The following is a 144,179-nucleotide window of genomic DNA, read 5'->3' as shown; positions in this document are numbered from 1 at the left end:
TTTTGTCAAGCTGAAATTGGTGGTTAGGGTTGTTGAGAGTGTACATGGCTTGGTGTTATAACCAGGGTCAGCTTTGACCGATCCTCAGGGGAGAAAGATAGAGACATGGGACCTTGTCCTACCCCCCCATTTGTGTGTACCCCGAGTCCAACGGTACCACCCTTGAGTCTCTAGGACTTAGGGTTCCGGAGTTATGAGCATTTGAAGTTCCCCCATATAAGTGAGTTGGGAGAGTGAAAATTTGGGGTTTTAACCAGGGTCAGCTTTGACCGATCCTCAGGGGAGAAAGATAGAGACATGGGACCTTGTCCTACCCCCCTATTTGTGTGTACCCAGAGTCCAACGGTACCATCCTTGAGTCTCTAGGACTTAGGGTTCCGGAGTTATAAGCATTTGAAGATCCCCCATATAAGTGAGTTGGGAGAGTGAAAATTTGCCTAAGGGTGAGAGGCCAAAAGTGTTCCTCCAGAAAGTGTTTAGGAGCACGTTTCAGAGCCTTAGGAGTGGTTATGATCCCTCTTTTTGTGGTACTTTTTGTCAAGCTGAAGTTGGTGTTAAGGGTTGTTGAGAGTGTACATGGCTTGGTGTTTTAACCAGGGTCAGCTTTGACCGATCTTCAGGGGAGAAAGATAGAGACATGGGACCTTGTCCTACCCCCCCATTTGTGTGTACCCCGAGTCCAACGGTACCACCCTTTAGTCTCTAGGACTTACGGTTCCGGAGTTATGAGCATTTGAAGTTCCCCCATATAAGTGAGTTGGGAGAGTGAAAATTTGGGGTTTTAACCAGGGTCAGCTTTGACCGATCCTCAGGGGAGAAAGATAGAGACATGGGACCTTTTCCTACCCCCCTATTTGTGTGTACCCCGAGTCCAACGGTACCACCCTTGAGTCTCTAGGACTTACGGTTCCGGAGTTATGAGCATTTGAAGTTCCCCCATATAAGTGAGTTGGGAGAGTGAAAATTTGGGGTTTTAACCAGGGTCAGCTTTGACCGATCCTCAGGGGAGAAAGATAGAGACATGAGACCTTGTCCTACCCCCCCATTTGTGTGTACCCCAAGTCCAACGGTACCACCCTTGAGTCTCTAGGACTTAGGGTTCCGGAGTTATGAGCATTTGAAGTTCCCCCATATAAGTGAGTTGGGAGAGTGAAAATTTGCCTAAGGGTGAGAGGCCAAAAGTGTTCCTCCAGAAAGTGTTTAGGAGCCCGTTTCAGAGCCTTAGGAGTGGTTTGGACCCCTCTTTTTGTGGTACTTTTTGTCAAGCTGAAGTTGGTGTTGAGGGTTGTTGAGAGTGTACATGGCTTGGTGTTTTAACCAGGGTCAGCTTTGACCGATCCTCAGGGGAGAAAGATAGAGACATGGGACCTTGTCCCACCCCCCCATTTGTGTGTACCCCGAGTCCAACAGTACCACCCTTGAGTCTCTAGGACTTACGGTTCCGGAGTTATGAGCATTTGAAGTTCCCCCATATAAGTGACTTGGGAGAGTTAAAATTTGTCTAAGTGTGAGAGGTAGGGGCGGAGCCAGGGTGTGGCCACGGCCACGGCCACCATAGATTGATCTTCGGCCACCCTCCCACCACCGATTTACCGGCTTTTTTGGCGAAACCATTTCTGTACATCGGTGTTCCCACAGGGACGCAATTCAACAGTGCACCTCTAACGATTAGATCTCCACCAGAACAGATGGTGGCAGTAATGCACTTAACCTGAATGTCAACTACCAACAGAATTGCAGGAGAAGAAGTAATTATTGAAGTTCACCTGGGGTTCCCCTCTCATTATCTATGCACTGTTTACTTGCATTACCAGTGAAGAAGAGTGGACTTTTCCCCGTTTCCAGAAGTCGGAGGTAAGTTTGATTTACTATGTGTGAAATGTTTATTGTCTTAATGTAGGCTATGAATAACTTGGCTATACTGGGGTTGAAACAGATATGGCAAAGTTTGCTAATTGAGGCTGTTAACAGTATGAAAGTTGAAACAGTTTCACCGTGTCACTGCTATTGAAAAAAAAAACAGTTACTACATGGCAGTCACTGCCTGTATAAGTGAGTGAGTGACTAAGAAACACCATTAAATCAGCCACCCCTGTGTAGGCAATGGTCTCAGTCTGGCCACCCCTATGAAAAGTGTCTGGCTTCGCCGCTGGTGAGAGGCCAAAAGTTTTCCTCCAGAAAGTGTTTAGGAGCACGTTTCAGAGCCTTAGGAGTGGTTATGACCCCTCTTTTTGTGGTACTTTTTGTCAAGCTGAAGTTGGTGTTAAGGGTTGTTGAGAGTGTACATGGCTTGGTGTTTTAACCAGGGTCAGCTTTGACCAATCCTCAGGGGAGAAAGATAGAGACATGGGACCTTGTCCTACCCCCCATTTGTGTGTACCCCGAGTCCAACGGTACCACCCTTGAGTCTCTAGGACTTAGGGTTCCGGAGTTATGAGCATTTGAAGTTCCCCCATATAAGTGAGTTGGGAGAGTGAAAATTTGCCTAAGGGTGAGAGGCCAAAAGTGTTCCTCCAGAAAGTGTTTAGGAGCCCGTTTCAGAGCCTTAGGAGTGGTTTGGACCCCTCTTTTTGTGGTACTTTTTGTCAAGCTGAAGTTGGTGTTAAGGGTTGTTGAGAGTGTACATGGCTTGGTGTTTTAACCAGGGTCAGCTTTGACTGATCCTCAGGGGAGAAAGATAGAGACATGGGACCTTGTCCTACCCCCCCATTTGTGTGTACCCCGAGTCCAACAGTACCACCCTTGAGTCTCTAGGACTTACGGTTCCGGAGTTATGAGCATTTGAAGTTCCCCCATATAAGTGAGTTGGGAGAGTGAAAATTTGGGGTTTTAACCAGGGTCAGCTTTGACCGATCCTCAGGGGAGAAAGATAGAGACATGGGACTTTGTCCTACCCCCCCATTTGTGTGTACCCCGAGTCCAACGGTACCACCCTTGAGTCTCTAGGACTTAGGGTTCCGGAGTTATAAGCATTTGAAGATCCCCCATATAAGTGAGTTGGGAGAGTGAAAATTTGCCTAAGGGTGAGAGGCCAAAAGTGTTCCTCCAGAAAGTGTTTAGGAGCACGTTTCAGGGCCTTAGGAGTGGTTTGGACTCCTCTTTTTTTGGTAGTTTTTGTCAAGCTGAAGTTGGTGTTTAGGGTTGTTGAGAGTGTACATGGCTTGGTCTTACAACCAGGGTCAGCTTTGACCGATCCTCAGGGGAGAAAGATAGAGACATGGGACCTTGTCCTACCCCCCCATTTGTGTGTACCCCGAGTCCAACGGTACCACCCTTGAGTCTCTAGGACTTAGGGTTCCGGAGTTATGAGCATTTGAAGTTCCCCCATATAAGTGAGTTGGGAGAGTGAAAATTTGGGGTTTTAACCAGGGTCAGCTTTGACCGATCCTCAGGGGAGAAAGATAGAGACATGGGACCTTGTCCTACCCCCCCATTTGTGTGTACCCCGAGTCCAACGGTACCACCCTTGAGTCTCTAGGACTTACGGTTCCGGAGTTATGAGCATTTGAAGTTCCCCCATGTAAGTGAGTTGGGAGAGTGAAAATTTGGGGTTTTAACCAGGGTCAGCTTTGACCGATCCTCAGGGGAGAAAGATAGAGACATGGGACTTTGTCCTACCCCCCCATTTGTGTGTACCCCGAGTCCAACGGTACCACCCTTGAGTCTCTAGGACTTAGGGTTCCGGAGTTATAAGCATTTGAAGATCCCCCATATAAGTGAGTTGGGAGAGTGAAAATTTGCCTAAGGGTGAGAGGCCAAAAGTGTTCCTCCAGAAAGTGTTTAGGAGCACGTTTCAGGGCCTTAGGAGTGGTTTGGACTCCTCTTTTTGTGGTAGTTTTTGTCAAGCTGAAGTTGGTGTTTAGGGTTGTTGAGAGTGTACATGGCTTGGTCTTACAACCAGGGTCAGCTTTGACCGATCCTCAGGGGAGAAAGATAGAGACATGGGACCTTGTCCTACCCCCCCATTTGTGTGTACCCCGAGTCCAACGGTACCACCCTTGAGTCTCTAGGACTTAGGGTTCCGGAGTTATGAGCATTTGAAGTTCCCCCATATAAGTGAGTTGGGAGAGTGAAAATTTGCCTAAGGGTGAGAGGCCAAAAGTGTTCCTCCAGAAAGTGTTTAGGAGCCTGTTTCAGAGCCTTAGGAGTGGTTTGGACCCCTCTTTTTGTGGTACTTTTTGTCAAGCTGAAGTTGGTGTTTAGGGTTGTTGAGAGTGTACATGGCTTGGTGTTATAACCAGGGTCAGCTTTGACCGATCCTCAAGGAAGAAAGATAGAGACATGGGACCTTGTCCCACACCCCCATTTGTGTGTACCCTGAGTCCAACGGTACCACCCTTGAGTCTCTAGGACTTACGGTTCCGGAGTTATGAGCATTTGAAGTTCCCCCATGTAAGTGAGTTGGGAGAGTGAAAATTTGGGGTTTTAACCAGGGTCAGCTTTGACCGATCCTCAGGGGAGAAAGATAGAGACATGGGACCTTGTCCTACCCCCCCATTTGTATGTACCCCGAGTCCAACGGTACCACCCTTGAGTCTGTAGGACTTAGGGTTCCGGAGTTATGAGCATTTGAAGTTTCCCCCATATAAGTGAGTTGGGAGAGTGAAATTTTGCCTAAGGGTGAGAGGCCAAAAGTGTTCCTCCAGAAAGTTTTGAGGAGTCCGTTTCAGAGCCTTAGGAGTGGTTTGGACCCCTCTTTTTGTGGTACTTTTTGTCAAGCTGAAATTGGTGTTTAGGGTTGTTGAGAGTGTACATGGCTTGGTGTTTTAACCAGGGTCAGCTTTGACCGATCCTCAGGGGAGAAAGATAGAGACATGGGACCTTGTCCTACCCCCCCCCCCATTTGTGTGTACCCCGAGTCCAACGGTACCACCCTTGAGTCTCTAGGACTTACGGTTCCGGAGTTATGAGCATTTGAAGTTCCCCCATATAAGTGAGTTGGGAGAGTGAAAATTTGGGGTTTTAACCAGGGTCAGCTTTGACCGATCCTCAGGGGAGAAAGATAGAGACATGGGACCTTGTCCTACCCCCACATTTGTGTGTACCCCGAGTCCAACGGTACCACCCTTGAGTCTCTAGGACTTAGGGTTCCGGAGTTATGAGCATTTGAAGTTCCCCCATATAAGTGAGTTGGGAGAGTGAAAATTTGCCTAAGGGTGAGAGGCCAAAAGTGTTCCTCCAGAAAGTGTTTAGGAGCCCGTTTCAGAGCCGTAGGAGTGGTTTGGACCCCTCTTTTTGTGGTACTTTTTGTCAAGCTGAAGTTGGTGTTAAGGGTTGTTGAGAGTGTACATGGCTTGGTGTTTTAACCAGGGTCAGCTTTGACCGATCCTCAGGGGAGAAAGATAGAGACATGGGACCTTGTCCTACCCTCCCATTTGTGTGTACCCCGAGTCCAACGGTACCACCCTTGAGTCTCTAGGACTTAGGGTTCCGGAGTTATGAGCATTTGAAGTTCCCCCATATAAGTGAGTTGGGAGAGTGAAAATTTGGGGTTTTAACCAGGGTCAGCTTTGACCGATCCTCAGGGGAGAAAGATAGAGACATGGGACCTTGTCCTACCCCCCCATTTGTGTGTACCCCGAGTCCAACGGTACCACCCTTGAGTCTCTAGGACTTACGGTTCCGGAGTTATGAGCATTTGAAGTTCCCCCATGTAAGTGAGTTGGGAGAGTGAAAATTTGGGGTTTTAACCAGGGTCAGCTTTGACCGATCCTCAGGGGAGAAAGATAGAGACATGGGACCTTGTCCTACCCCCACATTTGTGTGTACCCCGAGTCCAACGGTACCACCCTTGAGTCTCTAGGACTTAGGGTTCCGGAGTTATGAGCATTTGAAGTTCCCCCATATAAGTGAGTTGGGAGAGTGAAAATTTGGGGTTTTAACCAGGGTCAGCTTTGACCGATCCTCAGGGGAGAAAGATAGAGACATGGGACCTTGTCCTACCCCCCCATTTGTGTGTACCCCGAGTCCAACGGTACCACCCTTGAGTCTCTAGGACTTACGGTTCCGGAGTTATGAGCATTTGAAGTTCCCCCATGTAAGTGAGTTGGGAGAGTGAAAATTTGGGGTTTTAACCAGGGTCAGCTTTGACCGATCCTCAGGGGAGAAAGATAGAGACATGGGACCTTGTCCTACCCCCCCATTTGTATGTACCCCGAGTCCAACGGTACCACCCTTGAGTCTGTAGGACTTAGGGTTCCGGAGTTATGAGCATTTGAAGTTTCCCCCATATAAGTGAGTTGGGAGAGTGAAATTTTGCCTAAGGGTGAGAGGCCAAAAGTGTTCCTCCAGAAAGTTTTGAGGAGTCCGTTTCAGAGCCTTAGGAGTGGTTTGGACCCCTCTTTTTGTGGTACTTTTTGTCAAGCTGAAATTGGTGTTTAGGGTTGTTGAGAGTGTACATGGCTTGGTGTTTTAACCAGGGTCAGCTTTGACCGATCCTCAGGGGAGAAAGATAGAGACATGGGACCTTGTCCTACCCCCCCCCCCATTTGTGTGTACCCCGAGTCCAACGGTACCACCCTTGAGTCTCTAGGACTTACGGTTCCGGAGTTATGAGCATTTGAAGTTCCCCCATATAAGTGAGTTGGGAGAGTGAAAATTTGGGGTTTTAACCAGGGTCAGCTTTGACCGATCCTCAGGGGAGAAAGATAGAGACATGGGACCTTGTCCTACCCCCACATTTGTGTGTACCCCGAGTCCAACGGTACCACCCTTGAGTCTCTAGGACTTAGGGTTCCGGAGTTATGAGCATTTGAAGTTCCCCCATATAAGTGAGTTGGGAGAGTGAAAATTTGCCTAAGGGTGAGAGGCCAAAAGTGTTCCTCCAGAAAGTGTTTAGGAGCCCGTTTCAGAGCCGTAGGAGTGGTTTGGACCCCTCTTTTTGTGGTACTTTTTGTCAAGCTGAAGTTGGTGTTAAGGGTTGTTGAGAGTGTACATGGCTTGGTGTTTTAACCAGGGTCAGCTTTGACCGATCCTCAGGGGAGAAAGATAGAGACATGGGACCTTGTCCTACCCTCCCATTTGTGTGTACCCCGAGTCCAACGGTACCACCCTTGAGTCTCTAGGACTTAGGGTTCCGGAGTTATGAGCATTTGAAGTTCCCCCATATAAGTGAGTTGGGAGAGTGAAAATTTGGGGTTTTAACCAGGGTCAGCTTTGACCGATCCTCAGGGGAGAAAGATAGAGACATGGGACCTTGTCCTACCCCCCCATTTGTGTGTACCCCGAGTCCAACGGTACCACCCTTGAGTCTCTAGGACTTACGGTTCCGGAGTTATGAGCATTTGAAGTTCCCCCATGTAAGTGAGTTGGGAGAGTGAAAATTTGGGGTTTTAACCAGGGTCAGCTTTGACCGATCCTCAGGGGAGAAAGATAGAGACATGGGACCTTGTCCTACCCCCACATTTGTGTGTACCCCGAGTCCAACGGTACCACCCTTGAGTCTCTAGGACTTAGGGTTCCGGAGTTATGAGCATTTGAAGTTCCCCCATATAAGTGAGTTGGGAGAGTGAAAATTTGGGGTTTTAACCAGGGTCAGCTTTGACCGATCCTCAGGGGAGAAAGATAGAGACATGGGACCTTGTCCTACCCCCCCATTTGTGTGTACCCCGAGTCCAACGGTACCACCCTTGAGTCTCTAGGACTTACGGTTCCGGAGTTATGAGCATTTGAAGTTCCCCCATATAAGTGAGTTGGGAGAGTGAAAATTTGCCTAAGGGTGAGAGGCCAGAAGTGTTCCTCCAGAAAGTTTTGAGGAGCACCTTTCAGAGCCTAAGGAGTGGTTTGGACCCCTCTTTTTGTGGTACTTTTTGTCAAGCTGAAATTGGTGTTTAGGGTTGTTGAGAGTGTACATGGCTTGGTGTTACAACCAGGGTCAGCTTTGACCGATCCTCAGGGGAGAAAGATAGAGACATGGGACCTTGTCCTACCCCCCAATTTGTGTGTACCCCGAGTCCAACGGTACCACCCTTGAGTCTCTAGGACTTACGGTTCCGGAGTTATGAGCATTTGAAGTTCCCCCATATAAGTGAGTTGGGAGAGTGAAAATTTGGGGTTTTAACCAGGGTCAGCTTTGACCGATCCTCAGGGGAGAAAGATAGAGACATGGGACCTTGTCCTACCCTCCCATTTGTGTGTACCCCGAGTCCAACGGTACCACCCTTGAGTCTCTGGGACTTAGGGTTCCGGAGTTATGAGCATTTGAAGATCCCCCATATAAGTGAGTTGGGAGAGTGAAAATTTGCCTAAGGGTGAGAGGCCAAAAGTGTTCCTCCAGAAAGTGTTTAGGAGCCCATTTCAGAGCCTTAGGAGTGGTTTGGACCCTTCTTTTTGTGGTACTTTTTGTCAAGCTGAAGTTGGTGTTAAGGGTTGTTGAGAGTGTACATGGCTTGGTGTTTTAACCAGGGTCAGCTTTGACCGATCCTCAGGGGAGAAAGATAGAGACATGGGACCTTGTCCTACCCCCCCATTTGTGTGTACCCCGAGTCCAACGGTACCACCCTTGAGTCTCTAGAACTTAGGGTTCCGGAGTTATGAGCATTTGAAGTTCCCCCATATAAGTGAGTTGGGAGAGTGAAAATTTGGGGTTTTAACCAGGGTCAGCTTTGACCGATCCTCAGGGGAGAAAGATAGAGACATGGGACCTTGTCCTACCCCCCCCCCCCCCCCCCCCCCATTTGTGTGTACCCCGAGTCCAACAGTACCACCCTTGAGTCTCTAGGACTTATGGTTCCGGAGTTATGAGCATTTGAAGTTCCCCCATATAAGTGAGTTGGGAGAGTGAAAATTTGCCTAAGGGTGAGAGGCCAAAAGTGTTCCTCCAGAAAGTTTTGAGGAGCACCTTTCAGAACCTTAGGAGTGGTTTGGACCCCTATTTTTGTGGTACTTTTTGTCAAGCTGAAATTGGTGTTTAGGGTTGTTGAGAGTGTACATGGCTTGGTGTTATAACCAGGGTCAGCTTTGACCGATCCTGAGGGGAGAAAGATAGAGACATGGGACCTTGTCCTACCCTCCCATTTGTGTGTACCCCGAGTCCAACGGTACCACCCTTGAGTCTCTAGGACTTACGGTTCCGGAGTTATGAGCATTTGAAGTTCCCCCATGTAAGTGAGTTGGGAGAGTGAAAATTTGCCTAAGGGTGAGAGGCCAAAAGTGTTCCTCTAGAAAGTGTTTAGGAGCCCGTTTCAGAGCCTTAGGAGTGGTTTGGACTCCTCTTTTTGTGGTACTTTTTGTCAAGCTGAAATTGGTGTTTAGGGTTGTTGAGAGTGTACATGGCTTGGTGTTATAACCAGGGTCAGCTTTGACCGATCCTCAGGGGAGAAAGATAGAGACATGGGACCTTGTCCTACCCCCCCATTTGTGTGTACCCCGAGTCCAACGGTACCACCCTTGAGTCTCTAGGACTTAGGGTTCCGGAGTTATGAGCATTTGAAGTTCCCCCATATAAGTGAGTTGGGAGAGTGAAAATTTGCCTAAGGGTGAGAGGCCAAAAGTGTTCCTCCAGAAAGTGTTTAGGAGCCTGTTTCAGAGCCTTAGGAGTGGTTTGGACCCCTCTTTTTGTGGTACTTTTTGTCAAGCTGAAGTTGGTGTTTAGGGTTGTTGAGAGTGTACATGGCTTGGTGTTATAACCAGGGTCAGCTTTGACCGATCCTCAAGGAAGAAAGATAGAGACATGGGACCTTGTCCCACACCCCCATTTGTGTGTACCCTGAGTCCAACGGTACCACCCTTGAGTCTCTAGGACTTACGGTTCCGGAGTTATGAGCATTTGAAGTTCCCCCATGTAAGTGAGTTGGGAGAGTGAAAATTTGGGGTTTTAACCAGGGTCAGCTTTGACCGATCCTCAGGGGAGAAAGATAGAGACATGGGACCTTGTCCTACCCCCCCATTTGTATGTACCCCGAGTCCAACGGTACCACCCTTGAGTCTGTAGGACTTAGGGTTCCGGAGTTATGAGCATTTGAAGTTTCCCCCATATAAGTGAGTTGGGAGAGTGAAATTTTGCCTAAGGGTGAGAGGCCAAAAGTGTTCCTCCAGAAAGTTTTGAGGAGTCCGTTTCAGAGCCTTAGGAGTGGTTTGGACCCCTCTTTTTGTGGTACTTTTTGTCAAGCTGAAATTGGTGTTTAGGGTTGTTGAGAGTGTACATGGCTTGGTGTTTTAACCAGGGTCAGCTTTGACCGATCCTCAGGGGAGAAAGATAGAGACATGGGACCTTGTCCTACCCCCCCCCCCCCCCCATTTGTGTGTACCCCGAGTCCAACGGTACCACCCTTGAGTCTCTAGGACTTACGGTTCCGGAGTTATGAGCATTTGAAGTTCCCCCATATAAGTGAGTTGGGAGAGTGAAAATTTGGGGTTTTAACCAGGGTCAGCTTTGACCGATCCTCAGGGGAGAAAGATAGAGACATGGGACCTTGTCCTACCCCCACATTTGTGTGTACCCCGAGTCCAACGGTACCACCCTTGAGTCTCTAGGACTTAGGGTTCCGGAGTTATGAGCATTTGAAGTTCCCCCATATAAGTGAGTTGGGAGAGTGAAAATTTGCCTAAGGGTGAGAGGCCAAAAGTGTTCCTCCAGAAAGTGTTTAGGAGCCCGTTTCAGAGCCGTAGGAGTGGTTTGGACCCCTCTTTTTGTGGTACTTTTTGTCAAGCTGAAGTTGGTGTTAAGGGTTGTTGAGAGTGTACATGGCTTGGTGTTTTAACCAGGGTCAGCTTTGACCGATCCTCAGGGGAGAAAGATAGAGACATGGGACCTTGTCCTACCCTCCCATTTGTGTGTACCCCGAGTCCAACGGTACCACCCTTGAGTCTCTAGGACTTAGGGTTCCGGAGTTATGAGCATTTGAAGTTCCCCCATATAAGTGAGTTGGGAGAGTGAAAATTTGGGGTTTTAACCAGGGTCAGCTTTGACCGATCCTCAGGGGAGAAAGATAGAGACATGGGACCTTGTCCTACCCCCCCATTTGTGTGTACCCCGAGTCCAACGGTACCACCCTTGAGTCTCTAGGACTTAGGGTTCCGGAGTTATGAGCATTTGAAGTTCCCCCATATAAGTGAGTTGGGAGAGTGAAAATTTGCCTAAGGGTGAGAGGCCAAAAGTGTTCCTCCAGAAAGTGTTTAGGAGCCCGTTTCAGAGCCGTAGGAGTGGTTTGGACCCCTCTTTTTGTGGTACTTTTTGTCAAGCTGAAGTTGGTGTTAAGGGTTGTTGAGAGTGTACATGGCTTGGTGTTTTAACCAGGGTCAGCTTTGACCGATCCTCAGGGGAGAAAGATAGAGACATGGGACCTTGTCCTACCCTCCCATTTGTGTGTACCCCGAGTCCAACGGTACCACCCTTGAGTCTCTAGGACTTAGGGTTCCGGAGTTATGAGCATTTGAAGTTCCCCCATATAAGTGAGTTGGGAGAGTGAAAATTTGCCTAAGGGTGAGAGGCCAAAAGTGTTCCTCCAGAAAGTGTTTAGGAGCCTGTTTCAGAGCCTTAGGAGTGGTTTGGACCCCTCTTTTTGTGGTACTTTTTGTCAAGCTGAAGTTGGTGTTTAGGGTTGTTGAGAGTGTACATGGCTTGGTGTTATAACCAGGGTCAGCTTTGACCGATCCTCAAGGAAGAAAGATAGAGACATGGGACCTTGTCCCACACCCCCATTTGTGTGTACCCTGAGTCCAACGGTACCACCCTTGAGTCTCTAGGACTTACGGTTCCGGAGTTATGAGCATTTGAAGTTCCCCCATGTAAGTGAGTTGGGAGAGTGAAAATTTGGGGTTTTAACCAGGGTCAGCTTTGACCGATCCTCAGGGGAGAAAGATAGAGACATGGGACCTTGTCCTACCCCCCCATTTGTATGTACCCCGAGTCCAACGGTACCACCCTTGAGTCTGTAGGACTTAGGGTTCCGGAGTTATGAGCATTTGAAGTTTCCCCCATATAAGTGAGTTGGGAGAGTGAAATTTTGCCTAAGGGTGAGAGGCCAAAAGTGTTCCTCCAGAAAGTTTTGAGGAGTCCGTTTCAGAGCCTTAGGAGTTGTTTGGACCCCTCTTTTTGTGGTACTTTTTGTCAAGCTGAAATTGGTGTTTAGGGTTGTTGAGAGTGTACATGGCTTGGTGTTTTAACCAGGGTCAGCTTTGACCGATCCTCAGGGGAGAAAGATAGAGACATGGGACCTTGTCCTACCCCCCCCCCCCCCCATTTGTGTGTACCCCGAGTCCAACGGTACCACCCTTGAGTCTCTAGGACTTACGGTTCCGGAGTTATGAGCATTTGAAGTTCCCCCATATAAGTGAGTTGGGAGAGTGAAAATTTGGGGTTTTAACCAGGGTCAGCTTTGACCGATCCTCAGGGGAGAAAGATAGAGACATGGGACCTTGTCCTACCCCCACATTTGTGTGTACCCCGAGTCCAACGGTACCACCCTTGAGTCTCTAGGACTTAGGGTTCCGGAGTTATGAGCATTTGAAGTTCCCCCATATAAGTGAGTTGGGAGAGTGAAAATTTGCCTAAGGGTGAGAGGCCAAAAGTGTTCCTCCAGAAAGTGTTTAGGAGCCCGTTTCAGAGCCGTAGGAGTGGTTTGGACCCCTCTTTTTGTGGTACTTTTTGTCAAGCTGAAGTTGGTGTTAAGGGTTGTTGAGAGTGTACATGGCTTGGTGTTTTAACCAGGGTCAGCTTTGACCGATCCTCAGGGGAGAAAGATAGAGACATGGGACCTTGTCCTACCCTCCCATTTGTGTGTACCCCGAGTCCAACGGTACCACCCTTGAGTCTCTAGGACTTAGGGTTCCGGAGTTATGAGCATTTGAAGTTCCCCCATATAAGTGAGTTGGGAGAGTGAAAATTTGGGGTTTTAACCAGGGTCAGCTTTGACCGATCCTCAGGGGAGAAAGATAGAGACATGGGACCTTGTCCTACCCCCCCATTTGTGTGTACCCCGAGTCCAACGGTACCACCCTTGAGTCTCTAGGACTTACGGTTCCGGAGTTATGAGCATTTGAAGTTCCCCCATGTAAGTGAGTTGGGAGAGTGAAAATTTGGGGTTTTAACCAGGGTCAGCTTTGACCGATCCTCAGGGGAGAAAGATAGAGACATGGGACCTTGTCCTACCCCCACATTTGTGTGTACCCCGAGTCCAACGGTACCACCCTTGAGTCTCTAGGACTTAGGGTTCCGGAGTTATGAGCATTTGAAGTTCCCCCATATAAGTGAGTTGGGAGAGTGAAAATTTGCCTAAGGGTGAGAGGCCAAAAGTGTTCCTCCAGAAAGTGTTTAGGAGCCCGTTTCAGAGCCGTAGGAGTGGTTTGGACCCCTCTTTTTGTGGTACTTTTTGTCAAGCTGAAGTTGGTGTTAAGGGTTGTTGAGAGTGTACATGGCTTGGTGTTTTAACCAGGGTCAGCTTTGACCGATCCTCAGGGGAGAAAGATAGAGACATGGGACCTTGTCCTACCCTCCCATTTGTGTGTACCCCGAGTCCAACGGTACCACCCTTGAGTCTCTAGGACTTAGGGTTCCGGAGTTATGAGCATTTGAAGTTCCCCCATGTAAGTGAGTTGGGAGAGTGAAAATTTGGGGTTTTAACCAGGGTCAGCTTTGACCGATCCTCAGGGGAGAAAGATAGAGACATGGGACCTTGTCCTACCCCCCCATTTGTATGTACCCCGAGTCCAACGGTACCACCCTTGAGTCTGTAGGACTTAGGGTTCCGGAGTTATGAGCATTTGAAGTTTCCCCCATATAAGTGAGTTGGGAGAGTGAAATTTTGCCTAAGGGTGTGAGGCCAAAAGTGTTCCTCCAGAAAGTGTTTAGGAGCACGTTTAAGAGCCTTAGGAGTTGTTTGGACCCCTCTTTTTGTGGTACCTTTTGTCAAGCTGAAGTTGGTGTTTAGGGTTGTTGAGAGTGTACATGGCTTGGTGCTTTAACCAGGGTCAGCTTTGACCGATCCTCAGGGGAGAAAGATAGAGACATGGGACCTTGTCTTACCCCCCCATTTGTGTGTACCCCGAGTCCAACGGTACCACCCTTGAGTCTCTAGGACTTAGGGTTCCGGAGTTATGAGCATTTGAAGATCCCCCATATAAGTGACTTGGGAGAGTTAAAATTTGTCTAAGTGTGAGAGGTAGGGGCGGAGCCAGGGGGTGGCCACGGCCACGGCCACCATAGATTGATCTTCGGCCACCCTCCCACCACCGATTTACCGGCTTTTTTGGCGAAACCATTTCTGTACATCTGTGTTCCCACAGGGACGCAATTCAACAGTGCACCTCTAACGATTAGATCTCTACCAGAACAGATGGTGGCAGTAATGCACTTAACCTGAATGTCAACTACCAACAGAATTGCAGGAGAAGAAGTAATTATTGAAGTTCACCTGGGGTTCCCCTCTCATTATTTATGCACTGTTTACTTGCATTACCAGTGAAGAAGAGTGGACTTTTCCCCGTTTCCAGAAGTCGGAGGTAAGTTTGATTTACTATGTGTGAAATGTTTATTGTCTTAATGTAGGCTATGAATAACTTGGCTATGCTGGGGTTGAAACAGATATGGCAAAGTTTGCTAATTGAGGCTGTTAACAGTATGAAAGTCGAAACAGTTTCACCGTGTCACTGCTATTGAAAAAAAAAACAGTTACTACATGGCAGTCACTGCCTGTATAAGTGAGTGAGTGACTAAGAAACACCATTAAATCAGCCACCCCTGTGTAAGCAATGGTCTCAGTCTGGCCACCCCTATGAAAATTGTCTGGCTTCGCCGCTGGTGAGAGGCCAAAAGTTTTCCTCCAGAAAGTGTTTAGGAGCACGTTTCAGAGCCTTAGGAGTGGTTATGACCCCTCTTTTTGTGGTACTTTTTGTCAAGCTGAAGTTGGTGTTAAGGGTTGTTGAGAGTGTACATGGCTTGGTGTTTTAACCAGGGTCAGCTTTGACCGATCCTCAGGGGAGAAAGATAGAGACATGGGACCTTGTCCTACCCCCCATTTGTGTGTACCCAGAGTCCAACGGTACCACCCTTGAGTCTCTAGGACTTAGGGTTCCGGAGTTATAAGCATTTGAAGATCCCCCATATAAGTGAGTTGGGAGAGTGAAAATTTGCCTAAGGGTGAGAGGCCAAAAGTGTTCCTCCAGAAAGTGTTTAGGAGCACGTTTCAGAGCCTTAGGAGTGGTTTGGACCCCTCTTTTTGTGGTACTTTTTGTCAAGCTGAAGTTGGTGTTTAGGGTTGTTGAGAGTGTACATGGCTTGGTGTTTTAACCAGGGTCAGCTTTGACCGATCCTCAGGGGAGAAAGATAGAGACATGGGACCTTGTCCTACCCCCCCATTTGTATGTACCCCGAGTCCAACGGTACCAACCTTGAGTCTCTAGGACTTACGGTTCCGGAGTTATGAGCATTTGAATTTCCCCCATATAAGTGAGTTGGGAGAGTGAAAATTTGGGGTTTTAACCAGGGTCAGCTTTGACCGATCCTCAGGGGAGAAAGATAGAGACATGGGACCTTGTCCTTCCCCCTTTTTGTGTGTACCCAGAGTCCAACGGTACCATCCTTGAGTCTCTAGGACTTAGGGTTCCGGAGTTATAAGCATTTGAAGATCCCCCATATAAGTGAGTTGGGAGAGTGAAAATTTGCCTAAGGGTGAGAGGCCAAAAGTGTTCCTCCAGAAAGTGTTTAGGAGCACGTTTCAGAGCCTTAGGAGTGGTTATGATCCCTCTTTTTGTGGTACTTTTTGTCAAGCTGAAGTTGGTGTTAAGGGTTGTTGAGAGTGTACATGGCTTGGTGTTTTAACCAGGGTCAGCTTTGACCGATCTTCAGGGGAGAAAGATAGAGACATGGGACCTTGTCCTACCCCCCCCCCCCCCCCCATTTGTGTGTACCCCGAGTCCAACGGTACCACCCTTTAGTCTCTAGGACTTACGGTTCCGGAGTTATGAGCATTTGAAGTTCCCCCATATAAGTGAGTTGGGAGAGTGAAAATTTGGGGTTTTAACCAGGGTCAGCTTTGACCGATCCTCAGGGGAGAAAGATAGAGACATGGGACCTTGTCCTACCCCCCCATTTGTGTGTACCCCGAGTCCAACGGTACCACCCTTGAGTCTCTAGGACTTACGGTTCCGGAGTTATGAGCATTTGAAGTTCCCCCATGTAAGTGAGTTGGGAGAGTGAAAATTTGGGGTTTTAACCAGGGTCAGCTTTGACCGATCCTCAGGGGAGAAAGATAGAGACATGGGACCTTGTCCTACCCCCCCATTTGTGTGTACCCCGAGTCCAACGGTACCACCCTTGAGTCTCTAGGACTTACGGTTCCGGAGTTATGAGCATTTGAAGTTCCCCCATGTAAGTGAGTTGGGAGAGTGAAAATTTGGGGTTTTAACCAGGGTCAGCTTTGACCGATCCTCAGGGGAGAAAGATAGAGACATGGGACCTTGTCCTACCCCCCCATTTGTGTGTACCCCGAGTCCAACGGTACCACCCTTGAGTCTCTAGGACTTAGGGTTCCGGAGTTATAAGCATTTGAAGATCCCCCATATAAGTGAGTTGGGAGAGTGAAAATTTGCCTAAGGGTGAGAGGCCAAAAGTGTTCCTCCAGAAAGTGTTTAGGAGCACGTTTCAGGGCCTTAGGAGTGGTTTGGACTCCTCTTTTTGTGGTACTTTTTGTCAAGCTGAAATTGGTGTTTAGGGTTGTTGAGAGTGTACATGGCTTGGTGTTATAACCAGGGTCAGCTTTGACCGATCCTCAGGGGAGAAAGATAGAGACATGGGACCTTGTCCTACCCCCCCATTTGTGTGTACCCTGAGTCCAACGGTACCACCCTTGAGTCTCTAGGACTTAGGGTTCCGGAGTATGAGCATTTGAAGATCCCCCATATAAGTGAGTTGGGAGAGTGAAAATTTGCCTAAGGGTGAGAGGCCAAAAGTGTTCCTCCAGAAAGTGTTTAGGAGCCCGTTTCAGAGCCTTAGGAGTGGTTTGGACCCCTCTTTTTGTGGTACTTTTTGTCAAGCTGAAGTTGGTGTTAAGGGTTGTTGAGAGTGTACATGGCTTGGTGTTTTAACCAGGGTCAGCTTTGACTGATCCTCAGGGGAGAAAGATAGAGACATGGGACCTTGTCCTACCCCCCCATTTGTGTGTACCCCGAGTCCAACAGTACCACCCTTGAGTCTCTAGGACTTACGGTTCCGGAGTTATGAGCATTTGAAGTTCCCCCATATAAGTGAGTTGGGAGAGTGAAAATTTGGGGTTTTAACCAGGGTCAGCTTTGACCGATCCTCAGGGGAGAAAGATAGAGACATGGGACCTTGTCCTACCCCCCCATTTGTGTGTACCCCGAGTCCAACGGTACCACCCTTGAGTCTCTAGGACTTACGGTTCCGGAGTTATGAGCATTTGAAGTTCCCCCATGTAAGTGAGTTGGGAGAGTGAAAATTTGGGGTTTTAACCAGGGTCAGCTTTGACCGATCCTCAGGGGAGAAAGATAGAGACATGGGACTTTGTCCTACCCCCCCATTTGTGTGTACCCCGAGTCCAACGGTACCACCCTTGAGTCTCTAGGACTTAGGGTTCCGGAGTTATAAGCATTTGAAGATCCCCCATATAAGTGAGTTGGGAGAGTGAAAATTTGCCTAAGGGTGAGAGGCCAAAAGTGTTCCTCCAGAAAGTGTTTAGGAGCACGTTTCAGGGCCTTAGGAGTGGTTTGGACTCCTCTTTTTTTGGTAGTTTTTGTCAAGCTGAAGTTGGTGTTTAGGGTTGTTGAGAGTGTACATGGCTTGGTCTTACAACCAGGGTCAGCTTTGACCGATCCTCAGGGGAGAAAGATAGAGACATGGGACCTTGTCCTACCCCCCCATTTGTGTGTACCCCGAGTCCAACGGTACCACCCTTGAGTCTCTAGGACTTAGGGTTCCGGAGTTATGAGCATTTGAAGTTCCCCCATATAAGTGAGTTGGGAGAGTGAAAATTTGGGGTTTTAACCAGGGTCAGCTTTGACCGATCCTCAGGGGAGAAAGATAGAGACATGGGACCTTGTCCTACCCCCCCCATTTGTGTGTACCCCGAGTCCAACGGTACCACCCTTGAGTCTCTAGGACTTACGGTTCCGGAGTTATGAGCATTTGAAGTTCCCCCATGTAAGTGAGTTGGGAGAGTGAAAATTTGGGGTTTTAACCAGGGTCAGCTTTGACCGATCCTCAGGGGAGAAAGATAGAGACATGGGACTTTGTCCTACCCCCCCATTTGTGTGTACCCCGAGTCCAACGGTACCACCCTTGAGTCTCTAGGACTTAGGGTTCCGGAGTTATAAGCATTTGAAGATCCCCCATATAAGTGAGTTGGGAGAGTGAAAATTTGCCTAAGGGTGAGAGGCCAAAAGTGTTCCTCCAGAAAGTGTTTAGGAGCACGTTTCAGGGCCTTAGGAGTGGTTTGGACTCCTCTTTTTGTGGTAGTTTTTGTCAAGCTGAAGTTGGTGTTTAGGGTTGTTGAGAGTGTACATGGCTTGGTCTTACAACCAGGGTCAGCTTTGACCGATCCTCAGGGGAGAAAGATAGAGACATGGGACCTTGTCCTACCCCCCCATTTGTGTGTACCCCGAGTCCAACGGTACCACCCTTGAGTCTCTAGGACTTAGGGTTCCGGAGTTATGAGCATTTGAAGTTCCCCCATATAAGTGAGTTGGGAGAGTGAAAATTTGGGGTTTTAACCAGGGTCAGCTTTGACCGATCCTCAGGGGAGAAAGATAGAGACATGGGACCTTGTCCTACCCCCCCATTTGTGTGTACCCCGAGTCCAACGGTACCACCCTTGAGTCTCTAGGACTTAGGGTTCCGGAGTTATGAGCATTTGAAGTTCCCCCATGTAAGTGAGTTGGGAGAGTGAAAATTTGGGGTTTTAACCAGGGTCAGCTTTGACCGATCCTCAGGGGAGAAAGATAGAGACATGGGACCTTGTCCTACCCCCACATTTGTGTGTACCCCGAGTCCAACGGTACCACCCTTGAGTCTCTAGGACTTAGGGTTCCGGAGTTATGAGCATTTGAAGTTCCCCCATATAAGTGAGTTGGGAGAGTGAAAATTTGCCTAAGGGTGAGAGGCCAAAAGTGTTCCTCCAGAAAGTGTTTAGGAGCCCGTTTCAGAGCCGTAGGAGTGGTTTGGACCCCTCTTTTTGTGGTACTTTTTGTCAAGCTGAACTTGGTGTTAAGGGTTGTTGAGAGTGTACATGGCTTGGTGTTTTAACCAGGGTCAGCTTTGACCGATCCTCAGGGGAGAAAGATAGAGACATGGGACCTTGTCCTACCCCCCCATTTGTGTGTACCCCGAGTCCAACGGTACCACCCTTGAGTCTCTAGGACTTAGGGTTCCGGAGTTATGAGCATTTGAAGTTCCCCCATATAAGTGAGTTGGGAGAGTGAAAATTTGGGGTTTTAACCAGGGTCAGCTTTGACCGATCCTCAGGGGAGAAAGATAGAGACATGGGACCTTGTCCTACCCCCCCATTTGTGTGTACCCCGAGTCCAACGGTACCACCCTTGAGTCTCTAGGACTTACGGTTCCGGAGTTATGAGCATTTGAAGTTCCCCCATATAAGTGAGTTGGGAGAGTGAAAATTTGCCTAAGGGTGAGAGGCCAGAAGTGTTCCTCCAGAAAGTTTTGAGGAGCACCTTTCAGAGCCTAAGGAGTGGTTTGGACCCCTCTTTTTGTGGTACTTTTTGTCAAGCTGAAATTGGTGTTTAGGGTTGTTGAGAGTGTACATGGCTTGGTGTTACAACCAGGGTCAGCTTTGACCGATCCTCAGGGGAGAAAGATAGAGACATGGGACCTTGTCCTACCCCCCAATTTGTGTGTACCCCGAGTCCAACGGTACCACCCTTGAGTCTCTAGGACTTACGGTTCCGGAGTTATGAGCATTTGAAGTTCCCCCATATAAGTGAGTTGGGAGAGTGAAAATTTGGGGTTTTAACCAGGGTCAGCTTTGACCGATCCTCAGGGGAGAAAGATAGAGACATGGGACCTTGTCCTACCCTCCCATTTGTGTGTACCCCGAGTCCAACGGTACCACCCTTGAGTCTCTAGGACTTAGGGTTCCGGAGTTATGAGCATTTGAAGATCCCCCATATAAGTGAGTTGGGAGAGTGAAAATTTGCCTAAGGGTGAGAGGCCAAAAGTGTTCCTCCAGAAAGTGTTTAGGAGCCCATTTCAGAGCCTTAGGAGTGGTTTGGACCCTTCTTTTTGTGGTACTTTTTGTCAAGCTGAAGTTGGTGTTAAGGGTTGTTGAGAGTGTACATGGCTTGGTGTTTTAACCACGGTCAGCTTTGACCGATCCTCAGGGGAGAAAGATAGAGACATGGGACCTTGTCCTACCCCCCCATTTGTGTGTACCCCGAGTCCAACGGTACCACCCTTGAGTCTCTAGAACTTAGGGTTCCGGAGTTATGAGCATTTGAAGTTCCCCCATATAAGTGAGTTGGGAGAGTGAAAATTTGGGGTTTTAACCAGGGTCAGCTTTGACCGATCCTCAGGGGAGAAAGATAGAGACATGGGACCTTGTCCTACCCCCCCCCCCCCCCCCATTTGTGTGTACCCCGAGTCCAACAGTACCACCCTTGAGTCTCTAGGACTTATGGTTCCGGAGTTATGAGCATTTGAAGTTCCCCCATATAAGTGAGTTGGGAGAGTGAAAATTTGCCTAAGGGTGAGAGGCCAAAAGTGTTCCTCCAGAAAGTTTTGAGGAGCACCTTTCAGAACCTTAGGAGTGGTTTGGACCCCTATTTTTGTGGTACTTTTTGTCAAGCTGAAATTGGTGTTTAGGGTTGTTGAGAGTGTACATGGCTTGGTGTTATAACCAGGGTCAGCTTTGACCGATCCTGAGGGGAGAAAGATAGAGACATGGGACCTTGTCCTACCCTCCCATTTGTGTGTACCCCGAGTCCAACGGTACCACCCTTGAGTCTCTAGGACTTACGGTTCCGGAGTTATGAGCATTTGAAGTTCCCCCATGTAAGTGAGTTGGGAGAGTGAAAATTTGCCTAAGGGTGAGAGGCCAAAAGTGTTCCTCTAGAAAGTGTTTAGGAGCCCGTTTCAGAGCCTTAGGAGTGGTTTGGACTCCTCTTTTTGTGGTACTTTTTGTCAAGCTGAAATTGGTGTTTAGGGTTGTTGAGAGTGTACATGGCTTGGTGTTATAACCAGGGTCAGCTTTGACCGATCCTCAGGGGAGAAAGATAGAGACATGGGACCTTGTCCTACCCCCCCATTTGTGTGTACCCCGAGTCCAACGGTACCACCCTTGAGTCTCTAGGACTTAGGGTTCCGGAGTTATGAGCATTTGAAGTTCCCCCATATAAGTGAGTTGGGAGAGTGAAAATTTGCCTAAGGGTGAGAGGCCAAAAGTGTTCCTCCAGAAAGTGTTTAGGAGCCTGTTTCAGAGCCTTAGGAGTGGTTTGGACCCCTCTTTTTGTGGTACTTTTTGTCAAGCTGAAGTTGGTGTTTAGGGTTGTTGAGAGTGTACATGGCTTGGTGTTATAACCAGGGTCAGCTTTGACCGATCCTCAAGGAAGAAAGATAGAGACATGGGACCTTGTCCCACACCCCCATTTGTGTGTACCCTGAGTCCAACGGTACCACCCTTGAGTCTCTAGGACTTACGGTTCCGGAGTTATGAGCATTTGAAGTTCCCCCATGTAAGTGAGTTGGGAGAGTGAAAATTTGGGGTTTTAACCAGGGTCAGCTTTGACCGATCCTCAGGGGAGAAAGATAGAGACATGGGACCTTGTCCTACCCCCCCATTTGTATGTACCCCGAGTCCAACGGTACCACCCTTGAGTCTGTAGGACTTAGGGTTCCGGAGTTATGAGCATTTGAAGTTTCCCCCATATAAGTGAGTTGGGAGAGTGAAATTTTGCCTAAGGGTGAGAGGCCAAAAGTGTTCCTCCAGAAAGTTTTGAGGAGTCCGTTTCAGAGCCTTAGGAGTGGTTTGGACCCCTCTTTTTGTGGTACTTTTTGTCAAGCTGAAATTGGTGTTTAGGGTTGTTGAGAGTGTACATGGCTTGGTGTTTTAACCAGGGTCAGCTTTGACCGATCCTCAGGGGAGAAAGATAGAGACATGGGACCTTGTCCTACCCCCCCCCCCCATTTGTGTGTACCCCGAGTCCAACGGTACCACCCTTGAGTCTCTAGGACTTACGGTTCCGGAGTTATGAGCATTTGAAGTTCCCCCATATAAGTGAGTTGGGAGAGTGAAAATTTGGGGTTTTAACCAGGGTCAGCTTTGACCGATCCTCAGGGGAGAAAGATAGAGACATGGGACCTTGTCCTACCCCCACATTTGTGTGTACCCCGAGTCCAACGGTACCACCCTTGAGTCTCTAGGACTTAGGGTTCCGGAGTTATGAGCATTTGAAGTTCCCCCATATAAGTGAGTTGGGAGAGTGAAAATTTGCCTAAGGGTGAGAGGCCAAAAGTGTTCCTCCAGAAAGTGTTTAGGAGCCCATTTCAGAGCCTTAGGAGTGGTTTGGACCCTTCTTTTTGTGGTACTTTTTGTCAAGCTGAAGTTGGTGTTAAGGGTTGTTGAGAGTGTACATGGCTTGGTGTTTTAACCAGGGTCAGCTTTGACCGATCCTCAGGGGAGAAAGATAGAGACATGGGACCTTGTCCTACCCCCCCATTTGTGTGTACCCCGAGTCCAACGGTACCACCCTTGAGTCTCTAGAACTTAGGGTTCCGGAGTTATGAGCATTTGAAGTTCCCCCATATAAGTGAGTTGGGAGAGTGAAAATTTGGGGTTTTAACCAGGGTCAGCTTTGACCGATCCTCAGGGGAGAAAGATAGAGACATGGGACCTTGTCCTACCCCCCCCCCCCCCCCCCCCCCCCCATTTGTGTGTACCCCGAGTCCAACGGTACCACCCTTGAGTCTCTAGGACTTATGGTTCCGGAGTTATGAGCATTTGAAGTTCCCCCATATAAGTGAGTTGGGAGAGTGAAAATTTGCCTAAGGGTGAGAGGCCAAAAGTGTTCCTCCAGAAAGTTTTGAGGAGCACCTTTCAGAACCTTAGGAGTGGTTTGGACCCCTATTTTTGTGGTACTTTTTGTCAAGCTGAAATTGGTGTTTAGGGTTGTTGAGAGTGTACATGGCTTGGTGTTATAACCAGGGTCAGCTTTGACCGATCCTGAGGGGAGAAAGATAGAGACATGGGACCTTGTCCTACCCTCCCATTTGTGTGTACCCCGAGTCCAACGGTACCACCCTTGAGTCTCTAGGACTTACGGTTCCGGAGTTATGAGCATTTGAAGTTCCCCCATATAAGTGAGTTGGGAGAGTGAAAATTTGGGGTTTTAACCAGGGTCAGCTTTGACCGATCCTCAGGGGAGAAAGATAGAGACATGGGACCTTGTCCTACCCCCACATTTGTGTGTACCCCGAGTCCAACGGTACCACCCTTGAGTCTCTAGGACTTAGGGTTCCGGAGTTATGAGCATTTGAAGTTCCCCCATATAAGTGAGTTGGGAGAGTGAAAATTTGCCTAAGGGTGAGAGGCCAAAAGTGTTCCTCCAGAAAGTGTTTAGGAGCCCGTTTCAGAGCCGTAGGAGTGGTTTGGACCCCTCTTTTTGTGGTACTTTTTGTCAAGCTGAAGTTGGTGTTAAGGGTTGTTGAGAGTGTACATGGCTTGGTGTTTTAACCAGGGTCAGCTTTGACCGATCCTCAGGGGAGAAAGATAGAGACATGGGACCTTTTCCTACCCTCCCATTTGTGTGTACCCCGAGTCCAACGGTACCACCCTTGAGTCTCTAGGACTTAGGGTTCCGGAGTTATGAGCATTTGAAGTTCCCCCATATAAGTGAGTTGGGAGAGTGAAAATTTGGGGTTTTAACCAGGGTCAGCTTTGACCGATCCTCAGGGGAGAAAGATAGAGACATGGGACCTTGTCCTACCCCCCCATTTGTGTGTACCCCGAGTCCAACGGTACCACCCTTGAGTCTCTAGGACTTAGGGTTCCGGAGTTATGAGCATTTGAAGTTCCCCCATATAAGTGAGTTGGGAGAGTGAAAATTTGCCTAAGGGTGAGAGGCCAAAAGTGTTCCTCCAGAAAGTGTTTAGGAGCCCGTTTCAGAGCCGTAGGAGTGGTTTGGACCCCTCTTTTTGTGGTACTTTTTGTCAAGCTGAAGTTGGTGTTAAGGGTTGTTGAGAGTGTACATGGCTTGGTGTTTTAACCAGGGTCAGCTTTGACCGATCCTCAGGGGAGAAAGATAGAGACATGGGACCTTGTCCTACCCTCCCATTTGTGTGTACCCCGAGTCCAACGGTACCACCCTTGAGTCTCTAGGACTTAGGGTTCCGGAGTTATGAGCATTTGAAGTTCCCCCATATAAGTGAGTTGGGAGAGTGAAAATTTGGGGTTTTAACCAGGGTCAGCTTTGACCGATCCTCAGGGGAGAAAGATAGAGACATGGGACCTTGTCCTACCCCCCCATTTGTGTGTACCCCGAGTCCAACGGTACCACCCTTGAGTCTCTAGGACTTACGGTTCCGGAGTTATGAGCATTTGAAGTTCCCCCATGTAAGTGAGTTGGGAGAGTGAAAATTTGGGGTTTTAACCAGGGTCAGCTTTGACCGATCCTCAGGGGAGAAAGATAGAGACATGGGACCTTGTCCTACCCCCACATTTGTGTGTACCCCGAGTCCAACGGTACCACCCTTGAGTCTCTAGGACTTAGGGTTCCGGAGTTATGAGCATTTGAAGTTCCCCCATATAAGTGAGTTGGGAGAGTGAAAATTTGGGGTTTTAACCAGGGTCAGCTTTGACCGATCCTCAGGGGAGAAAGATAGAGACATGGGACCTTGTCCTACCCCCCCATTTGTGTGTACCCCGAGTCCAACGGTACCACCCTTGAGTCTCTAGGACTTACGGTTCCGGAGTTATGAGCATTTGAAGTTCCCCCATATAAGTGAGTTGGGAGAGTGAAAATTTGCCTAAGGGTGAGAGGCCAGAAGTGTTCCTCCAGAAAGTTTTGAGGAGCACCTTTCAGAGCCTAAGGAGTGGTTTGGACCCCTCTTTTTGTGGTACTTTTTGTCAAGCTGAAATTGGTGTTTAGGGTTGTTGAGAGTGTACATGGCTTGGTGTTACAACCAGGGTCAGCTTTGACCGATCCTCAGGGGAGAAAGATAGAGACATGGGACCTTGTCCTACCCCCCAATTTGTGTGTACCCCGAGTCCAACGGTACCACCCTTGAGTCTCTAGGACTTACGGTTCCGGAGTTATGAGCATTTGAAGTTCCCCCATATAAGTGAGTTGGGAGAGTGAAAATTTGGGGTTTTAACCAGGGTCAGCTTTGACCGATCCTCAGGGGAGAAAGATAGAGACATGGGACCTTGTCCTACCCTCCCATTTGTGTGTACCCCGAGTCCAACGGTACCACCCTTGAGTCTCTAGGACTTAGGGTTCCGGAGTTATGAGCATTTGAAGATCCCCCATATAAGTGAGTTGGGAGAGTGAAAATTTGCCTAAGGGTGAGAGGCCAAAAGTGTTCCTCCAGAAAGTGTTTAGGAGCCCATTTCAGAGCCTTAGGAGTGGTTTGGACCCTTCTTTTTGTGGTACTTTTTGTCAAGCTGAAGTTGGTGTTAAGGGTTGTTGAGAGTGTACATGGCTTGGTGTTTTAACCAGGGTCAGCTTTGACCGATCCTCAGGGGAGAAAGATAGAGACATGGGACCTTGTCCTACCCCCCCATTTGTGTGTACCCCGAGTCCAACGGTACCACCCTTGAGTCTCTAGAACTTAGGGTTCCGGAGTTATGAGCATTTGAAGTTCCCCCATATAAGTGAGTTGGGAGAGTGAAAATTTGGGGTTTTAACCAGGGTCAGCTTTGACCGATCCTCAGGGGAGAAAGATAGAGACATGGGACCTTGTCCTACCCCCCCCCCCCCCCCCCCCCCATTTGTGTGTACCCCGAGTCCAACAGTACCACCCTTGAGTCTCTAGGACTTATGGTTCCGGAGTTATGAGCATTTGAAGTTCCCCCATATAAGTGAGTTGGGAGAGTGAAAATTTGCCTAAGGGTGAGAGGCCAAAAGTGTTCCTCCAGAAAGTTTTGAGGAGCACCTTTCAGAACCTTAGGAGTGGTTTGGACCCCTATTTTTGTGGTACTTTTTGTCAAGCTGAAATTGGTGTTTAGGGTTGTTGAGAGTGTACATGGCTTGGTGTTATAACCAGGGTCAGCTTTGACCGATCCTGAGGGGAGAAAGATAGAGACATGGGACCTTGTCCTACCCTCCCATTTGTGTGTACCCCGAGTCCAACGGTACCACCCTTGAGTCTCTAGGACTTACGGTTCCGGAGTTATGAGCATTTGAAGTTCCCCCATGTAAGTGAGTTGGGAGAGTGAAAATTTGCCTAAGGGTGAGAGGCCAAAAGTGTTCCTCTAGAAAGTGTTTAGGAGCCCGTTTCAGAGCCTTAGGAGTGGTTTGGACTCCTCTTTTTGTGGTACTTTTTGTCAAGCTGAAATTGGTGTTTAGGGTTGTTGAGAGTGTACATGGCTTGGTGTTATAACCAGGGTCAGCTTTGACCGATCCTCAGGGGAGAAAGATAGAGACATGGGACCTTGTCCTACCCCCCCCATTTGTGTGTACCCCGAGTCCAACGGTACCACCCTTGAGTCTCTAGGACTTAGGGTTCCGGAGTTATGAGCATTTGAAGTTCCCCCATATAAGTGAGTTGGGAGAGTGAAAATTTGCCTAAGGGTGAGAGGCCAAAAGTGTTCCTCCAGAAAGTGTTTAGGAGCCTGTTTCAGAGCCTTAGGAGTGGTTTGGACCCCTCTTTTTGTGGTACTTTTTGTCAAGCTGAAGTTGGTGTTTAGGGTTGTTGAGAGTGTACATGGCTTGGTGTTATAACCAGGGTCAGCTTTGACCGATCCTCAAGGAAGAAAGATAGAGACATGGGACCTTGTCCCACACCCCCATTTGTGTGTACCCTGAGTCCAACGGTACCACCCTTGAGTCTCTAGGACTTACGGTTCCGGAGTTATGAGCATTTGAAGTTCCCCCATGTAAGTGAGTTGGGAGAGTGAAAATTTGGGGTTTTAACCAGGGTCAGCTTTGACCGATCCTCAGGGGAGAAAGATAGAGACATGGGACCTTGTCCTACCCCCCCATTTGTATGTACCCCGAGTCCAACGGTACCACCCTTGAGTCTGTAGGACTTAGGGTTCCGGAGTTATGAGCATTTGAAGTTTCCCCCATATAAGTGAGTTGGGAGAGTGAAATTTTGCCTAAGGGTGAGAGGCCAAAAGTGTTCCTCCAGAAAGTTTTGAGGAGTCCGTTTCAGAGCCTTAGGAGTTGTTTGGACCCCTCTTTTTGTGGTACTTTTTGTCAAGCTGAAATTGGTGTTTAGGGTTGTTGAGAGTGTACATGGCTTGGTGTTTTAACCAGGGTCAGCTTTGACCGATCCTCAGGGGAGAAAGATAGAGACATGGGACCTTGTCCTACCCCCCCCCCCCCCCATTTGTGTGTACCCCGAGTCCAACGGTACCACCCTTGAGTCTCTAGGACTTACGGTTCCGGAGTTATGAGCATTTGAAGTTCCCCCATATAAGTGAGTTGGGAGAGTGAAAATTTGGGGTTTTAACCAGGGTCAGCTTTGACCGATCCTCAGGGGAGAAAGATAGAGACATGGGACCTTGTCCTACCCCCACATTTGTGTGTACCCCGAGTCCAACGGTACCACCCTTGAGTCTCTAGGACTTAGGGTTCCGGAGTTATGAGCATTTGAAGTTCCCCCATATAAGTGAGTTGGGAGAGTGAAAATTTGCCTAAGGGTGAGAGGCCAAAAGTGTTCCTCCAGAAAGTGTTTAGGAGCCCGTTTCAGAGCCGTAGGAGTGGTTTGGACCCCTCTTTTTGTGGTACTTTTTGTCAAGCTGAAGTTGGTGTTAAGGGTTGTTGAGAGTGTACATGGCTTGGTGTTTTAACCAGGGTCAGCTTTGACCGATCCTCAGGGGAGAAAGATAGAGACATGGGACCTTGTCCTACCCTCCCATTTGTGTGTACCCCGAGTCCAACGGTACCACCCTTGAGTCTCTAGGACTTAGGGTTCCGGAGTTATGAGCATTTGAAGTTCCCCCATATAAGTGAGTTGGGAGAGTGAAAATTTGGGGTTTTAACCAGGGTCAGCTTTGACCGATCCTCAGGGGAGAAAGATAGAGACATGGGACCTTGTCCTACCCCCCCATTTGTGTGTACCCCGAGTCCAACGGTACCACCCTTGAGTCTCTAGGACTTACGGTTCCGGAGTTATGAGCATTTGAAGTTCCCCCATGTAAGTGAGTTGGGAGAGTGAAAATTTGGGGTTTTAACCAGGGTCAGCTTTGACCGATCCTCAGGGGAGAAAGATAGAGACATGGGACCTTGTCCTACCCCCACATTTGTGTGTACCCCGAGTCCAACGGTACCACCCTTGAGTCTCTAGGACTTAGGGTTCCGGAGTTATGAGCATTTGAAGTTCCCCCATATAAGTGAGTTGGGAGAGTGAAAATTTGCCTAAGGGTGAGAGGCCAAAAGTGTTCCTCCAGAAAGTGTTTAGGAGCCCGTTTCAGAGCCGTAGGAGTGGTTTGGACCCCTCTTTTTGTGGTACTTTTTGTCAAGCTGAAGTTGGTGTTAAGGGTTGTTGAGAGTGTACATGGCTTGGTGTTTTAACCAGGGTCAGCTTTGACCGATCCTCAGGGGAGAAAGATAGAGACATGGGACCTTGTCCTACCCTCCCATTTGTGTGTACCCCGAGTCCAACGGTACCACCCTTGAGTCTCTAGGACTTAGGGTTCCGGAGTTATGAGCATTTGAAGTTCCCCCATGTAAGTGAGTTGGGAGAGTGAAAATTTGGGGTTTTAACCAGGGTCAGCTTTGACCGATCCTCAGGGGAGAAAGATAGAGACATGGGACCTTGTCCTACCCCCCCATTTGTATGTACCCCGAGTCCAACGGTACCACCCTTGAGTCTGTAGGACTTAGGGTTCCGGAGTTATGAGCATTTGAAGTTTCCCCCATATAAGTGAGTTGGGAGAGTGAAATTTTGCCTAAGGGTGTGAGGCCAAAAGTGTTCCTCCAGAAAGTGTTTAGGAGCACGTTTAAGAGCCTTAGGAGTTGTTTGGACCCCTCTTTTTGTGGTACCTTTTGTCAAGCTGAAGTTGGTGTTTAGGGTTGTTGAGAGTGTACATGGCTTGGTGCTTTAACCAGGGTCAGCTTTGACCGATCCTCAGGGGAGAAAGATAGAGACATGGGACCTTGTCTTACCCCCCCATTTGTGTGTACCCCGAGTCCAACGGTACCACCCTTGAGTCTCTAGGACTTAGGGTTCCGGAGTTATGAGCATTTGAAGATCCCCCATATAAGTGACTTGGGAGAGTTAAAATTTGTCTAAGTGTGAGAGGTAGGGGCGGAGCCAGGGGGTGGCCACGGCCACGGCCACCATAGATTGATCTTCGGCCACCCTCCCACCACCGATTTACCGGCTTTTTTGGCGAAACCATTTCTGTACATCTGTGTTCCCACAGGGACGCAATTCAACAGTGCACCTCTAACGATTAGATCTCTACCAGAACAGATGGTGGCAGTAATGCACTTAACCTGAATGTCAACTACCAACAGAATTGCAGGAGAAGAAGTAATTATTGAAGTTCACCTGGGGTTCCCCTCTCATTATTTATGCACTGTTTACTTGCATTACCAGTGAAGAAGAGTGGACTTTTCCCCGTTTCCAGAAGTCGGAGGTAAGTTTGATTTACTATGTGTGAAATGTTTATTGTCTTAATGTAGGCTATGAATAACTTGGCTATGCTGGGGTTGAAACAGATATGGCAAAGTTTGCTAATTGAGGCTGTTAACAGTATGAAAGTCGAAACAGTTTCACCGTGTCACTGCTATTGAAAAAAAAAACAGTTACTACATGGCAGTCACTGCCTGTATAAGTGAGTGAGTGACTAAGAAACACCATTAAATCAGCCACCCCTGTGTAAGCAATGGTCTCAGTCTGGCCACCCCTATGAAAATTGTCTGGCTTCGCCGCTGGTGAGAGGCCAAAAGTTTTCCTCCAGAAAGTGTTTAGGAGCACGTTTCAGAGCCTTAGGAGTGGTTATGACCCCTCTTTTTGTGGTACTTTTTGTCAAGCTGAAGTTGGTGTTAAGGGTTGTTGAGAGTGTACATGGCTTGGTGTTTTAACCAGGGTCAGCTTTGACCGATCCTCAGGGGAGAAAGATAGAGACATGGGACCTTGTCCTACCCCCACATTTGTGTGTACCCCGAGTCCAACGGTACCACCCTTGAGTCTCTAGGACTTACGGTTCCGGAGTTATGAGCATTTGAATTTCCCCCATATAAGTGAGTTGGGAGAGTGAAAATTTGGGGTTTTAACCAGGGTCAGCTTTGACCGATCCTCAGGGGAGAAAGATAGAGACATGGGACCTTGTCCTACCCCCCATTTGTGTGTACCCAGAGTCCAACGGTACCACCCTTGAGTCTCTAGGACTTAGGGTTCCGGAGTTATAAGCATTTGAAGATCCCCCATATAAGTGAGTTGGGAGAGTGAAAATTTGCCTAAGGGTGAGAGGCCAAAAGTGTTCCTCCAGAAAGTGTTTAGGAGCACGTTTCAGAGCCTTAGGAGTGGTTTGGACCCCTCTTTTTGTGGTACTTTTTGTCAAGCTGAAGTTGGTGTTTAGGGTTGTTGAGAGTGTACATGGCTTGGTGTTTTAACCAGGGTCAGCTTTGACCGATCCTCAGGGGAGAAAGATAGAGACATGGGACCTTGTCCTACCCCCCCATTTGTATGTACCCCGAGTCCAACGGTACCAACCTTGAGTCTCTAGGACTTACGGTTCCGGAGTTATGAGCATTTGAATTTCCCCCATATAAGTGAGTTGGGAGAGTGAAAATTTGGGGTTTTAACCAGGGTCAGCTTTGACCGATCCTCAGGGGAGAAAGATAGAGACATGGGACCTTGTCCTTCCCCCTTTTTGTGTGTACCCAGAGTCCAACGGTACCATCCTTGAGTCTCTAGGACTTAGGGTTCCGGAGTTATAAGCATTTGAAGATCCCCCATATAAGTGAGTTGGGAGAGTGAAAATTTGCCTAAGGGTGAGAGGCCAAAAGTGTTCCTCCAGAAAGTGTTTAGGAGCACGTTTCAGAGCCTTAGGAGTGGTTATGATCCCTCTTTTTGTGGTACTTTTTGTCAAGCTGAAGTTGGTGTTAAGGGTTGTTGAGAGTGTACATGGCTTGGTGTTTTAACCAGGGTCAGCTTTGACCGATCTTCAGGGGAGAAAGATAGAGACATGGGACCTTGTCCTACCCCCCCCCCCCCCCCATTTGTGTGTACCCCGAGTCCAACGGTACCACCCTTTAGTCTCTAGGACTTACGGTTCCGGAGTTATGAGCATTTGAAGTTCCCCATATAAGTGAGTTGGGGAGAGTGAAAATTTGGGGTTTTAACCAGGGTCAGCTTTGACCGATCCTCAGGGGAGAAAGATAGAGACATGGGACCTTGTCCTACCCCCCCATTTGTGTGTACCCCGAGTCCAACGGTACCACCCTTGAGTCTCTAGGACTTACGGTTCCGGAGTTATGAGCATTTGAAGTTCCCCCATGTAAGTGAGTTGGGAGAGTGAAAATTTGGGGTTTTAACCAGGGGTCAGCTTTGACCGATCCTCAGGGGAGAAAGATAGAGACATGGGACCTTGTCCTACCCCCCCATTTGTGTGTACCCCGAGTCCAACGGTACCACCCTTGAGTACCACCCTTGAGTCTCTAGGACTTAGGGTTCCGGAGTTATAAGCATTTGAAGATCCCCCATATAAGTGAGTTGGGAGAGTGAAAATTTGCCTAAGGGTGAGAGGCCAAAAGGGTTCCTCCAGAAAGTGTTTAGGAGCCCGTTTCAGAGCCTTAGGAGTGGTTATGACCCCTCTTTTTGTGGTACTTTTTGTCAAGATGAAGTTGGTGTTTAGGGTTGTTGAGAGTGTACATGGCTTGGTGTTTTAACCAGGGTCAGCTTTGACCGATCCTCAGGGGAGAAAGATAGAGACATGGGACCTTGTCCTACCCCCCCATTTGTGTGTACCCCGAGTCCAACGGTACCACCCTTGAGTCTCTAGGACTTAGGGTTCCGGAGTTATGAGCATTTGAAGTTTCCCCCATATAAGTGAGTTGGGAGAGTGAAAATTTGCCTAAGGGTGAGAGGCCAAAAGTGTTCCTCCAGAAAGTGTTTAGGAGCACGTTTCAGAGCCTTAGGAGTGGTTTGGACCCGTCCTTTTGTGGTACTTTTTGTCAAGCTGAAGTTGGTGTTAAGGGTTGTTGAGAGTGTACATGGCTTGGTGTTTTAACCAGGGTCAGCTTTTACCGATCCTCAGGGGAGAAAGATAGAGACATGGGACCTTGTACTACCCCCCCATTTTTGTGTACCCCGAGTCCAACGGTACCACCCTTGAGTCTCTAGGACTTACGGTTCCGGAGTTATGAGCATTTGAAGTTCCCCTATATAAATTAGTTGGACATCATCATAGTTTAGTAAGGCTTCAAAATAGGCCAAAAAAACTCATACTTTCGTATGGCCTCAAAATGTCATACAAATGGTCATAGTATAGTAAGGCTTCAAAATAGGCCAAAAAAAGCCATTGTATAATATGTCCTCAAAATATCATAAAAATGGTCATAGTATAGTAAGGCTTCAAAATAGGCCAAAAAAAGTCATAGTATAGTATGGCCTCAAAATGTCATAAAAATGGTCATAGTATAGTAAGGCTTGAAGATAGGCCAAAAAAAGTCATAGTATAGTATGTCCTCAAAATGTCATAAAAATGGCCATAGTATAGTAAGGCTTCAAAATAGGCCAAAACAAAAGTCATAGTATCGTAAGGCTTCAAAATAGGCAAAAAAAAGTCATAGTATAGTATGGCCTCAAAATGTCATAAAAATGTTCATAGTATAGTAAGGCTTCAAAATAGGCCAAAAAAAGTCATACTATAGTATGGCCTCAAAAAGTCATAGTATATTATGGTCATAGTATAGTAAGGCTTCAAAAAAGGCCAAAAAAAGTCATAGTATAATAAGTCCTCAAAATGTCATAAAAATGGTCATAGTATAGTAAGGCTTCAAGATAGGCCAAAAAAAGTCATAGTATAGCAAGGCTTCAAAATAGGCCAAAAAAAAGTCATAGTATAGTATGGCCTCAAAATGTTATAAAAATGGTCATAGTATGGTAAGGCTTCAAAATAGGCCAAAAAAAGTCATAGTATAGTATGGCATCAAAAAGTCATAGTATAGTATGGTCACAGTATAGTAAGGCTTCAAAAAAGGCCAAAAAAATCATAGTATAGTACGGCCTCAAAAAGTCATAGTATAGTATGGCTTCAAAATAGGCCAAAAAAGGTCATAGTATAGTATGGCCTCAAAAAGTCATAGTATAGTAAAGCTTCAAAATAGGCCAAAAAAAGTCTTAGTATAGTAAGGCTTCAAGATAGGCCAAAAAAAGTCATAGTATAGTATGTCCTCAAAATGTCATAAAAATGGTCATAGTATAGTAAGGCTTCAAAATAGGCCAAAAAAAGTCATAGTATAGTAAGGCTTCAAAATAGGCCAAAAAAAGTCATAGTATAGTATGGCCTCAAAAAGTCATAGTATAGTAAGGCTTCAAAATAGGCCAAAAAAAGTCATAGTATAGTAAGGCTTCAAAATAGGCCAAAAAAAGTCATACTATACTAAAGCCTCAAAATGTCATAAAAATGGTCATAGTATAGTAAGGCTTCAAAATAGGCCAAAAAAAGTCATAGTATAGCAAGGCTTCAAAATAGGCCAAAAAAAAGTCATAGTATAGTATGGCCTCAAAATGTTATAAAAATGGTAATAGTATAGTAAGGCTTCAAAATAGCCCAAAAAAAAAGTCATAGTATAGTAAGGCTTCAAAATAGGCCAAAAAAAGTCATAGTATAGTATGGCATCAAAAAGTCATAGTATAGTATGGTCATAGTATAGTAAGGCTTCAAAAAAGGCCAAAAAAATCATAGTATAGTATGGCCTCAAAATGTCATAAAAATGGTCATAGTATAGTAAGGCTTCAAAATAGGCCAAAAAAAATCATAGTATAGTATGGCCTCAAAATGTCATAAAAATGGTCATAGTATAGTAAGGCTTCAAAATAGGCCAAAAAAAGTCATAGTATAGTATGTCCTCAAAATGTCATAAAAATGGTAATAGTATAGTAAGGCTTCAAAATAGGCCAAAAAAAGTCATAGTATAATATGGCCTCAAAATGTCATAAAAATGGTCATAGTATAGTAAGGCTTCAAAATAGGCCAAAAAAGTCATAGTATAGTATGGCCTCAAAAAGTCATAGTATAGTATGGTCATATTATAGTAAGGCTTCAAAATAGGTCAAAAAAAGTCATAGTATACTAAAGCCTCAAAATGTCATAAAAATGGTCACAGTATAGTAAGGCTTCAAAATAGGCCAAAAAAAGTCATAGTATAGTATGGCCTCAAAATGTCATAAAAATGGTCATAGTATAGTAAGGCTTCAATATAGGCCAAAAAAAAGTCATAGTATAGTAAGGCTTTAAAAAAGGCCAAAAAAAGTCATAGTATAGTATGGCCTCAAAAAGTCATAGTATAGTATGGCTTCAAAATAGGCCAAAAAAGGTCATAGTATAGTGTGGCCTCAAAAAGTCATAGTATAGTAAGGCTTTAAAATAGGCCAAAAAAAGTCATAGTATAATATGGCCTCAAAATGTCATAAAAATGGTCATAGTATAGTATGGCCTCAAAATGTCATAAAAATGGTCATAGTATAGTAAGGCTTCAAAAACGGCCAAAAAAAGTCATAGTATATTATGTCCTCAAAATGTCATAAAAATGGTCATAGTATAGTAAGGCTTCAAGATAGGGCAAAAAAAGTCATAGTATAGTATTTACTCAAAATGTCATAAAAATGGTCATACTATAGTAAGGCTTCAAAATAGGCCAAAAAAAGTCATAGTATAGTATGGCCTCAAAATGTCATAAAAATGGTCATAGTATAGTAAGGCTTCAAAATAGGCCAAAAAAAGTCATAGTATAGTAAGGCTTTAAAATAGGCCAAAAAAAGTCATAGTATAGTATGCCCTCAAAAAGTCATAGTATAGTAAGGCTTTAAAATAGGCCAAAAAAAGTCATAGTATAGTATGGCCTCAAAAAGTCATAGTATAGTATGGTCATAGTATAGTAAGGCTACAAAAAAGGCCAAAAAAAGTCATAGTATAGTATGTCCTCAAAATGTCATAAAAATGGTCATAGTATAGTAAGGCTTCAAAATAGGCCAAAAAAAGTCATAGTATAATATGGCCTCAAAAAGTCATAGTATAGTATGGTCATAGTATAGTAAGGCTTCAAAATAGGCCAAAAAAAGTCATAGTATAATATGGCCTCAAAATGTCATAAAAATGGTCATAGTATAGTATGGCCTCAAAATGTCATAAAAATGGTCATAGTATAGTAAGGCTTCAAAAAAGGCCAAAAAAAGTCATAGTATATTATGTCCTCAAAATGTCATAAAAATGGTCATAGTATAGTAAGGCTTCAAGATAGGGCAAAAAAAGTCATAGTATAGTATGTACTCAAAATGTCATAAAAATGGTCATAGTATAGTAAGGCTTCAAAATAGGCCAAAAAAAGTCATAGTATAGTATGGCCTCACAATGTCATAAAAATGGTCATAGTATAGTAAGGCTTCAAAATAGGCCAAAAAAAGTCATAGTATAGTAAGGCTTTAAAATAGGCCAAAAAGAGTCATAGTATAGTATGCCCTCAAAAAGTCATAGTATAGTAAGGCTTTAAAATAGGCCAAAAAAAGTCATAGTATAGTATGGCCTCAAAAAGTCATAAAAATGGTCATAGTATAGTAAGGCTTCAAAATAGGCCAAAAAAAGTCATAGTATAATATGGCCTCAAAAAGTCATAGTATAGTATGGTCATAGTATAGTAAGGCTTCAAAATAGGCCAAAAAAAGTCATAGAATAGTATGGCATCAAAAAGTCATAGTATAGTATGGTCATAGTATAGTAAGGCTTCAAAAAAGGCCAAAAAAATCATAGTATAGTATGGCCTCACAATGTCATAAAAATGGTCATAGTATAGTAAGGCTTCAAAATAGGCCAAAAAAAGTCATAGTATAGTATGGCCTCAAAAAGTCATAGTATAGTATGGTCATAGTATAGTGAGGCTACAAAAAAGGCCAAAAAAAGTCATAGTATAGTATGTCCTCAAAATGTCATAAAAATGGTCATAGTATAGTAAGGCTTCAAAATAGGCCAAAAAAAGTCATAGTATAGTATGTCCTCAAAATGTCATAAAAATGGTCATAGTATAGTAAGGCTTCAAAATAGGCCAAAAAAAAGTCATACTATAGTAAGTCTTTAAAATAGGCCAAAAAAAGTCATAGTATAGTATGGCCTCAAAAAGTCATAAAAATGGTCATAGTATAGTAAGGCTTCAAAATAGGCCAAAAAAAGTCATAGTATAATATGGCCTCAAAAAGTCATAGTATAGTATGGTCATAGTATAGTAAGGCTTCAAAATAGGCCAAAAAAAGTCATAGTATAGTATGGCATCAAAAAGTCATAGTATAGTATGGTCATAGTATAGTAAGGCTTCAAAAAAGGCCAAAAAAATCATAGTATAGTATGGCCTCACAATGTCATAAAAATGGTCATAGTATAGTAAGGCTTCAAAATAGGCCAAAAAAAGTCATAGTATAGTATGGCCTCAAAAAGTCACAGTATAGTATGGTCATAGTATAGTGAGGCTACAAAAAAGGCCAAAAAAAGTCATAGTATAGTATGTCCTCAAAATGTCATAAAAATGGTCATAGTATAGTAAGGCTTCAAAATAGGCCAAAAAAAGTCATAGTATAGTATGGCCTCAAAATGTCATAAAAATGGTCATAGTATAGTAAGGCTTCAAAATAGGCCAAAAAAAGTCATAGCATAGTAAGGCTTTAAAATAGGCCAAAAAAAGTCATAGTATAGTATGCCCTCAAAAAGTCATAGTATAGTAAGGCTTCAAAATAGGCCAAAAAAAGTCATAGTATAATATGGCCTCAAAAAGTCATAGTATAGTATGGTCATAGTATAGTAAGGCTTCAAAATAGGCCAAAAAAAGTTATAGTATAGTATGGCATCAAAAAGTCATAGTATAGTATGGTCATAGTATAGTAAGGCTTCAAAAAAGTCCAAAAAAATCATAGTATAGTATGGCCTCACAATGTCATAAAAATGGTCATAGTATAGTAAGGCTTCAAAATAGGCCAAAAAAAGTCATAGTATAGTATGGCCTCAAAAAGTCATAGTATAGTATGGTCATAGTATAGTGAGGCTACAAAAAAGGCCAAAAAAAGTCATAGTATAGTATGTCCTCAAAATGTCATAAAAATGGTCATAGTATAGTAAGGCTTCAAAATAGGCCAAAAAAAGTCATAGTATAGTATGTCCTCAAAATGTCATAAAAATGGTCATAGTATAGTAAGGCTTCAAAATAGGCCAAAAAAAGTCATAGTATAGTATGGCCTCAAAAAGTCATAGTATAGTATGGCCATAGTATAGTTAGGCTTCAAAAAAGGCCAAAAAAAGTCATAGTATAGTATGGCCTCAAAATGTCATAAAAATGGTCATAGTATAGTAAGGCTTTAAAATAGGCCAAAAAAAGTCATAGTATAGTATGGCCTCAAAAAGTCATAGTATAGTATGGTCATAGTATAGTAAGGCTACAAAAAAGGCCAAAAAAAGTCATAGTATAGTATGTCCTCAAAATGTCATAAAAATGGTCATAGTATAGTAAGGCTTCAAAATAGGGCAAAAAAAGTCATAGTATAGTATGTCCTCAAAATGTTATAAAAATGGTCATAGTATAGGAAGGCTTAAAAATAGGCCAAAAAAAGTCATACTATAGTATGGCTTCAAAATAGGCCAAAAAAAGTCATAGTATGGCCTCACAAAGTCATAGTATAGTAAGGCTTCAAAATAGGCCAAAAAAAGTCATAGTATACTAAAGCCTCAAAATGTCATAAAAATGGTCACAGTATAGTAAGGCTTCAAAATAGGCCAAAAAAAGTCATAGTATATTATGTCCTCAAAATGTCATAAAAATGGTCATAGTATAATTAGGCTTCAAAATAGGCCAAAAAAAGTCATAGTATAGTATGGCCTCAAAATGTAATAAAAATGGTCATAGTATAGTAAGGCTTCACAATGTCATAAAAATGGTCATAGTATAGTAAGGCTTCAAAATAGGCCAAAAAAAGTCATAGTATAGTATGGCCTCAAAAAGTCATAGTATAATATGGTCATAGTATAGTAAGGCTTCAAAAAAGGCCAAAAAAAAAGTCATAGTATAGTATGGCCTCAAAATGTTAAAAAAATGGTCATAGTATAGTAAGGCTTCAAAATAGGCCAAAAAAAGTCATAGTATAGTAAGGCTTCAAAATAGGCCAAAAAAAGTCATAATATAGTATGGTCATAGTATAGTAAGGCTTCAAAAAAGGCCAAAAAAAGTCATAGTATATTATGTCCTCAAAATGTCATAAAAATGGTCATAGTATAGTAAGGCTTCAAGATAGGGCAAAAAAAGTCATAGTATAGTATGTTCTCAAAATGTCATAAAAATGGTCATAGTGTAGTAAGGCTTCAAAATAGGCCAAAAAAAGTCATAGTATAGTATGGCCTCAAAATGTCATAAAAATGGTCATTGTATAGTAAGGCTTAAAAATAGGCCAAAAAAAGTCATAGTATAGTAAGGCTTTAAAATAGGCCAAAAAAAAGTCATAGTATAGTATGGCCTCAAAATGTCATAAAAATGGTCATAGTATAGTAAGGCTTCAAAATAGGCCAAAAAAAGTCATAGTATAATATGGCCTCAAAATGTCATAAAAATGGTCTTAGTATAGTATGGCCTCAAAATGTCATAAAAATGGTCATAGTATAGTAAGGCTTCAAAAAAGGCCAAAAAAAATCATAGTATATTATGTCCTCAAAATGTCATAAAAATGGTCATAGTATAGTAAGGCTTCAAGATAGGGCAAAAAAAGTCATAGTATAGTATGTACTCAAAATGTCATAAAAATGGTCATAGTATAGTAAGGCTTCAAAGTAGGCCAAAAAAAGTCATAGTATAGTATGGCCTCAAAGTGTCATAAAAATGGTCATAGTATAGTAAGGCTTCAAAATAGTCCAAAAAAAGTCATAGTATAGTAAGTCTTTAAAATAGGCCAAAAAAAGTCATAGTATAGTATGGCCTCAAAAAGTCATAGTATAGTAAGGCTTTAAAATAGGCCAAAAAAAGTCATAGTATAGTATGGCCTCAAAAAGTCATAGCATAGTATGGTCATAGTATAGTAAGGCTTCAAAATAGGCCAAAAAAGTCATAGTATAGTATGGCATCAAAAAGTCATAGTATAGTATGGTCATAGTATAGTAAGGCTTCAAAAAAGGCCAAAAAAAGTCATAGTGTAGGAAGGATTCAAAATAGGCCAAAAAAAGTCATAGTATAGTATGGTCATAGAATAGTAAGGCTTCAAAAAAGGCCAAAAAAAGTCATAGTGTAGTAAGGATTCAAAATAGGCAAAAAAAGTCATAGTATAGTATGGTCATAGAATAGTAAGGCTTCAAAAAAGGCCAAAAAAAGTCATAGTATAGTATGGCCATAGTATAGTAAGGCTTCAAAAAAGGCCAAAAAAAGTCATAGTATAGTATGGCCTCAAAATGTCATAAAAATGGTCATAGTATAGTAAGGCTTAAAAATATGCCAAAAAAAGTCATAGTATAGTATAGTCTCAAAATGTCATAAAAATGGTCAATGTATAGTAAGGCTTCAAAATAGGCCAAAAAAAGTCATAGTATAGTAAGGCTTTAAAATAGGCCAAAAAAAAAGTCATAGTATAGTATGGCCTCAAAAAGTCATAGTATAGTAAGGCTTTAAAATAGGCCAAAAAAAGTCATAGTATTGTATGGCCTCAAAATTTCATAAAAATGATCATAGTAATGTAAGGCTTCAAAAAAGGCCAAAAAAAGTCATAGTATATTATGTCCTCAAAATGTCATAAAAATGGTCATAGTATAGTAAGGCTTCAAAATAGGCCAAAAAAAGTCATAGTATAGTAAGGCTTTAAAATAGGCCAAAAAAAGTCATAGTATAGTATGCCCTCAAAAAGTCATAGTATAGTAAGGCTTTAAAATAGGCCAAAAAAAGTCATAGTATAGTATGGCCTCAAAAAGTCATAGTATAGTATGATCATAGTATAGTAAGGCTTCAAAAAAGGCCAAAAAAAGTCATAGTATAGTATGGCCTCAAAATGTCATAAAAATGGTCATAGTATAGTAAGGCTTAAAAATAGGCCAAAAAAAATCATAGTATAGTAAGGCTTTAAAATAGGCCAAAAAAAGTCATAGTATAGTAAGGATTCAAAATAGGCCAAAAAAAATCATAGTATAGTATGGCCTCAAAATGTCATAAAAATGGTCATAGTATAGTAAGGCTTCAAAATAGGCCAAAAAAAGTCATAGTATAGGAAGGCTTCAAAATAGGCCAAAAAATGTCATAGTATAGTATGGCCTCAAAATGTCATAAAAATGGTCATAGTATAGTAAGGCTTAAAAATATGCCAAAAAAAGTCATAGTATAGTATAGTCTCAAAATGTCATAAAAATGGTCATAGTATAGTAAGGCTTCAAAATAGGCCAAAAAAAGTCATAGTGTAGGAAGGATTCAAAATAGGCCAAAAAAAGTCATAGTATAGTATGGTCATAGAATAGTAAGGCTTCAAAAAAGGCCAAAAAAGTCATAGTGTAGTAAGGATTCAAAATAGGCCAAAAAAGTCATAGTATAGTATGGTCATAGAATAGTAAGGCTTCAAAAAAGGCCAAAAAAAGTCATAGTATAGTATGGCCTCAAAAAGTCATAGTATAGTATGGCCATAGTATAGTAAGGCTTCAAAAAAGGCCAAAAAAAGTCATAGTATAGTATGGCCTCAAAAAGTCATAGTACAGTAAGGCTTTAAAATAGGCCAAAAAAAGTCATAGTATATTATGGCCTCAAAAAGTCATAGTATAGTATGGTCATAGTATACTAAGGCTTCAAAATAGGCCAAAAAAAGTCATAGTATAGTATGGCATCAAAAAGTCATAGTATAGTATGGTCATAGTATAGTAAGGCTTCAAAAAAGGCCAAAAAAATCATAGTATAGTATGGCCTCACAATGTCATAAAAATGGTCATAGCATAGTAAGGCTTCAAAATAGGCCAAAAAAAGTCATAGTATAGTATGGCCTCAAAAAGTCATAGTATAGTATGGTCATAGTATAGTAAGGCTACAAAAAAGGCCAAAAAAAGTCATGTCCTCAAAATGTCATAAAAATGGTCATAGTATAGTAAGGCTTCAAAATAGGCCAAAAAAAGTCATAGTATAGCAAGGCTTCAAAATAGGCCAAAAAAAAGTCATAGTATAGTATGGCCTCAAAATGTTATAAAAATGGTCATAGTATAGTAAGGCTTCAAAATAGGCCAAAAAAAAAGTCATAGTATAGTAAGGTTTCAAAATAGGCCAAAAAAAGTCATAGTATAGTATGAGATCAAAAAGTCATAGTATAGTATGGTCATAGTATAGTAAGGCTTCAAAAAAGGCCAAAAAAATCATAGTATAGTATGGCCTCAAAATGTCATAAAAATGGTCATAGTATAGTAAGGCTTCAAAATAGGCCAAAAAAAATCATAGTATAGTATGGCCTCAAAATGTCATAAAAATGGTCATAGTATAGTAAGGCTTCAAAATAGGCCAAAAAAAGTCATAGTATAGTATGTCCTCAAAATGTCATAAAAATGGTAATAGTATAGTAAGGCTTCAAAATAGGCCAAAAAAAGTCATAGTATAGTAAGGCTTTAAAATAGGCCAAAAAAAGTCATAGTATAGTATGGCCTCAAAAAGTCATAGTATAGTAGGGCTTTAAAATAGGCCAAAAAAAGTCATAGTATATTATGGCCTCAAAAAGTCATAGTATAGTATGGTCATAGTATACTAAGGCTTCAAAATAGGCCAAAAAAAGTCATAGTATAGTATGGCATCAAAAAGTCATAGTATAGTATGGTCATAGTATAGTAAGGCTTCAAAAAAGGCCAAAAAAATCATAGTATAGTATGGCCTCACAATGTCATAAAAATGGTCATAGTATAGTAAGGCTTCAAAATAGGCCAAAAAAAGTCATAGTATAGTATGGCCTCAAAAAGTCATAGTATAGTATGGTCATAGTATAGTAAGGCTACAGAAAAGGCCAAAAAGAGTCATAGTATAGTATGTCCTCAAAATGTCATAAAAATGGTAATAGTATAGTAAGGCTTCAAAATAGGCCAAAAAAAGTCATAGTATAATATGGCCTCAAAATGTCATAAAAATGGTCATAGTATAGTAAGGCTTCAAAATAGGCCAAAAAAAGTCATACTTTAGTATGGCCTCAAAATTTCCTAAAAATGGTCATAGTATAGTAAGGCTTCAAAATAGGCCAAAAAAAAGTCATAGTATAGTATGGCCTCAAAAAGTCATAGTATAGTATGGCTTCAAAATAGGCCAAAAAAAGTCATAGTATAGTAAGGCCTCAAAATGTCATAAAAATGGTCATAGTATAGTAAGGCTTCAAAATAGGCCAAAAAAATCATAGTAAAGTAAGGCTTCAAAATAGGCCAAAAAAAATCATAGTATAGTATGGCCTCAAAATGTCATAAAAATGGTCATAGTATAGTAAGGCTTCAAAATAGGCCAAAAAAAGTCACAGTATAGTATGTCCTCAAAATGTCATAAAAATGGTAATAGTATAGTAAGGCTTCAAAATAGGCCAAAAAAAGTCATAGTATAGTAAGGCTTTAAAATAGGCCAAAAAAAGTCATAGTATAGTATGGCCTCAAAAAGTCATAGTATAGTAAGGCTTTAAAATAGGCCAAAAAAAGTCATAGTATATTATGGCCTCAAAAAGTCATAGTATAGTATGGCCTCAAAAAGTCATAGTATAGTAAGGCTTTAAAATAGGCCAAAAAAAGTCATAGTATATTATGGCCTCAAAAAGTCATAGTATAGTATGGTCATAGTATACTAAGGCTTCAAAATAGGCCAAAAAAAGTCATAGTATAGTATGGCATCAAAAAGTCATAGTATAGTATGGTCATAGTATAGTAAGGCTTCAAAAAAGGCCAAAAAAATCATAGTATAGTATGGCCTCACAATGTCATAAAAATGGTCATAGTATAGTAAGGCTTCAAAATAGGCCAAAAAAAGTCATAGTATAGTATGGCCTCAAAAAGTCATAGTATAGTATGGTCATAGTATAGTAAGGCTACAAAAAAGGCCAAAAAGAGTCATAGTATAGTATGTCCTCAAAATGTCATAAAAATGGTAATAGTATAGTAAGGCTTCAAAATAGGCCAAAAAAAGTCATAGTATAATATGGCCTCAAAATGTCATAAAAATGGTCATAGTATAGTAAGGCTTCAAAATAGGCCAAAAAAAGTCATACTTTAGTATGGCCTCAAAATGTCATAAAAATGATCATAGTAATGTAAGGCTTCAAAAAAGGCCAAAAAAAGTCATAGTATATTATGGCCTCAAAATGTCATAAAAATGGTCATAGTATAGTAAGGCTTCAAAATAGGCCAAAAAAAGTCACAGTATAGTATGTCCTCAAAATGTCATAAAAATGGTAATAGTATAGTAAGGCTTCAAAATAGGCCAAAAAAAGTCATAGTATAGTAAGGCTTTAAAATAGGCCAAAAAAAGTCATAGTATAGTATGGCCTCAAAAAGTCATAGTATAGTAAGGCTTTAAAATAGGCCAAAAAAAGTCATAGTATATTATGGCCTCAAAAAGTCATAGTATAGTATGGCCTCAAAAAGTCATAGTATAGTAAGGCTTTAAAATAGGCCAAAAAAAGTCATAGTATATTATGGCCTCAAAAAGTCATAGTATAGTATGGTCATAGTATACTAAGGCTTCAAAATAGGCCAAAAAAGGTCATAGTATAGTATGGCATCAAAAAGTCATAGTATAGTATGGTCATAGTATAGTAAGGCTACAAAAAAGGCCAAAAAGAGTCATAGTATAGTATGTCCTCAAAATGTCATAAAAATGGTAATAGTATAGTAAGGCTTCAAAATAGGCCAAAAAAAGTCATAGTATAATATGGCCTCAAAATGTCATAAAAATGGTCATAGTATAGTAAGGCTTCAAAATAGGCCAAAAAAAGTCATACTTTAGTATGGCCTCAAAATGTCATAAAAATGATCATAGTAATGTAAGGCTTCAAAAAAGGCCAAAAAAATCATAGTATAGTATGGCCTCACAATGTCATAAAAATGGTCATAGTATAGTAAGGCTTCAAAATAGGCCAAAAAAAGTCATAGTATAGTATAGTATGGCCTCAAAAAGTCATAGTATAGTATGGTCATAGTATAGTAAGGCTACAAAAAAGGCCAAAAAGAGTCATAGTATAGTATGTCCTCAAAATGTCATAAAAATGGTAATAGTATAGTAAGGCTTCAAAATAGGCCAAAAAAAGTCATAGTATAATATGGCCTCAAAATGTCATAAAAATGGTCATAGTATAGTAAGGCTTCAAAATAGGCCAAAAAAAGTCATACTTTAGTATGGCCTCAAAATGTCATAAAAATGATCATAGTAATGTAAGGCTTCAAAAAAGGCCAAAAAAAGTCATAGTATATTATGGCCTCAAAATGTCATAAAAATGGTCATAGTATAGTAAGGCTTCAAAATAGGCCAAAAAAAGTCACAGTATAGTATGTCCTCAAAATGTCATAAAAATGGTAATAGTATAGTAAGGCTTCAAAATAGGCCAAAAAAAGTCATAGTATAGTAAGGCTTTAAAATAGGCCAAAAAAAGTCATAGTATAGTATGGCCTCAAAAAGTCATAGTATAGTAAGGCTTTAAAATAGGCCAAAAAAAGTCATAGTATATTATGGCCTCAAAAAGTCATAGTATAGTATGGCCTCAAAAAGTCATAGTATAGTAAGGCTTTAAAATAGGCCAAAAAAAGTCATAGTATATTATGGCCTCAAAAAGTCATAGTATAGTATGGTCATAGTATACTAAGGCTTCAAAATAGGCCAAAAAAAGTCATAGTATAGTATGGCATCAAAAAGTCATAGTATAGTATGGTCATAGTATAGTAAGGCTACAAAAAAGGCCAAAAAGAGTCATAGTATAGTATGTCCTCAAAATGTCATAAAAATGGTAATAGTATAGTAAGGCTTCAAAATAGGCCAAAAAAAGTCATAGTATAATATGGCCTCAAAATGTCATAAAAATGGTCATAGTATAGTAAGGCTTCAAAATAGGCCAAAAAAAGTCATACTTTAGTATGGCCTCAAAATGTCATAAAAATGATCATAGTAATGTAAGGCTTCAAAAAAGGCCAAAAAAATCATAGTATAGTATGGCCTCACAATGTCATAAAAATGGTTATAGTATAGTAAGGCTTCAAAATAGGCCAAAAAAAGTCATAGTATAGTATGGCCTCAAAAAGTCATAGTATAGTATGGTCATAGTATAGTAAGGCTACAAAAAAGGCCAAAAAGAGTCATAGTATAGTATGTCCTCAAAATGTCATAAAAATGGTAATAGTATAGTAAGGCTTCAAAATAGGCCAAAAAAAGTCATAGTATAATATGGCCTCAAAATGTCATAAAAATGGTCATAGTATAGTAAGGCTTCAAAATAGGCCAAAAAAAGTCATACTTTAGTATGGCCTCAAAATGTCATAAAAATGATCATAGTAATGTAAGGCTTCAAAAAAGGCCAAAAAAAGTCATAGTATATTATGTCCTCAAAATGTCATAAAAATGGTCATAGTATAGTAAGGCTTCAAAATAGGGCAAAAAAAGTCACAGTATAGTATGTCCTCAAAATGTCATAAAAATGGTAATAGTATAGTAAGGCTTCAAAATAGGCCAAAAAAAGTCATAGTATAGTAAGGCTTTAAAATAGGCCAAAAAAAGTCATAGTATAGTATGGCCTCAAAAAGTCATAGTATAGTAAGGCTTTAAAATAGGCCAAAAAAAGTCATAGTATATTATGGCCTCAAAAAGTCATAGTATAGTATGGCCTCAAAAAGTCATAGTATAGTAAGGCTTTAAAATAGGCCAAAAAAAGTCATAGTATATTATGGCCTCAAAAAGTCATAGTATAGTATGGTCATAGTATACTAAGGCTTCAAAATAGGCCAAAAAAAGTCATACTTTAGTATGGCCTCAAAATTTCCTAAAAATGGTCATAGTATAGTAAGGCTTCAAAATAGGCCAAAAAAAAGTCATAGTATAGTATGGCCTCAAAAAGTCACAGTATAGTATGGCTTCAAAATAGGCCAAAAAAAGTCATAGTATAGTAAGGCCTCAAAATGTCATAAAAATGGTCATAGTATAGTAAGGCTTCAAAATAGGCCAAAAAAAGTCATAGTAAAGTAAGGCTTCAAAATAGGCCAAAAAAAGTCATAGTATAGTATGGCCTCAAAAAGTCATAGTATAGTATGGCCATAGTATAGAAAGGCTTCAAAAAAGGCCAAAAAAAGTCATAGTATAGTATGGCCTCAAAATGTCATAAAAATGGTCATAGTATAGTAAGGCTTCAAAATAGGCCAAAAAAAGCCATAGTATAGTAAGGCTTCAAAAGAGGCCAAAAAAAGTCATAGTATAGTATTGGCCTCAAAATGTCATAAAAATGGTCATAGTATAGTAAGGCTTCAAAATAGGCCAAAAAAAGTCATAGTATAGTAAGGCTTCAAAATAGGCCAAAAAAAGTCATAGTATAGTATGGCCTCAAAAAGTCATAGTATAGTATGGTCATAGTATAGTAAGGCTTCAAAATAGGCCAAAAAAAGTCATAGTATAGTAAGGCTTCAAAATAGGCGAAAAAAAGTCATAGTATAGTATGTCCTCAAAATGTCATAAAAATGGTAATAGTATAGTAAGGCTTCAAAATAGGCCAAAAAAAAGTCATAGTATAGTAAGGCTTTAAAATAGGCCAAAAAAAGTCATAGTATAGTATGGCCTCAAAAAGTCATAGTATAGTAAGGCTTTAAAATAGGCCAAAAAAAGTCATTGTATATTATGGCCTCAAAAAGTCATAGTATAGTATGGCTTCAAAATAGGCCAAAAAAAGTCATAGTATAGTAAGGCCTCAAAATGTCATAAAAATGGTCATAGTATAGTAAGGCTTCAAAATAGGCCAAAAAAATCATAGTAAAGTAAGGCTTCAAAATAGGCCAAAAAAAATCATAGTATAGTATGGCCTCAAAATGTCATAAAAATGGTCATAGTATAGTAAGGCTTCAAAATAGGCCAAAAAAAGTCACAGTATAGTATGTCCTCAAAATGTCATAAAAATGGTAATAGTATAGTAAGGCTTCAAAATAGGCCAAAAAAAGTCATAGTATAGTAAGGCTTTAAAATAGGCCAAAAAAAGTCATAGTATAGTATGGCCTCAAAAAGTCATAGTATAGTAAGGCTTTAAAATAGGCCAAAAAAAGTCATAGTATATTATGGCCTCAAAAAGTCATAGTATAGTATGGCCTCAAAAAGTCATAGTATAGTAAGGCTTTAAAATAGGCCAAAAAAAGTCATAGTATATTATGGCCTCAAAAAGTCATAGTATAGTATGGTCATAGTATACTAAGGCTTCAAAATAGGCCAAAAAAAGTCATAGTATAGTATGGCATCAAAAAGTCATAGTATAGTATGGTCATAGTATAGTAAGGCTTCAAAAAAGGCCAAAAAAATCATAGTATAGTATGGCCTCACAATGTCATAAAAATGGTCATAGTATAGTAAGGCTTCAAAATAGGCCAAAAAAAAGTCATAGTATAGTATGGCCTCAAAAAGTCATAGTATAGTATGGTCATAGTATAGTAAGGCTACAAAAAAGGCCAAAAAGAGTCATAGTATAGTATGTCCTCAAAATGTCATAAAAATGGTAATAGTATAGTAAGGCTTCAAAATAGGCCAAAAAAAGTCATAGTATAATATGGCCTCAAAATGTCATAAAAATGGTCATAGTATAGTAAGGCTTCAAAATAGGCCAAAAAAAGTCATACTTTAGTATGGCCTCAAAATTTCCTAAAAATGGTCATAGTATAGTAAGGCTTCAAAATAGGCCAAAAAAAAAGTCATAGTATAGTATGGCCTCAAAAAGTCACAGTATAGTATGGCTTCAAAATAGGCCAAAAAAAGTCATAGTATAGTAAGGCCTCAAAATGTCATAAAAATGGTCATAGTATAGTAAGGCTTCAAAATAGGCCAAAAAAAGTCATAGTAAAGTAAGGCTTCAAAATAGGCCAAAAAAAGTCATAGTATAGTATGGCCTCAAAAAGTCATAGTATAGTATGGCCATAGTATAGAAAGGCTTCAAAAAAGGCCAAAAAAAGTCATAGTATAGTATGGCCTCAAAATGTCATAAAAATGGTCATAGTATAGTAAGGCTTCAAAATAGGCCAAAAAAAGCCATAGTATAGTAAGGTTTCAAAATAGGCCAAAAAAAGTCATAGTATAGTATGGCCTCAAAATGTCATAAAAATGGTCATAGTATAGTAAGGCTTAAAAATATGCCAAAAAAAGTCATAGTATAGTATAGTCTCAAAATGTCATAAAAATGGTCATAGTATAGTAAGGCTTCAAAATAGGCCAAAAAAAGTCATAGTGTAGTAAGGATTCAAAATAGGCCAAAAAAAGTCATAGTATAGTATGGCTTCAAAATAGGCCAAAAAAGTCATAGTGTAGTAAGGATTCAAAATAGGCCAAAAAAAGTCATAGTATAGTATGGCCTCAAAATGTCATAAAAATGGTCATAGTATAGTAAGGCTTCAAAAGAGGCCAAAAAAAGTCATAGTATAGTATGGCCTCAAAAAGTCATAGTATAGTGTGGCCATAGTATAGTAAGGCTTCAAAAAAGGCAAAAAAAAGTCATAGTATGGCCTCAAAAAGTCATAGTATAGTAAGGAATCAAAATAGGCCAAAAAAAGTCATAGTATACTAAAGCCTCAAAATGTCATAAAAATGGTCACAGTATAGTAAGGCTACAAAAAAGGCCAAAAAAAGTCATAGTATAGTATGTCCTCAAAATGTCATAAAAATGGTCATAGTATAGTAAGGCTTCAAAATAGGCCAAAAAAAGTCATAGTATAATATGGCCTCAAAAAGTCATAGTATAGTATGGTCATAGTATAGTAAGGCTTCAAAATAGGCCAAAAAAAGTCATAGTATAGTAAGGCTTCAAAATAGGCCAAAAAAAGTCATAGTATAGTATGGCCTCAAAAAGTCATAGTATAGTATGGTCATAGTATAGTAAGGCTTCAAAATAGGCCAAAAAAAGTCATAGTATAGTAAGGCTTTAAAATAGGCCAAAAAAAGTCATGGTATAGTATGCCCTCAAAAAGTCATAGTATAGTAAGGCTTTAAAATAGGCCAAAAAAAGTCATAGTATAGTATGGCCTCAAAAAGTCATAAAAATGGTCATAGTATAGTAAGGCTTCAAAATAGGCCAAAAAAAGTCATAGTATAGAATGGCCTCAAAAAGTCATAGTATAGTATGGTCATAGTATAGTAAGGCTTCAAAATAGGCCAAAAAAAGTCATAGTATAGTAAGGCTTCAAAAAGTCATAGTATAGTATGGTCATAGTATAGTAAGGCTTCAAAATAGGCCAAAAAAAGTCATAGTATAGTAAGGAGTCAAAATAGGCCAAAAAAAGTCATAGTATAGTATGGTCATAGAATAGTAAGGCTTCAAAAAAGTCCAAAAAAAGTCATAGTATAGTATGTCCTCAAAATGTCATAAAAATGGTCATAGTATAGTAAGGTTTCAAAATAGGCCAAAAAAAAAGTCATAGTATAGTAAGGCTTCAAAATAGGCAAAAAAAAGTCATAGTATAGTATGGCTTCAAAATGTCATAAAAATGTTCATAGTATAGTAAGGCTTCAAAATAGGCCAAAAAAAGTCATAGTATAGTATGGCCTCAAAAAGTCATAGTATAGTATGGTCATAGTATAGTAAGGCTTCAAAAAAGGCCAAAAAAAGTCATAGTATAGTAAGTCCTCAAAATGTCATAAAAATGGTCATAGTATAGTAAGGCTTCAAGATAGGCCAAAAAAAGTCATAGTATAGCAAGGCTTCAAAATAGGCCAAAAAAAAAGTCATAGTATAGTATGGCCTCAAAATGTTATAAAAATGGTCATAGTATAGTAAGGCTTCAAAATAGGCCAAAAAAAGTCATAGTATACAGTCCCTGACAAAAGTCTTGTCACTTGTCCAAGTTGTAGGAACAACAAATAATAACTTGACTTGTAGTTGATCAATTGGAATCAGAAATGGCTCATATGAAAGGCAAAGCCCTCTAGATTATGTTTATTATTCCAAAATAAAGTTTTTTCATCATTCATTGAGTTTTATCATTTAATTAGAACAGAAAGGTCAGATTTTTCTTGGACAAAAGTCTTGTCGCATACAGAAACAATGTACAGTAGAAATAATATTTTATGTTGAATACACAAACATACTACAATAACATCAGAACATAAAGTCATGGTGCCTTGGAAAAAAGAATTAATATTGTGTATGACTCCCATGAGCTTGGAGAACTGCATCCATACGTCTTGGCAATGACTCAAATAACTTATCGATAAAGTCATCTGGAATGGCAAAGAAAGAAGTCTTGCAGGACTCCCAGAGTTCGTCAAGATTCTTCGGTTTCATCTTCCAAGCCTCCTCCTTCATTTTACCCCAGACATGCTCAATAATGTTCATGTCTGGTGACTGGGCTGGCCAGTCCTGGAGCACCTTGACCTTCTTCACTTTCAGGAACTTTGATGTGGAGGCTGAAGTATGAGAAGGAGCACCATCCTGCTGAAGAATGTGCCCTCTCTTGTGGTATGGAATGTAATGGGCAGCAAGAATTTCTTGATACTTCAGGCTGTTGATGTTGCCATCCACTCTGCAGATCTCTCGTACACCACCATATTGGATGTAACCCCAGACCATGATTTTTCCTCCCCCAAACTTGACTGTTTTCTGTGTGAATCTTGGGTCCATGCGGGTTCCAACAGGTCTTCTGCAGTATTTGCGGCGATTGGGATGCAGTTCAATGGATGATTCATCAGAAAAATCAACTTTCTGCCACTTTTCCACTGTCCATCCTTTTTGCAAGCTGTGGGCCTTGGCAAAAGCAACACGATTTTTTTGCTGTCTTTTGTTTAATGCTGGTTTGTGAGCACTAATTCGGCCATGGAGTCCACCGCATGAGAGAATTCGACAAACTGTTCTTGTAGATACAGGGGTTTCTGGTGACCAGTTCTGATGTAGTTCCGCTGCAGTTGAAAAAGGGCTGGCCTTGGACTGTCGAAGCAACAAACGATCCTCTCGAACAGTTGTCTTACAGGGTCTGCCTGATCTAGGCTTGTCATGAACGTCACCAGTTTCTTCAAATCTTTTTCTCATCCTCTCCACTTGACGTTTGGATGCATTAAAGATGTCTGCCACCTCAGCAGCAGACTTGGTCTTCAGGCTCTTGATGATCAGCACTTTGGTCTGTGGTTGAATCTTTGGCATTTTTGTCAGAGGTCAGGTTGCACTTCACATGAAGGTCTGGTGTGCTGAGGATCTTTTTATACACACCTGGGAAGGTGTTAATTACAGTATTTGTCACAGGTGAGGTTCTAATCTGTGATTGGTTCAATCATTTAAAGACACGACAAGACTTTTGTCCTTGCAAAAACAGATGTTATGGGCTTTACCAAGTTATGAACATCAGAAGACTTTTTGATGGTTTCATTTTGCACCCACTTATTGGTGTGAAAGCCCTTGACATTAAAATGAACCATTGATTGTAACAATTGATTGATAAGAAATAAAGTTATATGCCATTTTAAGTTACTATGTCCTTATGCGACAAGACTTCTGTCAGCGATTGTAGTATGGCCTCAAAATGTCATGAAAATGGTCATAATATAGTAAGGCTTCAAAATAGGCCAAAAAAAGTCATAGTATAGTAAGTCCTCAAAATGTCATAAAAATGGTCATAGTATAGTAAGGCTTCAAGATAGGCCAAAAAAAGTCATAGTATAGTATGGTCATAGTATAGTATGGTCATAGTATAGTAAGGCTTAAAAATAGGCCAAAAAAAGTCATAGTATAGTATGGCCTCAAAAAGTCATAGTATAGTATGGTCATAGAATAGTAAGGCTTCAAAATAGGCCAAAAAAAGTCATAGTATTGTATGGCCTCAAAATGTCATAAAAATGATCATAGTAATGTAAGGCTTCAAAAAAGGCCAAAAAAAGTCATAGTATATTATGTCCTCAAAATGTCATAAAAATGGTCATAGTATAGTAAGGCTTCAAAATAGGGCAAAAAAAGTCATAGTATAGTATGTCCTCAAAATGTTATAAAAATGGTCATAGTATAGGAAGGCTTAAAAATAGGCCAAAAAAAGTCATAGTATAGTAAGGCTTCAAAATAGGCCAAAAAAAGTCATAGTATAGTATGGCTTCAAAATAGGCCAAAAAAAGTCATAGTATGGCCTCAAAAAGTCATAGTATAGTAAGGCTTCAAAATAGGCCAAAAAAAGTCATAGTATAGCAAGGCTTCAAAATAGACCAAAAAAAAAGTCATAGTATAGTATGGCCTAAAATTGTCATAAAAATGGTCATAGTATAGTAAGGCTTCAAAATAGGCCAAAAAAAGTCATAGTATACTAAAGCCTCAAAATGTCATAAAAATGGTCACAGTATAGTAAGGCTTCAAAATAGGCCAAAAAAAGTCATAGTATAGTATGGCCTCACAATGTCATAAAAATGGTCATAGTATAGTAAGGCTTCAAAATAGGCCAAAAAAAGTCATAGCATATAGTATGGCCTCAAAAAGTCATAGTATAGTATGGTCATTGAATAGTAAGGCTTCAAAAAAGGCCAAAAAAAGTCATAGTATAAAATGGCCTCAAAAAGTCATAGTATAGTATGGCCATAGTATAGTAAGGCTTCAAAAAAGGCCAAAAAAAAGTCATAGTATAGTATGGCCTCAAAAAGTCACAGTATAGTATGGCTTCAAAATAGGCCAAAAAAAGTCATAGTATAGTAAGGCCTCAAAATGTCATAAAAATGGTCATAGTATAGTAAGGCTTCAAAATAGGCCAAAAAAAGTCATAGTAAAGTAAGGCTTCAAAATAGGCCAAAAAAAGTCATGGTATAGTATGGCCTCAAAAAGTCATAGTATAGTATGGCCATAGTATAGAAAGGCTTCAAAAAAGGCCAAAAAAAGTCATAGTATAGTATGGCCTCAAAATGTCATAAAAATGGTCATAGTATAGTAAGGCTTCAAAATAGGCCAAAAAAAGCCATAGTATAGTAAGGTTTCAAAATAGGCCAAAAAAAGTCATAGTATAGTATGGCCTCAAAATGTCATAAAAATGGTCATAATATAGTAAGGCTTAAAAATATGCCAAAAAAAGTCATAGTATAGTATAGTCTCAAAATGTCATAAAAATGGTCATAGTATAGTAAGGCTTCAAAATAGGCCAAAAAAAGTCATAGTGTAGTAAGGATTCAAAATAGGCCAAAAAAAAGTCATAGTATAGTATGGCCTAAAATTGTCATAAAAATGGTCATAGTATAGTAAGGCTTCAAAATAGGCCAAAAAAAGTCATAGTATAGTATGGTCATAGTATAGTATGGTCATAGTATAGTAAGGCTTAAAAATAGGCCAAAAAAAGTCATAGTATAGTATGGCCTCAAAAAGCCATAGTATAGTATGGTCATAGAATAGTAAGGCTTCAAAATAGGCCAAAAAAAGTCATAGTATTGTATGGCCTCAAAATGTCATAAAAATGATCATAGTAATGTAAGGCTTCAAAAAAGGCCAAAAAAAGTCATAGTATATTATGTCCTCAAAATGTCATAAAAATGGTCATAGTATAGTAAGGCTTCAAAATAGGGCAAAAAAAGTCATAGTATAGTATGTCCTCAAAATGTTATAAAAATGGTCATAGTATAGGATGGCTTAAAAATAGGCCAAAAAAAGTCATAGTATAGTAAGGCTTCAAAATAGGCCAAAAAAAGTCATAGTATAGTATGGCTTCAAAATAGGCCAAAAAAAGTCATAGTATGGCCTCAAAAAGTCATAGTATAGTAAGGCTTCAAAATAGGCCAAAAAAAGTCATAGTATAGCAAGGCTTCAAAATAGACCAAAAAAAAAGTCATAGTATAGTATGGCCTAAAATTGTCATAAAAATGGTCATAGTATAGTAAGGCTTCAAAATAGGCCAAAAAAAGTCATAGTATACTAAAGCCTCAAAATGTCATAAAAATGGTCACAGTATAGTAAGGCTTCAAAATAGGCCAAAAAAAGTCATAGTATAGTATGGCCTCACAATGTCATAAAAATGGTCATAGTATAGTAAGGCTTCAAAATAGGCCAAAAAAAGTCATAGCATATAGTATGGCCTCAAAAAGTCATAGTATAGTATGGTCATAGAATAGTAAAGCTTCAAAAAAGGCCAAAAAAAGTCATAGTATAAAATGGCCTCAAAAAGTCATAGTATAGTATGGCCATAGTATAGTAAGGCTTCAAAAAAGGCCAAAAAAAGTTATAGTATAGTATGGCCTCAAAATGTCATAAAAATGGTCATAGTATAGTAAGGTTTCAAGATAGGCCAAAAAAATCATAGTATAGTATGGCCTCAAAATGTCATAAAAATGGTCATAGTATAGTAAGGCTTCAAAATAGGCCAAAAAAAATCATAGTATAGTATGGCCTCAAAATGTCATAAAAATGGTCATAGTATAGTAAGGCTTCAAAATAGGCCAAAAAAAGTCATAGTATAGTATGTCCTCAAAATGTCATAAAAATGGTAATAGTATAGTAAGGCTTCAAAATAGGCCAAAAAAAGTCATAGTATAGTAAGGCTTTAAAATAGGCCAAAAAAAGTCATAGTATAGTATGGCCTCAAAAAGTCATAGTATAGTAAGGCTTTAAAATAGGCCAAAAAAAGTCATAGTATATTATGGCCTCAAAAAGTCATAGTATAGTATGGCCTCAAAAAGTCATAGTATAGTAAGGCTTTAAAATAGGCCAAAAAAAGTCATAGTATAGTATGGCCTCAAAATGTCATAAAAATGGTCATAGTATAGTAAGGTTTCAAGATAGGCCAAAAAAATCATAGTATAGTATGGCCTCACAATGTCATAAAAATGGTCATAGTATAGTAAGGCTTCAAAATAGGCCAAAAAAAGTCATAGTATAGTATGGCCTCAAAAAGTCATAGTATAGTATGGTCATAGTATAGTAAGGCTACAAAAAAGGCCAAAAAGAGTCATAGTATAGTATGTCCTCAAAATGTCATAAAAATGGTAATAGTATAGTAAGGCTTCAAAATAGGCCAAAAAAAGTCATAGTATAATATGGCCTCAAAATGTCATAAAAATGGTCATAGTATAGTAAGGCTTCAAAATAGGCCAAAAAAAGTCATACTTTAGTATGGCCTCAAAATTTCCTAAAAATGGTCATAGTATAGTAAGGCTTCAAAATAGGCCAAAAAAAAGTCATAGTATAGTATGGCCTCAAAAAGTCATAGTATAGTATGGCTTCAAAATAGGCCAAAAAAAGTCATAGTATAGTAAGGCCTCAAAATGTCATAAAAATGGTCATAGTATAGTAAGGCTTCAAAATAGGCCAAAAAAATCATAGTAAAGTAAGGCTTCAAAATAGGCCAAAAAAAATCATAGTATAGTATGGCCTCAAAATGTCATAAAAATGGTCATAGTATAGTAAGGCTTAAAAATAGGCCAAAAAAAGTCATAGTATAGTAAGGCTTCAAAATAGGCCAAAAAAAGTCATAATATAGTATGGTCATAGTATAGTAAGGCTTCAAAAAAGGCCAAAAAAAGTCATAGTATAGTATGTCCTCAAAATGTCATAAAAATGGTCATAGTATAGTAAGGCTTCAAAATAGGCCAAAAAAAGTCATAGTATAATATGGCCATAAAATGTCATAAAAATGGTCATAGTATAGTAAGGCTTCAAAATAGGCCAAAAAAAGTCATACATTAGTATGGCCTCAAAATTTCATAAAAATGGTCATAGTATAGTAAGGCTTGAAAATAGGCCAAAAAAAGTCATAGTATAGTATGGTCATAGAATAGTAAGGCTTCAAAAAAGTCCAAAAAAAGTCATAGTATAGTATGTCCTCAAAATGTCATAAAAATGGTCATAGTATAGTAAGGCTTCAAAATAGGCCAGAAAAAAGTCATAGTATAGTAAGGCTTCAAAATAGGCAAAAAAAAGTCATAGTATAGTATGGCCTCAAAATGTCATAAAAATGTTCATAGTATAGTAAGGCTTCAAAATAGGCCAAAAAAAGTCATAGTATAGTAAGGCCTCAAAAAGTCATAGTATAGTATGGTCATAGTATAGTAAGGCTTCAAAAAAGGCCAAAAAAAGTCATAGTATAGTAAGTCCTCAAAATGTCATAAAAATGGTCATAGTATAGTAAGGCTTCAAGATAGGCCAAAAAAAGTCATAGTATAGCAAGGCTTCAAAATAGGCCAAAAAAAAAAGTCATAGTATAGTATGGCCTCAAAATGTTATAAAAATGGTCATAGTATAGTAAGGCTTCAAAATAGGCCAAAAAAAGTCATAGTATAGTATGGCATCAAAAAGTCATAGTATAGTATGGTCATAGTATAGTAAGGCTTCAAAAAAGGCCAAAAAAATCATAGTATAGTATGGCCTCAAAAAGTCATAGTATAGTATGGCTTCAAAATAGGCCAAAAAAGGTCATAGTATAGTATGGCCTCAAAAAGTCATAGTATAGTAAAGCTTCAAAATAGGCCAAAAAAAGTCTTAGTATAGTAAGGCTTCAAAATAGGCCAAAAAAAGTCATAGTATAGTATGTCCTCAAAATGTCATAAAAATGGTCATAGTATAGTAAGGCTTCAAGATAGGCCAAAAAAAGTCATAGTATAGTATGTCCTCAAAATGTCATAAAAATGGTCATAGTATAGTAAGGCTTCAAAATAGGCCAAAAAAAGTCATAGTATAGTAAGGCTTCAAAATAGGCCAAAAAAATCATAGTATACTAAAGCCTCAAAATGTCATAAAAATGGTCATAGTATAGTAAGGCTTCAAAATAGGCCAAAAAAAGTCATAGTATAGCAAGGCTTCAAAATAGGCCAAAAAAAAGTCATAGTATAGTATGGCCTCAAAATGTTATAAAAATGGTAATAGTATAGTAAGGCTTCAAAATAGGCCAAAAAAAGTCATAGTATAGTATGGCCTCAAAAAGTCATAGTATAGTAAGGCTTCAAAATAGGCCAAAAAAAGTCATAGTATAGTAAGGCTTCAAAATAGGCCAAAAAAATCATAGTATACTAAAGCCTCAAAATGTCATAAAAATGGTCATAGTATAGTAAGGCTTCAAAATAGGCCAAAAAAAGTCATAGTATAGCAAGGCTTCAAAATAGGCCAAAAAAAAGTCATAGTATAGTATGGCCTCAAAATGTTATAAAAATGGTAATAGTATAGTAAGGCTTCAAAATAGGCCAAAAAAAAAGTCATAGTATAGTATGGCCTTAAAAAGTCATAAAAATGGTCATAGTATAGTAAGGCTTCAAAAGAGGCCAAAAAAAGTCATAGTATAGTAAGGCTTCAAAATAGGCCAAAAAAAGTCATAGTATAGTAAGGCTTCAAAATAGGCCAAAAAAAGTCATAGTATAGTATGGCCTCAAAATGTCATAGTATAGTATGGTCATAGTATAGTAAGGCTTCAAAATAGGCCAAAAAAAGTCATAGTATAGTAAGGCTTCAAAATATGCGAAAAAAAGTCATAGTATAGTATGTCCTCAAAATGTCATAAAAATGGTAATAGTATAGTAAGGCTTCAAAATAGGCCAAAAAAAGTCATACTATAGTAAGTCTTTAAAATAGGCCAAAAAAAGTCATAGTATAGTATGGCCTCAAAAAGTCATAGTATAGTATGGCTTCAAAATAGGCCAAAAAAGGTCATAGTATAGTATGGCCTCAAAATGTCATAAAAATGTTCATAGTATAGTAAGGCTTTAAAATAGGCCAAAAAAAGTCATAGTATACTAAAGCCTCAAAATGTCATAAAAATGGTCATAGTATAGTAAGGCTTCAAAATAGGCCAAAAAAAGTCATAGTATAGCAAGGCTTCAAAATAGGCCAAAAAAAGTCATAGTATAGTATGGTCATAGAATAGTAAGGCTTCAAAAAAGGCCAAAAAAGTCATAGTGTAGTAAGGATTCAAAATAGGCCAAAAAAAGTCATAGTATAGTATGGTCATAGAATAGTAAGGCTTCAAAAAAGGCCAAAAAAAGTCATAGTATAGTATGGCCTCAAAAAGTCATAGTATAGTAAGGCTTTAAAATAGGCCAAAAAAAGTCATAGTATACTAAAGCCTCAAAATGTCATAAAAATGGTCATAGTATAGTAAGGCTTCAAAATAGGCCAAAAAAAGTCATAGTATAGCAAGGCTTCAAAATAGGCCAAAAAAAAGTCATAGTATAGTATGGCCTCAAAATGTTATAAAAATGGTCATAGTATAGTAAGGCTTCAAAATAGGCCAAAAAAAGTCATAGTATAGTATGAGATCAAAAAGTCATAGTATAGTATGGTCATAGTATAGTAAGGCTTCAAAAAAGGCCAAAAAAATCATAGTATAGTATGGCCTCAAAATGTCATAAAAATGGTCATAGTATAGTAAGGCTTCAAAATAGGCCAAAAAAAATCATAGTATAGTATGGCCTCAAAATGTCATAAAAATGGTCATAGTATAGTAAGGCTTCAAAATAGGCCAAAAAAAGTCATAGTATAGTATGTCCTCAAAATGTCATAAAAATGGTAATAGTATAGTAAGGCTTCAAAATAGGCCAAAAAAAGTCATAGTATAGTAAGGCTTTAAAATAGGCCAAAAAAAGTCATAGTATAGTATGGCCTCAAAAAGTCATAGTATAGTAAGGCTTTAAAATAGGCCAAAAAAAGTCATAGTATATTATGGCCTCAAAAAGTCATAGTATAGTATGGCCTCAAAAAGTCATAGTATAGTAAGGCTTTAAAATAGGCCAAAAAAAGTCATAGTATATTATGGCCTCAAAAAGTCATAGTATAGTATGGTCATAGTATACTAAGGCTTCAAAAAAGGCCAAAAAAATCATAGTATAGTATGGCCTCACAATGTCATAAAAATGGTCATAGTATAGTAAGGCTTCAAAATAGGCCAAAAAAAGTCATAGTATAGTATGGCCTCAAAAAGTCATAGTATAGTATGGTCATAGTATAGTAAGGCTACAAAAAAGGCCAAAAAGAGTCATAGTATAGTATGTCCTCAAAATGTCATAAAAATGGTAATAGTATAGTAAGGCTTCAAAATAGGCCAAAAAAAGTCATAGTATAATATGGCCTCAAAATGTCATAAAAATGGTCATAGTATAGTAAGGCTTCAAAATAGGCCAAAAAAAGTCATACTTTAGTATGGCCTCAAAATTTCCTAAAAATGGTCATAGTATAGTAAGGCTTCAAAATAGGCCAAAAAAAAGTCATAGTATAGTATGGCCTCAAAAAGTCATAGTATAGTATGGCTTCAAAATAGGCCAAAAAAAGTCATAGTATAGTAAGGCCTCAAAATGTCATAAAAATGGTCATAGTATAGTAAGGCTTCAAAATAGGCCAAAAAAATCATAGTAAAGTAAGGCTTCAAAATAGGCCAAAAAAAATCATAGTATAGTATGGCCTCAAAATGTCATAAAAATGGTCATAGTATAGTAAGGCTTAAAAATAGGCCAAAAAAAGTCATAGTATAGTAAGGCTTCAAAATAGGCCAAAAAAAGTCATAATATAGTATGGTCATAGTATAGTAAGGCTTCAAAAAAGGCCAAAAAAAGTCATAGTATAGTATGTCCTCAAAATGTCATAAAAATGGTCATAGTATAGTAAGGCTTCAAAATAGGCCAAAAAAAGTCATAGTATAATATGGCCATAAAATGTCATAAAAATGGTCATAGTATAGTAAGGCTTCAAAATAGGCCAAAAAAAGTCATACATTAGTATGGCCTCAAAATTTCATAAAAATGGTCATAGTATAGTAAGGCTTGAAAATAGGCCAAAAAAAGTCATAGTATAGTATGGTCATAGAATAGTAAGGCTTCAAAAAAGTCCAAAAAAAGTCATAGTATAGTATGTCCTCAAAATGTCATAAAAATGGTCATAGTATAGTAAGGCTTCAAAATAGGCCAGAAAAAAGTCATAGTATAGTAAGGCTTCAAAATAGGCAAAAAAAAGTCATAGTATAGTATGGCCTCAAAATGTCATAAAAATGTTCATAGTATAGTAAGGCTTCAAAATAGGCCAAAAAAAGTCATAGTATAGTAAGGCCTCAAAAAGTCATAGTATAGTATGGTCATAGTATAGTAAGGCTTCAAAAAAGGCCAAAAAAAGTCATAGTATAGTAAGTCCTCAAAATGTCATAAAAATGGTCATAGTATAGTAAGGCTTCAAGATAGGCCAAAAAAAGTCATAGTATAGCAAGGCTTCAAAATAGGCCAAAAAAAAAAGTCATAGTATAGTATGGCCTCAAAATGTTATAAAAATGGTCATAGTATAGTAAGGCTTCAAAATAGGCCAAAAAAAGTCATAGTATAGTATGGCATCAAAAAGTCATAGTATAGTATGGTCATAGTATAGTAAGGCTTCAAAAAAGGCCAAAAAAATCATAGTATAGTATGGCCTCAAAAAGTCATAGTATAGTATGGCTTCAAAATAGGCCAAAAAAGGTCATAGTATAGTATGGCCTCAAAAAGTCATAGTATAGTAAAGCTTCAAAATAGGCCAAAAAAAGTCTTAGTATAGTAAGGCTTCAAAATAGGCCAAAAAAAGTCATAGTATAGTATGTCCTCAAAATGTCATAAAAATGGTCATAGTATAGTAAGGCTTCAAGATAGGCCAAAAAAAGTCATAGTATAGTATGTCCTCAAAATGTCATAAAAATGGTCATAGTATAGTAAGGCTTCAAAATAGGCCAAAAAAAGTCATAGTATAGTAAGGCTTCAAAATAGGCCAAAAAAATCATAGTATACTAAAGCCTCAAAATGTCATAAAAATGGTCATAGTATAGTAAGGCTTCAAAATAGGCCAAAAAAAGTCATAGTATAGCAAGGCTTCAAAATAGGCCAAAAAAAAGTCATAGTATAGTATGGCCTCAAAATGTTATAAAAATGGTAATAGTATAGTAAGGCTTCAAAATAGGCCAAAAAAAGTCATAGTATAGTATGGCCTCAAAAAGTCATAGTATAGTAAGGCTTCAAAATAGGCCAAAAAAAGTCATAGTATAGTAAGGCTTCAAAATAGGCCAAAAAAATCATAGTATACTAAAGCCTCAAAATGTCATAAAAATGGTCATAGTATAGTAAGGCTTCAAAATAGGCCAAAAAAAGTCATAGTATAGCAAGGCTTCAAAATAGGCCAAAAAAAAGTCATAGTATAGTATGGCCTCAAAATGTTATAAAAATGGTAATAGTATAGTAAGGCTTCAAAATAGGCCAAAAAAAAAGTCATAGTATAGTAAGGCTTCAAAATAGGCCAAAAAAAGTCATAGTATAGTATGGCATCAAAAAGTCATAGTATAGTATGGTCATAGTATAGTAAGGCTTCAAAAAAGGCCAAAAAAATCATAGTATAGTATGGCCTCAAAATGTCATAAAAATGGTCATAGTATAGTAAGGCTTCAAGATAGGCATAAAAAAGTCATAGTATAGTATGTCCTCAAAATGTCATAAAAATGGTCATAGTATAGTAAGGCTTCAAAATAGGCCAAAAAAAGTCATAGTATAGTAAGGCTTCAAAATAGGCAAAAAAAGTCATAGTATAGTATGGCTTCAAAATGTCATAAAAATGTTCATAGTATAGTAAGGCTTCAAAATAGGCCAAAAAAAGTCATAGTATAGTATGGCCTCAAAAAGTCATAGTATAGTATGGTCATAGTATAGTAAGGCTTCAAAAAAGGCCAAAAAAAGTCATAGTATAGTAAGTCCTCAAAATGTCATAAAAATGGTCATAGTATAGTAAGGCTTCAAAATAGGCCAAAAAAAGTCATAGTATAGTATGGACTCAAAAAGTCATAGTATAATATGGTCATAGTATAGTAAGGCTTCAAAAAAGGCCAAAAAAAGTCATAGTATAGTATGGCCTCAAAATGTTATAAAAATGGTCATAGTATAGTAAGGCTTCAAAATAGGCCAAAAAAGTCATAGTATAGTAAGGCTTCAAAATAGGCCAAAAAAAGTCATAGTATGGTATGGCCTCAAAAAGTCATAGTATAGTATGGCCATAGTATAGTAAGGCTTCAAAAAAGGCCAAAAAAAAGTCATAGTATAGTATGGCCTCAAAATGTCATAAAAATGGTCATAGTATAGTAAGGCTTCAAAATAGGCCAAAAAAAGTCATAATATAGTAAGGCTTCAAAATAGGCCAAAAAAAGTCATAATATAGTATGGTCATAGTATAGTAAGGCTTCAAAAAAGGCCAAAAAAAGTCATAGTATATTATGTCCTCAAAATGTCATAAAAATGGTCATAGTATAGTAAGGCTTCAAGATAGGGCAAAAAAAGTCATAGTATAGTATGTACTCAAAATGTCATAAAAATGGTCATAGTGTAGTAAGGCTTCAAAATAGGCCAAAAAAAGTCATAGTATAGTATGGCCTCAAAATGTCATAAAAATGGTCATTGTATAGTAAGGCTTCAAAATAGGCCAAAAAAAGTCATAGTATAGTAAGGCTTTAAAATAGGCCAAAAAAAAGTCATAGTATAGTATGGCCTCAAAATGTCATAAAAATGGTCATAGTATAGTAAGGCTTCAAAATAGGCCAAAAAAAGTCATAGTATAATATGGCCTCAAAATGTCATAAAAATGGTCATAGTATAGTATGGCCTCAAAATGTCATAAAAATGGTCATAGTATAGTAAGGCTTCAAAAAAGGCCAAAAAAATCATAGTATAGTATGGCCTCAAAATGTCATAAAAATGGTCATAGTATAGTAAGGCTTCAAGATAGGCATAAAAAAGTCATAGTATAGTATGTCCTCAAAATGTCATAAAAATGGTCATAGTATAGTAAGGCTTCAAAATAGGCCAAAAAAAGTCATAGTATAGTAAGGATTCAAAATAGGCCAAAAAAAGTCATAGTATAGTATGGTCATAGAATAGTAAGGCTTCAAAAAAGTCCAAAAAAAGTCATAGTATAGTATGTCCTCAAAATGTCATAAAAATGGTCATAGTATAGTAAGGCTTCAAGATAGGCCAAAAAAAGTCATAGTATAGTATGTCCTCAAAATGTCATAAAAATGGTCATAGTATAGTAAGGCTTCAAAATAGGCCAAAAAAAGTCATAGTATAGTAAGGCTTCAAAATAGGCCAAAAAAAGTCATAGTATAGTATGGCCTCAAAATGTCATAAAAATGGCCATAGTATAGTAAGGCTTCAAAATAGGCCAAAAAAAGTCATAATATAGTAAGGCTTTAAAATAGGCCAAAAAAAGTCATAGTATAGTATGGCCTCAAAATGTCATAAAAATGGTCATTGTATAGTAAGGCTTCAAAATAGGCCAAAAAAAGTCATAGTATAGTAAGGCTTTAAAATAGGCCAAAAAAAAGTCATAGTATAGTATGGCCTCAAAATGTCATAAAAATGGTCATAGTATAGTAAGGCTTCAAAATAGGCCAAAAAAAGTCATAGTATAATATGGCCTCAAAATGTCATAAAAATGGTCTTAGTATAGTATGGCCTCAAAATGTCATAAAAATGGTCATAGTATAGTAAGGCTTCAAAAAAGGCCAAAAAAAGTCATAGTATATTATGTCCTCAAAATGTCATAAAAATGGTCATAGTATAGTAAGGCTTCAAGATAGGGCAAAAAAAGTCATAGTATAGTATGTACTCAAAATGTCATAAAAATGGTCATAGTATAGTAAGGCTTCAAAGTAGGCCAAAAAAAGTCATAGTATAGTATGGCCTCAAAGTGTCATAAAAATGGTCATAGTATAGTAAGGCTTCAAAATAGTCCAAAAAAAGTCATAGTATAGTAAGTCTTTAAAATAGGCCAAAAAAAGTCATAGTATAGTATGGCCTCAAAAAGTCATAGTATAGTAAGGCTTTAAAATAGGCCAAAAAAAGTCATAGTATAGTATGGCCTCAAAAAGTCATAGCATAGTATGGTCATAGTATAGTAAGGCTTCAAAATAGGCCAAAAAAAGTCATAGTATAGTATGGCATCAAAAAGTCATAGTATAGTATGGTCATAGTATAGTAAGGCTTCAAAAAAGGCCAAAAAAATCATAGTATAGTATGGCCTCACAATGTCATAAAAATGGTCATAGTATAGTATGGCTTCAAAATAGGCCAAAAAAAGTCATAATATAGTATGGCCTCAAAAAGTCATAGTATAGTAAGGCTTTAAAATAGGCCAAAAAAAGTCATAGTATAATATGGCCTCAAAATGTCATAAAAATGGTAATAGTATAGTATGGCCTCAAAATGTCATAAAAATGGTCATAGTATAGTAAGGCTTCAAAAAAGGCCAAAAAAAGTCATAGTATATTATGTCCTCAAAATGTCATAAAAATGGTCATAGTATAGTAAGGCTTCAAGATAGGGCAAAAAAAGTCATAGTATAGTATGGCCTCAAAATGTCATAAAAATGGTCATAGTATAGTAAGGCTTCAAAATAGGCCAAAAAAAGTCATAGTATAGTATGTCCTCAAAATGTCATAAAAATGGTCATAGTATAGTAAGGCTTCAAAATAGGCAAAAAAAGTCATAGTATAGTATGGCTTCAAAATGTCATAAAAATGTTCATAGTATAGTAAGGCTTCAAAATAAGCCAAAAAAAGTCATAGTATAGTATGGCCTCAAAAAGTCATAGTATAGTATGGTCATAGTATAGTAAGGCTTCAAAAAAGGCCAAAAAAAGTCATAGTATAGTAAGTCCTCAAAATGTCATAAAAATGGTCATAGTATAGTAAGGCTTCAAAATAGGCCAAAAAAAGTCATAGTATAGTATGGACTCAAAAAGTCATAGTATAATATGGTCATAGTATAGTAAGGCTTCAAAAAAGGCCAAAAAAAGTCATAGTATAGTATGGCCTCAAAATGTTATAAAAATGGTCATAGTATAGTAAGGCTTCAAATTAGGCCAAAAAAAGTCATAGTATAGTAAGGCTTCAAAATAGGCCAAAAAAAGTCATAGTATGGTATGGCCTCAAAAAGTCATAGTATAGTATGGCCATAGTATAGTAAGGCTTCAAAAAAGGCCAAAAAAAAGTCATAGTATAGTATGGCCTCAAAATGTCATAAAAATGGTCATAGTATAGTAAGGCTTCAAAATAGGCCAAAAAAAGTCATAATATAGTAAGGCTTCAAAATAGGCCAAAAAAAGTCATAATATAGTATGGTCATAGTATAGTAAGGCTTCAAAAAAGGCCAAAAAAAGTCATAGTATATTATGTCCTCAAAATGTCATAAAAATGGTCATAGTATAGTAAGGCTTCAAGATAGGGCAAAAAAAGTCATAGTATAGTATGTACTCAAAATGTCATAAAAATGGTCATAGTATAGTAAGGCTTCAAAATAGGCCAAAAAAAGTCATAGTATAGTATGGCCTCAAAATGTCATAAAAATGGTCATTGTATAGTAAGGCTTCAAAATAGGCCAAAAAAAGTCATAGTATAGTAAGGCTTTAAAATAGGCCAAAAAAAGTCATAGTATAGTATGCCCTCAAAAAGTCATAGTATAGTAAGGCTTTAAAATAGGCCAAAAAAAGTCATAGTATAGTATGGCCTCAAAAAGTCATAGTATAGTATGGTCATAGTATAGTAAGGCTACAAAAAAGGCCAAAAAAAGTCATAGTATAGTATGTCCTCAAAATGTCATAAAAATGGTCATAGTATAGTAAGGCTTCAAAATAGGCCAAAAAAAGTCATAGTATAATATGGCCTCAAAAAGTCATAGTATAGTATGGTCATAGTATAGTAAGGCTTCAAAATAGGCCAAAAAAAGTCATAGTATAGTATGTCATCAAAAAGTCATAGTATAGTATGGTCATAGTATAGTAAGGCTTCAAAAAAGGCCAAAAAAATCATAGTATATTATGGCCTCACAATGTCATAAAAATGGTCATAGTATAGTAAGGCTTCAAAATAGGCCAAAAAAGTCATAGTATAGTATGGCCTCAAAAAGTCATAGTATAGTATGGTCATAGTATAGTGAGGCTACAAAAAAGGCCAAAAAAAGTCATAGTATAGTATGTCTTCAAAATGTCATAAAAATGGTCATAGAATAGTAAGGCTTCAAAAAAGGCCAAAAAAAGTCATAGTGTAGTAAGGATTCAAAATAGGCCAAAAAAGTCATAGTATAGTATGGTCATAGAATAGTAAGGCTTCAAAAAAGGCCAAAAAAAGTCATAGTATAGTATGGCCATAGTATAGTAAGGCTTCAAAAAAGGCCAAAAAAAGTCATAGTATAGTATGGCCTCAAAATGTCATAAAAATGGTCATAGTATAGTAAGGCTTAAAAATATGCCAAAAAAAGTCATAGTATAGTATAGTCTCAAAATGTCATAAAAATGGTCATAGTATAGTAAGGCTTCAAAATAGGCCAAAAAAAGTCATAGTATATTCTGTCCTCAAAATGTCATAAAAATGGTCATAGTATAATTAGGCTTCAAAATAGGCCAAAAAAAGTCATAGTATAGTATGGCCTCAAAATGTAATAAAAATGGTCATAGTATAGTATGGCCTCACAATGTCATAAAAATGGTCATAGTATAGTAAGGCTTCAAAAAAGGCCAAAAAAAGTCATAGTATAGTATGGCCTAAAAAGGCATAGTATAATATGGTCATAGTATAGTAAGGCTTCAAAAAAGGCCAAAAAAAGTCATAGTATAGTATGTCCTCAAAATGTCATAAAAACGGTCAAAGTATAGTAAGGCTTCAAGATAGGCCAAAAAAAGTCATAGTATAGTATGTCCTCAAAATGTCATAAAAATGGTCATAGTATAGTAAGGCTTCAAAATAGGCCAAAAAAAGTCATAGTATAATATGGCCTCAAAAAGTCATAGTATAGTATGGTCATAGTATAGTAAGGCTTCAAAATAGGCCAAAAAAAGTCCTAGTATAGTATGGCATCAAAAAGTCATAGTATAGTATGGTCATAGTATAGTAAGGCTTCAAAAAAGGCCAAAAAAGTCATAGTATAGTATGGCCTCACAATGTCATAAAAATGGTCATAGTATAGTAAGTCTTTAAAATAGGCCAAAAAAAGTCATAGTATAGTATGGCCTCAAAAAGTCATAGTATAGTATGGCCATAGTATAGTAAGGCTTCAAAAAAGGCCAAAAAAAGTCATAGTATAGTAAGGCTTTAAAATAGGCCAAAAAAAGTCATAGTATAGTATGTCCTCAAAATGTCATAAAAATGGTCATAGTATAGTAAGGCTTCAAAATAGGCCAAAAAAAGTCATAGTATAGTAAGTCTTTAAAATAGGCCAAAAAAAGTCATAGTATAGTATGGCCTCAAAAAGTCATAGTATAGTAAGGCTTCAAAATAGGCCAAAAAAGGTCATAGTATAGTATGGCCTCAAAATGTCATAAAAATGTTCATAGTATAGTAAGGCTTTAAAATAGGCCAAAAAAAGTCATAGTATAGTATGGCCTCAAAAAGTCATAGTATAGTATGGTCATAGTATAGTAAGGCTTCAAAATAGGCCAAAAAAAGTCATATTATAGTATGGCATCAAAAAGTCATAGTATAGTATGGTCATAGTATAGTAAGGCTTCAAAAAAGGCCAAAAAAATCATAGTATAGTATGGCCTCACAATGTCATAAAAATGGTCATAGTATAGTAAGGCTTCAAAATAGGCCAAAAAAAGTCATAGTATAGTATGGCCTCAAAAAGTCATAGTATATTATGGTCATAGTATAGTAAGGCTACAAAAAAGGCCAAAAAAAGTCATAGTATAGTATGTCCTCAAAATGTCATAAAAATGGTCATAGTATAGTAAGGCTTCAAAATAGGCCAAAAAAAGTCATAGTATACTATGGCCTCAAAAAGTCATAGTATAGTATGGTCATAGTATAGTAAGGCTTCAAAATAGGCCAAAAAAAGTCCTAGTATAGTATGGCATCAAAAAGTCATAGTATAGTATGGTCATAGTATAGTAAGGCTTCAAAAAAGGCCAAAAAAGTCATAGTATAGTATGGCCTCACAATGTCATAAAAATGGTCATAGTATAGTAAGGCTTCAAAATAGGCCAAAAAAAGTCATAGTATAGTATGGCCTCAAAAAGTCATAGTATAGTATGGTCATAGTATAGTAAGGCTACAAAAAAGGCCCAAAAAAGTCATAGTATAGTATGTCCTCAAAATGTCATAAAAATGGTCATAGTATAGTAAGGCTTCAAAATAGGCCAAAAAAAGTCATAGTATAATATGGCCTCAAAATGTCATAAAAATGGTAATAGTATAGTATGGCCTCAAAATGTCATAAAAATGGTCATAGTATAGTAAGGCTTCAAAAAAGGCCAAAAAAAGTCATAGTATAGTATGTCCTCAAAATGTCATAAAAATGGTAATAGTATAGTAAGGCTTCAAAATAGGCCAAAAAAAGTCATAGTATAATATGGCCTCAAAATGTCATAAAAATGGTCATAGTATAGTAAGGCTTCAAAGTAGGCCAAAAAAAGTCATAGTATAGTATGGCCTCAAAGTGTCATAAAAATGGTCATAGTATAGTAAGGCTTCAAAATAGTCCAAAAAAAGTCATAGTATAGTAAGTCTTTAAAATAGGCCAAAAAAAGTCATAGTATAGTATGGCCTCAAAAAGTCATAGTATAGTATGGCCATAGTATAGTAAGGCTTCAAAAAAGGCCAAAAAAAGTCATAGTATAGTAAGGCTTTAAAATAGGCCAAAAAAAGTCATAGTATAGTATGTCCTCAAAATGTCATAAAAATGGTCATAGTATAGTAAGGCTTCAAAATAGGCCAAAAAAAGTCATAGTATAGTAAGTCTTTAAAATAGGCCAAAAAAAGTCATAGTATAGTATGGCCTCAAAAAGTCATAGTATAGTAAGGCTTCAAAATAGGCCAAAAAAGGTCATAGTATAGTATGGCCTCAAAATGTCATAAAAATGTTCATAGTATAGTAAGGCTTTAAAATAGGCCAAAAAAAGTCATAGTATAGTATGGCCTCAAAAAGTCATAGTATAGTATGGTCATAGTATAGTAAGGCTTCAAAATAGGCCAAAAAAAGTCATATTATAGTATGGCATCAAAAAGTCATAGTATAGTATGGTCATAGTATAGTAAGGCTTCAAAAAAGGCCAAAAAAATCATAGTATAGTATGGCCTCACAATGTCATAAAAATGGTCATAGTATAGTAAGGCTTCAAAATAGGCCAAAAAAAGTCATAGTATAGTATGGCCTCAAAAAGTCATAGTATATTATGGTCATAGTATAGAAAGGCTTCAAAATAGTCCAAAAAAAGTCATAGTATAGTAAGTCTTTAAAATAGGCCAAAAAAAGTCATAGTATAGTATGGCCTCAAAAAGTCATAGTATAGTAAGGCTTTAAAATAGGCCAAAAAAAGTCATAGTATAGTATGGCCTCAAAAAGTCATAGCATAGTATGGTCATAGTATAGTAAGGCTTCAAAATAGGCCAAAAAAAGTCATAGTATAGTATGGCATCAAAAAGTCATAGTATAGTATGGTCATAGTATAGTAAGGCTTCAAAAAAGGCCAAAAAAATCATAGTATAGTATGGCCTCACAATGTCATAAAAATGGTCATAGTATAGTATGGCTTCAAAATAGGCCAAAAAAAGTCATAATATAGTATGGCCTCAAAAAGTCATAGTATAGTAAGGCTTTAAAATAGGCCAAAAAAAGTCATAGTATAATATGGCCTCAAAATGTCATAAAAATGGTAATAGTATAGTATGGCCTCAAAATGTCATAAAAATGGTCATAGTATAGTAAGGCTTCAAAAAAGGCCAAAAAAAGTCATAGTATATTATGTCCTCAAAATGTCATAAAAATGGTCATAGTATAGTAAGGCTTCAAGATAGGGCAAAAAAAGTCATAGTATAGTATGGCCTCAAAATGTCATAAAAATGGTCATAGTATAGTAAGGCTTCAAAATAGGCCAAAAAAAGTCATAGTATAGTAAGGCTTTAAAATAGGCCAAAAAAAGTCATAGTATAGTATGGCCTCAAAATGTCATAAAAATGGTCATTGTATAGTAAGGCTTCAAAATAGGCCAAAAAAAGTCATAGTATAGTAAGGCTTTAAAATAGGCCAAAAAAAAGTCACAGTATAGTATGGCCTCAAAATGTCATAAAAATGGTCATAGTATAGTAAGGCTTCAAAATAGGCCAAAAAAAGTCATAGTATATTATGTCCTCAAAATGTTATAAAAATGGTCATAGTATAGTAAGGCTTCAAGATAGGGCAAAAAAAGTCATAGTATAGTATGTACTCAAAATGTCATAAAAATGGTCATAGTATAGTAAGGCTTCAAAGTAGGCCAAAAAAAGTCATAGTATAGTATGGCCTCAAAGTGTCATAAAAATGGTCATAGTATAGTAAGGCTTCAAAATAGTCCAAAAAAAGTCATAGTATAGTAAGTCTTTAAAATAGGCCAAAAAAAGTCATAGTATAGTATGGCCTCAAAAAGTCATAGTATAGTATGGCCATAGTATAGTAAGGCTTCAAAAAAGGCCAAAAAAAGTCATAGTATAGTAAGGCTTTAAAATAGGCCAAAAAAAGTCATAGTATAGTATGTCCTCAAAATGTCATAAAAATGGTCATAGTATAGTAAGGCTTCAAAATAGGCCAAAAAAAGTCATAGTATAGTAAGTCTTTAAAATAGGCCAAAAAAAGTCATAGTATAGTATGGCCTCAAAAAGTCATAGTATAGTAAGGCTTCAAAATAGGCCAAAAAAGGTCATAGTATAGTATGGCCTCAAAATGTCATAAAAATGTTCATAGTATAGTAAGGCTTTAAAATAGGCCAAAAAAAGTCATAGTATAGTATGGCCTCAAAAAGTCATAGTATAGTATGGTCATAGTATAGTAAGGCTTCAAAATAGGCCAAAAAAAGTCATATTATAGTATGGCATCAAAAAGTCATAGTATAGTATGGTCATAGTATAGTAAGGCTTCAAAAAAGGCCAAAAAAATCATAGTATAGTATGGCCTCACAATGTCATAAAAATGGTCATAGTATAGTAAGGCTTCAAAATAGGCCAAAAAAAGTCATAGTATAGTATGGCCTCAAAAAGTCATAGTATATTATGGTCATAGTTTAGTAAGGCTACAAAAAAGGCCAAAAAAAGTCATAGTATAGTATGTCCTCAAAATGTCATAAAAATGGTCATAGTATAGTAAGGCTTCAAAATAGGCCAAAAAAAGTCATAGTATAATATGGCCTCAAAAAGTCATAGTATAGTATGGTCATAGTATAGTAAGGCTTCAAAATAGGCCAAAAAAAGTCCTAGTATAGTATGGCATCAAAAAGTCATAGTATAGTATGGTCATAGTATAGTAAGGCTTCAAAAAAGGCCAAAAAAGTCATAGTATAGTATGGCCTCACAATGTCATAAAAATGGTCATAGTATAGTAAGTCTTTAAAATAGGCCAAAAAAAGTCATAGTATAGTATGGCCTCAAAAAGTCATAGTATAGTATGGCCATAGTATAGTAAGGCTTCAAAAAAGGCCAAAAAAAGTCATAGTATAGTAAGGCTTTAAAATAGGCCAAAAAAAGTCATAGTATAGTATGTCCTCAAAATGTCATAAAAATGGTCATAGTATAGTAAGGCTTCAAAATAGGCCAAAAAAAGTCATAGTATAGTAAGTCTTTAAAATAGGCCAAAAAAAGTCATAGTATAGTATGGCCTCAAAAAGTCATAGTATAGTAAGGCTTCAAAATAGGCCAAAAAAGGTCATAGTATAGTATGGCCTCAAAATGTCATAAAAATGTTCATAGTATAGTAAGGCTTTAAAATAGGCCAAAAAAAGTCATAGTATAGTATGGCCTCAAAAAGTCATAGTATAGTATGGTCATAGTATAGTAAGGCTTCAAAATAGGCCAAAAAAAGTCATATTATAGTATGGCATCAAAAAGTCATAGTATAGTATGGTCATAGTATAGTAAGGCTTCAAAAAAGGCCAAAAAAATCATAGTATAGTATGGCCTCACAATGTCATAAAAATGGTCATAGTATAGTAAGGCTTCAAAATAGGCCAAAAAAAGTCATAGTATAGTATGGCCTCAAAAAGTCATAGTATATTATGGTCATAGTATAGTAAGGCTACAAAAAAGGCCAAAAAAAGTCATAGTATAGTATGTCCTCAAAATGTCATAAAAATGGTCATAGTATAGTAAGGCTTCAAAATAGGCCAAAAAAAGTTATAGTAAAGTAAGGCTTCAAAATAGGCCAAAAAAAGTCATAGTATAGTATGGCCTCAAAAAGTCATAGTATAGTATGGCCATAGTATAGAAAGGCTTCAAAAAAGGCCAAAAAAAGTCATAGTATAGTATGGCCTCAAAATGTCATAAAAATGGTCATAGTATAGTAAGGCTTCAAAATAGGCCAAAAAAAGCCATAGTATAGTAAGGTTTCAAAATAGGCCAAAAAAAGTCATAGTATAGTATGGCCTCAAAATGTCATAAAAATGGTCATAGTATAGTAAGGCTTAAAAATATGCCAAAAAAAGTCATAGTATAGTATAGTCTCAAAATGTCATAAAAATGGTCATAGTATAGTAAGGCTTCAAAATAGGCCAAAAAAAGTCATAGTGTAGTAAGGATTCAAAATAGGCCAAAAAAAGTCATAGTATAGTATGGCTTCAAAATAGGCCAAAAAAGTCATAGTGTAGTAAGGATTCAAAATAGGCCAAAAAAAGTCATAGTATAGTATGGCCTCAAAATGTCATAAAAATGGTCACAGTATAGTAAGGCTTCAAAAGAGGCCAAAAAAAGTCATAGTATAGTATGGCCTCAAAAAGTCATAGTATAGTGTGGCCATAGTATAGTAAGGCTTCAAAAAAGGCAAAAAAAGTCATAGTATGGCCTCAAAAAGTCATAGTATAGTAAGGAATCAAAATAGGCCAAAAAAAGTCATAGTATACTAAAGCCTCAAAATGTCATAAAAATGGTCACAGTATAGTAAGGCTACAAAAAAGGCCAAAAAAAGTCATAGTATAGTATGTCCTCAAAATGTCATAAAAATGGTCATAGTATAGTAAGGCTTCAAAATAGGCCAAAAAAAGTCATAGTATAATATGGCCTCAAAAAGTCATAGTATAGTATGGTCATAGTATAGTAAGGCTTCAAAATAGGCCAAAAAAAGTCATAGTATAGTAAGGCTTCAAAATAGGCCAAAAAAAGTCATAGTATAGTATGGCCTCAAAAAGTCATAGTATAGTATGGTCATAGTATAGTAAGGCTTCAAAATAGGCCAAAAAAAGTCATAGTATAGTATGGCCTAAAATTGTCATAAAAATGGTCATAGTATAGTAAGGCTTCAAAATAGGCCAAAAAAAGTCATAGTATAGTATGGTCAGAGTATAGTATGGTCATAGTATAGTAAGGCTTAAAAATAGGCCAAAAAAAGTCATAGTATAGTATGGCCTCAAAAAGTCATAGTATAGTATGGACATAGAATAGTAAGGCTTCAAAATAGGCCAAAAAAAGTCATAGTATTGTATGGCCTCAAAATGTCATAAAAATGATCATAGTAATGTAAGGCTTCAAAAAAGGCCAAAAAAAGTCATAGTATATTATGTCCTCAAAATGTCATAAAAATGGTCATAGTATAGTAAGGCTTCAAAATAGCGCAAAAAAAGTCATAGTATAGTATGTCCTCAAAATGTTATAAAAATGGTCATAGTATAGGAAGGCTTAAAAATAGGCCAAAAAAAGTCATAGTATAGTAAGGCTTCAAAATAGGCCAAAAAAAGTCATAGTATAGTATGGCTTCAAAATAGGCCAAAAAAAGTCATAGTATGGCCTCAAAAAGTCATAGTATAGTAAGGCTTCAAAATAGGCCAAAAAAAGTCATAGTATAGCAAGGCTTCAAAATAGACCAAAAAAAAAAGTCATAGTATAGTATGGCCTAAAATTGTCATAAAAATGGTCATAGTATAGTAAGGCTTCAAAATAGGCCAAAAAAAGTCATAGTATAGTATGGCCTCAAAAAGTCATAGTATAGTAAGGCTTCAAAATAGGCCAAAAAAAGTCATAGTATACTAAAGCCTCAAAATGTCATAAAAATGGTCACAGTATAGTAAGGCTTCAAAATAGGCCAAAAAAAGTCATAGTATAGTATGGCCTCACAATGTCATAAAAATGGTCATAGTATAGTAAGGCTTCAAAATAGGCCAAAAAAAGTCATAGCATATAGTATGGCCTCAAAAAGTCATAGTATAGTATGGTCATAGAATAGTAAGGCTACAAAAAAGGCCAAAAAAAGTCATAGTATAGTATGTCCTCAAAATGTCATAAAAATGGTCATAGTATAGTAAGGCTTCAAAATAGGCCAAAAAAAGTCATAGTATAATATGGCCTCAAAAAGTCATAGTATAGTATGGTCATAGTATAGTAAGGCTTCAAAATAGGCCAAAAAAAGTCATAGTATAGTATGGCCTAAAAATGTCATAAAAATGGTCATAGTATAGTAAGGCTTCAAAATAGGCCAAAAAAAGTCATAGTATAGTATGGCCTCAAAATGTCATAAAAATGGTCATAGTATAGTAAGGCTTCAAAATAGGCCAAAAAAAGTCATAGTATATTATGTCCTCAAAATGTCATAAAAATGGTCATAGTATAGTAAGGCTTCAAGATAGGGCAAAAAAAGTCATAGTATAGTATGTCCTCACAATGCCATAAAAATGGTCATAGTATAGTATGGCTTCAAAATAGGCCAAAAAAAGTCTTAGTATACTAAAGCCTCAAAATGTCATAAAAATGATCACAGTATAGTAAGGCTTCAAAATAAGCCAAAAAAAGTCATAGTATAGTAAGGCTTCAAAAAAGGCCAAAAAAAGTCATAGTATAGTATGGCCATAATATAGTAAGGCTTCAAAAAAGGCCAAAAAAAAGTCATAGTATAGTATGGCCTCAAAATGTCATAAAAATGGTCATAGTATAGTAAGGCTTCAAGATAGGCCAAAAAAAGTCATAGTATAGTATGTCCTCAAAATGTCATAAAAATGGTCATATTTCAGTAAGGCTTCAAAATAGGCCAAAAAAAGTCATAGTATTGTATGGCCTCAAAATGTCATAAAAATGGTCACAGTATAGTAAGGCTTCAAAATAGGCCAAAAAAAGTCATAGTATAGTATGGCCTCAAAATGTCATAAAAATGGTCATAGTATAGTAAGGCTTCAAAATAGGCCAAAAAAAAGTCATAGTATAGTATGGCCTCAAAATGTCATAAAAATGGTCATAGTATAGTATGGCCTCAAAATGTCATAAAAATGGTCATAGTATAGTATGGCCTCAAAATGTCATAAAAATGGTCACAGTATAGTAAGGCTTCAAAATAGGCCAAAAAAAGTCATAGTATAGCAAGGCTTCAAAATAGGCCAAAAAAAAGTCATAGTATAGTATGGCCATAGTATAGTAAGGCTTCAAAAAAGGCCAAAAAAAGTCATAGTATAGTATGGCCTCAAAATGTCATAAAAATGGTCATAGTATAGTTAGGCTTCAAGATAGGCCAAAAAAAGTCATAGTATAGTATGTCCTCAAAATGTCATAAAAATGGTCATAGTATAGTAAGGCTTCAAAATAGGCCAAAAAAAGTCATAGTATAATATGGCCTCAAAATGTCATAAAAATGGTCATAGTATAGTAAGGCTTCAAAATAGGCCAACAAAAGTCAAAGTATAGTATGGCCTCAAAAATTCATAGTATAGTATGGTCATAGTATAGTAAGGCTTCAAGATAGGTCAAAAAAAGTCATAGTATAGTATTTCCTCAAAATGTCATAAAAATGGTCATGTTTTAGTAAGGCTTCAAAATAGGCCAAAAAAAGTCATAATATAGTAAGGCTTCAAAATGTCATAAAAATGGTCATAGTATAGTAAGGTTTCAAAATAGGCCAAAAAAAGTCATAGTATTGTATGGCCTCAAAATGTCATAAAAATGATCATAGTAATGTAAGGCTTCAAAATAGGCCAAAAAAAGTCATAGTATAGTATGGCCTCAAAATGTCATAAAAATGGTCACAGTATAGTAAGGCTTCAAAATAGGCCAAAAAAAGTCATAGTATAGTAAGGCTTCAAAATAGGCCAAATAAAGTCATAGTATAGTATGGTCATAGTATAGTAAGGCTTCAAGATAGGTCAAAAAAAGTCATAGTATAGTATTTCCTCAAAATGTCATAAAAATGGTCATATTTTAGTAAGGCTTCAAAATAGGCCAAAAAAAGTCATAATATAGTAAGGCTTCAAAATGTCATAAAAATGGTCATAGTATAGTAAGGTTTCAAAATAGGCCAAAAAAAGTCATAGTATAGTATGGCCTCAAAATGTCATAAAAATGGTCATAGTATAGTATGGCCTCAAAATGTCATAAAAATGGTCATAGTATAGTATGGCCTCAAAATGTCATAAAAATGGTCACAGTATAGTAAGGCTTCAAAATAGGCCAAAAAAAGTCATAGTATAGCAAGGCTTCAAAATAGGCCAAAAAAAAGTCATAGTATAGTATGGCCATAGTATAGTAAGGCTTCAAAAAAGGCCAAAAAAAGTCATTGTATAGTATGGCCTCAAAATGTCATAAAAATGGTCATAGTATAGTAAGGCTTCAAAATAGGCCAAAAAAAGTCATAGTATAGTAAGGCTTCAAAATAGGCCAAAAAAAGTCATAGTGTAGTAAGGATTCAAAATAGGCCAAAAAAGGTCATAGTATAGTATGGCCTCAAAATGTCATAAAAATGGTCATAGTATAGTAAGGCTTCAAAATAGGCCAAATAAAGTCATAGTATAGTATGTCCTCAAAATGTCATAAAAATGGTAATAGTATAGTAAGGCTTCAAAATAGGCCAAAAAAAGTCATAGTATAATATGGCCTCAAAATGTCATAAAAATGGTCATAGTATAGTAAGGCTTCAAAATAGGCCAAAAAAAGTCATACTTTAGTATGGCCTCAAAATTTCCTAAAAATGGTCATAGTATAGTAAGGCTTCAAAATAGGCCAAAAAAAAGTCATAGTATAGTATGGCCTCAAAAAGTCATAAAAATGGTCATAGTATAGTAAGGCTTGAAAATATGCCAAAAAAAGTCATAGTATAGTATAGTCTCAAAATGTCATAAAAATGGTCATAGTATAGTAAGGCTTCAAAATAGGCCAAAAAATGTCATAGTATAGTATGGCCTCAAAATGTCATAAAAATGGTCATAGTATAGTAAGGCTTCAAAATAGGCCAAAAAAAGTCATAGTATAGTATGGCCTCAAAAAGTCATAGTATAGTATGGCTTCAAAATAGGCCAAAAAAGGTCATAGTATAGTATGGCCTCAAAATGTCATAAAAATGTTCATAGTATAGTAAGGCTTTAAAATAGGCCAAAAAAAAGTCATACTATAGTAAGTCTTTAAAATAGGCCAAAAAAAGTCATAGTATAGTATGGCCTCAAAAAGTCATAGTGTAGTATGGCTTCAAAATAGGCCAAAAAAGGTCATAGTATAGTATGGCCTCAAAATGTCATAAAAATGTTCATAGTATAGTAAGGCTTTAAAATAGGCCAAAAAAAGTCATAGTATAGTATGGCCTCAAAAAGTCATAGTATAGTATGGTCATAGTATAGTAAGGCTACAAAAAAGGCCAAAAAAAGTCATAGTATAGTATGTCCTCAAAATGTCATAAAAATGGTCATAGTATAGTAAGGCTTCAAAATAGGCCAAAAAAAGTCATAGTATAATATGGCCTCAAAAAGTCATAGTATAGTATGGTCATAGTATAGTAAGGCTTCAAAATAGGCCAAAAAAAGTCATAGTATAGTATGGCATCAAAAAGTCATAGTATAGTATGGTCATAGTATAGTAAGGCTTCAAAAAAGGCCAAAAAAATCATAGTATAGTATGGCCTCACAATGTCATAAAAATGGTCATAGTATAGTAAGGCTTCAAAATAGGCCAAAAAAAGTCATAGTATAGTATGGCCTCAAAAAGTCATAGTATAGTATGGTCATAGTATAGTAAGGCTTCAAAAAAGGCCAAAAAAAGTCATAGTATAGTAAGGCCTCAAAATGTCATAAAAATGGTCATAGTATAGTAAGGCTTCAAAATAGGCCAAAAAAAGTCATAGTATAGTAAGGCCTCAAAATGTCATAAAAATGGTCATAGTATAGTAAGGCTTCAAAATAGGCCAAAAAAAGTCATAGTATAGTATGGCCTCAAAAAGTCATAGTATAGTATGGCCATAGTATAGTAAGGCTTCAAAAAAGGCCAAAAAAAGTCATAGTATAGTATGGCCTCAAAAAGTCATAGTATAGTATGGCCATAGTATAGTAAGGCTTCAAAAAAGGCCAAAAAAAGTCATAGTATAGTATGGCCTCAAAAAGTCATAGTATAGTATGGTCATAGTATAGTAAGGCTTAAAAATATGCCAAAAAAAGTCATAGTATAGTATGGCCTAAAAATGTCATAAAAATGGTCATAGTATAGTAAGGCTTCAAAATAGGCCAAAAAAAGTCATAGTATAGTATGGCCTCAAAATGTCATAAAAATGGTCATAGTATAGTAAGGCTTCAAAATAGGCCAAATAAAGTCATAGTATAGTATGTCCTCAAAATGTCATAAAAATGGTAATAGTATAGTAAGGCTTCAAAATAGGCCAAAAAAAGTCATAGTATAATATGGCCTCAAAATGTCATAAAAATGGTCATAGTATAGTAAGGCTTCAAAATAGGCCAAAAAAAGTCATACTTTAGTATGGCCTCAAAATTTCCTAAAAATGGTCATAGTATAGTAAGGCTTCAAAATAGGCCAAAAAAAAGTCATAGTATAGTATGGCCTCAAAAAGTCATAAAAATGGTCATAGTATAGTAAGGCTTGAAAATATGCCAAAAAAAGTCATAGTATAGTATAGTCTCAAAATGTCATAAAAATGGTCATAGTATAGTAAGGCTTCAAAATAGGCCAAAAAAAGTCATAGTATAATATGGCCTCAAAATGTCATAAAAATGGTCATAGTATAGTAAGGCTTCAAAATAGGCCAAAAAAAGTCATAGTATAGTATGGCCTCAAAAAGTCATAGTATAGTGTGGCCATAGTATAGTAAGGCTTCAAAAAAGGCAAAAAAAAGTCATAGTATGGCCTCAAAAAGTCATAGTATAGTAAGGAATCAAAATGTCATAAAAATGGTCACAGTATAGTAAGGCTTCAAAATAGGCCAAAAAAAGTCATAGTAAAGTAAGGCTTCAAAATAGGCCAAAAAAAGTCATAGTATAATATGGCCTCAAAAAGTCATAGTATAGTATGTTCAAAGTATAGTAAGGCTTCAAAATAGGCCAAAAAAAGTCATAGTATAGTCAGGCTTCAAAATAGGCCAAAAAAAGTCATAGTATAGTATGGCCTCAAAAAGTCATAGTATAGTATGGCCTCAAAATGTCATGAAAATGGTCATAATATAGTAAGGCTTCAAAATAGGCCAAAAAAAGTCATAGTATAGTATGGCCTCAAAATGTCATAAAATGGTGACAGTATAGTAAGGCTTCAAAATAGGCCAAAAAAAGTCATAGTATAGTATGGCCTCAAAAAGTCATAGTATAGTATGGTCATAGTATAGTAAGGCTTCAAAAAAGGCCAAAAAAAGTCATAGTATAGTAAGGCCTCAAAATGTCATAAAAATGGTCATAGTATAGTAAGGCTTCAAAATAGGCCAAAAAAAGTCATAGTATATTAAGGCCTCAAAATGTCATAAAAATGGTCATAGTATAGTAAGGCTTCAAATAGGCCAAAAAAAGTCATAGTATAGTAAGGCTTCAAAATAGGCCAAAAAATGTCATAGTATAGTATGGCCTCAAAATGTCATAAAAATGGTCATAGTATAGTAAGGCTTAAAAATATGCCAAAAAAAGTCATAGTATAGTATAGTCTCAAAATGTCATAAAAATGGTCATAGTATAGTAAGGCTTCAAAATAGGCCAAAAAAAGTCATAGTGTAGTAAGGATTCAAAATAGGCCAAAAAAGTCATAGTATAGTATGGTCATAGAATAGTAAGGCTTCAAAAAATGCCAAAAAAAGTCATAGTATAGTATGGCCTCAAAAAGTCATAGTATAGTATGGCCATAGTATAGTAAGGCTTCAAAAAAGGCCAAAAAAAGTCATAGTATAGTATGGCCTCAAAATGTCATAAAAATGGTCATAGTATAGTAAGGCTTAAAAATATGCCAAAAAAAGTCTTAGTATAGTATAGTCTCAAAATGTCATAAAAATGGTCATAGTATAGTAAGGCTTCAAAATAGGCCAAAAAAAGTCATAGTATATTATGTCCTCAAAATGTCATAAAAATGGTCATAGTATAATTAGGCTTCAAAATAGGCCAAAAAAAGTCATAGTATAGTATGGCCTCAAAATGTAATAAAAATGGTCATAGTATAGTAAGGCTTAAAAATATGCCAAAAAAAGTCATAGTATAGTATAGTCTCAAAATGTCATAAAAATGGTCATAGTATAGTAAGGCTTCAAAATAGGCCAAAAAAAGTCATAGTGTAGTAAGGATTCAAAATAGGCCAAAAAAGTCATAGTATAGTATGGTCATAGAATCGTAAGGCTTCAAAAAAGGCCAAAAAAAGTCATAGTATAGTATGGCCTCAAAAAGTCATAGTATAGTATGGCCATAGTATAGTAAGGCTTCAAAAAAGTCCAAAAAAAGTCATAGTATAGTATGGCCTCAAAATGTCATAAAAATGGTCATAGTATAGTAAGACTTAAAATATGCCAAAAAAAGTTATAGTATAGTATAGTCTCAAAATGTCATAAAAATGGTCATAGTATAGTAAGGCTTCAAAATAGGCCAAAAAAAGTCATAGTGTAGTAAGGATTCAAAATAGGCCAAAAAAAGTCATAGTATAGTATGGTAATAGAATAGTAAGGCTTCAAAAAAGGCCAAAAAAGTCATAGTGTAGTAAGGATTCAAAATAGGCCAAAAAAAGTCATAGTATAGTATGGTCATAGAATAGTAAGTCTTCAAAAAAGGCCAAAAAAAGTCATAGTATAGTATGGCCTCAAAAAGTCATAGTATAGTATGGCCATAGTATAGTAAGGCTTCAAAAAAGGCCAAAAAAAGTCATAGTATAGTATGGCCTCAAAATGTCATAAAAATGGTCATAGTATAGTAAGGCTTAAAAATATGCCAAAAAAAGTCATAGTATAGTATAGTCTCAAAATGTCATAAAAATGGTCATAGTATAGTAAGGCTTCAAAATAGGCCAAAAAAAAAGTCATAGTATAGTATGGCCTCAAAATGTTATAAAAATGGTCATAGTATAGTTAGGCTTCAAAATAGGCCAAAAAAAGTCATAGTATAGTAAGGCTTCAAAATAGGCCAAAAAAAGTCATAGTATAGTATGGCCTCAAAAAGTCATAGTATAGTATGGTCATAGTATAGTAAGGCCTCAAAAAAGGCCAAAAAAAGTCATAGTATAGTATGTCCTCAAAATGTCATAAAAATGGTCATAGTATAATAAGGCTTCAAGATAGGCCAAAAAAAGTCATAGTATAGTATGTCCTCAAAATGTCATAAAAATGGTCATAGTATAGTAAGGCTTCAAAATAGGCCAAAAAAAGTCATAGTATAGTAAGGCTTTAAAATAAGCCAAAAAAAGTCATAGTATAGTATGGCCTCAAAATGTCATAAAAATGGTCATAGTATAGTAAGGCTTCAAAAAAGGCCAAAAAAAGTCATAGTATATTATGTCCTCAAAATGTCATAAAAATGGTCATAGTATAGTAAGGCTTCAAGATAGGGCAAAAAAAGTCATAGTATAGTATGTACTCAAAATGTCATAAAAATGGTCATAGTATAGTAAGGCTTCAAAATAGGCCAAAAAAAGTCATAGTATAGTAAGGCTTTAAAATAGGCCAAAAAAAGTCATAGTATAGTATGGCCTCAAAAAGTCATAGTATAGTAAGGCTTTAAAATAGGCCAAAAAAAGTCATAGTATAATATGGCCTCAAAATGTCATAAAAATGGTAATAGTATAGTATGGCCTCAAAATGTCATAAAAATGGTCATAGTATAGTAAGGCTTCAAAAAAGGCCAAAAAAAGTCATAGTATATTATGTCCTCAAAATGTCATAAAAATGGTCATAGTATAGTAAGGCTTCAAGATAGGGCAAAAAAAGTCATAGTATAGTATGGCCTCAAAATGTCATAAAAATGGTCATAGTATAGTAAGGCTTCAAAATAGGCCAAAAAAAGTCATAGTATAGTAAGGCTTTAAAATAGGCCAAAAAAAGTCATAGTATAGTATGGCCTCAAAAAGTCATAGTATAGTAAGGCTTTAAAATAGGCCAAAAAAAGTCATAGTATAGTATGGCCTCAAAATGTCATAGTATAGTATGGTCATAGTATACTAAGGCTTCAAAATAGGCCAAAAAAAGTCATAGTATAGTATGGCATCAAAAAGTCATAGTATAGTATGGTCATAGTATAGTAAGGCTTCAAAAAAGGCCAAAAAAATCATAGTATAGTATGGCCTCACAATGTCATAAAAATGGTCATAGTATAGTAAGGCTTCAAAATAGGCCAAAAAAAGTCATAGTATAGTATGGCCTCAAAAAGTCATAGTATAGTATGGTCATAGTATAGTAAGGCTACAAAAAAGGCCAAAAAAAGTCATAGTATAGTATGTCCTCAAAATGTCATAAAAATGGTAATAGTATAGTAAGGCTTCAAAATAGGCCAAAAAAAGTCATAGTATAATATGGCCTCAAAATGTCATAAAAATGGTCATAGTATAGTAAGGCTTCAAAATAGGCCAAAAAAAGTCATAGTATAGTATGTTCTTAAAATGTCATAAAAATGGTCATAGTATAGTAAGGCTTCAAAATAGGCCAAAAAAAGTTATAGTATAGTAAGGCTTCAAAATAGGCCAAAAAAAGTCATAGTATACTAAAGCCTCAAAATGTCATAAAAATGGTCATAGTATAGTAAGGCTTCAAAATAGGCCAAAAAAAGTCATAGTATAGCAAGGCTTCAAAATAGGCCAAAAAAAAGTCATAGTATAGTATGGCCTCAAAATGTTATAAAAATGGTCATAGTATAGTAAGGCTTCAAAATAGGCCAAAAAAAAAGTCATAGTATAGTAAGGTTTCAAAATAGGCCAAAAAAAGTCATAGTATAGTATGAGATCAAAAAGTCATAGTATAATTTGGTCATAGTATAGTAAGGCTTCAAAAAAGGCCAAAAAAATCATAGTATAGTATGGCCTCAAAATGTCATAAAAATGGTCATAGTATAGTAAGGCTTCAAAATAGGCCAAAAAAAATCATAGTATAGTATGGCCTCAAAATGTCATAAAAATGGTCATAGTATACTAAGGCTTCAAAATAGGCCAAAAAAAGTCATAGTATAGTATGGCATCAAAAAGTCATAGTAAAGTATGGTCATAGTATAGTAAGGCTTCAAAAAAGGCCAAAAAAATCATAGTATAGTATGGCCTCACAATGTCATAAAAATGGTCATAGTATAGTAAGGCTTCAAAAAAGGACAAAAAAAGTCATAGTATAGTATGTCCTCAAAATGTCATGAAAATGGTAATAGTATAGTAAGGCTTCAAAATAGGCCAAAAAAAGTCATAGTATAATATGGCCTCAAAATCTCATAAAAATGGTCATAGTATAGTAAGGCTTCAAAATAGGCCAAAAAAAGTCATAGTATAGTATGTTCTTAAAATGTCATAAAAATGGTCATAGTATAGTAAGGCTTCAAAATAGGCCAAAAAAAGTCATAGTATAGTAAGGCTTCAAAATAGGCCAAAAAAAGTCATAGTATACTAAAGCCTCAAAATGTCATAAAAATGGTCATAGTATAGTAAGGCTTCAAAATAGGCCAAAAAAAGTCATAGTATAGTATGGCATCAAAAAGTCATAGTATAGTATGGTCATAGTATAGTAAGGCTTCAAAAAAGGCCAAAAAAATCATAGTATAGTATGGCCTCACAATGTCATAAAAATGGTCATAGTATAGTAAGGCTTCAAAATAGGCCAACAAAAGTCATAGTATAGTATGGCCTCAAAAAGTCATAGTATAGTATGGTCATAGTATAGTAAGGCTACAAAAAAGGCCAAAAAGAGTCATAGTATAGTATGTCCTCAAAATGTCATAAAAATGGTAATAGTATAGTAAGGCTTCAAAATAGGCCAAAAAAAGTCATAGTATAATATGGCCTCAAAATGTCATAAAAATGGTCATAGTATAGTAAGGCTTCAAAATAGGCCAAAAAAAGTCATACTTTAGTATGGCCTCAAAATTTCCTAAAAATGGTCATAGTATAGTAAGGCTTCAAAATAGGCCAAAAAAAGTCATACTTTAGTATGGCCTCAAAATTTCCTAAAAATGGTCATAGTATAGTAAGGCTTCAAAATAGGCCAAAAAAAAGTCATAGTATAGTATGGCCTCAAAAAGTCACAGTATAGTATGGCTTCAAAATAGGCCAAAAAAAGTCATAGTAAAGTAAGGCTTCAAAATAGGCCAAAAAAAGTCATAGTATAGCATGGCCTCAAAAAGTCATAGTATAGTATGGCCATAGTATAGAAAGGCTTCAAAAAAGGCCAAAAAAAGTCATAGTATAGTATGGCCTCAAAATGTCATAAAAATGGTCATAGTAAAGTAAGGCTTCAAAATAGGCCAAAAAAAGCCATAGTATAGTAAGGTTTCAAAATAGGCCAAAAAAAGTCATAGTATAGTATGGCCTCAAAATGTCATAAAAATGGTCATAGTATAGTAAGGCTTAAAAATATGCCAAAAAAAGTCATAGTATAGTATAGTCTCAAAATGTCATAAAAATGGTCATAGTATAGTAAGGCTTCAAAATAGGCCAAAAAAAGTCATAGTGTAGTAAGGCTTCAAAAAAGGCCAAAAAAAGTCATAGTATAGTATGGCCTCAAAAAGTCATAGTATAGTATGGCCATAGTATAGTAAGGCTTCAAAAAAGGCCAAAAAAAGTCATAATATAGTAAGGCTTCAAAATGTCATAAAAATGGTCATAGTATAGTAAGGTTTCAAAATAGGCCAAAAAAAGTCATAGTATTGTATGGCCTCAAAATGTCATAAAAATGATCATAGTAATGTAAGGCTTCAAAATAGGCCAAAAAATGTCATAGTATAGTATGGCCTCAAAATGTCATAAAAATGGTCACAGTATAGTAAGGCTTCAAAATAGGCCAAAAAAAGTCATTGTATAGTATGGCCTCAAAATGTCATAAAAATGGTCATAGTATAGTAAGGCTTCAAAATAGGCCAAAAAAAGTCATAGTATAGTAAGGCTTCAAAATAGGCCAAAAAAAGTCATAGTGTAGTAAGGATTCAAAATAGGCCAAAAAAGTCATAGTATAGTATGGTCATAGAATCGTAAGGCTTCAAAAAAGGCCAAAAAAAGTCATAGTATAGTATGGCCTCAAAAAGTCATAGTATAGTATGGCCATAGTATAGTAAGGCTTCAAAATAGGCCAAAAAAAGTCATAGTATAGTATGGCCTCAAAATGTCATAAAAATGGTCATAGTATAGTAAGGCTTAAAAATATGCCAAAAAAAGTCATAGTATAGTATAGTCTCAAAATGTCATAAAAATGGTCATAGTATAGTAAGGCTTCAAAATAGGCCAAAAAAAGTCATAGTATATTATGTCCTCAAAATGTCATAAAAATGGTCATAATATAATTAGGCTTCAAAATAGGCCAAAAAAAGTCATAGTATAGTATGGCCTCAAAATGTAATAAAAATGTCATAGTATAGTATGGCCTCACAATGTCATAAAAATGGTCATAGTATGGTAAGGCTTCAAAAAAGGCCAAAAAAAGTCATAGTATAGTATGGCCTCAAAATGTTAAAAAAATGGTCATAGTATAGTAAGGCTTCAAAATAGGCCAAAAAAAGTCATAGTATAGTAAGGCTTCAAAATAGGCCAAAAAAAGTCATAGTATGGTATGGCCTCAAAAAGTCATAGTATAGTATGGCCATAGTATAGTAAGGCTTCAAAAAAGGCCAAAAAAAAGTCATAGTATAGTATGGCCTCAAAATGTCATAAAAATGGTCATAGTATAGTAAGGCTTCAAAATAGGCCAAAAAAAGTCATAGTATAGTAAGGCTTCAAAATAGGCCAAAAAAAGTCATAATATAGTATGGTCATAGTATAGTAAGGCTTCAAAAAAGGCCAAAAAAAGTCATAGTATAGTAAGGCTTTAAAATAGGCCAAAAAAAGTCATGGTATAGTATGCCCTCAAAAAGTCATAGTATAGTAAGGCTTTAAAATAGGCCAAAAAAAGTCATAGTATAGTATGGCCTCAAAAAGTCATAAAAATGGTCATAGTATAGTAAGGCTTCAAAATAGGCCAAAAAAAGTCATAGTATAATATGGCCTCAAAAAGTCATAGTATAGTATGGTCATAGTATAGTAAGGCTTCAAAATAGGCCAAAAAAAGTCATAGTATAGTATGGCATCAAAAAGTCATAGTATAGTATGGTCATAGTATAGTAAGGCTTCAAAAAAGGCCAAAAAAATCATAGTATAGTATGGCCTCACAATGTCATAACAATGGTCATAGTATAGTAAGGCTTCAAAATAGGCCAAAAAAAGTCATAGTATAGTATGGCCTCAAAAAGTCATAGTATAGTATGGTCATAGTATAGTGAGGCTACAAAAAAGGCCAAAAAAAGTCATAGTATAGTATGTCCTCAAAATGTCATAAAAATGGTCATAGTATAGTAAGGCTTCAAAATAGGCCAAAAAAAGTCATAGTATAGTATGTCCTCAAAATGTCATAAAAATGGTCATAGTATAGTAAGGCTTCAAAATAGGCCAAAAAAAAGTCATACTATAGTAAGTCTTTAAAATAGGCCAAAAAAAGTCATAGTATAGTATGGCCTCAAAAAGTCATAGTATAGTATGGCTTCAAAATAGGCCAAAAAAGGTCATAGTATAGTATGGCCTCAAAATGTCATAAAAATGTTCATAGTATAGTAAGGCTTTAAAATAGGCCAAAAAAAGTCATAGTATAGTATGGCCTCAAAAAGTCATAGTATAGTATGGTCATAGTATAGTAAGGCTTCAAAATAGGCCAAAAAAAGTCATAGTATAGTATGGCATGAAAAAGTCATAGTATAGTATGGTCATAGTATAGTAAGGCTTCAAAAAAGGCCAAAAAAATCATAGTATAGTATGGCCTCACAATGTCATAAAAATGGTCATAGTATAGTAAGGCTTCAAAATAGGCCAAAAAAAGTCATAGTATAGTATGGCCTCAAAAAGTCACAGTATAGTATGGTCATAGTATAGTGAGGCTACAAAAAAGGCCAAAAAAAGTCATAGTATAGTATGTCCTCAAAATGTCATAAAAATGGTCATAGTATAGTAAGGCTTCAAAATAGGCCAAAAAAAGTCATAGTATAGTATGTCCTCAAAATGTCATAAAAATGGTCATAGTATAGTAAGGCTTCAAAATAGGCCAAAAAAAAGTCATACTATAGTAAGTCTTTAAAATAGGCCAAAAAAAGTCATAGTATAGTATGGCCTCAAAAAGTCATAGTGTAGTATGGCTTCAAAATAGGCCAAAAAAGGTCATAGTATAGTATGGCCTCAAAATGCCATAAAAATGTTCATAGTATAGTAAGGCTTTAAAATAGGCCAAAAAAAGTCATAGTATAGTATGGCCTCAAAAAGTCATAGTATAGTATGGTCATAGTATAGTAAGGCTACAAAAAAGGCCAAAAAAAGTCATAGTATAATATGGCCTCAAAAAGTCATAGTATAGTATGTTCAAAGTATAGTAAGGCTTCAAAATAGGCCAAAAAAAGTCATAGTATAGTCAGGCTTCAAAATAGGCCAAAAAAAGTCATAGTATAGTATGGCCTCAAAAAGTCATAGTATATTAAGGCCTCAAAATGTCATAAAAATGGTCATAGTATAGTAAGGCTTCAAAATAGGCCAAAAAAAGTCATAGTATAGTATGGCCTCAAAAAGTCATAGTATAGTATGGCCATAGTATAGTAAGGCTTCAAAATAGGCCAAAAAAAGTCATAGTATAGTATGGCCTCAAAATGTCATAAAAATGGTCATAGTATAGTAAGGCTTAAAAATATGCCAAAAAAAGTCATAGTATAGTATAGTCTCAAAATGTCATAAAAATGGTCATAGTATAGTAAGGCTTCAAAATAGGCCAAAAAAAGTCATAGTATATTATGTCCTCAAAATGTCATAAAAATGGTCATAATATAATTAGGCTTCAAAATAGGCCAAAAAAAGTCATAGTATAGTATGGCCTCAAAATGTAATAAAAATGTCATAGTATAGTATGGCCTCACAATGTCATAAAAATGGTCATAGTATGGTAAGGCTTCAAAAAAGGCCAAAAAAAGTCATAGTATAGTATGGCCTCAAAATGTTAAAAAAATGGTCATAGTATAGTAAGGCTTCAAAATAGGCCAAAAAAAGTCATAGTATAGTAAGGCTTCAAAATAGGCCAAAAAAAGTCATAGTATGGTATGGCCTCAAAAAGTCATAGTATAGTATGGCCATAGTATAGTAAGGCTTCAAAAAAGGCCAAAAAAAAGTCATAGTATAGTATGGCCTCAAAATGTCATAAAAATGGTCATAGTATAGTAAGGCTTCAAAATAGGCCAAAAAAAGTCATAGTATAGTAAGGCTTCAAAATAGGCCAAAAAAAGTCATAATATAGTATGGTCATAGTATAGTAAGGCTTCAAAAAAGGCCAAAAAAAGTCATAGTATAGTAAGGCTTTAAAATAGGCCAAAAAAAGTCATGGTATAGTATGCCCTCAAAAAGTCATAGTATAGTAAGGCTTTAAAATAGGCCAAAAAAAGTCATAGTATAGTATGGCCTCAAAAAGTCATAAAAATGGTCATAGTATAGTAAGGCTTCAAAATAGGCCAAAAAAAGTCATAGTATAATATGGCCTCAAAAAGTCATAGTATAGTATGGTCATAGTATAGTAAGGCTTCAAAATAGGCCAAAAAAAGTCATAGTATAGTATGGCATCAAAAAGTCATAGTATAGTATGGTCATAGTATAGTAAGGCTTCAAAAAAGGCCAAAAAAATCATAGTATAGTATGGCCTCACAATGTCATAACAATGGTCATAGTATAGTAAGGCTTCAAAATAGGCCAAAAAAAGTCATAGTATAGTATGGCCTCAAAAAGTCATAGTATAGTATGGTCATAGTATAGTGAGGCTACAAAAAAGGCCAAAAAAAGTCATAGTATAGTATGTCCTCAAAATGTCATAAAAATGGTCATAGTATAGTAAGGCTTCAAAATAGGCCAAAAAAAGTCATAGTATAGTATGTCCTCAAAATGTCATAAAAATGGTCATAGTATAGTAAGGCTTCAAAATAGGCCAAAAAAAAGTCATACTATAGTAAGTCTTTAAAATAGGCCAAAAAAAGTCATAGTATAGTATGGCCTCAAAAAGTCATAGTATAGTATGGCTTCAAAATAGGCCAAAAAAGGTCATAGTATAGTATGGCCTCAAAATGTCATAAAAATGTTCATAGTATAGTAAGGCTTTAAAATAGGCCAAAAAAAGTCATAGTATAGTATGGCCTCAAAAAGTCATAGTATAGTATGGTCATAGTATAGTAAGGCTTCAAAATAGGCCAAAAAAAGTCATAGTATAGTATGGCATGAAAAAGTCATAGTATAGTATGGTCATAGTATAGTAAGGCTTCAAAAAAGGCCAAAAAAATCATAGTATAGTATGGCCTCACAATGTCATAAAAATGGTCATAGTATAGTAAGGCTTCAAAATAGGCCAAAAAAAGTCATAGTATAGTATGGCCTCAAAAAGTCACAGTATAGTATGGTCATAGTATAGTGAGGCTACAAAAAAGGCCAAAAAAAGTCATAGTATAGTATGTCCTCAAAATGTCATAAAAATGGTCATAGTATAGTAAGGCTTCAAAATAGGCCAAAAAAAGTCATAGTATAGTATGTCCTCAAAATGTCATAAAAATGGTCATAGTATAGTAAGGCTTCAAAATAGGCCAAAAAAAAGTCATACTATAGTAAGTCTTTAAAATAGGCCAAAAAAAGTCATAGTATAGTATGGCCTCAAAAAGTCATAGTGTAGTATGGCTTCAAAATAGGCCAAAAAAGGTCATAGTATAGTATGGCCTCAAAATGCCATAAAAATGTTCATAGTATAGTAAGGCTTTAAAATAGGCCAAAAAAAGTCATAGTATAGTATGGCCTCAAAAAGTCATAGTATAGTATGGTCATAGTATAGTAAGGCTACAAAAAAGGCCAAAAAAAGTCATAGTATAATATGGCCTCAAAAAGTCATAGTATAGTATGTTCAAAGTATAGTAAGGCTTCAAAATAGGCCAAAAAAAGTCATAGTATAGTCAGGCTTCAAAATAGGCCAAAAAAAGTCATAGTATAGTATGGCCTCAAAAAGTCATAGTATATTAAGGCCTCAAAATGTCATAAAAATGGTCATAGTATAGTAAGGCTTCAAAATAGGCCAAAAAAAGTCATAGTATAGTAAGGCTTCAAAATAGGCCAAAAAATGTCATAGTATAGTATGGCCTCAAAATGTCATAAAAATGGTCATAGTATAGTAAGGCTTAAAAATATGCCAAAAAAAGTCATAGTATAGTATAGTCTCAAAATGTCATAAAAATGGTCATAGTATAGTAAGGCTTCAAAATAGGCCAAAAAAAGTCATAGTGTAGTAAGGATTCAAAATAGGCCAAAAAAGTCATAGTATAGTATGGTCATAGAATAGTAAGGCTTCAAAAAATGCCAAAAAAAGTCATAGTATAGTATGGCCTCAAAAAGTCATAGTATAGTATGGCCATAGTATAGTAAGGCTTCAAAAAAGGCCAAAAAAAGTCATAGTATAGTATGGCCTCAAAATGTCATAAAAATGGTCATAGTATAGTAAGGCTTAAAAATATGCCAAAAAAAGTCTTAGTATAGTATAGTCTCAAAATGTCATAAAAATGGTCATAGTATAGTAAGGCTTCAAAATAGGCCAAAAAAAGTCATAGTATATTATGTCCTCAAAATGTCATAAAAATGGTCATAGTATAATTAGGCTTCAAAATAGGCCAAAAAAAGTCATAGTATAGTATGGCCTCAAAATGTAATAAAAATGGTCATAGTATAGTAAGGCTTAAAAATATGCCAAAAAAAGTCATAGTATAGTATAGTCTCAAAATGTCATAAAAATGGTAATAGTATAGTAAGGCTTCAAAATAGGCCAAAAAAAGTCATAGTGTAGTAAGGATTCAAAATAGGCCAAAAAAGTCATAGTATAGTATGGTCATAGAATCGTAAGGCTTCAAAAAAGGCCAAAAAAAGTCATAGTATAGTATGGCCTCAAAAAGTCATAGTATAGTATGGCCATAGTATAGTAAGGCTTCAAAAAAGTCCAAAAAAAGTCATAGTATAGTATGGCCTCAAAATGTCATAAAAATGGTCATAGTATAGTAAGACTTAAAATATGCCAAAAAAAGTTATAGTATAGTATAGTCTCAAAATGTCATAAAAATGGTCATAGTATAGTAAGGCTTCAAAATAGGCCAAAAAAAGTCATAGTGTAGTAAGGATTCAAAATAGGCCAAAAAAAGTCATAGTATAGTATGGTAATAGAATAGTAAGGCTTCAAAAAAGGCCAAAAAAGTCATAGTGTAGTAAGGATTCAAAATAGGCCAAAAAAAGTCATAGTATAGTATGGTCATAGAATAGTAAGTCTTCAAAAAAGGCCAAAAAAAGTCATAGTATAGTATGGCCTCAAAAAGTCATAGTATAGTATGGCCATAGTATAGTAAGGCTTCAAAAAAGGCCAAAAAAAGTCATAGTATAGTATGGCCTCAAAATGTCATAAAAATGGTCATAGTATAGTAAGGCTTCAAAATAGGCCAAAAAAAAGTCATAGTATAGTATGGCCTCAAAATGTCATAAAAATGGTCATAGTATAGTAAGGCTTCAAAATAGGCCAAAAAAAGTCATAGTATAGTATGTTCTTAAAATGTCATAAAAATGGTCATAGTATAGTAAGGCTTCAAAATAGGCCAAAAAAAGTCATAGTATAGTAAGGCTTCAAAATAGGCCAAAAAAAGTCATAGTATACTAAAGCCTCAAAATGTCATAAAAATGGTCATAGTATAGTAAGGCTTCAAAATAGGCCAAAAAAAGTCATAGTATAGCAAGGCTTCAAAATAGGCCAAAAAAAAGTCATAGTATAGTATGGCCTCAAAATGTTATAAAAATGGTCATAGTATAGTAAGGCTTCAAAATAGGCCAAAAAAAAAGTCATAGTATAGTAAGGTTTCAAAATAGGCCAAAAAAAGTCATAGTATAGTATGAGATCAAAAAGTCATAGTATAGTATGGTCATAGTATAGTAAGGCTTCAAAAAAGGCCAAAAAAATCATAGTATAGTATGGCCTCAAAATGTCATAAAAATGGTCATAGTATAGTAAGGCTTCAAAATAGGCCAAAAAAAATCATAGTATAGTATGGCCTCAAAATGTCATAAAAATGGTCATAGTATACTAAGGCTTCAAAATAGGCCAAAAAAAGTCATAGTATAGTATGGCATCAAAAAGTCATAGTATAGTATGGTCATAGTATAGTAAGGCTTCAAAAAAGGCCAAAAAAATCATAGTATAGTATGGCCTCACAATGTCATAAAAATGGTCATAGTATAGTAAGGCTTCAAAAAAGGACAAAAAAAGTCATAGTATAGTATGTCCTCAAAATGTCATAAAAATGGTAATAGTATAGTAAGGCTTCAAAATAGGCCAAAAAAAGTCATAGTATAATATGGCCTCAAAATCTCATAAAAATGGTCATAGTATAGTAAGGCTTCAAAATAGGCCAAAAAAAGTCATAGTATAGTATGTTCTTAAAATGTCATAAAAATGGTCATAGTATAGTAAGGCTTCAAAATAGGCCAAAAAAAGTCATAGTATAGTAAGGCTTCAAAATAGGCCAAAAAAAGTCATAGTATACTAAAGCCTCAAAATGTTATAAAAATGGTCATAGTATAGTAAGGCTTCAAAATAGGCAAAAAAAAAAGTCATAGTATAGTAAGGTTTCAAAATAGGCCAAAAAAAGTCATAGTATAGTATGAGATCAAAAAGTCATAGTATAGTATGGTCATAGTATAGTAAGGCTTCAAAAAAGGCCAAAAAAATCATAGTATAGTATGGCCTCAAAATGTCATAAAAATGGTCATAGTATAGTAAGGCTTCAAAATAGGCCAAAAAAAATCATAGTATACTATGGCCTCAAAATGTCATAAAAATGGTCATAGTATACTAAGGCTTCAAAATAGGCCAAAAAAAGTCATAGTATAGTATGGCATCAAAAAGTCATAGTATAGTATGGTCATAGTATAGTAAGGCTTCAAAAAAGGCCAAAAAAATCATAGTATAGTATGGCCTCACAATGTCATAAAAATGGTCATAGTATAGTAAGGCTTCAAAATAGGCCAAAAAAAGTCATAGTATAGTATGGCCTCAAAAAGTCATAGTATAGTATGGTCATAGTATAGTAAGGCTACAAAAAAGGCCAAAAAGAGTCATAGTATAGTATGTCCTCAAAATGTCATAAAAATGGTAATAGTATAGTAAGGCTTCAAAATAGGCCAAAAAAAGTCATAGTATAATATGGCCTCAAAATGTCATAAAAATGGTCATAGTATAGTAAGGCTTCAAAATAGGCCAAAAAAAGTCATACTTTAGTATGGCCTCAAAATTTCCTAAAAATGGTCATAGTATAGTAAGGCTTCAAAATAGGCCAAAAAAAAGTCATAGTATAGTATGGCCTCAAAAAGTCATAGTATAGTATGGCTTCAAAATAGGCCAAAACAAGTCATAGTATAGTAAGGCCTCAAAATGTCATAAAAATGGTCATAGTATAGTAAGGCTTCAAAATAGGCCAAAAAAATCATAGTAAAGTAAGGCTTCAAAATAGGCCAAAAAAAATCATAGTATAGTATGGCCTCAAAATGTCATAAAAATGGTCATAGTATAGTAAGGCTTCAAAATAGGCCAAAAAAAGTCACAGTATAGTATGTCCTCAAAATGTCATAAAAATGGTAATAGTATAGTAAGGCTTCAAAATATGCCAAAAAAAGTCATAGTATAGTAAGACTTTAAAATAGGCCAAAAAAAGTCATAGTATAGTATGGCCTCAAAAAGTCATAGTATAGTAAGGCTTTAAAATAGGACAAAAAAAGTCATAGTATATTATGGCCTCAAAAAGTCATAGTATAGTATGGTCATAGTATACTAAGGTTTCAAAATAGGCCAAAAAAAGTCATAGTATAGTATGGCATCAAAAAGTCATAGTATAGTATGGTCATAGTATAGTAAGGCTTCAAAAAAGGCCAAAAAAATCATAGTATAGTATGGCCTCACAATGTCATAAAAATGGTCATAGTATAGTAAGGCTTCAAAATAGGCCAACAAAAGTCATAGTATAGTATGGCCTCAAAAAGTCATAGTATAGTATGGTCATAGTATAGTAAGGCTACAAAAAAGGCCAAAAAGAGTCATAGTATAGTATGTCCTCAAAATGTCATAAAAATGGTAATAGTATAGTAAGGCTTCAAAATAGGCCAAAAAAAGTCATAGTATAATATGGCCTCAAAATGTCATAAAAATGGTCATAGTATAGTAAGGCTTCAAAATAGGCCAAAAAAAGTCATACTTTAGTATGGCCTCAAAATTTCCTAAAAATGGTCATAGTATAGTAAGGCTTCAAAATAGGCCAAAAAAGTCATACTTTAGTATGGCCTCAAAATTTCCTAAAAATGGTCATAGTATAGTAAGGCTTCAAAATAGGCCAAAAAAAAGTCATAGTATAGTATGGCCTCAAAAAGTCACAGTATAGTATGGCTTCAAAATAGGCCAAAAAAAGTCATAGTAAAGTAAGGCTTCAAAATAGGCCAAAAAAAGTCATAGTATAGTATGGCCTCAAAAAGTCATAGTATAGTATGGCCATAGTATAGAAAGGCTTCAAAAAAGGCCAAAAAAAGTCATAGTATAGTATGGCCTCAAAATGTCATAAAAATGGTCATAGTAAAGTAAGGCTTCAAAATAGGCCAAAAAAAGCCATAGTATAGTAAGGTTTCAAAATAGGCCAAAAAAAGTCATAGTATAGTATGGCCTCAAAATGTCATAAAAATGGTCATAGTATAGTAAGGCTTAAAAATATGCCAAAAAAAGTCATAGTATAGTATAGTCTCAAAATGTCATAAAAATGGTCATAGTATAGTAAGGCTTCAAAATAGGCCAAAAAAAGTCATAGTGTAGTAAGGATTCAAAATAGGCCAAAAAAAGTCATAGTATAGTATGGCTTCAAAATAGGCCAAAAAAGTCATAGTGTAGTAAGGATTCAAAATAGGCCAAAAAAAGTCATAGTATAGTATGGCCTCAAAATGTCATAAAAATGGTCATAGTATAATAAGGCTTCAAAAGAGGCCAAAAAAAGTCATAGTATAGTATGGCCTCAAAAAGTCATAGTATAGTGTGGCCATAGTATAGTAAGGCTTCAAAAAAGGCAAAAAAAGTCATACTATGGCCTCAAAAAGTCATAGTATAGTAAGGAATCAAAATAGGCCAAAAAAAGTAAGTATACTAAAGCCTCAAAATGTCATAAAAATGGTCACAGTATAGTAAGGCTACAAAAAAGGCCAAAAAAAAGTCATAGTATAGTATGTCCTCAAAATGTCATAAAAATGGTCATAGTATAGTAAGGCTTCAAAATAGGCCAAAAAAAGTCATAGTATAATATGGCCTCAAAAAGTCATAGTATAGTATGGTCATAGTATAGTATGGTCATAGTATAGTAAGGCTTCAAAATAGGCCAAAAAAAGTCATAGTATTGTATGGCCTCAAAATGTCATAAAAATGATCATAGTAATGTAAGGCTTCAAAAAAGGCCAAAAAAAGTCATAGTATATTATGTCCTCAAAATGTCATAAAAATGGTCATAGTATAGTAAGGCTTCAAAATAGGGCAAAAAAAGTCATAGTATAGTATGTCCTCAAAATGTTATAAAAATGGTCATAGTATAGGAAGGCTTAAAAATAGGCCAAAAAAAGTCATAGTATAGTAAGGCTTCAAAATAGGCCAAAAAAAGTCATAGTATAGTATGGCTTCAAAATAGGCCAAAAAAAGTCATAGTATGGCCTCAAAAAGTCATAGTATAGTAAGGCTTCAAAATAGGCCAAAAAAAGTCATAGTATAGTATGGCCTCAAAAAGTCATAGTATAGTAAGGCTTCAAAATAGGCCAAAAAAAGTCATAGTATACTAAAGCCTCAAAATGTCATAAAAATGGTCACAGTATAGTAAGGCTTCAAAATAGGCCAAAAAAAGTCATAGTATAGTATGGCCTCACAATGTCATAAAAATGGTCATAGTATAGTAAGGCTTCAAAATAGGCCAAAAAAAGTCATAGCATATAGTATGGCCTCAAAAAGTCATAGTATAGTATGGTCATAGAATAGTAAGGCTTCAAAAAAGGCCAAAAAAAGTCATAGTATAAAATGGCCTCAAAAAGTCATAGTATAGTATGGCCATAGTATAGTAAGGCTTCAAAAAAGGCCAAAAAAAGTTATAGTATAGTATGGCCTCAAAACATCATAAAAATGGTCATAGTATAGTAAGGTTTCAAGATAGGCCAAAAAAAGTCATAGTATAGGATGTCCTCAAAATGTCATAAAAATGGTCATAGTATAGTAAGGCTTCAAAATAGGCCAAAAAAAGTCATTGTATAGTATGGCCTCAAAAAGTCATAAAAATGGTCATAGTATAGTAAGGCTTCAAAAGAGGCCAAAAAAAGTCATAGTATAGTATTGGCCTCAAAATGTCATAAAAATGGTCATAGTATAGTAAGGCTTCAAAATAGGCCAAAAAAAGTCATAGTATAGTGAGGCTTCAAAATAGGCCAAAAAAAGTCATAGTATAGTATGGCCTCAAAAAGTCATAGTATAGTATGGTCATAGTATAGTAAGGCTTCAAAATAGGCCAAAAAAAGTCATAGTATAGTAAGGCTTCAAAATAGGCGAAAAAAAGTCATAGTATAGTATGGCCTCAAAATGTCATAAAAATGGTCATAGTATAGTAAGGCTTCAAAATAGGCCAAAAAAAGTCATAGTATAGTAAGGCTTCAAAATGTCATAAAAATGGTCATAGTATAGTAAGGCTTCAAAATAGGCCAAAAAAAGTCATAGTATAGTATGGTCATAGTATAGTAAGGCTTCAAAATAGGCAAAAAAAAGTCATAGTATAGTATGGCCTCAAAAAGTCATAGTATAGTATGGTCATAGTAGAGTAAGGCTTCAAGATAGGCCAAAAAAAGTCATAGTATAGTATGTCCTCAAAATGTCATAAAAATGGTCATAGTATAGTAAGGCTTCAAAATAGGCCAAAAAAAGTCATAGTATAGTATGGTCATAGTATAGTAAGGCTTCAAAATAGGCAAAAAAAAGTCATAGTATAGTATGGCCTCAAAAAGTCATAGTATAGTATGGTCATAGAATAGTAAGGCTTCAAAATAGGCCAAAAAAAGTCATAGTATTGTATGGCCTCAAAATGTCATAAAAATGATCATAGTAATGTAAGGCTTCAAAATAGGCCAAAAAAAATCATAGTATAGTATGGCCTCAAAATGTCATAAAAATGGTCATAGTATACTAAGGCTTCAAAATAGGCCAAAAAAAGTCATTGTATAGTATGGCCTCAAAAAGTCATAAAAATGGTCATAGTATAGTATGGCCTCAAAATGTCATAAAAATGGTCACAGTATAGTAAGGCTTCAAAATAGGCCAAAAAAAGTCATACTTTAGTATGGCCTCAAAATGTCATAAAAATGGTCATAGTATAGTAAGGCTTCAAAATAGGCCAAAAAAAGTCATAGTATAGTAAGGCTTCAAAATAGGCCAAAAAAAGTCATAGTATAGTATGGCCTCAAAATGTCATAAAAATGGTCATAGTATAGTAAGGCCTCAAAATAGGCCAAAAAAAGTCATAGTATAGTATGGCCTCAAAATGTCATAAAAATGGTCATAGTATAGTAAGGCTTCAAAATAGGCCAAATAAAGTCATAGTATAGTAAGGCTTCAAAATAGGCCAAAAAAAGTCATAGTATAGTATGGCCTCAAAAAGTCATAGTATAGCATGTCCTCAAAATGTCATAAAAATGGTCATAGTATAGTAAGGCTTCAAAATAGGCCAAAAAAAGTCATACTTTAGTATGGCCTCAAAATTTCATAAAAATGGTCATAGTATAGTAAGGCTTCAAAATAGGCCAAAAAAAGTCATAGTATAGTATGGCCTCAAAAAGTCATAGTATAGTAAGGCTTCAAAATAGGTCAAAAAAAGTCATAGTATAGTATTTCCTCAAAATGTCATAAAAATGGTCATATTATAGTAAGGCTTCAAAATAGGCCAAAAAAAGTCATAGTACGGTATGGCCTCAAAAAGTCATAGTATAGTAAGGCTTCAAAATAGGCCAAAAAAAGTCATAGTATACTAAAGCCTCAAAATGACATAAAAATGGTCACAGTATAGTAAGGCTTCAAAATAGGCCAAAAAAAGTCATAGTATAGTAAGGCTTCAAAATAGGCCAAAAAAAGTCATAGTATAGTATGGCTTCAATATAGGCCAAAAAAAGTCATAGTATAGTATGGCTTCAATATAGGCCAAAAAAAGTCATAGTATAGTATGGCCTCAAAATGACATAAAAATGGTCACAGTATAGTAAGGCTTCAAAATAGGCCAAAAAAAGTCATAGTATGGTAAGGCTTCAAAATAGGCCAAAAAAAGTCATAGTATAATATGGCCTCAAAAAGTCATAGTATAGTATGGTCATAGTATAGTAAGGCTTCAAAAAAGGCCAAAAAAATCATAGTATAGTATGGCCTCAAAATGTCATAAAAATGGTCATAGTATAGTAAGGCTTCAAAATAGGCCAAAAAAAGTCATAGTATAGTATGGCCTCAAAATGTCATAAAAATGGTCATAGTATAGTAAGGCTTCAAAATAGGCCAAAAAAAGTCATAGTATAGTAAGGCTTCAAAATAGGCCAAAAAAAGTCATAGTATAGTATGGCCTCAAAAAGTCATAGTATAGTATGGTCATAGTATAGTAAGGCTTCAAAAAAGGCCAAAAAAATCATAGTATACTATGGCCTCAAAATGTCATAAAAATGGTCATAGTATAGTAAGGCTTCAAAATAGGCCAAAAAAAGTCATAGTATAGTATGGCCTCAAAAAGTCATAGTATAGTAAGGCTTCAAAATAGGCCAAAAAAGTCATAGTATACTAAAGCCTCAAAATGTCATGAAAATGGTCACAGTATCGTAAGGCTTCAAAAAAGGCCAAAAAAAGTCATAGTATAATATGGCCTCAAAATGTCATAAAAATGGTCATAGTATAGTAAGGCTTCAAAATAGGCAAAAAAAACTCATACTTTAGTATGGCCTCAAAATGTCATAAAAATGGTCATAGTATAGTAAAGCTTCAAAACAGGCCAAAAAAAGTCATAGTATAGTAAGGCTTCAAAATAGGCCAAAAAAAGTCATAGTATATAGTATGGCCTCAAAAATTCATAGTATGGTATGGTCATAGAATAGTAAGGCTTCAAAAAAGGCCAAAAAAAGTCATAGTATAGTATGTCCTCAAAATGTCATAAAAATGGTCATAGTATAGTAAGGCTTCAAAATAGGCCAAAAAAAGTCATAGTATACTAAAGCCTCAAAATGTCATAAAAATGGTCACAGTATAGTAAAGCTTCAAAATAGGCCAAAAAAAGTCATACTTTAGTATGGCCTCAAAATGTCATAAAAATGGTCATAGTATAGTAAGGCTTCAAAATAGGCCAAAGAAAGTCATAGTATAGTAAGGCTTCAAAATAGGCCAAAAAAGATTATAGGATACTAAAGCCTCAAAATGTCATAAAAATGGTCACAGTATAGTAAGGCTCCAAAAAAGGCCAAAAAAAGTCATAGTATAGTATGGCCTCAAAATGTCCTCAAAATGGTCATAGTATAGTAAGGCTTCAAAATAGGCCAAAAAAAGTCATAGTATAATATGGCCTCAAAAAGTCATTGTATAGTATGGTCTTAGTATAGTAAGGCTTCAAAATAGGCCCAAAAAAGTCATAGTATAGTATGGCTTCAAAATGTCAAAAAAATGGTCATAGTATAGTAAGGCTTCAAAATAGGCCAAAAAAAGTCATAGTATAGTAAGGCTTCAAAATAGGCCAAAAAAAGTCATAGTATAGTATGGCCTCAAAAAGTCATAGTATAGTATGGTCATAGTATAGTAAGGCTTCAAAAAAGGCCAAAAAAAATCATAGTATAGTATGGCCTCAAAATGTCATAAAAATGGTCATAGTATAGTAAGGCTTCAAAATAGGCCAAAAAAAGTCATAGTATAGTATGGCCTCAAAATGTCATAAAAATGGTCACAGTATAGTAAGGCTTCAAAATAGGCCAAAAAAAGTCATAGTATAGTATGGTCAAAGAATAGTAAGGCTTAAAAAAAGGCCAAAAAAAGTCATAGTATAGTATGGCCATAGTATAGTAAGGCTTCAAAAAAGGCCAAAAAAAGTCATAGTATAGTATGGCCTCAAAATGTCATAAAAATGGTCATAGTATAGTAAGGCTTCAAAATAGGCCAAAAAAAGTCATAGTATAGCAAGGCTTCAAAATAGGCCAAAAAAAGTCATAGTATAGTATGGCCTCAAAATGTCATAAAAATGGTCATAGTATAGTAAGGCTTCAAAATAGGCCAAAAAAACTCATACTTTAGTATGGCCTCAAAATGTCATAAAAATGGTCATAGTATAGTAAGGCTTCAAAATAGGCCAAATTAAGTCATAGTATAGTAAGGCTTCAAAATAGGCCAAAAAAAGTCATAGTATAGTATGGCCTCAAAAAGTCATAGTATAGTATGGTCATAGAATAGTAAGGCTTCAAAAAAGGCCAAAAAAAGTCATAGTATAGTATGGCCTCAAAATTTCATAAAAATGGTCATAGTATAGTAAGGCTTCAAAATAGGCCAAAAAAGTCATAGTATAGTAAGGTTTCAAAATAGGCCAAAAAAAGTCATAGTATAGTATGGCCTCAAAAAGTCATAGTATAGTATGGTCATAGTATAGTAAGGCTTCAAAAAAGGCCAAAAAAAATCATAGTATAGTATGGCCTCAAAATGTCATAAAAATGGTCATAGTATAGTAAGGCTTCAAAATAGGCCAAATAAAGTCATAGTATAGTATGGCCTCAAAAAGTCATAGTATAGTATGTCCTCAAAATGTCATAAAAATGGTCATAGTATAGTAAGGCTTTAAGATAGGCGAAAAAAAGTCATAGTATAGTATGGCCTCATAATGTCATAAAAATGGTCATAGTATAGTAAGGCTTCAAAATAGGCCAAAAAAAGTCATAGTATAGTAAGGCTTCAAAATAGGCCAAAAAAGTCATAGTATAGCAAGGCTTCAAAATAGGCCAAAAAAAATCATAGCATAATATGGCCTCAAAATGTCATAAAAATGGTCATAGTATAGTAAGGCTTCAAAATAGGCCAAAAAAAGTCATAGTATAGTAAGGCTTCAAAATAGACCAAAAAAAGTCATAGTATAGTATGGCCTCAAAATGTCATAAAAATGGTCATAGTATAGTAAGGCTTCAAAATAGGCCAAAAAAGTCATAGTATAGTAAGGCTTCAAAATAGGCCAAAAAAAAGTCATAGTATAGTATGTCCTCAAAATGTCATAAAAATGGTCATAGTATAGTAAGGCTTCAAAATAGGCAAAAAAAAAAGCCATTGTATAATATGTCCTCAAAATGTCATTAAAATGGTCATAGTATAGTAAGGCTTCAAAATAGGCCAAAAAAAAGTCATAGTATAGTAAGGCTTCAAAATAGGGCAAAAAAAGTCATAGTATAGTATGGCCTCAAAAAGTCATAGTATAGTATGGCTTCAAAATAGGCCATAAAAAGTAATAATATAGTATGGCCTCAAAAAGTCATAGTATAGTAAGGCTTCAAAATAGGCCAAAAAAAATCATAGTATAGTATGGCCTCAAAAAGTCATAGTATAGTATGGTCATAGTATAGTAAGGCTTCAAAAAAGGCCAAAAAAAATCATAGTATAGTCTGGCCTCAAAATGTCATAAAAATGGTCATAGTATAGTATGGCCTCAAAATGTCATAAAAATGGTCATAGTATAGTAAGGCTTCAAAATAGGCCAAATAAAGTCATAGTATAGTATGGCCTCAAAAAGTCATAGTATAGTATGTCCTCAAAATGTCATAAAAATGGTCATAGTATAGTAAGGCTTTAAGATAGGCGAAAAAAAGTCATAGTATAGTATGTCCTCAAAATGTCATAAAAGTGGTAATAGTATAGTAAAGCTTCAAAATAGGCCAAAAAATTCATAGTATAATATGGCCTCAAAATGTCATAAAAATGGTCATAGTATAGTAAGGCTTCAAAATAGGCCAAAAAAAGTCATACTTTAGTATGGCCTCAAAATGTCATAAAAATGGTCATAGTATAGTAAGGCTTCAAAAAAGGCCAAAAAAAGTTATAGTATAGTATGGCCTCAAAATGTCATAAAAATGGTCATAGTATAGTAAGGCTTCAAGATAGGCCAAAAAAAGTCATAGTATAGTAAGTCCTCAAAATGTCTTAAAAATGGTCATAGTATAGTAAGGCTTCAAAATACGCCAAAAAAAGTCATAGTATAGTAAGGCTTCAAAATAGGCCAAAAAAAGTCATAGTATAGTATGGCATCAAAAAGTCATAGTATAGTATGATCATAGTATAGTAAGGCTTCAAAAAAGGCCAAAAAAATCATAGTATAGTATGGCCTCAAAATGTCATAAAGATCTCAGAGTATAGTAAGGCTTCAAGATAGGCCAAAAAAAGTCATAGTATAGGATGTCCTCAAAATGTCATAAAAATGGTCATAGTATAGTAAGGCTTCAAGATAGGCCAAAAAAAGTCATAGTATAGTAAGTCCTCAAAATGTCATAAAAATGGTCATAGTATAGTAAGGCTTCAAGATAGGCCAAAAAAAGACATAGTATAGTATGTTCTCAAAATGTCATAAAAATGGTCATAGTATAGTAAGGCTTCAAAATAGGCCAAAAAAAGACATAGTATAGTATGTTCTCAAAATGTCATAAAAATGGTCATAGTATAGTAAGGCTTCAAAATAGGCCAAAAAAAGTCATAGTATAGTAAGGATTCAAAATAGGCCAAAAAAAGTCATAGTATAGTATGGTCATAGAATAGTAAGGCTTCAAAAAAGTCCAAAAAAAGTCATAGTATAGTATGTCCTCAAAATGTCATAAAAATGGTCACAGTATAGTAAGGCTTCAAGATAGGCCAAAAAAAGTCATAGTATAGTATGTCCTCAAAATGTCATAAAAATGGTCATAGTATAGTAAGGCTTCAAAATAGGCCAAAAAAAGTCATAGTATTGTATGGCCTCAAAATGTCATAAAAATGGCCATAGTATAGTAAGGCTTCAAAATAGGCCAAAAAAAAGTCATAGTATAGTAAGGCTTCAAAATAGGCAAAAAAAAAGTCATAGTATAGTATGGCCTCAAAATGTCATAAAAATGTTCATAGTATAGTAAGGCTTCAAAATAGGCCAAAAAAAGTCATAGTATAGTATGGCCTCAAAAAGTCATAGTATAGTATGGTCATAGTAGAGTAAGGCTTCAAAAAAGGCCAAAAAAAGTCATAGTATAGTAAGTCCTCAAAATGTCATAAAAATGGTCATAGTATAGTAAGGCTTCAAGATAGGCCAAAAAAAGTCATAGTATAGTATGTCCTCAAAATGTCATAAAAATGGTCATAGTATAGTAAGGCTTCAAAATAGGCCAAAAAAAGTCATAGTATACTAAAGCCTCAAAATGTCATAAAAATGGTCACAGTATAGTAAAGCTTCAAAATAGGCCAAAAAAAGTCATACTTTAGTATGGCCTCAAAATGTCATAAAAATGGTCATAGTATAGTAAGGCTTCAAAATAGGCCAAAAAAAGTCATAGTATAGTAAGGCTTCAAAATAGGCCAAAAAAGATTATAGGATACTAAAGCCTCAAAATGTCATAAAAATGGTCACAGTATAGTAAGGCTTCAAAATAGGCCAAAAAAAGTCATAGTATAGTATGGCCATAGTATAGTATGGCTTCAAAATAGGCCAAAAAAAGTCATAGTATACTAAAGCCTCAAAATGTCATAACAATGGTCACAGTATAGTAAGGCTTCAAAATAGGCCAAAAAAAGTCATAGTATAGTATGGCCTCAAAATGTCATAAAAATGTTCATAGTATAGTAAGGCTTCAAAATAGGCCAAAAAAAGTCATAGTATAGTATGGCCTCAAAAAGTCATAGTATAGTATGGTCATAGTATAGTAAGGCTTCAAATAAGGCCAAAAAAATCATAGTATAGTATGGCCTCACAATGTCATAAAAATGGTCATAGTACAGTAAGGCTTCAAAATAGGCCAAAAAGAGTCATAGTATAGTATGGCCTCAAAAAGTCATAGTATAGTATGGCCTCAAAAAGTCACAGTATAGTATAGTCATAGTATAGTAAGGCTCCAAAAAAGGCCAAAAAAAGTCATAGTATAGTATGGCCTCAAAATGTCCTCAAAATGGTCATAGTATAGTAAGGCTTCAAAATAGGCCAAAAAAAGTCATAGTATAATATGGCCTCAAAAAGTCATTGTATAGTATGGTCTTAGTATAGTAAGGCTTCAAAATAGGCCCAAAAAAGTCATAGTATAGTATGGCTTCAAAATGTCAAAAAAATGGTCATAGTATAGTAAGGCTTCAAAATAGGCCAAAAAAAGTCATAGTATAGTAAGGCTTCAAAAAAGTCCAAAAAAAGTCATAGTATAGTATGTCCTCAAAATGTCATAAAAATGGTCACAGTATAGTAAGGCTTCAAGATAGGCCAAAAAAAGTCATAGTATAGTATGTCCTCAAAATGTCATAAAAATGGTCATAGTATAGTAAGGCTTCAAAATAGGCCAAAAAAAGTCATAGTATTGTATGGCCTCAAAATGTCATAAAAATGGCCATAGTATAGTAAGGCTTCAAAATAGGCCAAAAAAAAGTCATAGTATAGTAAGGCTTCAAAATAGGCAAAAAAAAAGTCATAGTATAGTATGGCCTCAAAATGTCATAAAAATGTTCATAGTATAGTAAGGCTTCAAAATAGGCCAAAAAAAGTCATAGTATAGTATGGCCTCAAAAAGTCATAGTATAGTATGGTCATAGTAGAGTAAGGCTTCAAAAAAGGCCAAAAAAAGTCATAGTATAGTAAGTCCTCAAAATGTCATAAAAATGGTCATAGTATAGTAAGGCTTCAAGATAGGCCAAAAAAAGTCATAGTATAGTATGTCCTCAAAATGTCATAAAAATGGTCATAGTATAGTAAGGCTTCAAAATAGGCCAAAAAAAGTCATAGTATACTAAAGCCTCAAAATGTCATAAAAATGGTCACAGTATAGTAAAGCTTCAAAATAGGCCAAAAAAAGTCATACTTTAGTATGGCCTCAAAATGTCATAAAAATGGTCATAGTATAGTAAGGCTTCAAAATAGGCCAAAAAAAGTCATAGTATAGTAAGGCTTCAAAATAGGCCAAAAAAGATTATAGGATACTAAAGCCTCAAAATGTCATAAAAATGGTCACAGTATAGTAAGGCTTCAAAATAGGCCAAAAAAAGTCATAGTATAGTATGGCCATAGTATAGTATGGCTTCAAAATAGGCCAAAAAAAGTCATAGTATACTAAAGCCTCAAAATGTCATAACAATGGTCACAGTATAGTAAGGCTTCAAAATAGGCCAAAAAAAGTCATAGTATAGTATGGCCTCAAAATGTCATAAAAATGGTCATAGTATAGTAAGGCTTCAAAATAGGCCAAAAAAAGTCATAGTATAGTATGGCCTCAAAAAGTCATAGTATAGTATGGTCATAGTATAGTAAGGCTTCAAATAAGGCCAAAAAAATCATAGTATAGTATGGCCTCACAATGTCATAAAAATGGTCATAGTACAGTAAGGCTTCAAAATAGGCCAAAAAGAGTCATAGTATAGTATGGCCTCAAAAAGTCATAGTATAGTATGGCCTCAAAAAGTCACAGTATAGTATAGTCATAGTATAGTAAGGCTCCAAAAAAGGCCAAAAAAAGTCATAGTATAGTATGGCCTCAAAATGTCCTCAAAATGGTCATAGTATAGTAAGGCTTCAAAATAGGCCAAAAAAAGTCATAGTATAATATGGCCTCAAAAAGTCATTGTATAGTATGGTCTTAGTATAGTAAGGCTTCAAAATAGGCCCAAAAAAGTCATAGTATAGTATGGCTTCAAAATGTCAAAAAAATGGTCATAGTATAGTAAGGCTTCAAAATAGGCCAAAAAAAGTCATAGTATAGTAAGGCTTCAAAATAGGCCAAAAAAAGTCATAGTATAGTATGGCCTCAAAAAGTCATAGTATAGTATGGTCATAGTATAGTAAGGCTTCAAAAAAGGCCAAAAAAAATCATAGTATAGTATGGCCTCAAAATGTCATAAAAATGGTCATAGTATAGTAAGGCTTCAAAATAGGCCAAAAAAAGTCATAGTATAGTATGGCCTCAAAATGTCATAAAAATGGTCACAGTATAGTAAGGCTTCAAAATAGGCCAAAAAAAGTCATAGTATAGTATGGTCAAAGAATAGTAAGGCTTAAAAAAAGGCCAAAAAAAGTCATAGTATAGTATGGCCATAGTATAGTAAGGCTTCAAAAAAGGCCAAAAAAAGTCATAGTATAGTATGGCCTCAAAATGTCATAAAAATGGTCATAGTATAGTAAGGCTTCAAAATAGGCCAAAAAAAGTCATAGTATAGCAAGGCTTCAAAATAGGCCAAAAAAAGTCATAGTATAGTATGGCCTCAAAATGTCATAAAAATGGTCATAGTATAGTAAGGCTTCAAAATAGGCCAAAAAAACTCATACTTTAGTATGGCCTCAAAATGTCATAAAAATGGTCATAGTATAGTAAGGCTTCAAAATAGGCCAAAAAAAGTAATAGTATAGTATGGCCTCAAAAAGTCATAGTATAGTATGGTCATAGTATAGTAAGGCTTCAAAATAGGCCAAAAAAAGTCATAGTATAGTATGGCCTCAAAATGTCATAAAAATGGTCATAGTATAGTAAGGCTTCAAAATAGGCCAAAAAAAGTCATAGTATAGTAAGGCTTCAAAATAGGCCAAATAAAGTCATAGTATAGTATGGTCATAGTATAGTAAGGCTTCAAAAAAGGCCAAAAAAAGTCATAGTATAGTATATCCTCAAAATGTCATAAAAATGGTCATAGTATAGTTAGGCTTCAAGATAGGCCAAAAAAAGTCATAGTATAGTATGTCCTCAAAATGTCATAAAAATGGTCATAGTATAGTAAGGCTTCAAAATAGGCCAAAAAAAGTCATAGTATAATATGGCCTCAAAATGTCATAAAAATGGTCATAGTATAGTAAGGCTTCAAAATAGGCCAAAAAAAGTCAAAGTATAGTATGGCCTCAAAAATTCATAGTATAGTATGGTCATAGTATAGTAAGGCTTCAAGATAGATCAAAAAAAGTCATAGTATAGTATGGCCTCAAAATGTCATAAAAATGGTCACAGTATAGTTAGGCTTCAAAATAGGCCAAAAAAAGTCATAGTATAGCAAGGCTTCAAAATAGGCCAAAAAAAAAGTCATAGTATAGTATGGCCATAGTATAGTAAGGCTTCAAAAAATGCCAAAAAAAGTCATAGTATAGTATGGCCTCAAAATGTCATAAAAATGGTCATAGTATAGTAAGGCTTCAAAATAGGCCAAAAAAAGTCATAGTATAGTATGGCCTCATAATGTCATAAAAATGGTCATAGTATAGTAAGGCTTCAAAATAGGCCAAAAAAGTCATAGTATAGCAAGGCTTCAAAATAGGCCAAAAAAAATCATAGCATAATATGGCCTCAAAATGTCATAAAAATGGTCATAGTATAGTAAGGCTTCAAAATAGGCCAAAAAAAGTCATAGTATAGTAAGGCTTCAAAATAGACCAAAAAAAGTCATAGTATAGTATGGCCTCAAAATGTCATAAAAATGGTCATAGTATAGTAAGGCTTCAAAATAGGCCAAAAAAGTCATAGTATAGTAAGGCTTCAAAATAGGCCAAAAAAAAGTCATAGTATAGTATGTCCTCAAAATGTCATAAAAATGGTCATAGTATAGTAAGGCTTCAAAATAGGCAAAAAAAAAAGCCATTGTATAATATGTCCTCAAAATGTCATTAAAATGGTCATAGTATAGTAAGGCTTCAAAATAGGCCAAAAAAAAGTCATAGTATAGTAAGGCTTCAAAATAGGGCAAAAAAAGTCATAGTATAGTATGGCCTCAAAAAGTCATAGTATAGTATGGCTTCAAAATAGGCCATAAAAAGTCATAGTATAGTAAGGCTTCAAAATAGGCCAAAAAAAGTCATAGTATAGTATGGCCTCAAAAAGTCATAGTATAGTATGGTCATAGTATAGTAAGGCTTCAAAAAAGGCCAAAAAAAGTCATAGTATATTATGGCCTCAAAATGTCATAAAAATGGTCATAGTACAGTAAGGCTTCAAAATAGGCCAAAAAAAGTCATAGTATAGTATGGCCTCAAAATGTCATAAAAATGGTCATAGTATAGTAAGGCTTCAAAATAGGCCAAATTAAGTCATAGTATAGTAAGGCTTCAAAATAGGCCAAAAAAAGTCATAGTATAGTATGGCCTCAAAAAGTCATAGTATAGTATGGTCATAGAATAGTAAGGCTTCAAAAAAGGCCAAAAAAAGTCATAGTATAGTATGGCCTCAAAATTTCATAAAAATGGTCATAGTATAGTAAGGCTTCAAAATAGGCCAAAAAAGTCATAGTATAGTAAGGTTTCAAAATAGGCCAAAAAAAGTCATAGTATAGTATGGCCTCAAAAAGTCATAGTATAGTATGGTCATAGTATAGTAAGGCTTCAAAAAAGGCCAAAAAAAATCATAGTATAGTATGGCCTCAAAATGTCATAAAAATGGTCATAGTATAGTAAGGCTTCAAAATAGGCCAAATAAAGTCATAGTATAGTATGGCCTCAAAAAGTCATAGTATAGTATGTCCTCAAAATGTCATAAAAATGGTCATAGTATAGTAAGGCTTTAAGATAGGCGAAAAAAAGTCATAGTATAGTATGTCCTCAAAATGTCATAAAAATGGTAATAGTATAGTAAAGCTTCAAAATAGGCCAAAAAATTCATAGTATAATATGGCCTCAAAATGTCATAAAAATGGTCATAGTATAGTAAGGCTTCAAAATAGGCCAAAAAAAGTCATACTTTAGTATGGCCTCAAAATGTCATAAAAATGGTCATAGTATAGTAAGGCTTCAAAAAAGGCCAAAAAAAGTTATAGTATAGTATGGCCTCAAAATGTCATAAAAATGGTCATAGTATAGTAAGGCTTCAAGATAGGCCAAAAAAAGTCATAGTATAGTAAGTCCTCAAAATGTCTTAAAAATGGTCATAGTATAGTAAGGCTTCAAAATACGCCAAAAAAAGTCATAGTATAGTAAGGCTTCAAAATAGGCCAAAAAAAGTCATAGTATAGTATGGCATCAAAAAGTCATAGTATAGTATGATCATAGTATAGTAAGGCTTCAAAAAAGGCCAAAAAAATCATAGTATAGTATGGCCTCAAAATTTCATAAAGATCTCAGAGTATAGTAAGGCTTCAAGATAGGCCAAAAAAAGTCATAGTATAGGATGTCCTCAAAATGTCATAAAAATGGTCATAGTATAGTAAGGCTTCAAGATAGGCCAAAAAAAGTCATAGTATAGTAAGTCCTCAAAATGTCATAAAAATGGTCATAGTATAGTAAGGCTTCAAGATAGGCCAAAAAAAGACATAGTATAGTATGTTCTCAAAATGTCATAAAAATGGTCATAGTATAGTAAGGCTTCAAAATAGGCCAAAAAAAGACATAGTATAGTATGTTCTCAAAATGTCATAAAAATGGTCATAGTATAGTAAGGCTTCAAAATAGGCCAAAAAAAGTCATAGTATAGTAAGGATTCAAAATAGGCCAAAAAAAGTCATAGTATAGTATGGTCATAGAATAGTAAGGCTTCAAAAAAGTCCAAAAAAAGTCATAGTATAGTATGTCCTCAAAATGTCATAAAAATGGTCACAGTATAGTAAGGCTTCAAGATAGGCCAAAAAAAGTCATAGTATTGTATGGCCTCAAAATGTCATAAAAATGGCCATAGTATAGTAAGGCTTCAAAATAGGCCAAAAAAAAGTCATAGTATAGTAAGGCTTCAAAATAGGCAAAAAAAAAGTCATAGTATAGTATGGCCTCAAAATGTCATAAAAATGTTCATAGTATAGTAAGGCTTCAAAATAGGCCAAAAAAAGTCATAGTATAGTATGGCCTCAAAAAGTCATAGTATAGTATGGTCATAGTAGTGTAAGGCTTCAAAAAAGGCCAAAAAAAGTCATAGTATAGTAAGTCCTCAAAATGTCATAAAAATGGTCATAGTATAGTAAGGCTTCAAGATAGGCCAAAAAAAGTCATAGTATAGTATGTCCTCAAAATGTCATAAAAATGGTCATAGTATAGTAAGGCTTCAAAATAGGCCAAAAAAAGTCATAGTATACTAAAGCCTCAAAATGTCATAAAAATGGTCACAGTATAGTAAAGCTTCAAAATAGGCCAAAAAAAGTCATACTTTAGTATGGCCTCAAAATGTCATAAAAATGGTCATAGTATAGTAAGGCTTCAAAATAGGCCAAAAAAAGTCATAGTATAGTAAGGCTTCAAAATAGGCCAAAAAAGATTATAGGATACTAAAGCCTCAAAATGTCATAAAAATGGTCACAGTATAGTAAGGCTTCAAAATAGGCCAAAAAAAGTCATAGTATAGCAAGGCTTCAAAATAGGCCAAAAAAAATCATAGCATAATATGGCCTCAAAATGTCATAAAAATGGTCATAGTATAGTAAGGCTTCAAAATAGGCCAAAAAAAGTCATAGTATAGTAAGGCTTCAAAATAGACCAAAAAAAGTCATAGTATAGTATGGCCTCAAAATGTCATAAAAATGGTCATAGTATAGTAAGGCTTCAAAATAGGCCAAAAAAAGTCATAGTATAGTAAGGCTTCAAAATAGGCCAAAAAAAGTCATAGTATAGTATGGCTTCAAAATAGGCCAAAAAAAGTCATAGTATGGCCTCAAAAAGTCATAGTATAGTAAGGCTTCAAAATAGGCCAAAAAAAGTCATAGTATACTAAAGCCTCAAAATGTCATAAAAATGGTCACAGTATAGTAAGGCTTCAAAATAGGCCAAAAAAAGTCATAGTATACTAAAGCCTCAAAATGTCATAAAAATGGTCACAGTATAGTAAGGCTTCAAAATAGGCCAAAAAAAGTCATAGTATAGTATGGCCTCAAAATGTCATAAAAATGGACATAGTATAGTAAGGCTTCAAAATAGGCCAAAAAAAGTCATAGTATAGTATGGCTTCAAAATAGGCCAAAAAAAGTCATAGTATGGCCTCAAAAAGTCATAGTATAGTAAGGCTTCAAAATAGGCCAAAAAAAGTCATAGTATAGTATGTCCTCAAAATGTCATAAAAATGGTCATAGTATAGTAAGGCTTCAAAATAGGCCAAAAAAAAAGTCATACTATAGTAAGTCTTTAAAATAGGCCAAAAAAAGTCATAGTATAGTATGGCCTCAAAAAGTCATAGTATAGTATGGCTTCAAAATAGGCCAAAAAAGGTCATAGTATAGTATGGCCTCAAAATGTCATAAAAATGTTCATAGTATAGTAAGGCTTTAAAATAGGCCAAAAAAAGTCATAGTATAGTATGGCCTCAAAAAGTCATAGTATAGTATGGCCTCAAAAAGTCATAGTATAGTATGGTCATAGTATAGTAAGGCTTCAAAATAGGCCAAAAAAAGTCATAGTATAGTATGGCATCAAAAAGTCATAGTATAGTATGGTCATAGTATAGTAAGGCTTCAAAAAAGGCCAAAAAAGTCATAGTATAGTATGGCCTAAAAATGTCATAAAAATGGTCATAGTATAGTAAGGCTTCAAAATAGGCCAAATAAAGTCATAGTATAGTATGTCCTCAAAATGTCATAAAAATGGTAATAGTATAGTAAGGCTTCAAAATAGGCCAAAAAAAGTCATAGTATAATATGGCCTCAAAATGTCATAAAAATGGTCATAATATAGTAAGGCTTCAAAATAGGCCAAAAAAAGTCATAGTATAGTATGGCCTCATAATGTCATAAAAATGGTCATAGTATAGTAAGGCTTAAAAATATGCCAAAAAAAGTCATAGTATCGTATAGTCTCAAAATGTCATAAAAATGGTCATAGTATAGTAAGGCTTCAAAATAGGCCAAAAAAAGTCATAGTGTAGTAAGGATTCAAAATAGGCCAAAAAAGTCATAGTATAGTATGGTCATAGAATAGTAAGGCTTCAAAAAAGGCCAAAAAAAGTCATAGTATAGTATGGCCTCAAAAAGTCATAGTATAGTATGGCCATAGTATAGTAAGGCTTCAAAAAAGGCCAAAAAAAGTCATAGTATAGTAAGGCTTTAAAATAGGCCAAAAAAAGTCATAGTATAGTATGTCCTCAAAATGTCATAAAAATGGTCATAGTATAGTAAGGCTTCAAAATAGGCCAAAAAAAGTCATAGTATAGTAAGTCTTTAAAATAGGCCAAAAAAAGTCATAGTATAGTATGGCCTCAAAAAGTCATAGTATAGTAAGGCTTCAAAAAAGGCCAAAAAAATCATAGTATAGTATGGCCTCACAATGTCATAAAAATGGTCATAGTATAGTAAGGCTTCAAAATAGGCCAAAAAAAGTCATAGTATAGTATGGCCTCAAAAAGTCATAGTATATTATGGTCATAGTATAGTAAGGCTACAAAAAAGGCCAAAAAAAGTCATAGTATAGTATGTCCTCAAAATGTCATAAAAATGGTCATAGTATAGTAAGGCTTCAAAATAGGCCAAAAAAAGTCATAGTATAATATGGCCTCAAAAAGTCATAGTATAGTATGGTCATAGTATAGTAAGGCTTCAAAATAGGCCAAAAAAAGTCCTAGTATAGTATGGCATCAAAAAGTCATAGTATAGTATGGTCATAGTATAGTAAGGCTTCAAAAAAGGCCAAAAAAATCATAGTATAGTATGGCCTCAAAAAGTCATAGTATAGTATGGTCATAGTATAGTAAGGCTTCAAAATAGGCCAAAAAAAGTCATAGTATAGTATGGCCTCAAAAAGTCATAGTATAGTATGGTCATAGTATAGTAAGGCCTCAAAAAAGGCCAAAAAAAGTCATAGTATAGTATGGCCATAGTATAGTAAGGCTTAAAAATATGCCAAAAAAAAGTCATAGTATAGTATAGTCTCAAAATGTCATAAAAATGGTCATAGTATAGTAAGGCTTCAAAATAGGCCAAAAAAAGTCATAGTGTAGTAAGGATTCAAAATAGGCCAAAAAAAAGTCATAGTATAGTATGGTCATAGAATAGTAAGGCTTCAAAAAAGGCCAAAAAAGTCATAGTGTAGTAAGGATTCAAAATAGGCCAAAAAAAGTCATAGTATAGTATGGTCATAGAATAGTAAGGCTTCAAAAAAGGCCAAAAAAAGTCATAGTATAGTATGGCCTCAAAAAGTCATAGTATAGTATGGCCATAGTATAGTAAGGCTTCAAAAAAGGCCAAAAAAAGTCATAGTATAGTATGGCCTCAAAATGTCATAAAAATGGTCATAGTATAGTAAGGCTTAAAAATATGCCAAAAAAAGTCATAGTATAGTATAGTCTCAAAATGTCATAAAAATGGTCATAGTATAGTAAGGCTTCAAAATAGGCCAAAAAAAGTCATAGTATATTCTGTCCTCAAAATGTCATAAAAATGGTCATAGTATAATTAGGCTTCAAAATAGGCCAAAAAAAGTCATAGTATAGTATGGCCTCAAAATGTAATAAAAATGGTCATAGTATAGTATGGCCTCACAATGTCATAAAAATGGTCATAGTATAGTAAGGCTTCAAAATAGGCCAAAAAAAGTCATAGTATAGTATGGCCTAAAAAGGCATAGTATAATATGGTCATAGTATAGTAAGGCTTCAAAAAAGGCCAAAAAAAGTCATAGTATAGTATGGCCTCAAAATGTTAAAAAAATGGTCATAGTATAGTAAGGCTTCAAAATAGGCCAAAAAGAGTCATAGTATAGTAAGGCCTCAAAAAGTCATAGTATAGTATGGTCATAGTATAGTAAGGCTTCAAAAAAGGCCAAAAAAAGTCATAGTATAGTATGTCCTCAAAATGTCATAAAAATGGTCATAATATAGTAAGGCTTCAAAATAGGCCAAAAAAAGTCATAGTATAGTATGGCCTCATAATGTCATAAAAATGGTCATAGTATAGTAAGGCTTAAAAATATGCCAAAAAAAGTCATAGTATCGTATAGTCTCAAAATGTCATAAAAATGGTCATAGTATAGTAAGGCTTCAAAATAGGCCAAAAAAAGTCATAGTGTAGTAAGGATTCAAAATAGGCCAAAAAAGTCATAGTATAGTATGGTCATAGAATAGTAAGGCTTCAAAAAAGGCCAAAAAAAGTCATAGTATAGTATGGCCTCAAAAAGTCATAGTATAGTATGGCCATAGTATAGTAAGGCTTCAAAAAAGGCCAAAAAAAGTCATAGTATAGTAAGGCTTTAAAATAGGCCAAAAAAAGTCATAGTATAGTATGTCCTCAAAATGTCATAAAAATGGTCATAGTATAGTAAGGCTTCAAAATAGGCCAAAAAAAGTCATAGTATAGTAAGTCTTTAAAATAGGCCAAAAAAAGTCATAGTATAGTATGGCCTCAAAAAGTCATAGTATAGTAAGGCTTCAAAAAAGGCCAAAAAAATCATAGTATAGTATGGCCTCACAATGTCATAAAAATGGTCATAGTATAGTAAGGCTTCAAAATAGGCCAAAAAAAGTCATAGTATAGTATGGCCTCAAAAAGTCATAGTATATTATGGTCATAGTATAGTAAGGCTACAAAAAAGGCCAAAAAAAGTCATAGTATAGTATGTCCTCAAAATGTCATAAAAATGGTCATAGTATAGTAAGGCTTCAAAATAGGCCAAAAAAAGTCATAGTATAATATGGCCTCAAAAAGTCATAGTATAGTATGGTCATAGTATAGTAAGGCTTCAAAATAGGCCAAAAAAAGTCCTAGTATAGTATGGCATCAAAAAGTCATAGTATAGTATGGTCATAGTATAGTAAGGCTTCAAAAAAGGCCAAAAAAATCATAGTATAGTATGGCCTCAAAAAGTCATAGTATAGTATGGTCATAGTATAGTAAGGCTTCAAAATAGGCCAAAAAAAGTCATAGTATAGTATGGCCTCAAAAAGTCATAGTATAGTATGGTCATAGTATAGTAAGGCCTCAAAAAAGGCCAAAAAAAGTCATAGTATAGTATGGCCATAGTATAGTAAGGCTTAAAAATATGCCAAAAAAAAGTCATAGTATAGTATAGTCTCAAAATGTCATAAAAATGGTCATAGTATAGTAAGGCTTCAAAATAGGCCAAAAAAAGTCATAGTGTAGTAAGGATTCAAAATAGGCCAAAAAAAAGTCATAGTATAGTATGGTCATAGAATAGTAAGGCTTCAAAAAAGGCCAAAAAAGTCATAGTGTAGTAAGGATTCAAAATAGGCCAAAAAAAGTCATAGTATAGTATGGTCATAGAATAGTAAGGCTTCAAAAAAGGCCAAAAAAAGTCATAGTATAGTATGGCCTCAAAAAGTCATAGTATAGTATGGCCATAGTATAGTAAGGCTTCAAAAAAGGCCAAAAAAAGTCATAGTATAGTATGGCCTCAAAATGTCATAAAAATGGTCATAGTATAGTAAGGCTTAAAAATATGCCAAAAAAAGTCATAGTATAGTATAGTCTCAAAATGTCATAAAAATGGTCATAGTATAGTAAGGCTTCAAAATAGGCCAAAAAAAGTCATAGTATATTCTGTCCTCAAAATGTCATAAAAATGGTCATAGTATAATTAGGCTTCAAAATAGGCCAAAAAAAGTCATAGTATAGTATGGCCTCAAAATGTAATAAAAATGGTCATAGTATAGTATGGCCTCACAATGTCATAAAAATGGTCATAGTATAGTAAGGCTTCAAAATAGGCCAAAAAAAGTCATAGTATAGTATGGCCTAAAAAGGCATAGTATAATATGGTCATAGTATAGTAAGGCTTCAAAAAAGGCCAAAAAAAGTCATAGTATAGTATGGCCTCAAAATGTTAAAAAAATGGTCATAGTATAGTAAGGCTTCAAAATAGGCCAAAAAGAGTCATAGTATAGTAAGGCCTCAAAAAGTCATAGTATAGTATGGTCATAGTATAGTAAGGCTTCAAAAAAGGCCAAAAAAAGTCATAGTATAGTATGTCCTCAAAATGTCATAAAAACGGTCAAAGTATAGTAAGGCTTCAAGATAGGCTAAAAAAAGTCATAGTATAGTATGTCCTCAAAATGTCATAAAAATGGCCATAGTATAGTAAGGCTTCAAAATAGGCCAAAAAAGTCATAGTATAGTATGTCCTCAAAATGTCATAAAAATGGTCATAGTATAGTAAGGCTTCAAAATAGGCCAAAAAAAAGTCATACTATAGTAAGTCTTTAAAATAGGCCAAAAAAAGTCATAGTATAGTATGGCCTCAAAAAGTCATAGTATAGTATGGCTTCAAAATAGGCCAAAAAAGGTCATAGTATAGTATGGCCTCAAAATGTCATAAAAATGTTCATAGTATAGTAAGGCTTTAAAATAGGCCAAAAAAAGTCATAGTATAGTATGGCCTCACAATGTCATAAAAATGGTCATAGTATAGTAAGGCTTCAAAATAGGCCAAAAAAAGTCATAGTATAGTATGGCCTCAAAATGTAATAAAAATGGTCATAGTATAGTAAGGCTTTAAAATAGGCCAAAAAAAGTCATAGTATAGTAAGGCTTTAAAATAGGCCAAAAAAAGTCATAGTATAGTATGGCCTCAAAAAGTCATAGTATAGTAAGGCTTTAAAATAGGCCAAAAAAAGTCATAGTATATTATGGCCTCAAAAAGTCTTAGTATAGTATGGTCATAGTATACTAAGGCTTCAAAATAGGCCAAAAAAAGTCATAGTATAGTATGTCATCAAAAAGTCATAGTATAGTATGGTCATAGTATAGTAAGGCTTCAAAAAAGGCCAAAAAAATCATAGTATAGTATGGCCTCACAATGTCATAAAAATGGTCATAGTATAGTAAGGCTTCAAAATAGGCCAAAAAAAGTCATAGTATAGTATGGCCTCAAAAAGTCATAGTATAGTATGGTCATAGTATAGTAAGGCTACAAAAAAGGCCAAAAAAAGTCATAGTATAGTATGTCCTCAAAATGTCATAAAAATGGTCATAGTATAGTAAGGCTTCAAAATAGGCCAAAAAAAGTCATAGTATAATATGGCCTCAAAAAGTCATAGTATAGTATGGTCATAGTATAGTAAGGCTTCAAAATAGGCCAAAAAAAGTCCTAGTATAGTATGGCATCAAAAAGTCATAGTATAGTATGGTCATAGTATAGTAAGGCTTCAAAAAAGGCCAAAAAAATCATAGTATAGTATGGCCTCAAAAAGTCATAGTATAGTATGGTCATAGTATAGTAAGGCTTCAAAATAGGCCAAAAAAAGTCATAGTATAGTATGGCCTCAAAAAGTCATAGTATAGTATGGTCATAGTATAGTAAGGCCTCAAAAAAGGCCAAAAAAAGTCATAGTATAGTATGGCCATAGTATAGTAAGGCTTAAAAATATGCCAAAAAAAAGTCATAGTATAGTATAGTCTCAAAATGTCATAAAAATGGTCATAGTATAGTAAGGCTTCAAAATAGGCCAAAAAAAGTCATAGTGTAGTAAGGATTCAAAATAGGCCAAAAAAAAGTCATAGTATAGTATGGTCATAGAATAGTAAGGCTTCAAAAAAGGCCAAAAAAGTCATAGTGTAGTAAGGATTCAAAATAGGCCAAAAAAAGTCATAGTATAGTATGGTCATAGAATAGTAAGGCTTCAAAAAAGGCCAAAAAAAGTCATAGTATAGTATGGCCTCAAAAAGTCATAGTATAGTATGGCCATAGTATAGTAAGGCTTCAAAAAAGGCCAAAAAAAGTCATAGTATAGTATGGCCTCAAAATGTCATAAAAATGGTCATAGTATAGTAAGGCTTAAAAATATGCCAAAAAAAGTCATAGTATAGTATAGTCTCAAAATGTCATAAAAATGGTCATAGTATAGTAAGGCTTCAAAATAGGCCAAAAAAAAAGTCATAGTATAGTATGGCCTCAAAATGTTATAAAAATGGTCATAGTATAGTTAGGCTTCAAAATAGGCCAAAAAAAGTCATAGTATAGTAAGGCTTCAAAATAGGCCAAAAAAAGTCATAGTATAGTATGGCCTCAAAAAGTCATAGTATAGTATGGTCATAGTATAGTAAGGCCTCAAAAAAGGCCAAAAAAAGTCATAGTATAGTATGTCCTCAAAATGTCATAAAAATGGTCATAGTATAATAAGGCTTCAAGATAGGCCAAAAAAAGTCATAGTATAGTATGTCCTCAAAATGTCATAAAAATGGTCATAGTATAGTAAGGCTTCAAAATAGGCCAAAAAAAGTCATAGTATAGTAAGGCTTTAAAATAGGCCAAAAAAAGTCATAGTATAGTAAGGCTTTAAAATAGGCCAAAAAAAGTCATAGTATAGTAAGGCTTTAAAATAGGCCAAAAAAAGTCATAGTATAGTATGGCCTCAAAAAGTCATAGTATAGTAAGGCTTTAAAATAGGCCAAAAAAAGTCATAGTATATTATGGCCTCAAAAAGTCTTAGTATAGTATGGTCATAGTATACTAAGGCTTCAAAATAGGCCAAAAAAAGTCATAGTATAGTATGTCATCAAAAAGTCATAGTATAGTATGGTCATAGTATAGTAAGGCTTCAAAAAAGGCCAAAAAAATCATAGTATAGTATGGCCTCACAATGTCATAAAAATGGTCATAGTATAGTAAGGCTTCAAAATAGGCCAAAAAAAGTCATAGTATAGTATGGCCTCAAAAAGTCATAGTATAGTATGGTCATAGTATAGTAAGGCTTCAAAAAAGGCCAAAAAAATCATAGTATAGTATGGCCTCAAAATGTCATAAAAATGGTCATAGTATAGTAAGGCTTCAAAATAGGCCAAAAAAAATCATAGTATAGTATGGCCTCAAAATGTCATAAAAATGGTCATAGTATAGTAAGGCTTCAAAATAGGCCAAAAAAAGTCATAGTATAGTATGTCCTCAAAATGTCATAAAAATGGTAATAGTATAGTAAGGCTTCAAAATAGGCCAAAAAAAGTCATAGTATAGTAAGGCTTTAAAATAGGCCAAAAAAAGTCATAGTATAGTATGGCCTCAAAAAGTCATAGTATAGTAAGGCTTTAAAATAGGCCAAAAAAAGTCATAGTATATTATGGCCTCAAAAAGTCATAGTATAGTATGGTCATAGTATACTAAGGCTTCAAAATAGGCCAAAAAAAAGTCATAGTATAGTATGGCATCAAAAAGTCATAGTATAGTATGGTCATAGTATAGTAAGGCTTCAAAAAAGGCCAAAAAAATCATAGTATAGTATGGCCTCACAATGTCATAAAAATGGTCATAGTATAGTAAGGCTTCAAAATAGGCCAAAAAAAGTCATAGTATAGTATGGCCTCAAAAAGTCATAGTATAGTATGGTCATAGTATAGTAAGGCTACAAAAAAGGCCAAAAAAAGTCATAGTATAGTATGTCCTCAAAATGTCATAAAAATGGTAATAGTATAGTAAGGTTTCAAAATAGGCCAAAAAAAGTCATAGTATAATATGGCCTCAAAATGTCATAAAAATGGTCATAGTATAGTAAGGCTTCAAAATAGGCCAAAAAAAGTCATAGTATAATATGGCCTCAAAAAGTCATAGTATAGTATGGTCATAGTATAGTAAGGCTTCAAAAAAGGCCAAAAAAATCATAGTATAGTATGGCCTCACAATGTCATAAAAATGGTCATAGTATAGTAAGGCTTCAAAATAGGCCAAAAAAAGTCATAGTATAGTATGGCCTCAAAAAGTCATAGTATAGTATGGTCATAGTATAGTAAGGCTACAAAAAAGGCCAAAAAAAGTCATAGTATAGTATGTCCTCAAAATGTCATAAAAATGGTAATAGTATAGTAAGGCTTCATAATAGGCCAAAAAAAGTCATAGTATAATATGGCCTCAAAATGTCATAAAAATGGTCATAGTATAGTAAGGCTTCAAAATAGGCCAAAAAAAGTCATAGTATAATATGGCCTCAAAAAGTCATAGTATAGTATGGTCATAGTATAGTAAGGCTTCAAAAAAGGCCAAAAAAATCATAGTATAGTATGGCCTCACAATGTCATAAAAATGGTCATAGTATAGTAAGGCTTCAAAATAGGCCAAAAAAAGTCATAGTATAGTATGGCCTCAAAAAGTCATAGTATAGTATGGTCATAGTATAGTAAGGCTACAAAAAAGGCCAAAAAAAGTCATAGTATAGTATGTCCTCAAAATGTCATAAAAATGGTCATAGTATAGTAAGGCTTCAAAAAAGGCCAAAAAAAGTCATAGTATAGTATGGCCATAGTATAGTAAGGCTTCAAAAAAGGCCAAAAAAAGTCATAGTATAGTATGGCCTCAAAATGTCATAAAAATGGTCATAGTATAGTAAGGCTTAAAAATATGCCAAAAAAAGTCATAGTATAGTATAGTCTCAAAATGTCATAAAAATGGTCATAGTATAGTAAGGCTTCAAAATAGGCCAAAAAAAGTCATAGTATATTCTGTCCTCAAAATGTCATAAAAATGGTCATAGTATAATTAGGCTTCAAAATAGGCCAAAAAAAGTCATAGTATAGTATGGCCTCAAAATGTAATAAAAATGGTCATAGTATAGTATGGCCTCACAATGTCATAAAAATGGTCATAGTATAGTAAGGCTTCAAAATAGGCCAAAAAAAGTCATAGTATAGTATGGCCTAAAAAGGCATAGTATAATATGGTCATAGTATAGTAAGGCTTCAAAAAAGGCCAAAAAAAGTCATAGTATAGTATGGCCTCAAAATGTTAAAAAAATGGTCATAGTATAGTAAGGCTTCAAAATAGGCCAAAAAGAGTCATAGTATAGTAAGGCCTCAAAAAGTCATAGTATAGTATGGTCATAGTATAGTAAGGCTTCAAAAAAGGCCAAAAAAAGTCATAGTATAGTATGTCCTCAAAATGTCATAAAAACGGTCAAAGTATAGTAAGGCTTCAAGATAGGCTAAAAAAAGTCATAGTATAGTATGTCCTCAAAATGTCATAAAAATGGCCATAGTATAGTAAGGCTTTCAAAATAGGCCAAAAAAGTCATAGTATAGTATGTCCTCAAAATGTCATAAAAATGGTCATAGTATAGTAAGGCTTCAAAATAGGCCAAAAAAAAGTCATACTATAGTAAGTCTTTAAAATAGGCCAAAAAAAGTCATAGTATAGTATGGCCTCAAAAAGTCATAAAAATGTTCATAGTATAGTAAGGCTTTAAAATAGGCCAAAAAAAGTCATAGTATAGTATGGCCTCACAATGTCATAAAAATGGTCATAGTATAGTAAGGCTTCAAAATAGGCCAAAAAAAGTCATAGTATAGTATGGCCTCAAAATGTAATAAAAATGGTCATAGTATAGTAAGGCTTTAAAATAGGCCAAAAAAAGTCATAGTATAGTAAGGCTTTAAAATAGGCCAAAAAAAGTCATAGTATAGTATGGCCTCAAAAAGTCATAGTATAGTAAGGCTTTAAAATAGGCCAAAAAAAGTCATAGTATATTATGGCCTCAAAAAGTCTTAGTATAGTATGGTCATAGTATACTAAGGCTTCAAAATAGGCCAAAAAAAGTCATAGTATAGTATGTCATCAAAAAGTCATAGTATAGTATGGTCATAGTATAGTAAGGCTTCAAAAAAGGCCAAAAAAATCATAGTATAGTATGGCCTCACAATGTCATAAAAATGGTCATAGTATAGTAAGGCTTCAAAACAGGCCAAAAAAAGTCATAGTATAGTATGGCCTCAAAAAGTCATAGTATAGTATGGTCATAGTATAGTAAGGCTACAAAAAAGGCCAAAAAAAGGCATAGTATAGTATGTCCTCAAAATGTCATAAAAATGGTAATAGTATAGTAAGGCTTCAAAATAGGCCAAAAAAAGTCATAGTATAATATGGCCTCAAAATGTCATAAAAATGGTCATAGTATAGTAAGGCTTCAAAATAGGCCAAAAAAAGTCATAGTATAGTATGTTCTTAAAATGTCATAAAAATGGTCATAGTATAGTAAGGCTTCAAAATAGGCCAAAAAAAGTCATAGTATAGTAAGGCTTCAAAATAGGCCAAAAAAAGTCATAGTATACTAAAGCCTCAAAATGTCATAAAAATGGTCATAGTATAGTAAGGCTTCACAATAGGCCAAAAAAAGTCATAGTATAGCAAGGCTTCAAAATAGGCCAAAAAAAAGTCATAGTATAGTATGGCCTCAAAATGTTATAAAAATGGTCATAGTATAGTAAGGCTTCAAAATAGGCCAAAAAAAAAGTCATAGTATAGTAAGGCTTCAAAATAGGCCAAAAAAAGTCATAGTATAGTATGAGATCAAAAAGTCATAGTATAGTATGGTCATAGTATAGTAAGGCTTCAAAAAAGGCCAAAAAAATCATAGTATAGTATGGCCTCAAAATGTCATAAAAATGGTCATAGTATAGTAAGGCTTCAAAATAGGCCAAAAAAAATCATAGTATAGTATGGCCTCAAAATGTCATAAAAATGGTCATAGTATAGTAAGGCTTCAAAATAGGCCAAAAAAAGTCATAGTATAGTATGTCCTCAAAATGTCATAAAAATGGTAATAGTATAGTAAGGCTTCAAAATAGGCCAAAAAAAGTCATAGTATAGTAAGGCTTTAAAATAGGCCAAAAAAAGTCATAGTATAGTATGGCCTCAAAAAGTCATAGTATAGTAAGGCTTTAAAATAGGCCAAAAAAAGTCATAGTATATTATGGCCTCAAAAAGTCATAGTATAGTATGGTCATAGTATACTAAGGCTTCAAAATAGGCCAAAAAAAAGTCATAGTATAGTATGGCATCAAAAAGTCATAGTATAGTATGGTCATAGTATAGTAAGGCTTCAAAAAAGGCCAAAAAAATCATAGTATAGTATGGCCTCACAATGTCATAAAAATGGTCATAGTATAGTAAGGCTTCAAAATAGGCCAAAAAAAGTCATAGTATAATATGGCCTCAAAAAGTCATAGTATAGTATGGTCATAGTATAGTAAGGCTTCAAAAAAGGCCAAAAAAATCATAGTATAGTATGTTCTTAAAATGTCATAAAAATGGTCATAGTATAGTAAGGCTTCAAAATAGGCCAAAAAAAGTCATAGTATAGTAAGGCTTCAAAATAGGCCAAAAAAAGTCATAGTATACTAAAGCCTCAAAATGTCATAAAAATGGTCATAGTATAGTAAGGCTTCAAAATAGGCCAAAAAAAGTCATAGTATAGCAAGGCTTCAAAATAGGCCAAAAAAAAGTCATAGTATAGTATGGCCTCAAAATGTTATAAAAATGGTCATAGTATAGTAAGGCTTCAAAATAGGCCAAAAAAAAAGTCATAGTATAGTAAGGTTTCAAAATAGGCCAAAAAAAGTCATAGTATAGTATGAGATCAAAAAGTCATAGTATAGTATGGTCATAGTATAGTAAGGCTTCAAAAAAGGCCAAAAAAATCATAGTATAGTATGGCCTCAAAATGTCATAAAAATGGTCATAGTATAGTAAGGCTTCAAAATAGGCCAAAAAAAATCATAGTATAGTATGGCCTCAAAATGTCATAAAAATGGTCATAGTATACTAAGGCTTCAAAATAGGCCAAAAAAAGTCATAGTATAGTATGGCATCAAAAAGTCATAGTATAGTATGGTCATAGTATAGTAAGGCTTCAAAAAAGGCCAAAAAAAGTCATAGTATAATATGGCCTCAAAATGTCATAAAAATGGTCATAGTATAGTAAGGCTTCAAAATAGGCCAAAAAAAGTCATAGTATAGTATGTTCTTAAAATGTCATAAAAATGGTCATAGTATAGTAAGGCTTCAAAAAAGGCCAAAAAAAGTCATAGTATATTATGTCCTCAAAATGTCATAAAAATGGTCATAGTATAGTAAGGCTTCAAGATAGGGCAAAAAAAGTCATAGTATAGTATGTACTCAAAATGTCATAAAAATGGTCATAGTATAGTAAGGCTTCAAAATAGGCCAAAAAAAGTCATAGTATAGTAAGGCTTTAAAATAGGCCAAAAAAAGTCATAGTATAGTATGGCCTCAAAAAGTCATAGTATAGTAAGGCTTTAAAATAGGCCAAAAAAAGTCATAGTATAGTATGGCCTCAAAAAGTCATAGTATAGTATGGTCATAGTATACTAAGGCTTCAAAATAGGCCAAAAAAAGTCATAGTATAGTATGGCATCAAAAAGTCATAGTATAGTATGGTCATAGTATAGTAAGGCTTCAAAAAAGGCCAAAAAAATCATAGTATAGTATGGCCTCACAATGTCATAAAAATGGTCATAGTATAGTAAGGCTTCAAAATAGGCCAAAAAAAGTCATAGTATAGTATGGCCTCAAAAAGTCATAGTATAGTATGGTCATAGTATAGTAAGGCTACAAAAAAGGCCAAAAAAAGTCATAGTATAGTATGTCCTCAAAATGTCATAAAAATGGTAATAGTATAGTAAGGCTTCAAAATAGGCCAAAAAAAGTCATAGTATAATATGGCCTCAAAATGTCATAAAAATGGTCATAGTATAGTAAGGCTTCAAAATAGGCCAAAAAAAATCATAGTATAGTATGGCCTCAAAATGTCATAAAAATGGTCATAGTATACTAAGGCTTCAAAATAGGCCAAAAAAAGTCATAGTATAGTATGGCATCAAAAAGTCATAGTATAGTATGGTCATAGTATAATAAGGCTTCAAAAAAGGCCAAAAAAATCATAGTATAGTATGGCCTCACAATGTCATAAAAATGGTCATAGTATAGTAAGGCTTCAAAAAAGGCCAAAAAAAATCATAGTATAGTATGTCCTCAAAATGTCATAAAAATGGTAATAGTATAGTAAGGCTTCAAAATAGGCCAAAAAAAGTCATAGTATAATATGGCCTCAAAATGTCATAAAAATGGTCATAGTATAGTAAGGCTTCAAAATAGTCCAAAAAAAGTCATAGTATAGTATGGCCTCAAAAAGTCATAGTATAGTATGGCTTCAAAATAGGCCAAAAAAAGTCATAGTATAGTAAGGCCTCAAAATGTCATAAAAATGGTCATAGTATAGTAAGGCTTCAAAATAGGCCAAAAAAATCATAGTAAAGTAAGGCTTCAAAATAGGCCAAAAAAAATCATAGTATAGTATGGCCTCAAAATGTCATAAAAATGGTCATAGTATAGTAAGGCTTCAAAATAGGCCAAAAAAAGTCACAGTATAGTATGTCCTCAAAATGTCATAAAAATGGTAATAGTATAGTAAGGCTTCAAAATAGGCCAAAAAAAGTCATAGTATAGTAAGGCTTTAAAATAGGCCAAAAAAAGTCATAGTATAGTATGGCCTCAAAAAGTCATAGTATAGTAAGGCTTTAAAATAGGCCAAAAAAAGTCATAGTATATTATGGCCTCAAAAAGTCATAGTATAGTATGGTCATAGTATACTAAGGTTTCAAAATAGGCCAAAAAAAGTCATAGTATAGTATGGCATCAAAAAGTCATAGTATAGTATGGTCATAGTATAGTAAGGCTTCAAAAAAGGCCAAAAAAATCATAGTATAGTATGGCCTCACAATGTCATAAAAATGGTCATAGTATAGTAAGGCTTCAAAATAGGCCAAAAAAAGTCATAGTATAGTATGGCCTCAAAAAGTCATAGTATAGTATGGTCATAGTATAGTAAGGCTACAAAAAAGGCCAAAAAGAGTCATAGTATAGTATGTCCTCAAAATGTCATAAAAATGGTAATAGTATAGTAAGGCTTCAAAATAGGCCAAAAAAAGTCATAGTATAATATGGCCTCAAAATGTCATAAAAATGGTCATAGTATAGTAAGGCTTCAAAATAGGCCAAAAAAAGTCATACTTTAGTATGGCCTCAAAATTTCCTAAAAATGGTCATAGTATAGTAAGGCTTCAAAATAGGCCAAAAAAAAAGTCATAGTATAGTATGGCCTCAAAAAGTCACAGTATAGTATGGCTTCAAAATAGGCCAAAAAAAGTCATAGTATAGTAAGGCCTCAAAATGTCATAAAAATGGTCATAGTATAGTAAGGCTTCAAAATAGGCCAAAAAAAGTCATAGTAAAGTAAGGCTTCAAAATAGGCCAAAAAAAGTCATAGTATAGTATGGCCTCAAAAAGTCATAGTATAGTATGGTCATAGTATAGTAAGGCTTCAAAAAAGGCAAAAAAAAAGTCATAGTATGGCCTCAAAAAGTCATAGTATAGTAAGGAATCAAAATAGGCCAAAAAAAGTCATAGTATACTAAAGCCTCAAAATGTCATAAAAATGGTCACAGTATAGTAAGGCTACAAAAAAGGCCAAAAAAAGTCATAGTATAGTATGTCCTCAAAATGTCATAAAAATGGTCATAGTATAGTAAGGCTTCAAAATAGGCCAAAAAAAGTCATAGTATAATATGGCCTCAAAAAGTCATAGTATAGTATGGTCATAGTATAGTAAGGCTTCAAAATAGGCCAAAAAAAGTCATAGTATAGTAAGGCTTCAAAATAGGCCAAAAAAAGTCATAGTATAGTATGGCCTCAAAAAGTCATAGTATAGTATGGTCATAGTATAGTAAGGCTTCAAAATAGGCCAAAAAAAGTCATAGTATAGCAAGGCTTCAAAATAGGCCAAAAAAAAGTCATAGTATAGTATGGCCTAAAATTGTCATAAAAATGGTCATAGTATAGTAAGGCTTCAAAATAGGCCAAAAAAAGTCATAGTATAGTATGGTCATAGTATAGTATGGTCATAGTATAGTAAGGCTTAAAAATAGGCCAAAAAAAGTCATAGTATAGTATGGCCTCAAAAAGTCATAGTATAGTATGGTCATAGAATAGTAAGGCTTCAAAATAGGCCAAAAAAAGTCATAGTATTGTATGGCCTCAAAATGTCATAAAAATGATCATAGTAATGTAAGGCTTCAAAAAAGGCCAAAAAAAGTCATAGTATATTATGTCCTCAAAATGTCATAAAAATGGTCATAGTATAGTAAGGCTTCAAAATAGGGCAAAAAAAGTCATAGTATAGTATGTCCTCAAAATGTTATAAAAATGGTCATAGTATAGGAAGGCTTAAAAATAGGCCAAAAAAAGTCATAGTATAGTAAGGTTTCAAAATAGGCCAAAAAAAGTCATAGTATAGTATGGCTTCAAAATAGGCCAAAAAAAGTCATAGTATGGCCTCAAAAAGTCATAGTATAGTAAGGCTTCAAAATATGCTAAAAAAAATCATAGTATAGCAAGGCTTCAAAATAGACCAAAAAAAAAGTCATAGTATAGTATGGCCTAAAATTGTCATAAAAATGGTCATAGTATAGTAAGGCTTCAAAATAGGCCAAAAAAAGTCATAGTATAGTATGGCCTCAAAAAGTCATAGTATAGTAAGGCTTCAAAATAGGCCAAAAAAAGTCATAGTATACTAAAGCCTCAAAATGTCATAAAAATGGTCACAGTATAGTAAGGCTTCAAAATAGGCCAAAAAAAATCATAGTATAGTATGGCCTCACAATGTCATAAAAATGGTCATAGTATAGTAAGGCTTCAAAATAGGCCAAAAAAAGTCATAGCATATAGTATGGCCTCAAAAAGTCATAGTATAGTATGGTCATAGAATAGTAAGGCTTCAAAAAAGGCCAAAAAAAGTCATAGTATAAAATGGCCTCAAAAAGTCATAGTATAGTATGGCCATAGTATAGTAAGGCTTCAAAAAAGGCCAAAAAAAGTTATAGTATAGTATGGCCTCAAAATGTCATAAAAATGGTCATAGTATAGTAAGGTTTCAAGATAGGCCAAAAAAAGTCATAGTATAGGATGTCCTCAAAATGTCATAAAAATGGTCATAGTATAGTAAGGCTTCAAAATAGGCCAAAAAAAGTCATTGTATAGTATGGCCTCAAAAAGTCATAAAAATGGTCATAGTATAGTAAGGCTTCAAAAGAGGCCAAAAAAAGTCATAGTATAGTATTGGCCTCAAAATGTCATAAAAATGGTCATAGTATAGTTAGGCTTCAAAATAGGCCAAAAAAAGTCATAGTATAGTATGGCCTCAAAATGTAATAAAAATGGTCATAGTATAGTATGGCCTCACAATGTCATAAAAATGGTCATAGTATAGTAAGGCTTCAAGATATGGCAAAAAAAGTCATAGTATAGTATGTCCTCAAAATGTCATAAAAATGGTCATAGTATAGTAAGGCTTCAAAATAGGCCAAAAAAAGTCATAGTATAGTAAGGCTTCAAAATAGGCCAAAAAAAGTCATAGTATAGTATGGCCTCAAAAAGTCATAGTATAGTATGGTCATAGTATAGTAAGGCTTCAAAATAGGCCAAAAAAAGTCATAGTATAGCAAGGCTTCAAAATAGGCCAAAAAAAAGTCATAGTATAGTATGGTCTCAAAATGTCATAAAAATGGTCATAGTATAGGAAGGCTTAAAAATAGGCCAAAAAAAGTCATAGTATAGTAAGGCTTCAAAATAGGCCAAAAAAAGTCATAGTATAGTATGGCTTCAAAATAGGCCAAAAAAAGTCATAGTATGGCCTCAAAAAGTCATAGTATAGTAAGGCTTCAAAATAGGCCAAAAAAAGTCATAGTATACTAAAGCCTCAAAATGTCATAAAAATGGTCACAGTATAGTAAGGCTTCAAAATAGGCCAAAAAAAGTCATAGTATAGTATGGCCTCAAAATGTAATAAAAATGGTCATAGTATAGTATGGCCTCACAATGTCATAAAAATGGTCATAGTATAGTAAGGCTTCAAAATAGGCCAAAAAAAGTCATAGCATATAGTATGGCCTCAAAAAGTCATAGTATAGTATGGTCATAGAATAGTAAGGCTTCAAAAAAGGCCAAAAAAAGTCATAGTATAGTATAGCCTCAAAAAGTCATAGTATAGTATGGCCATAGTATAGTAAGGCTTCAAAAAAGGCCAAAAAAAGTTATAGTATAGTATGGCCTCAAAATGTCATAAAAATGGTCATAGTATAGTAAGGTTTCAAGATAGGCCAAAAAAAGTCATAGTATAGGATGTCCTCAAAATGTCATAAAAATGGTCATAGTATAGTAAGGCTTCAAAATAGGCCAAAAAAAGTCATTGTATAGTATGGCCTCAAAAAGTCATAAAAATGGTCATAGTATAGTAAGGCTTCAAAATAGGCCAAAAAAAGTCATAGTATAGTAAGGCTTCAAAATAGGCCAAAAAAAGTCATAGTATAGTATGGCCTCAAAAAGTCATAGTATAGTATGGTCATAGTATAGTAAGGCTTCAAAATAGGCCAAAAAAAGTCATAGTATAGTAAGGCTTCAAAATAGGCCAAAAAAAGTCATAGTATAGTATGGCCTCAAAATGTCATAAAAATGGTCATAGTATAGTATGGCTTCAAAATAGGCCAAAAAAAGTCATAGTATAGTAAGGCTTCAAAATAGGCCAAAAAAAGTCATAGTATAGTATGGCATCAAAAAGTCTTAGTATAGTATGGCCATAGTAGAGTAAGGCTTCAAGATAGGCCAAAAAAAGTCATAGTATATTATGTCCTCAAAATGTCATAAAAATGGTCATAGTATAGTAAGGCTTCAAAATAGGCCAAAAAAAGTCATAGTATAGTATGGCCTCAAAAAGTCATAGTATAGTATGGTCATAGTATAATAAGGCTTCAAAATAGGCAAAAAAAAAGTCATAGTATAGTATGGCCTCAAAAAGTCATAGTATAGTATGGTCATAGAATAGTAAGGCTTCAAAATAGGCCAAAAAAAGTCATAGTATTGTATGGCCTCAAAATGTCATAAAAATGATCATAGTAATGTAAGGCTTCAAAAAAGTCCAAAAAAAGTCATAGTATATTATGTCCTCAAAATGTCATAAAAATGGTCATAGTATAGTAAGGCTTCAAAATAGGGCAAAAAAAGTCATAGTATAGTATGTCCTCAAAATGTTATAAAAATGGTCATAGTATAGGAAGGCTTAAAAATAGGCCAAAAAAAGTCATAGTATAGTAAGGCTTCAAAATAGGCCAAAAAAAGTCATAGTATAGTATGGCTTCAAAATAGGCCAAAAAAAGTCATAGTATGGTCTCAAAAAGTCATAGTATAGTAAGGCTTCAAAATAGGCCAAAAAAAGTCATAGTATACTAAAGCCTCAAAATGTCATAAAAATGGTCACAGTATAGTAAGGCTTCAAAATAGGCCATAAAAAGTCATAGTATAGTATGGCCTCAAAATGTCATAAAAATGGTCATAGTATAGTATGGCCTCAAAATGTCATAACAATGGTCATAGTATAGTAAGGCTTCAAGATAGGGCAAAAAAAGTCATAGTATAGTATGTCCTCAAAATGTCATAAAAATGGTCATAGTATAGTAAGGCTTCAAAATAGGCCAAAAAAAGTCATAGTATAGTAAGGCTTCAAAATAGGCCAAAAAAAGTCATAGTATAGTATGGCCATAGTATAGTTAGGCTTCAAAAAAGGCCAAAAAAAGTCATAGTATAGTATGGCCTCAAAATGTCATAAAAATGGTCATAGTATAGTAAGGCTTAAAAATAGGTCAAAAAAAGTCATAGTATTATAAGGCTTCAAAATAGGCCAAAAAAAGTCATAGTATAGTATGGCCTCAAAAAGTCATAGTATAGTAAGGCTTCAAAATAGGCCAAAAAAAGTCATAGTATACTAAAGCCTCAAAATGTCATAAAAATGGTCACAGCATAGTAAGGCTTCAAAATAGGTCAAAAAAAGTCATAGTATAGTATGGCCTCAAAATGTCATAAAAATGGTCATAGTATAGTAAAGCTTCAAAATAGGCCAAAAAAAAAAGTCATAGTATAGTGAGGCTTTAAAATAGGCCAAAAAAAGTCATAGTATAGCAAGGCTTCAAAATAGGCCAAAAAAAAGTCATAGTATAGTATGGCCATAGTATAGTAAGGCTTCAAAAAAGGCCAAAAAAAGTCATAGTATAGTATGGCCTCAAAATGTCATAAAAATGGTCACAGTATAGTAAGGCTTCAAAATAGGCCAAAAAAAGTCATAGTATAGTATGGCCTCAAAATGTCATAAAAATGGTCATAGTATAGTAAGGCTTCAAAATAGGCCAAAAAAAGTCATAGTATATTATGTCTTCAAAATGTCATAAAAATGGTCATAGTATAGTAAGGCTTCAAGATAGGGCAAAAAAAGTCATAGTATAGTATGTCCTCACAATGCCATAAAAATGGTCATAGTATAGTATGGCTTCAAAATAGGCCAAAAAAAGTCTTAGTATACTAAAGCCTCAAAATGTCATAAAAATGATCACAGTATAGTAAGGCTTCAAAATAAGCCAAAAAAAGTCATAGTATAGTAAGGCTTCAAAAAAGGCCAAAAAAAGTCATAGTATAGTATGGCCATAATATAGTAAGGCTTCAAAAAAGGCCAAAAAAAGTCATAGTATAGTATGGCCTCAAAATGTCATAAAAATGGTCATAGTATAGTAAGGCTTCAAGATAGGCCAAAAAAAGTCATAGTATAGGATGTCCTCAAAATGTCATAAAAATGGTCATAGTATAGTAAGGCTTCAAGATAGGCCAAAAAAAGTCATAGTAAAGTAAGGCTTCAAAATTGCCAAAAAAAGTCATAGTATAGTATGGCCTCAAAAAGTCATAGTATAGTATGGTCATAGTATAGTAAGGCTTCAAAAATGGCCAAAAAAAGTCATAGTATAGTATGGCCTCAAAATGTCATAAAAATGGTCATAGTATAGTAAGGCTTCAAAATAGGCTAAAAAAGTCATAGTATACTAAAGCCTCAAAATGTCATAAAAATAGTCACAGTATAGTAAGGCTTCAAAATAGGCCAAAAAAAGTCATAGTATAGTATGGCCTCAAAATGTCATAAAAATGGTCATAGTATAGTCAGGCTTCAAAATAGGCCAAAAAAAGTCATAGTATAGTAAGGCTTCAAAATGTCATAAAAATGGTCATAGTATAGTAAGGTTTCAAAATAGGCCAAAAAAAGTCATAGTATTGTATGGCCTCAAAATGTCATAAAAATGATCATAGTAATGTAAGGCTTCAAAATAGGCCAAAAAAAGTCATAGTATAGTATGTCCTCAAAATGTCATAAAAATGGTCATATTTTAGTAAGGCTTCAAAATAGGCCAAAAAAAGTCATAGTATTGTATGGCCTCAAAATGTCATAAAAATGGTCACAGTATAGTAAGGCTTCAAAATAGGCCAAAAAAAGTCATAGTATAGTATGGCCTCAAAATGTCATAAAAATGGTCATAGTATAGTAAGGCTTCAAAATAGGCCAAAAAAAGTCATAGTATAGCAAGGCTTCAAAATAGGCCAAAAAAAAGTCATAGTATAGTATGGCCATAGTATAGTAAGGCTTCAAAAAAGGCCAAAAAAAGTCATAGTATAGTATGGCCTTAAAATGTCATAAAAATGGTCACAGTATAGTAAGGCTTCAAATTAGGCCAAAAAAAGTCATAGTATAGCAAGGCTTCAAAATAGGCCAAAAAAAAGTCATAGTATAGTATGGCCATAGTATAGTAAGGCTTCAAAAAAGGCCAAAAAAAGTCATAGTATAGTATGGCCTCAAAATGTCATAAAAATGGTCATAGTATAGTTAGGCTTAAAGATAGGCCAAAAAAAGTCATAGTATAGTATGTCCTCAAAATGTCATAAAAATGGTCATAGTATAGTAAGGCTTCAAAATAGGCCAAAAAAAGTCATAGTATAATATGGCCTCAAAATGTCATAAAAATGGTCATAGTATAGTAAGGCTTCAAAATAGGCCAAAAAAAGTCATAGTATAGTAAGGCTTCAAAATAGGCCAAAAAAAGTCATAGTATAGTATGGCCTCAAAAAGTCATAGTATAGTATGGTCATAGTATAGTAAGGCTTCAAAATAGGCCAAAAAAAGTCATAGTATAGCAAGGCTTCAAAATAGGCCAAAAAAAAGTCATAGTATAGTATGGTCTCAAAATGTCATAAAAATGGTCATAGTATAGTATGGCCTCACAATGTCATAAAAATGGTCATAGTATAGTATGGCCTCACAATGTCATAAAAATGGTCATAGTATAGTAAGGCTTCAAAATAGGCCAAAAAAAGTCATAGCATATAGTATGGCCTCAAAAAGTCATAGTATAGTATGGTCATAGAATAGTAAGGCTTCAAAAAAGGCCAAAAAAAGTCATAGTATAGTATAGCCTCAAAAAGTCATAGTATAGTATGGCCATAGTATAGTAAGGCTTCAAAAAAGGCCAAAAAAAGTTATAGTATAGTATGGCCTCAAAATGTCATAAAAATGGTCATAGTATATAAGGTTTCAAGATAGGCCAAAAAAAGTCATAGTATAGGATGTCCTCAAAATGTCATAAAAATGGTCATAGTATAGTAAGGCTTCAAAATAGGCCAAAAAAAGTCATTGTATAGTATGGCCTCAAAAAGTCATAAAAATGGTCATAGTATAGTAAGGCTTCAAAATAGGCCAAAAAAAGTCATAGTATAGTAAGGCTTCAAAATAGGCCAAAAAAAGTCATAGTATAGTATGGCCTCAAAAAGTCATAGTATAGTATGGTCATAGTATAGTAAGGCTTCAAAATAGGCCAAAAAAAGTCATAGTATAGTAAGGCTTCAAAATAGGCCAAAAAAAGTCATAGTATAGTATGGCCTCAAAATGTCATAAAAATGGTCATAGTATAGTAAGGCTTCAAAATAGGCCAAAAAAAGTCATAGTATAGTAAGGCTTCAAAATAGGCCAAAAAAAGTCATAGTATAGTATGGCATCAAAAAGTCTTAGTATAGTATGGCCATAGTAGAGTAAGGCTTCAAGATAGGCCAAAAAAAGTCATAGTATATTATGTCCTCAAAATGTCATAAAAATGGTCATAGTATAGTAAGGCTTCAAAATAGGCCAAAAAAAGTCATAGTATAGTATGGCCTCAAAAAGTCATAGTATAGTATGGTCATAGTATAATAAGGCTTCAAAATAGGCAAAAAAAAGTCATAGTATGGTATGGCCTCAAAAAGTCATAGTATAGTATGGTCATAGAATAGTAAGGCTTCAAAATAGGCCAAAAAAAGTCATAGTATTGTATGGCCTCAAAATGTCATAAAAATGATCATAGTAATGTAAGGCTTCAAAAAAGTCCAAAAAAAGTCATAGTATATTATGTCCTCAAAATGTCATAAAAATGGTCATAGTATAGTAAGGCTTCAAAATAGGGCAAAAAAAGTCATAGTATAGTATGTCCTCAAAATGTTATAAAAATGGTCATAGTATAGGAAGGCTTAAAAATAGGCCAAAAAAAGTCATAGTATAGTAAGGCTTCAAAATAGGCCAAAAAAAGTCATAGTATAGTATGGCTTCAAAATAGGCCAAAAAAAGTCATAGTATGGTCTCAAAAAGTCATAGTATAGTAAGGCTTCAAAATAGGCCAAAAAAAGTCATAGTATACTAAAGCCTCAAAATGTCATAAAAATGGTCACAGTATAGTAAGGCTTCAAAATAGGCCATAAAAAGTCATAGTATAGTATGGCCTCAAAATGTCATAAAAATGGTCATAGTATAGTAAGGCTTCAAAATAGGCCAAAAAAAGTCATAGTATAGTATGGCTTCAAAATAGGCCAAAAAAAGTCATAGTATAGTATCGCCTCAAAATGTCATAAAAATGGTCATAGTATAGTATGGCCTCAAAATGTCATAACAATGGTCATAGTATAGTAAGGCTTCAAGATATGGCAAAAAAAGTCATAGTATAGTATGTCCTCAAAATGTCATAAAAATGGTCATAGTATAGTAAGGCTTCAAAATAGGCCAAAAAAAGTCATAGTATAGTAAGGCTTCAAAATAGGCCAAAAAAAGTCATATTATAGTATGGCCATAGTATAGTTAGGCTTCAAAAAAGGCCAAAAAAAGTCATAGTATAGTATGGCCTCAAAATGTCATAAAAATGGTCATAGTATAGTAAGGCTTAAAAATAGGTCAAAAAAAGTCATAGTATTATAAGGCTTCAAAATAGGCCAAAAAAAGTCATAGTATAGTATGGCCTCAAAAAGTCATAGTATAGTAAGGCTTCAAAATAGGCCAAAAAAAGTCATAATATACTAAAGCCTCAAAATGTCATAAAAATGGTCACAGCATAGTAAGGCTTCAAAATAGGCCAAAAAAAGTCATAGTATACTAAAGCCTCAAAATGTCATGAAAATGGTCACAGTATAGTAAGGCTTCAAAATAGGCCAAAAAAAGTCATAGTATAATAAGGCTTCAAAATAGGCCAAAAAAAGTCATAGTGTAGTATGGCCTCAAAAAGTCATAGTATAGTATGGTCATAGTATAGTAAGGCTTCAAAATAGGCCAAAAAAGGTCATAGTATAGTATGGCCTCAAAAAGTAATAGTATAGTATGGCTTCAAAATAGGCCAAAAAAAGTCATAGTATAGTATGGCCTCAAAATGTCATAAAAATGGTCATAGTATAGTAAGGCTTCAAAATCGGCCAAAAAAAGTCATAGTATAGTATGGCCTCAAAAAGTCATAGTATAGTGTGGCCATAGTATAGTAAGGCTTCAAAAAAGGCCAAAAAAAGTCATAGTATAATATGGCCTCAAAATGTCATAAAGATCTCAGAGTATAGTAAGGCTTCAAAATAGGCCAAAAAAAGTCATAGTATAGTAAGGCTTCAAAATAGGCCAAATAAAGTCATAGTATAGTATGGTCATAGTATAGTAAGGCTTCAAGATAGGTCAAAAAAAGTCATAGTATAGTATTTCCTCAAAATGTCATAAAAATGGTCATAGTATAGTTAGGCTTCAAGATAGGCCAAAAAAAGTCATAGTATAGTATGTCCTCAAAATGTCATAAAAATGGTCATAGTATAGTAAGGCTTCAGAATAGGCCAAAAAAAGTCATAGTATAATATGGCCTCAAAATGTCATAAAAATGGTCATGTTTTAGTAAGGCTTCAAAATAGGCCAAAAAAAGTCATAATATAGTAAGGCTTCAAAATGTCATAAAAATGGTCATAGTATAGTAAGGTTTCAAAATAGGCCAAAAAAAGTCATAGTATTGTATGGCCTCAAAATGTCATAAAAATGATCATAGTAATGTAAGGCTTCAAAATAGGCCAAAAAAAGTCATAGTATAGTATGGCCTCAAAATGTCATAAAAATGGTCACAGTATAGTAAGGCTTCAAAATAGGCCAAAAAAAGTCATTGTATAGTATGGCCTCAAAATGTCATAAAAATGGTCATAGTATAGTAAGGCTTCAAAATAGGCCAAAAAAAGTCATAGTATAGTAAGGCTTCAAAATAGGCCAAATAAAGTCATAGTATAGTATGGTCATAGTATAGTAAGGCTTCAAGATAGGTCAAAAAAAGTCATAGTATAGTATTTCCTCAAAATGTCATAAAAATGGTCACAGTATAGTAAGGCTTAAAATTGGCCAAAAAAAGTCATAGTATAGTATGGCCTCAAAATGTCATAAAAATGGTCATAGTATAGTAAGGCTTCAAAATAGGCCAAAAAAAAGTCATACTTTAGTATGGCCTCAAAATTTCCTAAAAATGGTCATAGTATAGTAAGGCTTCAAAATAGGCCAAAAAAAGTCATAGTATAGTATGGCCTCAAAAAGTCATAGTATAGTATGGCTTCAAAATAGGCCAAAAAAAGTCATAGTATAGTAAGGCCTCAAAATGTCATAAAAATGGTCATAGTATAGCAAGGCTTCAAAATAGGCCAAAAGAAGTCATAGTAAAGTAAGGCTTCAAAATAGGCCAAAAAAAGTCATAGTATAGTATGGCCTCAAAAAGTCATAGTATAGTAAGGCTTCAAAAAAGGCCAAAAAAAATCATAGTATAGTATGGCCTCAAAATGTCATAAAAATGGTCATAGTATAGTAAGGCTTCAAAATAGGCTAAAAAAGTCATAGTATACTAAAGCCTCAAAATGTCATAAAAATAGTCACAGTATAGTAAGGCTTCAAAATAGGCCAAAAAAAGTCATAGTATAGTATGGCCTCAAAATGTCATAAAAATGGTCATAGTATAGTCAGGCTTCAAAATAGGCCAAAAAAAGTCATAGTATAGTAAGGCTTCAAAATGTCATAAAAATGGTCATAGTATAGTAAGGTTTCAAAATAGGCCAAAAAAAAGTCATAGTATTGTATGGCCTCAAAATGTCATAAAAATGATCATAGTAATGTAAGGCTTCAAAATAGGCCAAAAAAAGTCATAGTATAGTATGTCCTCAAAATGTCATAAAAATGGTCATATTTTAGTAAGGCTTCAAAATAGGCCAAAAAAAGTCATAGTATTGTATGGCCTCAAAATGTCATAAAAATGGTCACAGTATAGTAAGGCTTCAAAATAGGCCAAAAAAAAGTCATAGTATAGTATGGCCTCAAAATGTCATAAAAATGGTCATAGTATAGTAAGGCTTCAAAATAGGCCAAAAAAAAGTCATAGTATAGTATGGCCATAGTATAGTAAGGCTTCAAAAAAGGCCAAAAAAAGTCATAGTATAGTATGGCCTTAAAATGTCATAAAAATGGTCACAGTATAGTAAGGCTTCAAATTAGGCCAAAAAAAGTCATAGTATAGCAAGGCTTCAAAATAGGCCAAAAAAAAGTCATAGTATAGTATGGCCATAGTATAGTAAGGCTTCAAAAAAGGCCAAAAAAAGTCATAGTATAGTATGGCCTCAAAATGTCATAAAAATGGTCATAGTATAGTTAGGCTTAAAGATAGGCCAAAAAAAGTCATAGTATAGTATGTCCTCAAAATGTCATAAAAATGGTCATAGTATAGTAAGGCTTCAAAATAGGCCAAAAAAAGTCATAGTATAATATGGCCTCAAAATGTCATAAAAATGGTCATAGTATAGTAAGGCTTCAAAATAGGCCAAAAAAAAGTCATACTTTAGTATGGCCTCAAAATTTCCTAAAAATGGTCATAGTATAGTAAGGCTTCAAAATAGGCCAAAAAAAGTCATAGTATAGTATGGCCTCAAAAAGTCATAGTATAGTATGGCTTCAAAATAGGCCAAAAAAAGTCATAGTATAGTAAGGCCTCAAAATGTCATAAAAATGGTCATAGTATAGCAAGGCTTCAAAATAGGCCAAAAGAAGTCATAGTAAAGTAAGGCTTCAAAATAGGCCAAAAAAAGTCATAGTATAGTATGGCCTCAAAAAGTCATAGTATAGTAAGGCTTCAAAAAAGGCCAAAAAAAATCATAGTATAGTATGGCCTCAAAATGTCATAAAAATGGTCATAGTATAGTAAGGCTTCAAAATAGGCTAAAAAAGTCATAGTATACTAAAGCCTCAAAATGTCATAAAAATAGTCACAGTATAGTAAGGCTTCAAAATAGGCCAAAAAAAGTCATAGTATAGTATGGCCTCAAAATGTCATAAAAATGGTCATAGTATAGTCAGGCTTCAAAATAGGCCAAAAAAAGTCATAGTATAGTAAGGCTTCAAAATGTCATAAAAATGGTCATAGTATAGTAAGGTTTCAAAATAGGCCAAAAAAAGTCATAGTATTGTATGGCCTCAAAATGTCATAAAAATGATCATAGTAATGTAAGGCTTCAAAATAGGCCAAAAAAAGTCATAGTATAGTATGTCCTCAAAATGTCATAAAAATGGTCATATTTTAGTAAGGCTTCAAAATAGGCCAAAAAAAGTCATAGTATTGTATGGCCTCAAAATGTCATAAAAATGGTCACAGTATAGTAAGGCTTCAAAATAGGCCAAAAAAAGTCATAGTATAGTATGGCCTCAAAATGTCATAAAAATGGTCATAGTATAGTAAGGCTTCAAAATAGGCCAAAAAAAAGTCATAGTATAGTATGGCCATAGTATAGTAAGGCTTCAAAAAAGGCCAAAAAAAGTCATAGTATAGTATGGCCTTAAAATGTCATAAAAATGGTCACAGTATAGTAAGGCTTCAAATTAGGCCAAAAAAAGTCATAGTATAGCAAGGCTTCAAAATAGGCCAAAAAAAAGTCATAGTATAGTATGGCCATAGTATAGTAAGGCTTCAAAAAAGGCCAAAAAAAAGTCATAGTATAGTATGGCCTCAAAATGTCATAAAAATGGTCATAGTATAGTTAGGCTTAAAGATAGGCCAAAAAAAGTCATAGTATAGTATGTCCTCAAAATGTCATAAAAATGGTCATAGTATAGTAAGGCTTCAAAATAGGCCAAAAAAAGTCATAGTATAATATGGCCTCAAAATGTCATAAAAATGGTCATAGTATAGTAAGGCTTCAAAATAGGTCAAAAAAAGTCAAAGTATAGTATGGCCTCAAAATTCAATAGTATAGTATGGTCATAGTATAGTAAGGCTTCAAGATAGGTCAAAAAAAGTCATAGTATAGTATTTCCTCAAAATGTCATAAAAATGGTCATATTTTAGTAAGGCTTCAAAATAGGCCAAAAAAAGTCATAATATAGTAAGGCTTCAAAATGTCATAAAAATGGTCATAGTATAGTAAGGTTTCAAAATAGGCCAAAAAAAGTCATAGTATAGTATGGCCTCAAAATGTCATAAAAATGATCATAGTAATGTAAGGCTTCAAAATAGGCCAAAAAAAGTCATAGTATATTATGTCCTCAAAATGTCATAGTATAGTATGGTCATAGTATAGTAAGGCCTCAAAAAGTCATAGTATAGTATGGTCATAGTATAGTAAGGCTTCAAAATAGGCCAAAAAAAGTCATACTTTAGTATGGCCTCAAAATGTCATAAAAATGGTCATAGTATAGTAAGGCTTCAAAAGAGGCCAAAAAAAGTCATAGTATAGTATTGGCCTCAAAATGTCATAAAAATGGTCATAGTATAGTAAGGCTTCAAAATAGGCCAAAAAAAGTCATAGTATAGTAAGGCTTCAAAATAGGCCAAAAAAAGTCATAGTATAGTATGGCCTCAAAAAGTCATAAAAATGGTCATAGTATAGTAAGGCTTTAAAAAAGGCCAAAAAAAGTCATAGTATAATAAGTCCTCAAAATGTCATAAAAATGGTCATAGTATAGTAAGGCTTCAAGATAGGCCAAAAAAAGTCATAATATAGTATGTCCTCAAAATGTCATAAAAATGGTCATAGTATAGTAAGGCTTCAAAATAGGCCAAAAAAGTCATAATATAGTATGGCCTCAAAAAGTCATAGTATAGTATGGTCATACTAAGGACAAAAAAAAGTAAGGCTTCAAAATAGGCCAAAAAAAGTCATAGTATAGTAAGGCTTCAAAATAGGCCAAAAAAAGTCATAGTATAGTATGGCCTCAAAAAGTCATAGTATAGTATGGTCATAGTATAGTAAGGCTTCAAAATAGGCCAAAAAAAGTCATAGTATAGTAAGGCTTCAAAATAGGCCAAAAAAAGTCATAGTATAGTATGGCCTCAAAATGTCATAAAAATGGTCATAGTATAGTAAGGCTTCAAAATAGGCCAAAAAAAGTCATAGTATAGTAAGGCTTCAAAATAGGCCAAAAAAAGTCATAGTATAGTATAGCCTCAAAAAGTCATAGTATAGTATGGCCATAGTATAGTAAGGCTTCAAAAAAGGCCAAAAAAAGTTATAGTATAGTATGGCCTCAAAATGTCATAAAAATGGTCATAGTATAGTAAGGTTTCAAGATAGGCCAAAAAAAGTCATAGTATAGGATGTCCTCAAAATGTCATAAAAATGGTCATAGTATAGTAAGGCTTCAAAATAGGCCAAAAAAAGTCATTGTATAGTATGGCCTCAAAAAGTCATAAAAATGGTCATAGTATAGTAAGGCTTCAAAAATAGGCCAAAAAAAGTCATAGTATAGTAAGGCTTCAAAATAGGCCAAAAAAAGTCATAGTATAGTATGGCCTCAAAAAGTCATAGTATAGTATGGTCATAGTATAGTAAGGCTTCAAAATAGGCCAAAAAAAGTCATAGTATAGTAAGGCTTCAAAATAGGCCAAAAAAAGTCATAGTATAGTATGGCCTCAAAATGTCATAAAAATGGTCATAGTATAGTAAGGCTTCAAAATAGGCCAAAAAAAGTCATAGTATAGTAAGGCTTCAAAATAGGCCAAAAAAAGTCATAGTATAGTATGGCATCAAAAAGTCTTAGTATAGTATGGCCATAGTAGAGTAAGGCTTCAAGATAGGCCAAAAAAAGTCATAGTATATTATGTCCTCAAAATGTCATAAAAATGGTCATAGTATAGTAAGGCTTCAAAATAGGCCAAAAAAAGTCATAGTATAGTATGGCCTCAAAAAGTCATAGTATAGTATGGTCATAGTATAATAAGGCTTCAAAATAGGCAAAAAAAAGTCATAGTATGGTATGGCCTCAAAAAGTCATAGTATAGTATGGTCATAGAATAGTAAGGCTTCAAAATAGGCCAAAAAAAGTCATAGTATTGTATGGCCTCAAAATGTCATAAAAATGATCATAGTAATGTAAGGCTTCAAAAAAGTCCAAAAAAAGTCATAGTATATTATGTCCTCAAAATGTCATAAAAATGGTCATAGTATAGGAAGGCTTAAAAATAGGCCAAAAAAAGTCATAGTATAGTAAGGCTTCAAAATAGGCCAAAAAAAGTCATAGTATAGTATGGCTTCAAAATAGGCCAAAAAAAGTCATAGTATGGTCTCAAAAAGTCATAGTATAGTAAGGCTTCAAAATAGGCCAAAAAAAGTCATAGTATACTAAAGCCTCAAAATGTCATAAAAATGGTCACAGTATAGTAAGGCTTCAAAATAGGCCATAAAAAGTCATAGTATAGTATGGCCTCAAAATGTCATAAAAATGGTCATAGTATAGTAAGGCTTCAAAATAGGCCAAAAAAAGTCATAGTATAGTATGGCTTCAAAATAGGCCAAAAAAAGTCATAGTATAGTATGGCCTCAAAATGTCATAAAAATGGTCATAGTATAGTATGGCCTCAAAATGTCATAACAATGGTCATAGTATAGTAAGGCTTCAAGATATGGCAAAAAAAGTCATAGTATAGTATGTCCTCAAAATGTCATAAAAATGGTCATAGTATAGTAAGGCTTCAAAATAGGCCAAAAAAAGTCATAGTATAGTAAGGCTTCAAAATAGGCCAAAAAAAGTCATATTATAGTATGGCCATAGTATAGTTAGGCTTCAAAAAAGGCCAAAAAAAGTCATAGTATAGTATGGCCTCAAAATGTCATAAAAATGGTCATAGTATAGTAAGGCTTAAAAATAGGTCAAAAAAAGTCATAGTATTATAAGGCTTCAAAATAGGCCAAAAAAAGTCATAGTATAGTATGGCCTCAAAAAGTCATAGTATAGTAAGGCTTCAAAATAGGCCAAAAAAAGTCATAATATACTAAAGCCTCAAAATGTCATAAAAATGGTCACAGCATAGTAAGGCTTCAAAATAGGCCAAAAAAAGTCATAGTATAGTATGGCCTCAAAATGTCATAAAAATGGTCACAGTATAGTAAGGCTTCAAAATAGGCCAAAAAAAGTCATAGTATAGTATGGCCTCAAAATGTCATAAAAATGGTCATAGTATAGTAAGGCTTCAAAATAGGCCAAAAAAAGTCATAGTATATTATGTCCTCAAAATGTCATAAAAATGGTCATAGTATAGTAAGGCTTCAAGATAGGGCAAAAAAAGTCATAGTATAGTATGTCCTCACAATGCCATAAAAATGGTCATAGTATAGTATGGCTTCAAAATAGGCCAAAAAAAGTCTTAGTATACTAAAGCCTCAAAATGTCATAAAAATGATCACAGTATAGTAAGGCTTCAAAATAAGCCAAAAAAAGTCATAGTATAGTAAGGCTTCAAAAAAGGCCAAAAAAAGTCATAGTATAGTATGGCCATAATATAGTAAGGCTTCAAAAAAGGCCAAAAAAAAGTCATAGTATAGTAAGGCTTCAAAATGTCATAAAAATGGTCATAGTATAGTAAGGTTTCAAAATAGGCCAAAAAAAGTCATAGTATTGTATGGCCTCAAAATGTCATAAAAATGAACATAGTAATGTAAGGCTTCAAAATAGGCCAAAAAAAGTCATAGTATTGTATGGCCTCAAAATGTCATAAAAATGGTCACAGTATAGTAAGGCTTCAAAATAGACCAAAAAAAGTCATAGTATAGTATGGCCTCAAAATGTCATAAAAATGGTCATAGTATAGTAAGGCTTCAAAATAGGCCAAAAAAAAAGTCATAGTATAGTATGGCCTCAAAATGTCATAAAAATGGTCATAGTATAGTATGGCCTCAAAATGTCATAAAAATGGTCATAGTATAGTATGGCCTCAAAATGTCATAAAAATGGTCACAGTATAGTAAGGCTTCAAAATAGGCCAAAAAAAGTCATAGTATAGCAAGGCTTCAAAATAGGCCAAAAAAAAGTCATAGTATAGTA

Source organism: Toxotes jaculatrix, chromosome 5 (assembly GCF_017976425.1).
Source record: "Toxotes jaculatrix isolate fToxJac2 chromosome 5, fToxJac2.pri, whole genome shotgun sequence".
Classification (NCBI taxonomy): domain Eukaryota; kingdom Metazoa; phylum Chordata; class Actinopteri; family Toxotidae; genus Toxotes; species Toxotes jaculatrix.
This window is presented reverse-complemented; position numbering follows the sequence as displayed.